Raw genomic sequence first — 144,179 nt, 5'->3', positions numbered from 1 at the left:
GCAATCCACCCACCCTGGGAGATCCCTAAGTCATAGGCAGCACACATTTCTAGCTCCTGAGAGCCCCCAGTGGCTGCAAAGATGATGGCGAAAGGATGATAAAAGGTAAGAACATCGGAAGTGTCACAGCATTTCCAGATCATACAGTGAGACTTCCTTCAAAGTAGAAGCCAATGAAGATGTTGAAATGCAAAACAATACTTCAATGAGATCGATAAGGCACACTGTCATTACAAGGAAGTCACTGGGTTTTAGTGTTCACATATAAAGCAGGGCAGGTTTGAGATGCACCAACATATGCTACTCTTTGCATTCAACTGACTTGGTGTAAGAATATTCTGTAGGCTCCACTTTTGTGAAAATGGCTTTTTCTTGACAAATCCTTTAATAAATATTCAGGAGATGGAGTTCATTGACAATCCCCCCAGATGTGAAGCTAATTAGCTGCAGATACCCAAGCTTAGCACTCAGCTCTCTCACACCAAAAAGGATTACTTTAAAGGTGTTTGTTTTGAATGTAAAAGATAAACTGGAAAGAAGTATGGATTAAGACCTCAGAATTGTCCTCTCAAAGGGTTCTCTTCTTTTTATCAGATGACAAAGGAGATAAATAGGAAAAAAATCAAACTATTTGGGAGGTGATGGAAGGAGTCCTTGAGGAATCAAGTATCTTTCACTGTTTTATAATACCGTCAGCATTTTAAGCTGTTAATTTTCCCCCCAAAGATTTTAAATAAGCTCAGCAAAAACCTAGAAGTCTAAAAACTTAGGGAAAAGATTACTTTTCCCAAAGAAGGATTTCATTGCACTTTCTCGACATTACTTCCCTGTTGTGTATTATTTGGATGTAAAACCTGGTCTCTTAAGGCGCTAGACTGTATGGTTGCAGGTTTGCATTGCTGCCCACACTTAATTTTCAACATAAACTCCTCAAAGAACGGTCATAATATTCAAGATGGTATTGCAGTGGGGAAAAAACACCATGTATGTGTGATGCCAATTTGTCTCACAACCACGCTGTTTAAAATAACAGGTGCTATAATTCATTGATTGACACTATGGCCTCTCCCACATCCCCAGGAAGACAGCATCCATGGAATCCAAGGGAAGCAAGGCCACGCTATAAAATGTATGTTCTTTCCTTGCTTTTAAAGATGAAATTCAGAAATAATTAGCCTGTCTTCACTTTAGTCTTCTCACACGAGAACGTTTCTTATTATAGACTCTGAGCTGAACCCCAAAGAGACTAAAAGTCCTCTAAAATCAAGTTATGCCGTGTGAGTTGAAGGAGGTGAAGCTGGAAGAAGCCAGTGGGAGGGCATGTCTTACTAATGCTGACACTTGCTTTTCCCCCTGATTTTTAATATTTGTATTTATATAAAAAGAACATGCAGAGCAGGTTTTATGCTTTCCATAGGTGCAGTTCTAAGACGACAACCACACTTCCCTCACTCCTCTGCCCCCCACAACCCCCCTCCATCCCTTCTCTTTTCATCAGTTTTGCAAAGTTGTAATTCTAATCCACTGTATCCAGAGGCTTAGTTTGCCACTAATCATAAGATTCAGCAAGTTAAAAGTAGGAAGACCATAGATCCACAGGACTATCAATAAATAAGGGCTTAAAATGACAATCATATACCAAAATGACCATTTCATTCCTATATATTTTTAGTAATCTATATTAACTGCCACATATCAGAGAAAACATGGTATTTGTTATTTGGAGACTGGCTTATTTCACTAAGCCTAGTGGTTTCCAGTTGCATCCATCTTGTTGCAAATGACAGGACTTCATTCTTTTCTAAGGCTGAGTAGCATTCCGTTGTGTATATATACCAAATGATCTTTATCCAGTCATCAGTTGATGGACATCTGGGTTGATCCCATATCACAGCTACTGTGATTGAGCTGCAATAAATATGGGATTACAAGTAACTCTTTCATATGCTGAATTCATTTCATTTGGGTAAACTCCCAGGAGAGGGATGGCTGGGTCACAAAGTAGATCTATTTTCAGATCTCTGCAGATTCCCCACACTGGATTCTACAATGGTTATACTAGCTTCACTCCCACCATGAGTGGATTAGGGTACCTTTTTACCCACATCCTCAAAAGCATTGATTTTTATTTTTTTTTATTTTTGCATGATAGCCATCCTAACTGGGGTGAGGTGATAACTCATTATGGTTTTTATTTACATCTCCCTGATGGCTAGTGATCCTTAGCGTTTATTTCATGTGTCTGTTAGTCATGTGTTTTTCATCCCTTGAAAGTTACCTCATTTGCTGTGGCATAGTGGGTAAAGCTGCCACCTGCAGTGCTGGCATCCCATATGGGCGCCAGTTCTAGCTCCAGCTGCCCACTTCTGATCCAGCTCTCTGCTACTGCCTGGAAAAGTAGTAGAGAATGGCCCAAGTCTTTGGGCCCCTGCACCCATGAAGGAAACCTGGAGGAAGCTCCTGGCTCCTGACTTCAGATTGGCACAGCTCCAACTGTTGTGGCCATCTGGGGAGTGAACCAGCAGACAGAAGACTCCCTCCCTCCCTTCCTCCCTCTACCCTCTCCCTGCCTCTACATTTCTATAATCTGACTTTGAAATAAATAAATAAATATTAAAAAAGAAATTAGGAAGTTGCTAGGTCATGTCCTTTGCCCATTTCTAAACTGGATTATTTGTTTTGTTGTTGTTGCGTTCTTGAGCTCTTTATATATCCTGGATATTAATCCTTTATCAGTTGTGTAGTTTGCAAATATTTTCTTCCATTCTGTCAGTTGCCTCTTCACTTTGTTAATTATTTCCTTTGCAGGCAGAAGATTCTTAGCTTGATATAATCCCACTTGTCTATTTTTATCTATATTTCCTGTGCTTCTGGGGTCTTTTCCAATAATCCTTTACCTATGCCAATATCTTGAAGAGCTTCATCAATGTTTTCCTTAGTACTTTGAAGGTATCATGTCATAGATTTAGATCTATAAGGTAGGGGTCTTGTTTCATACTTCTCATGTGTGGATACAATTTTCACAGCATCATTTGCTGAAGAGACTATCCTCTCTTCAGGGATTGATTTTAGCTCATTTGTCAAAGAATAGTTCGTTGTAGATGTGTGAATTAATTTGAGGTTTCTTTTCTGTTCCTTTGGTCTACATGTATATTTTTAATGTCAGTATCAGCCCGTTTTGATTATAACAGCCCTATAGTATGTCTCAAAATCTAGTAAAGGGATATATTTGGTTTTATTCTTACTCTTTAAGATTATTTTAGCTAGTCAGGGTCTCTTGTGTTTCCATATGAATTTTAGCAACATTTTTTTCTAGACCTCAGAAGAATGTCATTGGTATTTTGCTTGAGATTGCATTGAATCTCTGAATTTCTTTTGGTAGTATGGACATTTACATTATATTAATTCTAAAAAGAAATTCTTCCAATCCATGAACACAGAATATTTTTCCATTTTTTATGTGTTCTTCTGTTTCTTCCTTTAATGTTTTGTAATTTTCTTTGTAGAGATCTCACACATACTCAATTAAATTTATTCCAATATATTTAGGGTATTTTGTAGGTATTGTGAATGGGATTGATTTTACAACTTCTTTCTCAGCCATGGCAATGATTGTGTATACAAAGGCTACTAATTTTTGCATGTTCATTTTATATTCTACAACTTTATCAACCTCTTTTTTGAGTTCTAATAGTCTCTTAGTGTTTTGGTTCCCCTATATATAGAAACATGTCATCTGCAAACAGGGATAATTTGACTTCCTCCTTTTCCAATTTGTATCCCTTTGACTTCTTTTTCTTGTTTAATGGCTCTAGCTTAAATTTTCAGAACTATATTGAACAGTAATGCTGAAAGTGGGCATCTTTATGTGGTTCCAGATCTTGGTGGAAATGTTTCCAAATTTTGCCCATCAGTATGATGCTGGCAGTGGGTTTGTAATAAATTACCTTATTGTCTTGAGGAATGTTCCTTCTATACCCAATTTGCATGAAGGTTTTAATCATGTTTTTTCCACATCTATTGAGATAATCATATGGTTTTTGCTCTTTGGTTTGCTAATGTGATGCATCATATTGAATGATTTGCATGTGTAACCATCCCTGCATACCAGGGATAAATCCCATTTGGTCTGGGTGAATGATCTTTCTGATGTGTTTTTAGAATCAATTAGCTATTATTTTGTTGAAGGTTTTTGCATCTATGTTCATCAGGAATGTTGGTATATAGTTGTCTTTTTTTGTTATTTCTCCTTCTGGTTTTGAAATTAAGCTGATGCTGTCCTCATAGAAGGAGTCTGGGAAGTTTCCATCCCTTTAAATTGTTTCAAATAGTTTCATAAGAATTGGAATCAGTTCTATAAAAGTTTGATAGAATTTAACAATTAAGCCATATGGTCCTGGGCTTTTTCTGTTTTGGAGGGTCTTTTTTTTAACTTTTATTTAATGAATATAAATTTCCAAAGTAAGGCTTATGGATTACAATGGCATCCCCCAACCCATAACTTCCCTCCCATCTGCAACCCTTCCCTCTCCCGCTCCCTCTCCCCTTCCATTCACATCAAGATTCATTTTCATTTCTCTTCTATACAGGAGATCAATTTAGTATATATTAAGTAAAGCTTTCAACAGTTTGCACCCACACAGAAACACAAAGTGAAAAATACCGTTTGAGTACTAGTTATAGCATTAAATCACCATGTACAGCACATTAAGGACACAGATCCCACATGAGGAGTAAGTGCACAGTGACTCCTGTTGTTGACTTAACAAACTGACACTCTTGTTTATGGTGTCAGTAATCACCCTAGGCTTGGAGGGTCTTAATTACGGACTCAACCTCCATCTTGGTTATTGTTTTATTTAGGTTTTCTATTTCTTTATGAGTCAATTTTTTGTAAATTGTATGTGGCCAGAGCTCTATCCATTTTTTCTAGATTTTAGAATTTGTAGTCATAAAGCTGTGTGTAGTAATTCCTGATGAGTCTTTTTATTTATGTGCTATCTGTTGTTACATCTCCTTTTTCATCTCTGGTTTTATTGATTTGGGTCTTTTGCCTCTTTTTTTTTCTTTGGTTAGGTAGGCCAACAGTATATCAATTTTGTTTATTTTTTTAAAACACTAGCTCTTCATTTCACTGATCTCTTGTATAATTTTGAGGGGTTTCAATTTTATTTGCTTTAATTTTAAGTATGTCTTCCCTCCTACTCATTTTGGGTTTGGTTTGTTGTTTTTCTAGGGCTTTGAGATGCACTGATAGCTCATTTATTTGATGCCTTCCCAATTTCTTGACAGAGGCACTATTTGCTATAAAATTCCCTCTTAATTCTGCATTTGCTGTATCACATGAGTTTTGATGTGTTATATTGTCATCTTCATTCATTTCTAGGAATATTTTGATTTCCCTTTTGATTTCTTCTAGGACTCACTGTTCATTCAAGAGCATGCTTTTCAGTTTCCATGTGTTTGCATACTTTCTAGAATTTCCTTTTTTTTATTTTATTTTGACAAGTAGAATTATAGACAGTGAGAGAGAGAGACAGAGAGAAAGGTCTTCCTTCCATTGGTTCACTCCCCAAATGGCCACTATGGCCAGTGCTGCACCAGCCCGAAGCCAGGAGTCAGGTGCCCCCTCCTGGTCTCCCATGTGAGTGCAGGGGCCCAAGCACCTGGGCCATCCTTCACTACCCTCCCAGGCCACAGCAGAGAGCTGGACTAGAAGAGGAGCAACCAGGACTAGAACCCAGCACCCATATGGGATGCCAATGCCGCAGGCAGAGGATTAGCCAAGTGAGCCATGGCACCGGCCCTAGAGTTTGTTAAGTCAGTACCTTCCAACTGTGATCAGAAAAGATTTTTTTGAATTTGTTGAGATTTGCTTTATATACTAGCATATGGTCTATTGTATAGAAAGTTCCATGCACTGATGAAAAGAATGTATGTTCTGTAGCTGTGGGATAAAATGATCTACAAATATCAATTAGATCCATTTGGTCCACAAGGTAGATTAGCTCTGTAGTTCCTTTGTTGATTTTCTGTTTACTTGATTTATCAATTGATGAAACTGGGGTGTTGAAGTCCCCCTTATTTTTGTATTGGAATATATGTCTCCCTTTAGATTCATTTATATTTGTTTTAAATAGCCAGGTGCCCTGCCATTGGGTGCATATACATTTACTGTAGTCACATCTTCTTGTTGAATTGATCCCTTAATCATTACATAATGCCCTTCTTTGTCTCTTTAAACAGTTTTTGTGTTAAAGTTATTTTGTTTGACATTAGGATGGCTATACCTGCTGTTTGTGTTTTTTGTTTGTTTGTTTTTTGCTGTTAGCATGGAATATCTTTTTCTATTCTTTTACTGTCAGTCTGTGCATATCTTTGTTGGTGAGGTGTGTTTCTTGTAGACAGTAAATAGATGAGTCTTATTTTTTAATCCATTTAGCCAGTCCTTATCATTTAATTGGAAAATTTAGGCCATTGACAGTCAGGATTATTATTGATAAGCAGTGACTGGCTCCTACCATTTTCCCATAAATATTCCTATTGCTCACTCTGGATTTCCTTTCTCTCTGTATGTAGCACATCCTTAAGACTCATTTGTTATGCTGGACAAGTGGTTACAAGTTCTTTCAATTTCTGTTTATTTTGTAAAGTCTTTATTTCTCCTTCATTAATAAATGAGAGCTTTGCTAGGTACAGAATTTTAGTTTGACAGTTTCTTTCTTCTAGCCTGTATGGTTTCTTTATTTATTTATTATTATTTTTTTTGACAGGCAGAGTGGACAGTGAGAAAGAGAGACAGAGAGAAAGGTCTTCCTTTGCCATTGGTTCACCCTCCAATGGCCACCGCAGCTGGCGCGCTGAGGCCGGTGCACCGCGCTGATCCGAAGGCAGGAGCCAGGTACTTATCCTGGTTTCCCATGGGGTGCAGGGCCCAAGCACTTGGGCCATCCTCCACTGCCTTCCCAGGCCACAGCAGAGAGCTGGCCTGGAAGAGGGGCAACCGGGACAGAATCTGGAGCCCCGACCAGGACTAAAACCCGGTGTGCCAGTGCCACAAGGCAGAGGATTAGCCTAGTGAGCTGTGGCGCTGGCTCTGTATGGTTTCCGATAAGAAATCAGCAGTTAGTCTAATAGAGGATCCTCTGAAGGTAATCTGGCATTTCTCTTGTGCACATTTTAGAACTTTTTTTATGTTTTACTGTTGAAAACTCGATTATAACATTTGTGGTGAAGATCTTGTCTAATTATTCCTGCTAGGAGCTCTATGTTCTTCCAATACTTGGATGTCCCTTTATTTCTTCAAATTAGGGAAGTTTTGTACTATTACTTCACTGAATAGGCCTTCTAACATATTCTCACTTTCCACACCTTCAAGAACTCCTAAAATAAATATGTTTTGTCATTTCATAGTATCACACAAATCTCAAAGACTATTTTCAGTTTTTCTAATTTTTCCTTTAAGACATTTCCATGGATTTGTCTTCTAGCTTGGATTTTCTTTCTTCTGCCTTGCCAAGTCTGTTATCAAGGTTTTCCACTGTATTTTCTATTTGATGTATTGAAGTCTTTAATATATCAATTTGATTTCTCTTCAATATCTCTATTGCTTGGCAAAATTTGTCATCTATATCATGTATGGATTTCTTCATTTCATGCATTTGTTTCTCTGTGTCTCTGAGTAATCTTATGATCGTTCTTTTGAGTTCATTTTCAGGTATTACATCAAACTCTTCATTATCACATTTTAATACTGAAGTGTTGTTGCGTTCCTTTTGGGGAGTCATGTTGCCTTCCTTACTCTTGTTTCTGGTATTTCTCTGTTTATTTTTAGGTATTTGTGGAAATACTTGGTTTTCTCCTCTGATAACTCTGTGGAATGTCTGCTCCTTCAGTGGCTATCTGGAAGTGTGTGCTTGGTAGGCCTTGGGTGCTGTTGTCAATGCTCAAGGGTGGAATGAGAGTCCAGGGTGACACCCAAGTTGGATGTGGTAGATCTCCTCTATTGTCAGCAGGCCAGAGTATGATCCCATCTGTTTGCATAATCACAGCCTCGCCTCCTCTCTTCCAAGGTGACCAAGGACCAGGCTTAGCCTACAGTGGCTAAAACCCCCACCCATACAGGTACATGAACCTCACAAAGGATTTGTGTAGTCCCCAGTGTGAGCATGGAACCCTCTGCAATGACCCAACCCAGACAACCAGGATGCTCTGAGCCACTGAGACTCAATGATTGCCCAGAGACACAACTGCACCCCATACCTTATCCTATAGTCACAGAATTCCCACAGTCAAAGCATATAGGACGCCTACAGTCACAGGGTGCAGCATGTCCACTCTCAGGCCCACATGCCTGCCCCATCTGTGGAAAGAGTAGAGGCGTTCTCAGGGCCAGCTCTTTGTGGGTACTCCACCTTGGCAGTTTAAGTCCCAGACCCTGTGAAAGGGTGGGGAATGGGAGCATCTCATAATCCTACGTGTGTGCCCACCCCTCTGCCCAGCCTCCAGACAAGTCAGTTGGGAACACGGATTTTTTCCCTCTGATAAAATCCCCTAGTTGTACATGAGAATGCCACCCTAGCCATTACCAGCATTAAGATAGCACCTTCTCGGGCTGGCTCTGTGCTGTAGAAAGTTAAGTCTCTGCCTGCACTGTTAGCACCCCATATGAGCACAAGTTTGAGTTCTGGCTGCTCCACTTCCAATTCAGCTCCCTGTTAATGGCCTTGGAAAGCAGCAGATGACGATCCAAGTACTTGGGCCCCTGCACCCACATGGGAGACCAGAGAAAGCTCTTGGCTTCTGGCTTTGGCCTGGCCCAGCCCTGGCTATTGGGGTGTAGACCAGTGGGTGGAAGATATTCTCTCTCTCTCCCACTCTCCTTCCTCCCTCCCTCTCTACCTCCCTCCCTCCCTCCCTCTCTCTCTCCCTATAATTCGGCCTTTAAACTAAATAAAATAAATCTTAAACAACAAAGATAGCACCTTCTCCCTGCTGGTTATCAAGCACCCTTGTGTGGGGATGGGGAGAAAGAATAGAATTTCCACTGTAAACGTCTCTCCAGCTCCCCCTGGGAATGCACCTCCTCCACTTTTCTTCTGTTATGTAGGTTCTTTTTCCACTAAGTTTATAAACCAAGGAAATCCATTCAGTACCATTCTCTTATGACTCTAAATAGCCCAGAATGTACAATGAGTATCTGATACAAGAACATCAGTGATCAACCCCAATCAATAAAACAAGATAAATGATTTGAAGATGAGAATAAAAGAACCAAACTGGCTGGTTTATAGACAACACCCTGTTAGCTGAATATCTTCTCACACTATTAACCATGCAGTGTCATGTAACAACAGCCTCAGAAGGCTCATGAGTTCCCCTCAAATGAGCAGAAATTTACCCACAGCCCCAAACTCTATCTTTGCAACTCAATGGTCAAGCATCTGTCCTCTCATCTCAGGGGAGAGATGCTTCTGCCAGCAAACACTCAGCTGCCCAACAGCCCTGGAAGCCTCCAAAATGGCAGGGAGCACAGGCTCTTCTCATCAGCGAGGGTTTTCTAGGAGTCGGCGGAAAGAGATGCTTAACAGCCTTCCAGCTTTGCTAACTATTTTACTGTTTCCTTTTCCTAGATCGTTAAAAACTAAGTCTCTTCCCAGGAAATTTATGTACTATGGTGAAATGTTTACAAAAGCTAGCAATTTGTTCTCGCCTAAGTCCACCCTCTGTAATGCTTTTGTTTAATTTATAAGAGTTGTAGGTCCTATGTGATTTACTGCAATGTAGATCTATCAAAATAAACTTTAGAATTTTTACAGCACACTTAGTAGGAGGTAAAGATTTTCACCCTCCAACCTCACACAGGCATCACAAATTAATGATGCCCAATTTGTTGGATGATTTATATCTTCACTAGTTTTTAGTCTTGATTTAATAACATGCTATAGCTGTGCTTGTCTTCCTAAATGTTGTAGTGAATGTCTTGGGAAAAGAGGTATACACACACACACATACACACCACTTTTTGGGTATGTGTGTGTGTGTATAGATAGATAGGTAGATATGGATATATATACCCATATATGTCCATATATATGTATATATAAGCATATGTATATATGCTTTATCTAGGAGGAAGAACAACAAAAGAAAGCAAAAAAAAGAACGAAGGCAGAATAAAGAGAAGGAGCTTTAAGAACAGATGTGGTCTGAAGACAAGCTCAGGGAAATACTCATGGATTTTACTGTGATCATAATTCATGAACTTTAAAATAATTTAAATTACTCTTATCTGTCGCTCCCCGTCTTTGTGGAGGAACGACACAGGACCCTGCGCTGTTCTTTTGTCTGCTCGGCCCTCCCCGGGTTTGCTGCTGGTTCTTCCCGGGTTGGCTACCGTCCCTTCCACCTCTGTGGAAGGGCAGTTCCCCCTGGCCACTTTCCCCACTTCCGCAGGGGAGCGGCACACCGCCGGCCGGCTCTCTCGGGGGCTGCACAGGTGTTCCTTCAGATAGATGTTCCCCTTAGATGTTCCTCCTGCATGTTGTCTCTCTCCTCCTTTATAGTCCTCTTCCACCAATCCCAACTCTGCTACCCACACGCCGAGTACGCTGCTCTCCTCCAATCAGGAGCAGGTCCTGCAGTTTATTGGTTGAACTGGAGGCAGCTGCGTAGAAGCTGCTTCTCCCTTCTCAGCGCCATATTGTGGGAGAGCAGATGCATAGAATAAGTCTTAATTCCAGTAACTTAGTCTAGTCTGAGTTGCTCCCAGTTGCTCCCCACACTTATCAATATTAAGTTTCATTCTACTGGAATCCCACTTTGTCACAGTCTCCACATTTTACTTGAATGTGAATACTATTACCAAAAAAAGATGAATACTAAAATATATTTTTTTAACAAACATGAATTCAAATGGTTGTTTACTTCTTCAGATTGGCCATCTGAGGGAGATACTAGGTTATTGCAACAATGTGAGCAGTATTCAAAAAGAAGTTCAAAATCACCCATTGACAATGCCTCCCAAGCATACAGCATATTCCAGTTAAAGACCTTAGAGGGAACAAATTTTCACATTCAGAAGTTACTCTGTGAATATATTTGGAGATCCTGTTGGATAATAATATTTGGAGTCTTTTATAAGATTCAATTTAGGTCTATGTTAGAAATTACACATGTGTGGGGCATCTACCATGTGAAAGCCTGGATTACAGAAGAGCTTGTTGTTCAAAAGAAAGGACAGACACACACATCAGTTATCTCAATGCTGCACATACAGGGTTGCAAGCTCCTGGGACACAGGGAACTAGTTCAATGTCAAGATTTCCTGAGGATGAAGATCCTTACACTGAGACTTAAAGGGTGAATGGGAATTAGATGGAAAAGGGCAGAAGAGACAGTCTAAGCAAAAAAAAAAAAATTCTTATGATTAAAGGCAGCTTGATAGGTGTCTTAGAACAGAAGCACTAGAGCATAAAACGCAGAGGTTGGTAAGGATAGGAAGGGAAGAGCAGAACACCGGAGAAGCAAGCGTGACCCGAGCCATATGGATATTCTGAGGTTTTCTGGAGGTATGCTAGGGAGTGACAAGGTTAGGACAGCATTTCATTCTAAAGCCATCACTCCTCGGATTCTTGGTGATGAGAAGGTACACCATTCAGAAATGATGGGAGCAAGGACAGCGAGAATAGGTGACATTACAAGGCACTCAGAAAACAAAATCAGTAGGGCATAATCATTGACTTTATTTGGTGTTGCAGACATAGACAATAACTTCCAAGATTCGTGTCATGGAAACTGAGATAGGGACTGGGAATCAAACACAACTGGGAGAGTGACAGAAAGACTGGGAAAGCAGCCCCATGGGGCAGAGTATTCTAAGCCAAGAGAACTCACCACCACTTAGCAAGAAGTCATCCTGGAAAAACGCACAGCACCGTCCAGCAGAACTTCTGCTCAGAAACAGTGATAACAGATCTGAGAGCCTTCACACTTGGCTTCACACAAGCATTCCACAGAACTATGAAATATCTGCTAATGACCTTCAACTCCCATACTCAGACTTGAAACAGAAGCTAACGGAGTATGACCTTGAGGTTAAAGAAAAAACAACAACATGAAGCATGCAAGAACACAAAGAGATGTCTATCAGATATACTTGCCAAAGGGTGTCATTAGCTCCCAGATGAGTAAATACTGGATGTTAATGACATGGACATTGTATACAACGTTCCAACTCTGCTGATTTCCATGTGTGCGCGTGTCTGTGTGCACGCATGCTTTAGTTAACTATCACTAACTATAAATCTACGATGGAACATTTTCAAGTCATATTTTATCTATTGTCTTTATAAAGTTATAAAAATAACTTCCTGTTGAGACATCTGGCCACATACATACACTCATGCTATAATTTTAGAACCAAATTCCCAGTTTAACAAAGAAAACAAAATTTTATTAGAAACAAAGCCACTTGGGACATAAATAGAGCCAGCATATTTCAGTAAAATGCCTTGAAAAAAGCTCAATGTAAAAGACTCTTTTTGAAAGACAGCCCATACACAACCAACAGACGTGGAGCGTGAACTTCATACCCAGGGTTTGAGATTTAGCAGGAATGAAGAAGAAAAAAATTGATAAATTAAAAACTAATTAACCCCAGAAATGTGTATGGATAATCAACCGTAGGAATTCCTGAAGAGTGAAGTTAGAAGAAAATAGAAATAACAGACCAAAATAAGTTATCCATAAGGAATAGGGAAATCTGAGGTAAGAAACAATATTGTTTTTTATTGGGGTGCCTAATGTTAAGCACACTAGTTAAAGTTTGACTTTTGTAAGTCAATTTGTTAAGTGTACTTATTTCTAAGGTAATGCCATAAGAAAAGAGTAGATACATCATGTACTACTAAAATGGAAAAACAGAGTGAAAGAAAAATAATCTACCTAAATATGGCTTAAAAAAGAGAAAAAACTGTGGGTTATATTCAGACTAACGGAATAATCTGCTACCACAGAGTAAGACTATTAATGTTAATCACTCAACAAACTTGGTGACTAGCAGGCAAAATATGGTTAACGTAAATCATCATTACTGGATGTAAAGAGGCACATGTAATGGTAACAACAAATCATCAGGTCATATATCTTACAACATATTATGAATTATAAGAAGAAAATTTCACAACACAGTAAATGTCATGGACAAGTTCTCCTTTGTAGTAGGAGATGTAAAAATGCACTATCCAGTGAAAATTTATTATAGTAATAAAGTATATTGGGACATACACACATTTTCTTAGATAAAGAGAGTTTGATTCAAAACATGGAACCTGATTTCATGGCTCTGCTGGCCCTAACTCCTGTCCTTCTGCAATCTATTTTCACTCTACAGTGACATGTTTGGGTCTCTTAGCAATAAAAGGTAGCACAGGGTAAGCTCCTGTCTTCTGCTCCCAGTAGCAAGTTTGGACACAGTCAGTCTTGTCTTGTTAGGGGACCTCACCATCATCTCTAAGCAGGGGCAGTGGTAGCAATGCTACAATCTGAGGTCAGAGAAGAAAAAGATTAAAGACCGACTACAAGGGAACCAACTGAGCGCCTTGATTCACCGCTTCTCTCGGGTTCGACAACAGAGAGGATCTTGAGGTGTTTGCTCCCTGCCGAGCACCGACCGCTCCTGCAGCACTTCCCAGCAAGGACCAGAGCTGCCGTGAGGCTGTCCTCTCAACACCTAGAGCACCAGGCACAGGGGGCCTCCTGCCTGCAGTGCCAGGCCCAGGGGCTTCCCCTTGACCGGCTGGTATTTCTGCCCCCAGCTTTCCACTGGAATCCTCACCACACCCCGGTTAATGATCCCACTGGGTGGGTGCGCCGTCTGTTTCCTGTGAGAGCTGAGAGTGGCAGGGCGTTTTCAGGCAAGAGCCCTTCTCTGCATGAGCTGTGCTCTGTCACAGGATCAGAGTCCGCTGGACTTCAGAATACCCATGACCTGCCTGCTCTGAATCAAATCCCACAATTAAAATAGTTACATCTCAAAGAGTAGGACTTTCACAGAATATTTCAGTTGTGGAATGTAACTAGCAAGACATAATGCATGATTAGGAAAAAAAATCAGTTTAAAAACGTATTTGGGCTCTGACATAATGATGGATATAAACTTCCTCGCCGCCACAAGCATCTAGTAATGCTAACTAAAATATTACATTAAAACAAAATAGGAGCCAGCACGGTGGCATGGCGGGTAAAGCCACCTCCTGCAGTGCCAGCATCCCATATGGGCACCGGTTCGAGTCCTAGCTGCTCCACTTCCCATCCAGCTCCCTGCTATGGCCTGGGAAGTGGAGGATGGCCCAAGTCCTTGGGCCTCTGCACCTGTGTGGAAGACTTAGAAGAAGCTCCTGGCTCCTGGCTCCGAATCAGTGCAGCTCCAGCCATTGTGGACATTTGGGGAGTGAACTAGCAGATGGAAGACCTCTCTCTCTTTGCCTTTGCCTCTGCTTCTATGTAATTCTTCCTTTCAAATAAATATATAAATCTTTAAAAAAAATACATAACTGATCTCGGAAGGAAGGCAGGGAAATTGTCAGCTCATTAGATAAAGCAGAATGGAACAACAGAGATGTTGCCACAAGTTTGGCCGATACGTGGACCTCACAGCCTGGGACGCTGAGGCTGTAAAAGCTCTGTGAGGGCACAAGTGGTTTACACTGAGATGAAGACCTAGGACTAAGACCCGGATGAAACCAGAGAACTGGGGGTCAGTCCTGCCCACAGATAAGGACCAAGAACCCTATTTTTTGAAAGATTTATTTATTTGAAAGTCAAAGTTACACAGGGAGAGGGGAGAGGCAGACAGAGAGAGAGAGAGAGAGAGAGAGAGGTCCTCCATCCAATGGTTCACTCCCCAGTTACCCGCAACGGCTGGAGCTGTGCTGATCCGAAGACAGGAGTTTCTTCCAGGTCTCCCATGCAGGTGCAGTGGCCCAAGGACTGCTATCCCAGGCCGTAGCAGAGAGCTGGATGGGAAGTGGAGCAGCTAGGACTTGAACGGGCACCCATATGGGATGCCGGCACTCCAGGCCAGGGCATTATCCTGCTGCGCCACAGCACCAGCCCCAGGACCAAGAACCTAGATCACCAGCCCAGCAAGACAAAGAAGAAGCTGTCTGTTCACCCAGAAATATATCTAGGAACAAAGCTGCTTTTTCTGTGAAAGAATGAAAATTGGTCTAGCTCTCATATCAACAACAGCATCTCAGAGGACAATGAATGGCATGATATCTTCAACATACTGTGGAAAACCGAATACCAGTTCAGATGTCTGTATTAAGCTAAATGATTATTTAAAAATAACACCCCAAAAATACCGTTTAGGGAGAAAAAGGAGCTTACTGAAAGTCATCTAGGACTTTGTTTTCTAAGAAGGAATTTGGACTGGAAGATGAAAGTGGGTGCTGGAGCACTGAAAGACCTGTTGATCAAGCTGTATAGTTGTCAAGCATAACACCATGAGGAGTAGTTTCAGATTGAATAAGACAAAATTTAAAATATCCAATAAAAGTGATGAGGAAGACAGGCAGTATTCTCAACTCCTGCTACCGCTGAGGTGAGAATGCTGGTGGGGATTTACGGAACACTTGGCTAAGTCAAGTATGTAGCATCAAACAGGATCTCTGTCCCTCGAGTATTGGACTATGTGAATTAACGGTATAACGAGTACTCAAACAATACTTCACACTTTGTGTTTCTGTGTGGGTGCAAAATGTTGAAATCTTAGTGAATACTAAGTTGGTCTTCTGTATATAAAGAAAATTGAAAATGAATCTTGATGAAGAATGGGATGGGAGAGGGAGTGGGAGATGGGATGGTTGTGGGTGGAAGAGAGGTTATGGGGGGGAAAGCTGCTATAATCCAAAAGTTGTACTCTGGAAATTTATATTATCAAATAAAAGTTAAAAAATAAATAAAAATAAATAAATAAAAATATTAATCATGGACACCAAAAGCAAAATAATTAAATTACTTCCAAGCTTGTAGGATAGTAGAGCAAGGAAGCAGTATGTGGAAAACAGTCAATCCACTAGAATACAGAAATGATTTTTATTTTTTTAAGGATTTACTTATTTACTTGAAAGCAGAGTTAAAGAGACAGGGAAGAGATACAGAGAGAGATCTTCCATCCACTGCTTCACTCCCCAAATGGCTGCAATGGCAGGGGCGGGGCCAGGCCAAAGCCAGGCACTCCATCCAGGTCTCCCATGAGGGTGCAGGGGCCCAAGCACTCAGGTTATCTTCTGCTGGTTTTCCCAGGCAAATGAGCAAGAAGCTGGATCAGAAGTGGAGCAGCCAGGAGCTGAAACAGCAGCAACTTAACCCATTACACCACAATGCTGGCTCTAGGAAAGGTTTTTAGAGAGAAGGTGCAGAAGACAGAGAGGGGAACAGAAAATAGGAAGTAGGAAGCAGGGAGGAATCCCTGATAAAAATGCAATAAAAACCGAAAATCCCAGCCACAAAGAAGCTCACGTGCAAAAGTAAGAATATTACGCAGATTGAAAATTCTCATGTGTTGAAAAAAACACAGTACTATTTTTTTTAACTTTTATTTAATGAATATAAATTTCCAAAGTACAGAATATGGATTACAATGGCTTCCCCCCCATAACGTCCCTCCCACCTGCAACCCTCCCCTTTCCCACTCCCTCTCCCCTTTCATTCACATCAAGATTCATTTTCGATTCTCTTTATATACAGAAGATCAGTTTAGCATACATTGAGTAAAGATTTCAACAGTTTGCTCCCACACAGAAACATAAATTGAAAAATACTGTTTGAGTACTAGTTACAGCATTAAATCTCAATGTACAGCACACTAAGGACAGAGATCCTACATGAGGAGTAAGTGCACAGTGACTCCTGTTGTTGACAGTACTATTTTTAAAACTGAATGACAACAAAAGCACCACAATTAAAAAGTATAGCATAGAAATGGAGATGTAAAGCCTTCAGTATAGGAATACAGAAAGTAAGAAAAATTAGGACAACATGAGCTAAGCGCTAAACTTAGGGAGGTTAGTAGAACAACAACAAAAACCCAAAGTGGAAAGAAGTGACACTGAAATTCCTAAAATCAGAAACTAATCAGTTATCTGTAAAATCAAAACCTAGTTTTTCAAATATTAATCAAACCGACAAATCCTTATGTATCTATCAAGAAAAAGTACATATAAATAATAAAAGGAATGGGAAAGGAGAAATGTTTTGCCCATATGTTTGAAAGTACTCTACTTAATGTAGAGTACTTAGATACACATAGGATACTTGGAATTTGTACAATGTTGAACTTGACTTGAAGCTGGATATCGGGTAGAACAGTGTGTGTAAGTGTGTGTGTGTGTGTGTGTGTGTATTCTTCATGTGAAGATATCAATAACCAAAATCATCTGAAGAATTTTTCAGTGCTCACAGACGGGTGCTTTATGTGAACAGACACCAAAAGCCTTTGAGAAGGTAGTTGGACAATCTCTAGGAACCCTAGATGAAACCCTTCTGAGCTGGGGTTACAGAGAGTGTTTAGGGACTCTGTCCTATGCCTGATCACCTGGCTGACCTGCGCTTGGTTAGGATGAAATCAGAGCCCTGCTGAAAGACGCTGCACGCAGGAGAGCTGCATGAAGGCACGCCAGTGCTCACTGACTGCGAACCCCCCTCGTGCTCATCAATACCGAATGGTTCGTAAGGAGCCTCGTGTTTGCAATTTACTGGTCTCTCCTGTCTCTACCTCCCCAAGATGGGGGTTGGGGGGCTTAATGTGAGCCCAACATGATGCTAAGTCCTTCACATGCATCATCTCATTTAATTCTTACTGAACTCCTAGGTCCTCCCTTTTACAGACCAGCACAGAACAGAATCACAGTTGCAGGAGCTAGACCCAGTACGTAGTGGAGTCAGGTCTCAAAACGAAGCCTAGCTTCAACCCCAGGTTCTTCATGCTGCACAGTGTCCTAAATCTAAGCCCAGACAGAGGCAGACGAGGAGCAAGTGCAGGACCTGTGTATCCGCAAGGTCCTGCAGCGCACACACATCCTGGTCTCCCTTCTCTTTTGTGGTGAACAAGATGTACAGAAACTAATTTCTCCATCCACTGAAACTATATTAACAGTTTCATCACAACTTCAGGACACATCTGGACCGAACTCCATTTGGTCATCAGCCACAGAGGAACAGGAAGAGTGCAAATTCTCCTTTTCAGATGAAGCTACTATGTGGCCTTTCTGCTTTCACAATCATTCATGGTAAGGCAGATGCGCAACCACTACCCCAGAGTCCAGTATAAGGAGACCTACAGGTGTTCGTGGAAAAACAGTTAAACCCTAAATTTATATCAGTGAAAAATAACATGTTGAAATTCACAATGAGCTTTCTCACAATATGCATTTTCCATTCATTTCTTGAAGACCTCTTGTACGTATGGATTTCAACATTTTTCTTGCCAACATAATATTAGCTTTCAAGTTCACTTTGAAGTCCTTTGTACATTTCAGGGACAGCCCATGAACACACACCACCACAAGCACCACAGGTGATTCTAATAGGAACCATCTCCACACACTAAGGAAAACTACGGCAAAGGACTGCGCCTGGAGACAGATAGGCTTGTGGTCCAGGTACCTCAACTCTCACATCTTAGCATCAACAGAAAGGACAAATAACCATCAGACCAAAGAAGCACCATTCTGGAGGCAAATCCCCTTTTCTTGTCCTTGAATTTCAATACAATGCTGATAAACAAAGAAAAATGGGTAACTTGTAAACAGCTTTCACAGGAGTTTCTGAAAGAACTGTGTCCTGCCAAAATATGTGTCGAAAGATAATATCTGATACAATACAGAAGCTGCTTGCAGCTTTACCTGTTACACTTTTTATATTTTAATGGTATAAAAATAATTTCCCAACTCCTTTGTGTCTATCTTCTTATCTTAAAAATGCCATATGGCATTAGCTAAGAGAACACACAGGAAGCACTTACGACAAAGCTTATCTCTCACGATAAATGTTGCTGGTCTCCCCCGATCTTCACTTTCCTTCACAGGAATTGTGTATATGAAACAATTTATCATGGATTCTAAAGTCATACAAGCTCTACTTCATCAATAATACAAGGACACTCGCAAAGGAATCATGGAAAAGAAAATTAAAAGATAAGCTTATTTTGATACACAAAAGTTTTGAAACCCATGAGTAGTTTTCCCATAGTAAGCATTTTTTATGAACACTCTCAAGACCCCTCATCTGTACGGGCTTCAGGTTTTGGCATCAGAAGAAACTTACATCTTAATTCTATTTTCTGTAAAAACTTCTTGACCTATTCCCACACAAGGAAAATATGTATCATTATTAGCATGCCTGTTTGCTACTACAGATGCACCAGGGATGAGACTTTTGGTAAAGCACACGTATAGTGAACTCCCAAATCTTAGAGCCAAAGGAGGCTCTGAGCCCTACAGAAGTGTTGTAATGGAAGAAAGGCAAATCAGTAGGGTTTATATATCAACACTTGCTGTATCATTTTTAATCAGAAATTTAGAATTTAGAACTATTAGTGTTCTAAATAAGAGTTCCTTTCTGTACCTAGAAAGAAACAGGAAAAATAACTTGGATATTAATGGAAGATAAAAAGTTCACAGAAGTGTCCAACAATGAAAAACTTATGAATAAATGTCTTCTTGGGACCTGAGAGAAGGAAGTGTAACAGGGAAGGCACTGAGTCACTTACACAATATAGAACGTGGAAAATCACTTCATCAGGCTCAGTGGGAATGGAAGTAGGTGGCTTGTAACCTCAGGATATTTTCCTGGGACTGGAGATGACCTTTTGTAAAATCTCTGCTCCGACATTTCCATTTACACAAAACCACAAAATGATTGTTCTAATGCTAACACTTAAACAAATTCTTGGACTTTTCACATAAAAACCTCGAATATAATGCATGATTCATCGCTTCCATATTTAGGATAAGATCTTAGAAGACCTATGCACTTTGTGTGTTTTTTTTTTTACAAGCAGAATTAGACAGTGAGAGAGAGACAGACAGACAGACAGACAGACAGAAAGGTCTTCCTTCCATTGGTTGACTCCCCAAATGGCCACTACGGCAGGTGTGCTGCGGCCAGCACTCTGCGCCGATTCGAAGCCAGGAGCCAGGTGCTTCCTCCTGGTCTCCCATGTAGGTTCAGGGCCCAAGCACTTGGGCCATCCTCCACTGCACTCCCAGGCCACAGCAGAGAGCTGGACTGGAAGAGGAGCGACCAGGACAGAATCAAGCGCCCCAACCGGGACTAGAACCCAGGGTGCCGGCACTGCAGGCGGAGGATTAGCCAAGTGAGCCACGGCACTGGAGAGACCTATGCACTTTATTATTTTTTTTTTGACAGGCAGAGTGGACAGTGAGAGAGAGAGAGATGGAGAGAAAGGTCTTCCCTTGCCGTTGGTTCACCCTCCAATGGCTACTGTGGCAGGCGCACCACGCTGATCCAAAGCCAGGAGCCAGGTGCTTCTCCTGGTCTCCCATGCGGGTGCAGGGCCCAAGCACCTGGGCCATCCTCCACTGCACTCCCTGGCCACAGCAGAGAGCTGGCCTGGAAGAGGAGCAACCAGAACAGAATCCGGCGCCCTGACCGGGACTAGAACCCGGGGTGCCGGCGCCACAGGCAGAGGATTAGCCTAGTGAGCTGCGGCGCCGGCCGATCTATACACTTTAATAGATCACAATACCAGGAAGAGATTTACCAGAGTTCCTGTTTCACAGAGCACTACTAATTCTGCAGGAAAGGAAAGACGAAAAAGAAAACAGAGGAGTTCCGGAAAGCTCAATAAAGTAGAGGGGTTATAAGGGAGAAGTTGGTGAGGCAGAAGGGTAAGAACTCATGCGATCATTTTTATGCAAGTCTATCAAAGAGTAATCATCACACCTTGGGAAGCTCCACCTCACTCCCATTTCACACAGCATCACACAGAAGCCTGCAGGTGCTAAGTGACTATCACACTCAAACACCTGCCAGTGGTCACATTGGTTTTCCAATATCCCAATTGCAACTAACCCTGTCCTTATTTGTCAATGGTACCAGACACAAAGGAGGATAATAATAGAGATGTTGAGTGGAAATAGGTAAGTAGCCAAGTGATGATAAGAGAAGGGACAGGAATATGAGAGTCACCCAAAAACAGAGGACTGCAGACAGCGGGGGGGGGGGGGGGGGGGCGTTCAGGAGGTGGGGGGAGGCAGGTATGTGTCCACAGACTGGGTTCTTCAAGGCCCAGCTTTCAACACTAGAAAGGGGGAAGCCACAGTTCAGGGAAGAGGACCGGAAGGGAAGACATGGAGACAGAATATGGAGAACACAGCAAGGAGGCCAGTCTGGCTACAGCAGAGAAGTATGGAGTGGAAAGGCAGAAACTGAAGGGCAGCAGGTTCCTTTGTCAAACTGGGGGAAATGCACTGAATAAAGCCATTGAAAACTGTGTGAACGTTAATTTCACAGCCACGTGTAAAACACATTGGACTGAGGAGAGAACTAAAAATCAAAACAGCTCATTGGCCGGTGCCACGGCTCACTAGGCTAATCCTCCGCCTGCATTGCCAGCACCCCAGGTTCTAGTCCCGGTTGGGGCGCCGGATTCTGTCCCGGTTGCCCCTCTTCCAGTTCAGCTCTCTGCTGTGGCCCGGGAAGGCAGTGGAGGATGGCCCAAGTGCTTGGGCCCTGCACCTGCATGGGAGACCAGGGGAGGCACCTGGCTCCTGGCTTCGGATCAGCGCAGTGCGCCAGCTGCAGTGGCCATTGCAGGGTGAACCAACGGAAAAGGAAGACCTTTCTCTCTGTCTCTCTCAATGTACAATCTGCCTCTCTGCCTGTCAAAAAAAAAAATAAAAAAAATTTTAAAATTTTTAAAAAAACACAGCTCATTTAGACATCCAGAAATAACAAGGAAGTGTAACAGGTCAAGTCCCTATCTAAAATGAAGGCGAGTTAGGAATTGTTCAAATACCTAGAAAGGTTTTCCTAAATGCACTAATATGGGTAAAGGTGAGTATGAAACCACATCTGTCGCTGAGACCTTCAGAGTTTATCTCCTGCTTAGGATACCTGGGAAGCTGCCATGACCATCAGCCAGTAGCTCCAAACACACACATACTTTCCCCTGTCTCACTCCTTCCCTCCTCCAGGAAATCAGTAGATCTGTGTCAGGCATGAACCGTGGTGGGATGCACGCTAGGAGGAACAGTTTTTTATGTAGAAGACCCCACATGGGTCAAACCATGGTCACAACACACACACAACTGCCCACGCCTACTGGGCTGATGGCATCAGAAAAAGAGGCAGTAGGGCAGCAGGAAGAGATTACATCTCAGTCCCAGACAGAAGTACTCGATGAATACCCAGGATAAAAAAACAGAACTGAGACACACAAGAAACTGTTAGGTTTGCCAGTGGTTCATCCTGTTAACTAACAGGCACATAAATGAGGGTTCTTTCACAATTCATTATGATGTAACTTGTCATAAAATACATAGATCATGGCATCAGAAGATGAGTTAATTTGAGGCCAAAATATTTTGAAACCCATGTAGATGAAGAGTCTTCAAAAATTCATGGAAAATGTGTACCATGAAAAAGTTATGCTAAGATTTCAAAAATTTTTTGTACCCAAATAAACTTTAAATTCCATTTTTCCATAAATGTTTTGAAGCAGCCTTGTGAATGAGAGTTCCTATTTATTTTCTAGGTTTGTATGATACTGCACTAACTTAAAGTTTTACTGAGCAATAAGAAAGTACAGCCTATTTTACACAAACTCCCCTACACACACACACACACACACACACAGAGTGCTAGTAACTAAGACAACAAAGTAGCAAAGACAATCACTTTGGAATACACACACAGAGGACTGTTTATTAAAGATAAATCTGATGATTGTGTAAAAAATAACACAAGAAGTAATTTAAGGCAAAATAGACATAAAAAATGAGCAGAAAGACAAAGATATATTGGATGAAACATTAATGAGTCTAATGGTGTCTATATCAATAAAAGTTCAATTCAAGGCAAAGATATCCTATGTCATCATAAACAGGGCTTTATATGAATAAAAGCACAATCTACAAAATGATATACCTTGAATGTCTATATATCAGATGCCATACCATTAAGAATAAAAAGGAAATGCTTTTAGAAAGCTGACAGACACAACAGTATTAAGACACATCATCATCAGGCACACAGCAAGTGGCCAAAATCTGAGGCAAGAGGGTGAGAAACTGCAAGCAACAAGGATGAGTCAAGGAATCTGAACTCTAAAAGGTTTAACTCCAAGTCCCACAAACACTGAATATACCTCTTTTTAAGAGCTATAGATGTTTTTTAAAATATCAAATTATGAGTACAACAATATTAGTCTAACAAAAGAGGGTTAACAATAAAGAGCCTACAATCAGATCCCAGTAAATATAATTACGTAACATTACAGGATAACTTGGAAGTACAAGTATGAGCAGATAAATTGATGTAAAATTATCAAATCATGTCAAAAATAAAATACTTAAGCAATTAAGGTTACATACATGAAAAACAGTTGATATTTGAGTTACGAATAAAAATTAAGCATAAAAAACTGGTAGGAAAAAACTGGTGAATATTTACACTACTTTGGAGAAAAAACTTCTTTTTATGTAAGTTAACGAGGAAGGATCTTAGAAAAATAGATTTGGATGCCTAAGATTTGAAAGCTTCATTTTCCAATATGAATCATAAAATCGAGAGGCAGGGGCTGGCACTCTGGCATAGTAGGCTAACCTTCTGCCTGAGGAACCAGCATCCAATATGGGCGCCAGTTCAAGTCCCAGCTGCTCCTCTTCCCATCCAGCTCTCTGCTATGGCCTGGGAAAGCAGTAGAAGATGGCCCAAGTCTTGGGCTCCTGCACCCATGTGGGAGATATAAATACTAAAGATCCATGAACAATGATGTATAGAATATTTAAGAAATGTATATTTTGAGGAAATACAGGTATAAACACATATATGCACATTTATCTATACACTTTATTTTTGATGGGTGTAGAATGAGTTGGTAATAGTAATTGTTTCTGCTTTGATGTTGTAAATATTAATTTCCTTTTACTTATATGAACACATTTTACAATTAATCAAACAGGAGCAAAAAAACTGATCAAAACATCCTATACAATCCAAAATAAAGTTATGCTACTATGAGACAATTTCACATGTATACACTTTGAAACTGTATTATAGAGAAGTGTTTAACATGGAAAAATATTTTAGGATGTTAAATAATATAGAATAAAACCATATGTATGGTAGAAAATATACATATATATGATATATGATATATATATATATATATATATATCCTAAATGGCCACATGGATATATACACAAAAATATTAACAGTGGCTAAACTTGGGTAAGAGTGGTTTTATAGTTCAAGGATCTTCATTTTGCTAGCAAAGATATTCAATGATGAACATGACTTTGAAAATTTCTTTTGTAATAAAATGTTATGAAAGTTATCTTTCAGGGGCCAGCACTGTGGCATGACGGGTAAAGCTGCTGCCTGCAATGCCAGCACCACACATGCACACCGGATCAAGTCCCAGCTGCTCTACTCTGATCCAGCTCCCTGCTAATGTGCCCGGGAAAGCAGCAGCGGAGCTTGGGCCCCTGCATTTCATGTGGGAGACCTGGAAGAAGTTCCTGGCTTCAGCCTGGTCCAGCCCATGTGGGGAGTGAACCAGAGAATGGAACCTCTCTCTCTCTCTAACTCTGCCTTTCAAATACATCTTTTTTAAAAGTTAGTTTTCAAATTTTTGTATTATTAATTTAAATTTGCAAGACTTGTGAAGGAGCACTACAATCAGTTCCCATACACTCTCACCCCCTCTCCCCATTAACATTTCCTAGTAGAACATCTGTCACAAATAATGAATCACACCCAGCTCTCTGTATTTTCTGCATCCAAACTCTTTGTATCTCTCCTATCCCTCTTACCCTCTAGTAAATACCAAAGTTATTTAATAAGAGGAAATAGATTCAAGCCTTCCACAGCTAGCTACTTTTGGGGGTGGTTTTTGCCCAAGTGGTTACGATATCACTTGGGATGCCCATACTGGGTATCAGTATGCCTGAGTTCAGGTCTCAGCCTCTTTCTCAGTTCTGGTTTTCTGCTAGTGCATACGCTGAGGGTCCCTGCCACCCACATGGGAGACTCAAACTGAGTTCAGGGCTTCCAGCTTTGACCTGGCCCTGTCCCAGCTGTTGGGGTCATTTGGGAAGTTAACCATGGGATGGGAGCACTCTCACTCATTCACACTTGTGCTTATAGGTACACATTCTCTCTTTTTTTAAATTGTACATTTTAACCAAACAAGATCTCCTACTGAAACCCAAAGTGAGACATACAATGAGTGGCGCTGTAAAATTAGAATTTTTATAAATTCTACCTTAAGATATTTACTTATTACAAAGACAAGAACAATGATGCACTACTATTTTGATGATATATTGCTATTCCACTACAGATGTAATAAATTACTACACACAGAGTCTCTAAAAACAACACAACTTGATCATGCTCTTATGGAAATCCAAAGTCCAAAACCAGGCTTACTGGGCTCACCCCAAGGGACTGGCATGGCTCCATTCCTTCCGGGGGCTCCATAGGAGAACTCGTTATCTGGCCTGCTCTCTGTTGTGCATTTATTGGCTTGTGCGTGCCCAATCATCCATCTTCAAAGCCAGTAGTGCTGGGTGAGGTTTTCTCAACTCACATCACCCTGACACTGACTCCTCTGCTGCTCATAAGGGCACTCCAGACCACACTGGCCACACCTGGATAACCCAGGCAACTCCCCCTACTTCAAAATCAGCCATCGAGCAAGGTCAGCTCTGTCTGCTGCCTTGCTTTCCCATGTAAAGCAGCAATCAGAGGTCCCAAGGCTTGGGAGATGTACATCTTCAGGGGCCATATTCTATTACCAATGACCATAAACACTTGCAGTCACTGGACCTCAGTGTCAGTAACAAACATTTATTGAACCAGTGCTAAATGATGGTAGCTATTCATGCATCAGGAGTAAGAAAAGGCCAACAAAATAGAAATTACCCTTTAAGCAGCCATTGCAGACTTGTTACACTGTGAACTCACTCTCGTTTTCCAGTAACTCCAGTTTTTGCTCTGTATGCATCCTATCAAGATTGATGCTTATGGGTACGCAGTTACACGTGACAAAGGATCACAACCTCAGAATTAGTCACTCACTCAAAAGTATTGACTATCACAGACTTGAAATCATGCTAGGTACCTGAGATACAATGGTAAATTAGGGAAATGGTAGTTAATGTGTAGAAGGCATGAATCAAAAAATGTATTCTTCTAGAAAGTCTACTCTGTGCCATCTGGCAGCATTTTAAGGAATGTATTGAGAGGGTAACAACTTTTAATAAAAGCCTTTATTCAATTGCACATACAAATGTAAATATCTACACATAAATGTAAGTGCACATGAGATCTTCAAAAAGTTCATGAACATTTGCATGTGGATTTCAAAATCTGTTTGCAGCAAAAGAAATATTTTAGCCCATTTTCCCAAGACCATTTTGAAGAACCTGCATTTAATCAATACGTACATCTTCCTTAGTGAAGATGAATCAAAGCCCTTAAATGACCTACCATCACTTCACTATCAGAGGAACTCACTTTGAGATTCACTGCTCAACTAAGTAGGATAAGCTGATTGTACGGTTAAAGTTTTCCCTGTCATGTTGATGATACTTTTTATCCTTTTTAATTTTTCTGAATGCATGGTCCTCATGAGAGCTGGCTCAAGATTTCCTTCTTCTGAGATGGAAACTGGGAGTTCTAGCAGAGCGTGATTCTTCTAGCTCCTAACGTTTAAAAATAGCATGTAGAATTAAATCTTGCGAAAAGATTTTCTGTATGTCTTCAGCTCTCTCATCAGGATATTATTAACCAAACTGAAAGAACCTGAAGCAGAAAGTGTCTCTCTGTTTAGAGAAAATTTCCCCTTTTTTTGTTGAGAATTAAATGGCAGGGGTTGAGAAGGTAGCCTAGGACTTCCTGAGTTTGAACACTGGAAGTCCTGCATCCAGCAACAGCCCTCAGCCCTGAGCAAACTAGGACACAGGGCATCTCATTCGGCTCCAGGAACATGTAGGAGCTGGAGCAGGCAGGAACTCCAGAGGAGGCACTGCAGCTCCCAAAAGCAGAGGTGACACGAGCGTGGGCCGGACTGTCCCTTCCTAACCTAGAACCAGACGCACTACAGCAGGCTTGTTGAACTGCATGCTCAGACAACTGGAAACATACAAGATGGCTGTTAGCTTCCTTCTCTCCACATTTTGGATCCTGAGTTGAGAAGGAGCTGTCCAGCCACAGGCCCACTCAGTGGCTGGAGGAGGGTGAGAGCAAGGCAGCCCAGCAAGCTGCAAGACGCCTGATCCAGGCAGGCCCTGCAAGCCGCAGAATCCACATCACAAGGAACAAGGTCAGTGGCCGCACCACCTACAGGCTGCATGTGCAAATGCCCAAGTGGTTCAAGGTGTTGCCCCTGATTCCTGATGAGATCAGGGACATTTTACCCCAGGACTCCGACTCTCTGCTTCATCACAACTTTGCAGAAGTCACATCCCTTCCCTCCTAGATGCAGACACAAACTCTTGGGAGAATGAGTGTTCTTGTCCAAGAACCACTGGATGTTACTCAGACTGCTTCAAGCGTCCGCTCCCACTCACCCGCAGATCAGATTGCAGACAGAACAAACTGCATTCCTTCTGCACACCTGAGTTCATGAGCTTGACCCTGCTCCACGGGCACAACTGCCCGAGGCTCAAACAGCTGACCCTGCGAGGCTTTCCCAGCAAAACCGTCACCCAAACTGGGCAAATAAAGGTTGGCTCCACGTCCCCACAGAAGCAAAATTCCCTGGTATTTTTAGTCAGTCATCAAACATTTAAGTGCCTTAAGGGTACTTACTTTGCACTATGCTTGGTTCCTGCTTTACACAGCAAAGGAAAAAAGCTAAAAGCTCCTGTCCTTAATTAGCTTCTCAACTGAAATAGGGCTTGTCTCCCATCTCCCACTCCCCGTGGATCCATTTACGTCAGGCTTTTCCTTGGCACTGAGACTAAAAGGAGAAAGGCCACGCTGGTGACTCAAAGCCCCACTCAGAGGCTACAGCACCCCGCTGGCCAAGGGGCCCTGAGTAGCAGAGAGCCCCTTTGAAACAGCACAAATCTCTTTAAATCTACAGGATTATGCTTTTAAAGTACTGGAATGAAGTAAAAATCCTCTTTTTTAAAAAAAAATTATCTTTGTCAGACACCATAAATCCAATAAGCAGTATTTTTACTTGATTTACTAGAGTCAAGCTGGTTTATATTACTCACTCAAGATATATGTTTACTTATTTATATAAAACACACGCTCTTGGAGAACCAGGTGTCAAGTACATTTTCTTCCGATCAAAATTGTAATTAATTCTTAAAGACCTTTTGGAAGAACCCTGACGGCGGAGGCAGAGCTGCTCCGTGCTGCGGCCACACTTTTGCACCCTTTCATCTGCTCCGCACAGCGTGAGTAAGATGGCAGTTCTAGGCAGCCAGATCACGGCTGTCACCAAGAAGAAAAATGGCTACCTTTACCACAGAAAGAAAAATGAATCGGGAGATAGCTATTCCAGCTGGAGAAATCAAATGTGTACTCATGCTCACCTAAAAAGTCAGTAACTGTGAGGCCATCACGAAGCCGAGAAAAACCAAGTGGTAAAGAGGCAGGAGGGCTGCCCACAAAGCATACCCACCAAGGCAAGGAACTCCAAGTCTTCTCAGCAGAAGAGAAACCTTTCGCTGGACGACACCCACTAGATCATAGCAGCGAGACCAGGCTGAGATGGCTCGATAAATGCTCCTGTGACCCCAAGAACTCTGTGTAAGCGCTGGCTGGGCCGGGTGTCCCTGGGGATGCTGGAAGACATCAGGACTGAAACACAGGAGGTGTGGGCCTGGGAAAATGAAATACGCTGACAGCTCTAGTGGTTAAAAAGAATGAGGAAAGCCATGACCAACCAATCTCTGTGGGATTTTGAGTCATCTCTATGGTGTTCGCTTTTTTTTTTTTTTTTTAACTGAGCAGGACATTTATCTCACAACAGGAAATTTAAATGTTAGCTGAAGTTGTACAGTGAGTCACTCCAGCAGTAAGCAAATTTAAGTACTCTAAGATGAAGGATCGGAGACACCTTCCAAGTGCCTCATGCATCTGAGGAAAACATCTACTTCTGGTTTAATGTACATGGAAAACGCAACATAACGTTTTTTCCAACAAAACCAGATTCTTACAAATAAGGCACATTTTCAAGTAAATGTTGCTCTAAGTCCTTTCATGAAAACAAAGATTTTGAGGGCAGTATTAGACTGGTTTTTGTTAAACATCAGAGACCCTGTTTCAATCGTCAGCTTCGGAGCCTGACTTCAGCGTCCTGCTAATGGGGACCCTGGGAGGCGGCTGTGATGACTCAGCCAGCGGAGCGCCTGCCACCCCCACAGGAGACCTGGATGGACTCCGATTCCACCACGCCTGGCTTCAGCCCCAGCTCAGCCCCAGCTCAGCCCCAGCTGTGGAGGGGAGGTGGGGAGTGAGCCAGCAGAAGAGAGCACTCTGCCTCTTAAACTTTTCTTTAAAAATTGAAGCATCTATGTTGAAGAAAGTAACATTTTATCTCTGTAAATTGGCACCATCATATATTAGGCTGTTTTTCTGCAAGGTTATACAATTATCCAATCATGTAGCTGCAGACAGGGCCCGAATCTTATCTGCTTCAAAACAGGGGAACACTTAAAATCATTTCAGAAATTCCGGTTCCTGCCTACTTTTCATAGCCTCCAAAAAGATTAGGAAGCAGACATTTTTTTCAGTTTTATAAATTTTAATATATATTATATATATTTTAATATAAAATTTAATTTAGAGACTTTGAAATAGCAGAAAATAAAGAAGCTTACATGTTATAAAGGTTTACTTTTTTTTTAACTTTTATTTAATGAATATAAATTTCCAAAGTACAGCTTATGGATTACAATGGCTTCCCCCCCTGCATCCCTCTCTCCCACCTGCATCCCTCCCCTTTCCCACTCCCTCTCCCCTTCCATTCACATGAGGATTCATTTTCGATTCTCTTTATATACAGAAGATCAGTTTAGCATACATTAAGTAAAGATTTCAACAGTTTGTTCCCACACAAACATAAAGTGAAAAATAATAGATGATTTTTTAAATGATGATGAAATCAGATCAGACCTATTGTCATGTTTAATCCCAGTGAGAGTCAAGTTGGGAATTGATAATTTCTTCTTTTTTTTTTTTTTTACAGAAGATCAGTTTAGTATACATTAAGTAAAGATTTCAACAGTTTGCTCCCCCATAGAAACACAAAGCGAAATATACTGTTTGAGTACTCATTATAGCATTAAGTCTCAATGTACAGCACATTAAGGACAGAGATCCTACATGAGGAGTAAGTGCACAGTGACTCCTGTTGTTGACTTTACAAATTGACACTCCTGTTTATGGCATCAGTAATCTCCCTATGCACCAGTCATGAGTTTCCAAGGCTATGGAAGCCTGGAAGCCTTTTGAGTTCACCAACTCTTATCTTGTTTAGACAAGGTCATATTCAAAGTGGAGGTTCTCTCCTCCCTTCAGAGAAAGGTACCTCCTTCTTTGAAGACCTGTTCTTTCCACTGGGATCTCACTCACAGAGATCTTTCATTTAGGGTTTTTTTTTTTTTTTTTTTTTTTTGCCAGAGTGTCTTGGCTTTCCATGCCTGAAATACTCTCATGGGCTTTTCAGCCAGATCGGAATGCCTTTAGGGCTGATTCTGAGGCCAGAGTGCTGTTTAGGACATCTGCCATTCTATGAGTCTGCTGAGTATCTCGCTTCCCATGTTGGATCACTCTCCCCTTTATTTATTCTATCAGTTAGTATTAGCAGGTACTAGACTTGTTTATGTGTTATAAAGGTTTACATTTTAAAACCAAAATTTCTAAAGACCTTTGGTCTACTTTCCTTTATTGATTTATTTTCCTTTTTCAAGAAAGATTATTTATTTATTTGAAAGACAGAGAGAAAGAGACAGACAGACAGAGATACACAGATAAAAAGAGAGACAGAGATTTACCATCCACTGGTTCACTCCCCAAATGACCACAACAGCTGGGGCTGGGCCAGGCTGACTCCAGGAACCTGGAACTCCCTCTGGATGTCCCACCTGAGGAGCAGGGGCCCTAGTACCCGAGTCCCTTCCACCATTCTCCAAGGCATATTGGCAGGAAGCTGGATCTGAAGTGGAGCAGCCAGGGCTCAAACTGGTGCTCTGATGTGGCAAGCCAGCATCGCAGGCAGCAGTTTAACCTGCTATGCCTCAACGCAACCCTGGTGTTTCTCATTTATCAAAATATTCCTATTTTTCCTAGGGTCTAATTAATGCAGTGAATCCTATAAATGTCCTGAATTTCAGAATTCCTTTAGCTCTCCATTATCTGAATCAATTAATATGGTTCATAGGGTTATATTGTGTGTGTGTTTGTGTGTGTGTGTGTGTGTGTGTATGGACTCTCTGCCTTGGTTGTAAAATCCTAACAGAGAAAGACGTGCAATCCATATTGTAGGGGTCCAGTTAATCACATGAAGGATCGTCATGGCCATAAAATAGAACCCAATTATTCTATTGGTCCAACCCTATAAATCCCTCAATAGCCCCCCAAGGACCAACTCTGTGCGAACTCAGACTTGAATGAGAAAGCACATGTAAGCATTGCTTAGTACTGGAGAGCACCAAGTTTCATCAGTCACCACAGTTCAAACACTGAATGGTCAGAAACGAGCGTGTCCCTGGAACTGTGTTATCTGTTTTTCACAGTTCAGAGCATCCTCTTTTCCTTATGCCATTTACTTTTTCTGTTCAACATGAAAAATGACCCAATAAAATGCTTTCATCCTGGAGGGCGCTGCCCGTCATAACTCTCACGTGAGGATTTCACAAAAGGATCTTAATTGCTGTGTCACTCAAAGCTGTCTCAGTCCTCCTCTTTTTGAAGAGAACGTGGACGACTTTTTCATTTGCATTTTTTTCAAACGTTTTTATACCAGGTAATAATGCCTGGGAGCAGAATCAAAAACACAAACGTCTTTCTCTCATTTTTAGTCTACTAAATCGAGCTGAGTTTCAGAGAACAATGGAAATGGCATATGACACCATTAGTGATATCAAAAAAAAAAAAGGTCAGTTTATTAGCTTCATACCAATTCCTTTGCTTCCCAGATTTAGCTGAGCAAGTACTACATACTAACTCAAACATAACTGACCAGCACCTCAGACTCCACCTTTTAATTTGATGACATAGTTTCATGAGAACTTCATGTTGACAATAAAACAAAAAGAAAAAAGTGTTTTCAGTGATCAACTTCAATAAACAAATTTCAGTATTGAGAATATTGAGAAGCTAAACAGCTATGAAGTTTAGAACTATAGAGAATCTGAACTATGGAAGTTCAGGGACTCACTTTCCAGATAAATTGATTTTATTTAATCAGAAGTTGTCTGTCTTTAATCAGGTATGTGTGCTTTAAACTGTGGTACCTAAGAAAAAGGGAAAGCAGATGAAACAGGCAAGCGCTCATTTGCTGGTAGAGGCAGTTCCTAGGGCAGGGGCTGGGGTTGGATGGAGCCCTGTAAGAAAGATACTGCACAGCACCAGACTTGCCTCTCTCTCTCTTAGCATCTCTAGGAGCTGCCCAGGACCAGCTTGCGGTACTCCAGATAAGTCTCACGTAACCCCTCCCCCATTCATCCCAACCACGGTTAGGAAGGACAATCCTCCCCACCCCATCTGCCTGCTTTCCCACCTTTCATGCTGCAGACGCCAACAGTGCGAAGCTCTGACTATTCCTTACACAGTGCATTTCTCAAATGTGCTCGCCAGTGATCAGCCTTGACAGATGAGGTAACCTCTGCCCACGAAGGTCTTGTTTTCTGCTTAATATGAAGCAGAACTGCCCTCCAAACTCGGTGCTGCTTAGCCACAATGCCAGTGTGCTGTGCAGGCAGCATACATCTAAGCTATGTCGTGTGCACCTCTGTAGGACTTGGGAGCAGGGAGGCTGCACGAATATGCTGACACCTTTGCTGCTTGCCACACCACGACCAGAAAGTCATTCGTCTCTGACCTAGGTGTCTTCTAAATTTTCTGTTAGCATCCATGAAATGGCAATAACAGTCAACTTACTAACTTATAAGTAGGGGAAAGCCAAATTGCATGTCCAACATCTGTGACAATTAAACTTTAATTTTATCTTTAAATTATCACTAAATAAGATCCATAGTGGGGCCGGCACTGTGGTGTAGCAGGTAAAGCCGCTGCCTACAGTGCTGGCATCTCATATGGGTGCTGTTTCGAGTATCAGATGCTCCACTTCCAATCCAGCTCTCTGCTATGGCCTGGGAAAGCAGGAAAAGATGGCTCAAGTCCTTGGGGCCCTGCACCTGCATGGGAGACCCAGAAGAAGCTCCTCACTCCTGGTTTCAGATCAGCCAAGCTCCGGCTGTTGAGGCCATTTGGGGAGTGAACCAGTGGATGGAAGATTGTCACTCTGCCTCTTCCTCTCTGTAACTCTGCCTTTCAGATATAAATAAATAAATCTTTAAAAAAATCCATAGGAAAAATTTTAAATCTAGAATAATAAGCACTATGGAAAATCCTTAAAATGCTTAAAACACCTCATCAATTTTAAATTTCCCTTGAATTTCTTTTTTCTTCCCACTTTCTCAACAAAAACTTGAGACTTCAGCAAAGCTTCTAGAAGCAAAATAAAGCCTACATCAACTTCCTGAAGAGTTACATTCTCTGTACTTATTTGAATCACAGGGGTATATGTGAATGTTCCAAAGCTCAAAATTCTACACTAAAGAAATCATTTAAGCCTGGAACACGATTCTTGGGGCAACACCACAAGCTTAGAAGGTGGAAATGTCAGAGGAAAAAAATCAATAGAAGACTGTTCACAAAAAGACGGGTTTTAAGATAGGATGGGAAAACAAGAGAAAGGACACTTGTTGTAGGAAATAGAAGCTGACCCATCCTGATGGGGTGCCCACAGGCCAAATGTCAGATAGATGTACTCTTCCAGAAAGAAGGTGTCAGAGAGTATCATGTCCTCCACGCAGGATTCAGTCCCAGGAGGGCTCGCACAGGGCAAGAATGACTTTGTTCTGAGACATGCAGAATTCTGAAATAAACAACTTCTACCTCACGGGTCTTCAAAACAGACATCCTCACCAATATCCAAGAGGGCACAAGCAAATGCACCCCCACACAGGCATGTAACCAACTACACCTGGGTACGGAACATGAACAGACTGGTCATGCCATCAGGCAGACCCACTTGTGACTCCAGCCACCCAGACATGGGCCAAAGAAGGCCGTGGCCAAGTCACTGTCGGCTGCCTCAGAAGGCCAGCATTGCCATCTCAACCTCTCCTTCCTCTCTTTCTCCTTTCTTTCCACCCTCCCTCCAACTGGTTTATAAACCACATGTTAAGTGACACGTGTTAATATGAAATATAATTACTGCTACACACATATGTTTGATGAGCAATAGTGATGGCTGTGACAGCATATGCCTTCCTAATTTGACCCACAGACCACAGAGTGCAATGGAGAGTACCTAAGGCCATTGTTTCTTCCAGGTAGCCAGCTTAGCCTGTAGCTAAATTAATGTGCAGTTCATTAATAACGCTTGACATTGTGAAAAGACAACAGCTTATGTAGATGACTTGTTTCTTACAAATGGGATCTGCTTCTAACACGGCTAAAGATGCATGGAAAAGTATTAGAATGTTTCAAATGTTCCTTATACTATGAATAAGTTAATTAAGTTACTATTCTATCTTGTTAATGCAGTCGGTAAACAGCTATGAAGTTTCTACAATCGTACAGAACCTGTTCCAGATAAGGGGTTAGCAAGCTGTAACCTGCAGGACAAATCTAGCCAAGCATCTGCCTTTGTAAGTAAAGATTTATTGAGACACGGCCACACTTAAATGCTTAGGTGTTCTCCATGTCTGCTTTTATGCTAAAGCATCAGAGCTCAATAGCTACAGCAGAGACCATCAAGCCTAAACCATCATCTGGCTCCTCACAGAAAGATTTGTGATGTGTGCTCTTCATGACAAACACATTGAGTGACTTATTGGAAACACCACAGGGAACTTGGGCTCTAATGGGCAGCAGGCAATGAACAGGTAGACACATAAACATGGTATGCATTTTCAGGTGCTGAGTGGTACTACAAAGCCAAAATGAAAGCAGGACAATGGGGTGGCATTTTTATATTAACCTATAGGAATGGTTACGTTGGAAGGTAATTTATACTAAAATATCACTTTAAAGCTTTTTAAAATAAATGCATTTTCTTTCTCTTAATGATTTATAGTTTGATTTTGTTAAACCAAACGTTGGTGTTAACCAAGAAAAAACTTTTGTCCAAATTTCTATGCTATACTGATTATTTATGTAATAAAATTTTTCACCAGCAGAAAATTTGAAATTTTTATGTAAACGACTAATAGCAGATCAATACTTAGGGGTTAGCATTTTTATACCAAAATGAACTCACTGAAAGAGAAATCAAGAAAGAGATTTCATTCACAATAGCCACAAAATGATCAAATAAAAAAAAACACTTAGGAAGAAATTTAACCAAAGAAGTAAAAGATATCTACTTGAAAGTTCTAAGACACTGATTAAAGAAATCATCAAAGACACAAAAATTTGAAAGATATACTTTGTTCATGGATTGGAAGAATTAGTGTCATAAAAATGTCTATACTACTTTAAGCAATTTACAGATTCAGTGCAATCTCTATCAAAATACCAATGACATCCTTTATAGAAAAAGCAATCCTTAAGTTCGTATGTAATCACAAATCACCTAGACTAGCCAAAGCAATCCTGACAAAACAAAAAATCAATCTGGAGGCATTATATCAGACTTCAAAGCGTATTACAAAGCTATAGTAATTAAAACAGCATGATACCGGCATAAAAACTGACACATAGATCAATGGAACAGAACAGAGAGCTCAAAACTTAATCTGTGTAAAAACAACTGACTGATTTTTGACTGAAGTGACCAGACCACACACTGGAGAAAGGATAACCTCTTCAATAAATGGTGTTGTCCAAACTCAATGTATATATGTGAAAGAATGAAATTAGATCCCTACTTCTCACCATCTATAAACATCAACTCAAGATGGATCAAAGACCTAAATTTAAGTCCTGAAACAATGAGCACGTTATAGGACAAGGTAGGGGAAACACTTTAAGCCACTGGTATAGGTGATAGCTTTTTAGGGAAGACCCCCAAAAGCATAGGAAAAAAAGCTAAAATAGTCATATAGGATTGTAACCAACTCAGAAGCTTCTGCATAGCAAAGGAAACTACCCAGCGTGCAGACATCCGATAGAATGGGAACGGCCGTAGCAGCCACTGGGGGGTGAACCAACGGAAGGAAGACCTTTCTCTCTCTCTCTCTCACTGTCTAACTCTGCCTGTCAAAAAAAAAAAAAAGAATGGGAAGCTATATTTGCAAGCTTTATCCATATGACAAAGGATTAAAATCCAAAAAGCTCAACAACAACCAAAAAATCAAACAACCAATCCACTTAAGAAATGAGTAAAGGACCTCAATAGACAGTTCTCAAAAGAAGAAATACAAATGACCAGCAAATATAGGAAAAAATGCTCAATATCTCTAGCCTACAGGGAAACGCGTATCAAAATCACAGTGAGAGATCACCTCACCCCTGTCAGAATGGCTATTATACAAAAGACAAGGAGCAACAAACACCAGCAAGGATGTGGGGAAAGGGGCACTCATACACTGGTCACTGGAAAACAAATTCGTGCAGCCACTGCAGAAACAGTTTTCTTAGAAAACCAGAAATAGGCCGGCGCCGTGGCTCAATAGGCTAATCCTCCACCTTGCGGCACCAGCACACCAGGTTCTAGTCCCGGTCGGGGTGCCAGATTCTGTCCCGGTTGCCCCTTTTCCAGGCCAGCTCTCTGCTGTGGCCAGGGAGAGCAGTGGAGGATGGCCCAAGTGCTTGGGCCCTGCACCCCATGGGAGACCAGGAAGAAGCACCTAGCTCCCGGCTTCGGATCGGCACAGCGCGCCAGCTGCGGTGGCCATTGGAGGGTGAACCAACAGTAAAGGATGACCTTTCTCTCTGTCTCTCTCTCTCACTGTCCACTCTGCCTGTCAAAAATAAAATAAATTAATTAAAAAAAAAAAGAAAACCAGAAATAGACTTGCTATATGATCTAGAAATCCCCTACAGGGTATATCCCAAAAACACATAAGCATGTTGTATCAAAGAGATACTTGTTTATAGCAGCACCACACACAATAGCCAAAGTTTGGAATAACCAAGGTGTCCATCATCAGATGAATAAAGAAAATGTGGTATAACTATACAATGGAATATTCAGCTATTTTTAAAATAAAATTCCAGCCCTTGCATCAAAATGGTTAGAACTGAAGGACTTCATGTTGAATGAAATAAGCTGGACACAGAATGGCGAATACCATGTGTTCTCCCTTATATGTGGGTGCTAAAATTTAAAACAATCAAAAAAGGAGAAATGCCTATATGTACTATCTTGCTGCAAATAAAGGGTTTTGCCAAATTTTTGTCAAAGTTTTAAGACTTTGTCAAATTGTTAAGATTAATACACTGTATATATATAGTATATATACAGTATATATATACAATATATATAATATACAGTATAATAATACTGAAGCTTTAAAGGTTTTTGATAATTTTAAAATTCACTTTACATAAGTGAAGCTGATCATCTTTTCATTCGATGCTTGTTTTTAGCCCTGGCTAGTTTCCTGCTGAACTAAAGTCTCTTTACTTTTTATTTGTTGAACTCTTTATTTAGTAGAGTGTGAAACCTTTGAGCATAATATAAATTAAAAATATCTCGGCCGGCGCGGCGGCTCACTAGGCTAATCCTCCGCCTAGCGGCGCCGGCACACCGGGTTCTAGTCCCGGTCGGGGCGCCGGATTCTGTCCCGGTTGCCCCTCTTCCACGCCAGCCCTCTGCTGTGGCCAAGGAGTGCAGTGGAGGATGGCCCAGGTGCTTGGGCCCTGCACCCCATGGGAGACCAGGAAAAGCACCTGGCTCCTGGCTCCTGCCATCGGATCAGCGCGGTGCGCCGGCCGCAGCGCGCTGTCCGCGGCGGCCATTGGAGGGTGAACCAACGGCAAAAGGAAGACCTTTCTCTCTGTCTCTCTCTCTCACTGTCCACTCTGCCTGTCAAAAAAAAAAAAAAAAAAAGTTAAAAATATCTCAATAAATAAATAAATCAGAAACTAAAAAAATTAAAGGAGGCAATCCCCAAAATACACACATACAGCAGACACAGAAAAACTAAATTGGTGTCATAGCACTTTAAAAGTAGAGAAAACTTGTGAGTAAATATGATTTTGCCTGACTTTCTGTTCAAGCAACAGGTGATCAAGGCCCAGGAGATTAAGCTGGCCTGGCTCACCAAGCTAAACTGTGTGAGAGCAAGCAGGGTACTTGGCACTCTCCCCACAACAAAGCAGTGTGCCTCCAGAGCCACGCTGGAGGCACAGTGCCAAGCCCCACTCCGTCTCTGTCCCCAACCTTACGTTAGCGGATGCATCAGCAGGTCTGAGTTTTCATCTCTGTTATCCCTTGAAATAACGATGTGTGCTTGCAGTAATTCTTCATGACGTCATTGTCAGTTTCTCACCCACCCTGAGTCTCTCAGGGCCCTCCCAAACCCAGATCCCTTGAAAGCTGACACAGCAAAGCAGACCAATCACCTGACTTGCAATCCTGACAGCTCCCTTACTCTTCTTACGCCCCAGTCCTCCCTTTGAAAGAAGCAACAGGTACCTACCTCATGGTGTTCTTGTAAAGGTTAAGTTAGTTAATAAGTGATCAGCAGAGCCTGGCTATGTGAGCAGAGATGCTAAAAACCACACCGGTTACCTCTGCCACTCTTCTTTGTGAGCAGGGTGAGACTGAAAACACCCAACCCCTCTGAGCCCTGGAGAGGCTCCCGGCCACTCAGCACGCCATCACCTCCTCACTTCACCACAGCCATGCACTTCTTTTCTTTCTTACTTCACATATGGAATGTGTGCTCATGAATCAGACACAGTATCATTCTACACACACATATAAAGTGTAGCGATGAGAGTAATTAGCACATCCACCTTCTCAAATATTATTTTCAGGTGTTGGGAAACTTCAACAACTTCTCCGGTTACTCTGAAATGCATGATAAACATGGCAGACTACAGCTTCCCTATGGTGCTAGCAACGGTCAGAACCGATTCCTGGGGAACAATGTCAGTGCCCTTAATTGACCTCTTTTTGAACCCTCCCCCACCCTTCCCAGCCTCTCTTCACTTCTATTCTACTCTCTACATGTATGAAATCAACTTCTTTAGCTTCTACAAATGAGTGAGAACAGGTGCTGCTCATCTTCCTGTCTGTTGTATTTCACTTAACATAATGTCCTCCATTTCTACTCAAAAGACAAGATTCATCTTGTTTATGGCTGAATCATATTCTGTTGTGTATATGTACATATTGTTGGCTGCTTCATCCACTGATGGCCCTTCAACTGATTCTACATCTCAGCTGTTATGGCTAGGACTGTAATAAAATAGGAGTGCTCAGGTATCTCTGTGACATAATGATTGTACTTGCTCTCAGTGTACACTCAGTACGGGTGATTACTGGGTGAGATGGTAATTCCTATTGGCAGCTCTGTGAGGAACTGCCACACCGTTTTCCTTAGCGACTAATTGATATTTCCACCAAGGAGGCTCCCCTTTCTCCATACTCTTGCTTGCATCTATTGTTGTCATTTTTATGTCATTCTAACTGTGCTGAGATGGTGTCTCATTGTGGTTTTGATCTGTGCTTCCCAGCGTTACTCACATTAAGCATTTTTCAGGCTTGTTGGCCATTGCTGTTTTCTTTTGAGAACTGTCTATTCAAATCCTTTGTCCTTTTTCACTCAGATCCTTTGTTGTTGTTTTGCTGTGAATTTCTTATTAATCCTGGATGGATATTTGCAAATATTTTTTCTGATTCTCAAGTTTGCCTCTTCACACTGTTTTTGCCTTTGTTCTGCAGAATTACATAATTTGATATGTAATCTGACTTACTATTTTTATGTTGTTGCTTGTGTTTTTGAGGTCTTATTCAAAAAAAACTATCTCTTCCAAAATCCTGAAGATCTTCTTTATTTTAATTGTAGTTTCACAGTTTCAGGTCTTACATTTAGAAATCAGATCCAGTTTTTTTTTTTCCAAGATTTATTTATTTATTTATTTGCAAGTCAGAGTTACACAGAGAGAGGAGAGGCAGAGGCAGACAGAGAAGTCTTCCATCCGCTGGTTTACTTCCCAGTTGGCCGCAAGGCCAGAGCTGGACCGATCCTAAGCCAGGAGCCAGGAGCTTCCTCTGGGTCTCTCACGCAGGTGCAGGGGCCCAAGTACCTAGGCTGTCCTCCACTGCCTTCCCAGGCCACAGCAGAGGGCTGGATTGGAAGTGGAGCAGCCAGGACTCAAACCGGCACCACATGGGATGCTGGCACTGCAGGCAGTGGCGCCACACTACAGCGCCGGCCCCAACATTATTTTTACACGTGGTAAGAATTAGAGGGTTTGCTTTCATTCTTCTGCATATGAAGATACGGTTTTCCCAGGGCATTTGTTGAAGAGACTGTCCTTTCTCCCATATATGTTTTTGGTGCCATACCTCTAACTTTCTAATTTTATGTCCAGATGTAGTGTAGGAACTCAACATATCCCACTATCAGACTCCTCCTTGCAAATACCCAGCTTGCCACAACCCCTGCAAACGACTTCCAACAAATGAGTCCTAAATGTACTTTACAAGACTTCATTAATCAACAAAACCACTCCGTATTCAAATGCCTCTCCAAGCTCACCACTCCCATATCAGATAACTGACCATCACTTTCAGGCTAGGCATATTTGGGATACAGCAGAAACCATCTGAGCCCTAAGTATCTATGCCAAATGCAGCTAAGCAACTGAGCAAGCTCCTTCACTCTCATAGTAATGTGCACTGGAAAAACATAAAAAAAAATTCAATCTACTACAGTGAAAATGTTGATTATATTCCCAAAGCTAAAGCTATGAAAAGATCACGACAAACATGCAAAAACCAGAGATAGCACAAGGACCAGAGGAACTACGGGTCTTGGAAAATACAACATGACATTTGAAGTTGTTTGCACATTTTTTATAGCTTTGTTGCTTTTTCTTACGAGGTACCATAAAATCAACATGCTTCAGATTCAGCAGCTGAAGGGCTCTGTTTATCCACTGGCCTGTAGACCTAGTGCTCTCCGGTAGAGTCAGGAGAACCACTCATCTAAATGAAAAGGCTTTAACCCTACAAAGTTATTTTTGGGGAAAAGATTCAACATTGTAGCATATTTTTCTGGGAATTCCTGTTGACTTTCTATAGGTCTCTAGCTAGTGGACAAAGAAGCAGCTAGCATGCAAAGTTCTTACCCTCCACAGGTAGTTACATATTCCACACCAGGCTCTCAAAATGGCTTGAAGCTGTAGATCTAGGACTTTCCACTATTCTGCAGGGAAACATTAGCAACATTTGTTATCAATGGCAATTCCAAACCCCAAGTGTCTAAAAGACTCTTTAATAATGCATTGCTTCCTAATGATTTTACCAACAAGACAGGCATTGATGAATTTCAATTCAGGTCTAGAACAGCATGGTCCACAAGTCAGTATCGAACACTGCACTAGGGAATGGCTGCATTCATTACAAGTCCAGGAAAGTCTCTCATTAGGTGAAGAGTAATGGCACTGGCAGGTTGAAAATATCCCTTCTAAACACAAATTCCACCAAAATAGTTCTCATGTTTCTATATTATTGATTCACCTCAAAGTTAACTGTACTACACGGATTCATGAACACAAAAATTGCCAACTGTTATTCTAAAAGTAAATATTAGCTATGCGGCATGATAACCACTTATGGAAACACGGTGTTCCAGTGCTGTAATTTGACAATTGCGAAATGCAAGGATATTACAAAATTGATCAATACTTTCATTATTAAATATTAAAGGGAAAGATCAAAGGAATACCTTTATACAAATCAGTTTCCATGAGATCTTAGTAAAAAACAAGCCTAAAAATTGTTCAAGGATCTTAGTATTTTTCAGAGAACTGTACTCAATTTTCTACTTTCACTTTCTTGATAGATGCAGCTCTGCATGGCCACTCAGATGGAAAAGTTCACTATGACTGCTTAATCACTAAACCTTCTTTCTTTTCAACAGTTCAGGGTAGTGATGGAAATTACAGCTTTAAATCATATTAATGGCCTCTCCGTGATTATCAACCAAGTTCAGTTGCTTTCCTTTAAGTACTAACATAGATTCCAGAGATAAAGTATTTCTCGTGTTTTGAAAACTCTGTATATGAATGATTCTGAATAAGATAAGTGTACTGTACAAAAGCCATGATAGCATACTATTCATCTATGTACCATGAGGAAGACTGCTGGGCCGACCATGAGTTGTTTTTTTTTTTTTTTTTTTTTTTTTTTTTTGACAGGCAGAGTGGACAGTGAGAGACAGAGAGAGACAGAGAGAGAGAAAGGTCTTCCTTTGCCGTTGGTTCACCCTCCAATGGCCGCCGCGGCCGGCGCGCTGCGGCCGGCGCACCACACTGATCCGATGGCAGGAGCCAGGAGCCAGGTGCTTTTCCTGGTCTCCCATGGGGTGCAGGGCCCAAGCACCTGGGCCATCCTCCACTGCACTCCCAGGCCACAGCAGAGAGCTGGCCTGGAAGAGGGGCAACCGGGACAGAATCTGGCGCCCCGACCAGGACTAGAACCCGGGGTGCCGGCTCCGCTAGGCGGAGGATTAGCCCAGTGAGCCGCGGTGCTGGCCCCGACCATGAGTTTTATTCACATCATTCATTCTGCAGGAACCGGGGAGCTTCGCAAACATCTCTTTCCTCCTTTCCAGCTCTCCCTGTCCTACGAGATGGCAACAATACATGGAACAGCACAATAGGACGTAACAGGAATACAAATGTTTATTCTTTTCAGCTCAAAGGAAGGGCTGGCAACTGAATAGGTTGTAAATCATTTCTCCTGTTCCATATCCCATGGAGTTCAATTTGAACTTGCAAAGAGTGAATCCGAGCTGCTGCCTTTCCCAAAACAACCATGTATTCTGTAATTTAGATTACATTATCTTCAGGCACGGATTAAATGTGAAAGTGAGGACATATATATATCATTAAAGCTCATTTTTAATCTCCCTTCATCCCCAGGCCTTGTTGCAGATAAGGAATGCAGAGTGTGTCCTCTGGGACCTCAGAGGACCTTGAGGAAACCACAGTAAAGGCCATCTTCTGCCTCCCAATAAAAGGTTACGTGGAGTGGGCGGGAAGGCCTGTGAGAGAGGCCCTTCCAAGAATGTAAAGAAAAAGATACAAAAGCCTGACTCGAAATAAGGAGCCCAAAGGAGAAAGACCAGAGCGTTCATCTGCTCTCATAATTAACACAGCTGTGCTATAATTTGATTTTTATTCTAATGCTGCCATGTAGCTATGCCTTGAATATTAAAAATGAGCAAAGTATAAAATTATTGATCGCTTGTAAATAAATTCTAGTTGGGGTTTGACTCATTTTTTAATAAAACAGGTTTTGATTAATTAGTACATAGCTCTTTACAATGGAAAGACAGTAAAGAAAGACAAGGAGAGAGGAAAAGAAATCATTTACACTCTAATCCAGCCATGTCTAATCTATCTGTAATCCCCGCAGTGTTTATAAAAACACCTTACACAGAATCCTAGCCCAGACCAATTAAATCAGAAACTGTGCACAGGCCCAGCCAATAGTAACATTTAAAAAAAGATGATTTATTTATTGGAAACTCAGAGTTACATAGAGAGAAGGAGAGAGAGAGAGAGAAAGAGAAAAAAGGAGAGAGAGGGAGAGAGAATCTTCCACCCGCTGTTTCATTCCTCAAATGGTCATGATGGCCAGGGCTGGGCCAGGCTGAAGCCAGGAGCCAGGAGCTTCGTCCAGGTCTCACACATGAGTGACAGGGACCCAAACACTTGGGCCATCTTTGCTGCTCTTCCCAAGTCATGAACAGGGAGCTGGACCCAAAGTGGAGCAGCTGCAAACCAGCGCCCATATGTGACGCCAGCGTCACAGGCAGCAGCTTAACCTGCTACATAACTCAGGATTATGTTTTCAAACTCTTCAGTCTACTAAAACAGGGAGCCAGAGCTTACAAACACTGCCATCAACCACTTGCCTCCCACCCACCATGTTCTATGGGAAAGCACGAAGCTGAAGAGCATCCACAGGAAGTCTCAAACCCACCTACAAATAATTTCTAGAAAATCGTTGCTGGAGGCACAGAGGCTCCCTGGGATCCAGTTCGAAAGCACCTGAACCTTGATCTCGGGGTTACTGACAGGTTGACTTGTGATCGCAATAATTATTTGCTTCATCAACATCTGGCAACTAATTTCAGAAGTTTTACTGTGAATGTGAAACTACTTACTTAAAGTGTCTCTATGAGGCAATCATGAATACTGAACTTTGCACATGGTACATACCACCAACAATTCATTGTAGAACAGCTGGAAAAGCAAAAGTAAGGCTAGGCTGTGTGAAGTCCTTTAGTTCTGCATAAAACACCACCAAAGCTTTCCACACCACCAAAGCTTTCCACATCTTTATCTTTTTTTCCTGCCTTTTTTTTTTTTTTTTTTTTTTTTTGGACAGGCAGAGTTAGACAGTGAGAGAGAGACAGAGAGAAAGGTCTTCCTTCCATTGGTTCACCCTCCAAGTGGCCACTACGGCCGGCGCACCACACTGATCCGAAGCCAGGAGCCAGGTGCTTTTCCTGGTCTCCCATGGGGTGCAGGGCCCAAGCACTTGGGCCATCCTCCACTGCACTCCCGGGCCACAGCAGAGAGCTGGCCTGGAAGAGGGGCAACCGGGACAGAATCCGGCGCCCGGACCGGGACTAGAACCTGGAGTGCCTGCGCTGCAGGCGGAGGATTAGCCTAGTGAGCCGCGGCGCCGGCCACTTTCTTGTTTTTTAACTAACAGATAATAACTGTATATATTTTGGGGTAAAGTGTAATAATTTACACAAAAATACAAACTCTAATGATAGATCAGAGTATTTGAAATTTCCATCTCCTTATATATTTATCATTCCTCATGTTAAGAACCTGAATTCCTCTGCTAGATTTTTTCATTTATAAATATATGAAAAAATATATATATATATATAACAGATTATGGTAAACTACAGTGACATGTAGTGTCATGTGGCTTCATACCCACAATCTCACCTCCCTCTATCTTCCCACTCCCTACACCTCCTAGTCTCTAATCTCTATTCTCTCTACTTCTATGCAAGAAAACTTTTCAGCTTCCATATATGAAAACATGTAGCACCTGTATTCCTGAACCTCTTATTTCACTTAACATGATGTCCTCCAGTTCCATCCATGCGACTGCAAATGATAGGACCTTATTTTTAAGGCTGAGTAATGTTTCATGTGTTTTACCTTTTTTTAAAAAAAATTATTTATTTGAAAGGCAGAGTTACAGAGAGAGAAAGAGGGGTCTTCCAACCACTGGTTCACTCCCTATATGGCCACAATGGCCAGAGCTGTGCTGATCCAAAGCCAGGAACCAGGAGTTTCTTCCAGGTCTCCCACATGGGTACAGGGGCCCAAGGACTTGAGCCATCTTCCACTACTTTCCCAGGTTATAGCAGGGAGCTGGATGGGAAGTGGAGCAGCCGAGACTCAAACTGGTGCCCACATGGGATGCTGGCACTGCAGGCAGTGGCTTTACCTGCTATGCCACAGCGCCAGCCCATCCATGTATGTTTCTTTACCCACTCATCCAGTGATGTATACTGCAATAAACCATGGGAGCACAATAGCTCTTTGACATAATGATCTCATTTCCTTTGGATGTATACTCAGTAGTGATAGCTGGATCATCTGACCTCTAACTTATTTTTTAAATTTTTATTGACAGTAATTTTCCATATTCATGAACTACATTATGACATTTCAATGCATGTATACAATGTATACTGATCCAATCAGGATAATTAACATTTTTCCTTCTTAATATTATTTTATGATTACAGATCTTTCAGGTATCACTAGAAATGTATACAACCCTCTGTCTCCTACCTTCAGTCAGCCAAAAATTATGGAAATGACGTGTCAAAAATAAGCCAGACACATAAAGGAGAGCTAGTGGCAGCTTTGGACGAGTGTCTTACTCATTGTGTTCTCTGTCGGGATCACACTGCCAGATACAAGAGGCAGGTAATCAGCAGCCCTGGAGCCACACTGCCTCCACAGTCCAGGGTGGGTCACTGCTAACTGGAAACTTCAGAGAGGCACATAACATGCGCTCCTAACTCCTCTAGAGATAATCAGGATAAAAGTGTTTGTGTCACAGAGTTGATATGAAGGTGAAATGAGCTCCTAGTACAGGTGCAGTGCCTAGAATGGTTACTGGGATGTGCTGATAGTCACCCACTAATGCAATCACTTGGAATACACAGTGATTCAAAGAATGAATGAATGACACTGGTAAAGGAACTTCAGTCTTTTAAGGATCTCCTATAAAAAATATTTCTTCCTTCCAGAAAAGTCATATTCACTCACCACTAACGGGAACTAATGGGATAATATAATATAATATAATATAATATAATATAATATAATATAATATATATATAATGTATATAATATATATTATATATAATATAATATAATATAATATAATAATAACGGGAACTAACCACTAACGGGATAATCCTTGATGGTTGAGGCACAGCACTCACTGAACAGGAGACTGTCAAAGATGAGTCACCTGTATTTCTCTGTTTTGCATAAGCCAGCCCTGCAGGTCCTGGACTGAAGCTCAGGCCTTCTGAAAAAAAAATTACTCAAGTGGCATTATTTCCAATGCATAAGACATATAGAACCCAAAGGCCTAAGAAACTAGAAAAATAAAAGAATTTTAACAGTCATATTCCCACCTCTACTCCTTCCATGCCTCTTAATGCCCTATGAGTCATCACAATCCATCAGAGGGGTCCCAAAGACAGAGAAGCTACCACCAGTCTCTCTTCCCCTTTACTTGTTATTCAGCAAATAGCTACAAAGAGCCAATCAGTTAACTGCACTTAACAAACCAGGAGGATAGTAAGGGGGAAAAAAGCCATCAATTGCAAATTATCATTGGACAAGAGTTTGAAGCAATTCAGGGACAAAATTTCACACAAGTTTTGAAACTGCTGTTGAAGACCCTTATTCATGGAGTCCATTGTGGGGATTATTACTTACATAAAACCTAAGCCCAGGGAGGGTGCCACAGGGCACCATATCCACTCTATTGCACTCCATGCATCAAGAACATGTATTCCAATATTTGCTTATACTTCAAAGTACTTCAAAGAGAAAAAGAGAATAGAATTTTAAACTCACAGCTACACTTTGAAAGCTTTTCCTCTCCTCTATTTTTCTCAGATCCTGAGACGACTCTATCTCTTCAAACTTCTCCCACCTACCCTGGCTCAGGAGAGCGCTGGCTCCCCTCTCCCCCAGCACTGCAGCAGGTGCATCCAGACTCCACACTTCCTGCATTTTTCCCTTGATTTCACCTCTCCCCGTCCCAGTTTTCCAGCCTGGCAGCTGGTCAGCCAGCAGGCATTCTTCCCACTGATGAATCTGGAGTTCGGAAAGCAGAAGAAAAGTTTTGATTTTTCAAGAGATGATTTAGAAAAACGGTTGCTCTCAGTACAACGTCTCCCCCCAAACAATGATAGAGTTGTTAAAGGTTTAAGATTTTGCTTCAGATTTACCAAGTGAGTTGTTAAATTTGCAGAAGCTAAGTCAAGTTTCACACTGATCATCAGCAAACGGATGAGACTGGAGTGGGTGTCATTAATATTGTAGAAGTTTCTTCCAATAACAAAAAGCTTTTTCTCTGTAACTTTTAAAATTCCACTTCAAGAAATTTTCAATCTCACATGATTGGGACATTTATACATAGAGAACACATTCTCACTGTTCTCCCTGGAACCTTCTATATTTTGCTGTATTTTTGTTTAATCAACAGCTTCTCTTCATCAAAACAATTAATTTACTGATGCTTTTACTTGCTATTTTTTGAAGTAATCCCTCACTTTTCTCTCAGCATTTTGGATATGAAGAGTATGGGAAAGTGTGAAACTCATTTCTTCTCTCCTTCTCCCCCAGAGTCTATTTTAGGTATTTTTCTCCATTGCATTTCAAGAATAGATAGTCTATTTGTGCTCCTTGGCTAACTTCTGATCACTTTGCGATTACCAGAGACTGAATCAGGATAAGCCTTTCTTTCCTGCAAACTTAGGGTCACGTGTCTTGCTTACCTGTCATCTTTCTACCATTAAGGGTAGAAGAAAGGAAAGAAGTGACAGGAAGAGGGGAATCCAAAAGAAAAGCACGTGATCACTGAGTCGTGTTCTATTTCCTCAGATGTTGTCCTAGAATAGAAAAGCCCCAGGTGACATTCTTGGTATCATAAAATTCTCAGCATGCTTCTGACCTTATGAAAGCCCCAGAAGGTAAAGTTTATAAACTGGTCCATGAGAATCTTTAAACAGAGGCTGCAGAAAGCAGAACAACGTGCAGTCTTTGCATCTGAAAACTATCTGCTTTTTTATTTTCCTAAGTTACTGTGTGGTTCCATGTGGGGTCTAACTTTTCATCTTACTCAGAGCAGTTCCACTGTTACTTCAAGACCACATTCCCAGGCACCGTGTCACAAGCGCAGGTGTGTATGTCTCCTGAAGGTTGCATTACAGAAAGAAGTACATCTGCGGAGGGGGAAATTAACTCAGTGTTTGATAGAAGGTATTTTTCCAAACACCATTACCCTTATTTTCTTTCTCTCAGGGCTCTACATACATGCATTAGGGACACTTTGGCTTAATGGAAATAATTCCAATAAACACCTCAAATTACCACCATAAAATACAGTAAAGCACTGGATTCTCCTGTCTGGGCAGGAGCTGAGACACAGGAACCCCAGCAAATGGAACCAAGTAATGCTTCCTCCCGTAACAAATGTGTTTTGTCCTGTTCTGTTTTTTGTGTATACTACTTCATATAGAGTTGGAATTGAGATACTGCAGAGACACAGTTACAAGGTAAGATTGTAACCATGTTCACAATTGGGCTTCAGATGTATGTAAAGTGCTGGGCAGGGTCAGGGAGCTCCAGGAGAGACAAGCAGGTGGGAGAGGGGTCTGGAGGAGGACACGCACTTTGAAATTCCAAACCAGCGTTGGCAAGGAATGCAAGGCACAGAGTGATGGCTGGAACTAGAACCTCTCCTGAGCCCAACTGCACTCACAGCAGGTGCACACAGGTACATAAACATGATTTGAAGCAGAGCTATCTCACCTAACACCAACGTTTCAGGGATGCAAGCAGCCCACTGAAGGAACCCATGACACAGAGAAATCAGTGTGCATCTCACTTCCAGGAAATGGCTGAGTATCCCTACTCCCAAAAGGATTGGGCACGAAAGTGACTGTAATCAAAGAGCAGGGGTTGCTTTTAGTAAGATGAAATGAGGTTACAGAACTAAGAGAAACAGATGAGGCCACAGAATGCATGCAATGATCGGTAGACTAACTCATCAAGATGCTGGAAGACCTCTCCCTTCTGAAAAGCTTCTAGAAATGCTTATCTTTTAGCACGCAGGTTGCTGGACCACAGAAAGCCATACGAAGCCCTGGAAGAAAGGCCTGAGTTGCACAGAGGCTTCCTAAACTTTGCACAGGATGTGTAACTAGCATGGATTCCAAGTTTTCTCCTTTGGAAAAGGGGTAAATGTTTCCTGTGGCAGGATGCTTGGTGGTCAGAGAAGAGGACTGCAGAAGGAACTGAGCAGGTGTCCACCCAAGAAGCGGGCTCCCACTCCAAGGTTCTGAGCTGCTGCTGTCCACTGGCTTCCTGGGCAAGGACTCCATGTCCCAGCTCCACTTCCATGAGCCTTGTTCCTGAGTAGCAGGCAATGGGATTCAGGCAGGAGCCTGTCCAGAGCTTCTGCATCTGCCCCAAACAATGTCCAGAATAATTCTCCCCATTTGCCATCGGGAAGTCAGGTATGGAAGCAAAGATTCCATCAGCCTATGTCCCTGACTACTTCATGAAACAAAATAACCCTTTTTTCTACCACCATGGGAACTTTTTGTGAGCATGAACCCTGGTATCTCAGGGTTCATTATAATAAAGCACTATTAATATAAATATAATGAAAACATCCCATAAATCTGTGTTTAATATTATAAGAGTTCAAAGAGTAAACAGAATAAAATCTATTTCCTTTGAATGAATAGGATAGGAGGTAGATTACAAATTATACTATTGAACAGACACTTCCAATATACAAGTCAAGTAGGAATTCTATATCTAGCCTTATAGTGAGCTGCATATTCTCTGACTAAATACTTTTAGTGTGGTTTTTACAGTGTGTTTTTAAATCCATCTGATCTGGCATTAAAGTGGAGAAATCAGAGGTCAAACATGACAAGAAAGAACAAATTCAGAGAACTAAGCATTGAGATCAAAGGATTTCCAGACAGCACCTGCAGGTCAGCTGGTTTTACCTTGCTAGGTGTGAGATCGATAAAGCAAAGCTGAAGCCACCCACAACATGAGAAGTCAGATCACAACCCTCCAGAAGTTGGCGTCCTGAAAAGATGACCCTTCAATTTAAGAGTGATCAATACAATAAAACCACGCCCAGAGACAGTGAGAAGACTGCGTGACTAGGATTGACCATGGGTAGAGAGAAAAAATATATCACCCGAAGAGTCCTATTTCTTTTTTTTAAAGATTTCATTTATTTGTTTGAGAGGTAGAGTTATAGACAGTGAGAGAGAGAGACAGAGAGAAAGTCTTCCTTCTGTTGGTTCGCTCCCCAGATGGCTGCAATGGCCGGTGCTGTGCCAATCTGAAGCCAGGAGCCAGGAGCTTCTTTCTGGTCTCCCACGTGGGTGCAGGGGCCCAAGCACTTGGGTCATCTTCCACTGCTCTCCCAGGCCACAGCAGAAAGCTGGACTGGAAGAGAAGCAACTGGAACTAGAACCGGTGCCTATATGGGATGCCAGCGCCGCAGGTAGAGGATTAACCTACTGCGCCACGGAGCTGGCCACAGCTGAAGAGTCCTATTTCTAAGGCTTACTTAATAATAGACACAATCTGACCACTTGTATCATTTTTATGGCTTGAAAAACTTCAAGTGTAAAATTCACTTAAAACCATCCAAATGGTAGTGCCTTTCAATGTCTGGCAGAGGCAAACACTAATCCTCTCTCTGGATAAATAACTTCCACACAGTCCCCAAAGTATTCCCACAGATGAAAGTCTCAGCTAACCCTAGCTCACAGTCAAAAGACACGAATCAACAGAAGCAACAAGCCTAAGGTAGGGAGACTCCAACACCAACCAACCCATCAGAGCCCCCACAACAGCTGTGCTTAAATTATCAGGCAGACTACAAAAGATGAGAACTGATCGCTATAAAGAAAAAAAGGAGAGGGTATTAGGTAGTGTTAGGTAGGAAGTCAGAAATGAGCTCATGTGTGTGTGTCAAAGGGCTAAGGAATTGACACCTACATCAGTCCAGCATCCGCATCTCAAAGTCACTCGATAACCTTCCAGGGGCAGCTCAGGACCTGCACTTCAAACGTCCTGCCCGGATCCTGATGACCTTCCAGGGGGTCCCGCCCCTTCTACCTGGCCTGATAACCATCCTTCCTCTAAGCGGGCAATGCCAGCCAGGCTTCCCCTGTCTGGTAATTTCTATGGGAAAAACTCAGAAAGGAATTTTTTGTATTTACATCCAATAAGTCCTTTGTTCCAGGAGATGAAGAAGGAGAGAGGGAAAGCAGGCAAGACTCATCCCCTTAAAACCCCAGCCTAAATGTGCCCTACGTACTCTCTCTCAGGTCCTGACTGGAGAGGTGCCCATCCGTTCTTACAGATGTCCCTACCCTAGTAAACCTTGCTATGTTGCTTTCTCCTGCTCTCTGTCTCACACCTGAATTCTTTCTTGCGTGAAGACAAGGACTCTTCGCTTCTCTGGTAACAGGTAGGTCTTAGTCTGTTTGGACTGCTGTAATGAATTACCAAAAATTGGGCCACTTAAACAGCAAATATTTATTTTTCACAGTTATGGTGGCTGGAAATCTGAAGTCAGCGTTTCAGCATGGTTGGGTTCTTGATGAAGGGCTTCCTCTTGGTTATGTACCCAGTGATGTCTCTTATGTGCACAAAACAGAGACACAGAGTACCTCTGTCCTTGCCCTTTTCACAAGGGCATTACTCCCACTGTAAAGACTCCACCCTCACGACCCCAGGGAAACCTAGTTACCTCCCAAGCACCCACCTGCAAATGCAAGCCCATTGCAGATAAGCACCCTGTGTAACCACAGCTGCCCGTGAACATGCCATCCAGGATTGCTTCCCTGATTAGCTATGCTTGGATGGCCGAGAGATAGCCTCTCCCGCCGTCATTGATATTTATGCCCTTGCATCACCAAGACTCAGCAAAAGGAAACCTGAAAGGGATCTGTAACGCTGAGGAGTCTGGAAGTGCAATTCCTATAGCAGTATCACTCCACCTGTGACCCTGGGGACCACCCTGGTCTCTCCCATGCTTACCATGACAAAGCCTGCTCCTCCCCGACCATTCCCTTCACCTCCCGGACCTAGCCTGGAGCAGCCCCTGCAAGCACTAGAACAGCAGGATTATCAAGAATCGTCAAGGACCCCTCCTGGCCAAGGCGGCTGCTGCAGCACACAAACCATGGCCTGGCGGATGCCATCAGTGTGTCTCTAACAACCAGACATGACTTTAGTTCCTCTCAACAGACACGTGGTTCCAGACAGAAATGATGCTCTGCTTTCCTGTCAACGCTGTGTTCAAGGGAGAAAGTAATTCCCAGATTCTGCATTTGCCTCCGTCCGGAACGTCGTCACCACGCCGGCAGCAGTTCCAGTCTACGCATCATGAACGACCAACCATCTGGGAGCAACACCGACACGGGCAAGTCACAAAGCAGCTCAGCCCCAGTAGCCACCACGCACCCCACTTCCACGCCCGCCTTCTCCCAGTTGCAGCAGCAAACGGTGCAGGCTTTCTCCACGGAGCCTGGGATGCAATGCGAGTGTTCTCACAAGTGCCTTGTGGAGAACGGGTGGAGCTACAAGCAGAGCAGCACCGGCCTTCCTCACTGACCTGGAGAGCCGAGGCAGGACCCCACAGGAGGCCTTCAAACTAAGCGCCTGGAAGGAACCCCTGCACGTCGCTTCGTCTCCATCCACACTATCTTTGGTTCTCTTTCCTCCCAATGGAAGGCCACAGTCACGACTAGGGTTGGAGTCCTGACCATCTGAGAGACAAGAGCTCATTGTAGGCATGGTAATGAAACCGTTCAAAAAGTCAGACACTTTTCCTATTTTGCCCACTTAAGATTGCAACTTACAGGGCTGGCGCTGTGGCACAGTGAGTTAAAGCCCTGGCCTGAAGTGCCCGCATCCTATATGGCTGCCGGTTCTAGTCCCGGCTGCCCCTCTTCTGATCCAGTTCTCTGCTATGGCCTGGGAAAGCAGTAGAAGATGGCCCAAGTCCTTGGGCCCCTGCACTCACTTGGGAGACCTGGAAGAGGCTCCTGGCTCCTGCCTTTGGATTGGCTCAGCTGCAACCGTTGCGGCCATCTGGGGAATGAACGAGCAGATGGAAGACCTCTCTCTGTCTCTACCTCTCTCTGTTACTCTTTCAAATAAATAAAAATAAATCCTAAAAAAAAAAATCCACTTACGTTTATAATACAGAGTGGCATTGCATGTTGTAAAAAAAAAAAGAGTTGAAAGTTGGATCTGAGAGGAAGAGCTGCACACCCGTATTCCTAGCAGCACTATTCACAACAGCCTAGAGGAAGCAGCTCCCCAAGTGTGGAACAGGAGCCCTGAAAAGGAAAGAGATTCCGACACAGCCATGACTCAGCAAGGCTAAGCTTGGGAACATTATGCTAACTGAAGTACGCCTATCCCAAAAGAGAGGTACCAGACGATTCTGCTTAGAGGCGGTCTCTAGTGTGATGCAGTTCACAGAAGCAAAGTTGCATGATGGTTATCAGGGGCTGGGGAATGGGCGGGACTTGTGTGATGCACACAGAGTTTCATAGACTCTGGAGACTGGTTATCCAACAATATGAATACATTTGACACTACCCTCAGAAATGTTCATTATAGTAAATTCCACCTGAAAGGGATCTTTTACAAGTTCATAGAAAAATGTATATTCTCTTTTAATTTCACTTTTCCACTAATTTTTTGAAGTATTTTTACACTAACAATTTTTAATAAAATTAAATGTAATTCTTAAACTGTAGTTAAATAATCAACTATCATTCAGTAATAATCAGACAATAATTACTCAGGTATTCTTTTCAAATTATTGTGTTTTTGTTGTTGTTGGTATATTTTCTCACAGAGAAAGAGAGAGACAAAGTTCCCTTCCACATGCTCACTTCCCAAATGCCCACAATGACTCCATTCAGGGCATAATCTGGGAACTCAGTCAAGGTTTCCCACATGAGAGGCAGGGGCCCAATTACTTGAGCCACCACAGCTGTTTACCAGGGTCTGCATTATCAGGAGGCAGGGAATCAAGTACGAGCCAGAGCCAGAATGAAATCCAGGTACTGTGGGAAGGGATACAGGCATCTTAACCACGAGGCCAAAAGCCCACGCCTACTTATTATGCTTCTGACACCTACAATTCATATCAAAAGGACTCAGAAGTTAGCCTACCAGTACACCCCCAGCATAGTGCCAGGTTCCATTCCTGGCCCCAGCTCCCAACTCCAGCTTTTCCCCAGTACACAGCCTGGGTGGCAGCAGCGATGACTCAAACACTTAGCTGGGTACTGCCACCCACATGGGAGACCTAGGTTGTGTCCCTATCACCAAGGTTAGCCTCAGCCCAGCGCTGGCCATTGTGGGCATTTGGAGGGTGAACCATGGATGAGAGAGCTAGCTTGTGCTCATGCTCACTCGCTCGCTCACTCACTCGCTCTCTCTCTCTCTCTCTCAAATGAAACAGTAATTTAACAAATTAAAATGTTTTTAAAAGCTAAACATATCCACTATATTTTTAAAGAATAAGAATGACAATACCACCACCATATTAAAACTCAGTATCATCAATCTCTTTGAAGCAATTTTACCTGTCTCCTTCCTTCCTTTACAGGTAGCCACAACTTTTATTTTTATGTTAATTATTGCCTTACTTTATAGTTTAAATCACATGAATTTTCTATCTACCACATGTTCAACTTTGCTGTTTTTTCAATTTAATGTAAATGAACTTCTGTATATATATTTTATGCAGCTTTTTTTCATCCTTACTAATATATGTAGCTACAGTCCATCTGTTTTCACATTATGTATTACTCCATGATATGAATACAATAGCAGTTATCATTGCAATGCAAATGTGTGTTTGGCTTGTATCCAGCTTATCTGCTCTCAAGGATAATGTTACTAGGAGCACTGATACGTGTCTCCTGATAGACATCTCTGTTTTATCAAACTGTAGACCTGTAGGGTGTGTACTGTTTAACATTTCCAGGAAATGCAAAAGTATTTTCTAAAGTGGTTTTCTAATTGACACTTCATCTAGAAGTATAAAGTTCTCATTTTTTAAAAGCACCATTTCTGCTTAAATTACATTTTCTACAAATTGGTCACATTTTTTCTTGTAGTGTGGGAGGTCTATGCTGCATGGCTACAAATAATTCACTTGACTCTTTTTTCTACTGTTTGACATAGAATTTTCATTTATAAACAACCTTGTCTTCCCTATATGTGCAAATTTTCCCAGTTTCAGGCATAATGCACCGATCTTTGAAGTTGTAACTTCCATGAATATATTCTTCTGTCATATCATTTAAAACAAGAATTTGTTTCAAAAATTTTTATTATCAGGACTTTACAACTGATTGTTATCTTCTGAGAAAAACTATTCTAGCATCACAGTATTTTACCACAGCTTAAATAATGGTGCCTGCAAGGGCCCCACGTTTGGTTCCAACAGCCTACATGCCTGATCCTGCTTAACATAGAAGACTTGGACTTCTAGTCCTGACTCTGCCTCTAGCAACTCTGCATCATCAAGAAAGATCAAAAGAGTTAACTTCTTCTCTATTGGTGAAAGCAAAGATTAACGGCATAATCTCAAAGCTTTCTTCTTTTTAGCAAATTCTATTATTCCTTACTATTCTGTCAGCAGTCAGCAGTTAGCAGACTCTCCATCCATGCCTCAGTCTTTTTTTGGTGCAGGGGAGGTGTGGGGAGCAACTCGGACTATACTGTTACTGGAATTAAGACTTATTCTATGCATCTGCTCTCCCACAATATGGCGCTGGGAGAGAAGAAAACAGCTTCTACACAGCTGCCTCCAGTTCAGCCAATAAACTGTAGGACTTGCTCCTGATTGGAGGAGAGCAGCGTGCTCGGCGTGTGGGCAGCCGAGTTGGGATTGGTGGAAGAGGACTATATAGGAGGAGAGAGACGGCATGCACCAGGAACATCTAAGGGGAACATCTAAGGGGAACACCTGTGCAGCCCCCGAGAGAGCCGGCCGGCGGTGTGCCGCTCCCCCGCGGAAGTGGGGAAGGTGGCAGGGGGAACCGCCCTTCCACAGAGGTGGAAGGGATAGTAGCCAACCCGGGAAGAACCAGCAGCAAACCCGGGGAGGGCCGAGCAGACAAAAGAACAGCGCAGGGTCCTGTGTCGTTCCTCCACGAAGAGGGGGAGCGACATAATGGTGCCGTGACTCGGATATGAAGCCTAGGCAGGGCTTAGTGTCGTTCCTCCACGAAGAGGGGGAGCGACATAATGGTGCCGTGACTCGGATATGAAGCCTAGGCAGGGTTTAGTGTCGTTCCCCCATGAAGACGGGGAGCGACAGGGAGGGGAGAGGGAGTTACTTTGTATGTTGTCCCCACCTAACTGAGTACGTTATGGATATAGAATCTCTAGTTTTCCACAAAGCCCGCCATCCCTGTTATATCCTATTCCAAACACTCATGTTGCCATCCTGGGCCTGAAATATTCAAGTTGTCAACCCATGCTTCACAAGAAATATCCCTAACCACTGAGAAACCAACACTGCATTTCTTTAGAGTGTACCTTATAATTGACAACAACTCTCATATGTGTTATCTCACCTGTGACAGTCATCTCAATGATCCTGTTGACTGTGGAGTATTTAGGACATCTCTCCATTGACCCAACAATAGCCAAACATCATCTCATACAGACAGTAACTGTGGTGCCCCACTAATGGAGAGGGCCCAAACCTTGAGTTGCCAGCTTCCCACTGGTGGCTGGCACAGGCAGCCAGGTTACTGGGAGATGAAGTAGAATCAGATGCTCTTCACCAAGTGCCAAACTCTGCCCGGAACCACTCTGGAAACCTCCTGCAGACAATGTGGAGGAGCCAAGCTGAACATATGCTCACAGAGGGGGAGTCAGGAAACAGCTAGGACCTCAACATCCTCATCTTGGCAGGAACTCCTAACCCTTACACAGCATCTCCAACTTCTCCTCACAGGGAAGAGGAAAGAACAGTCTATGTTTCAGGGAATTTAATGCCATATCCCCCAGTCACACCTTCCCCAGATTCACAACCCCTGAGAGGTGTCCACACATGAGAGTGGCAATTTGGCAGCACCTCAGGAACATTGCCTGTCTTGGGAGAATGCGTTTCTTTGCTTTTAAAAGACTGTCTTATGCACTCACGGGCTGAAAAGAACACAGGGCATTGCCAGCCAGATTGGCTGTCATCATTATCATAACCTTTACTATATCCACTGCCGTTCTGGTTTTGTTCCTAGTCCAGGTGTCATGTATAATGGAGTGGGTTCTCTCACTACGTGCATTAGCAATCAGGAATGCCAACATAATTCAACAAACTGCTTGATATTTGGGGAAAGGACTTCATTTTTGTGAATTATTCAAATTTTCCTTCAACTATCTGCAAACCAGGGCATTCCCTGCCTACTTAATCTCCACTGAGCTTGCCCTACATACGATGCTCAATTATGCTAAAAATAATATGGTTTTCTATTAATCACATCAGTCGCACAAGGCTGCTTCACTCCTCTTCCTAAAGAATACAGTTTTGCTGGTGTAAATTCTAATACTGAGTCTTCAAGTCAAGATGCAGCAAAGCTCTGTAAGAACACCCACCCTCCAGCAATGCAGCACAGCCTGGGATACACAAGCGAGAGCCACTGATTTTCTGACACTGTCAAGGAAGCCCTGCTTGGCCTTCTCTGTGCATGCTTTTGCACTCATCACTGTTTTCACACCCATCTTTCCAAGTTAACTAATGGCCTTCCTTCCACTAATTCAGTGGTTCCGCTCTCTCCCCCTCCTAATAGATGTCCTGCAGCACTTGACACAGTTAGCTTACGCTATTTTCCCGTATTTCTCCCCACATCCGTGTTTTCCTAGATCCCCTCCTTGCCCATTCTCTTCCCCAGTCGCCTCTGCTGACTCCTCAGCCAGGCTTCTTCACGTGCCCTGCTTTCTATTCTGGCCTTCTGCTCATTCTACACTCCCTGGGAAAGTTCACCCTGTCTCAGGAATTCCAATAGCATCCATATTTTTGATGATCCCCATGTCCAAATATTCAGTGCCAATGTCTTCCCTAAATCTGCAGATTCAGATAGCCAAATACTCTAAGTTGCCACTGGAATGTCTAATACACATCTCAAATTCAATGATTCCAAAAGAGAATTTTTGATTTTCTACTCTAAAGTCACTTTTTCTCTCATCTCCTCCATCTCAGTAAATTACATCATCACCTACTCTGCTGCTCAGCTTAAAACCTTGGTGTCAGGGCCAAGCATTGTCCATCGCCTGTGACATTAGCATCCCAGGTGGCCACTGGTTCAGGTCCCAGCTGCTCCACTTCTGATCCAGCTCCTTGCTCATGGCCTGAGAAAAGCAGCAGAAGATGGCCCAAGTGTTTGGGCTCCTGACACCCACATAGGAGATCCAGATGCAGCTCCTGACTCTTGGCTCCTGACTCTTGGCTCCTGACCTAACCCTGGCTTTGCATGCATCTGGGGAGTGAACCAGCACATGGAAGATTCTCCTCTCTCTCTCACTCTCTCCCTGTAACTCTTTCAAAATAAATAAATCAATCTGAAATTGAAAAATAAAAAAATTGGCATCATCCTTGGTTATACCTCAAACTCTTCCACCAGGACACTGTCAGTTTCTCCTAAATAAAAATTATACCCAGAATAAGATTACATAGTTTCTCCACTGCTATAATTTCAATGCAAGACATCAACTCTTGCTTATACTAACAGTCTCCTGACAATTTTTATTTCATACTAATCTCCTGAGGGTCCATTTTCCATGCAGTAGCCAAACGATCTTTGTAAAGAAAAAAATGGTTAAAATCATTCTCCTATTAATAACTGTCTATACAGCTTCCCACACAAGTAAATTAAAGCCCAAATTTATCAACGCTCCCATCTGAATCTAACTAACTTCAACACCTCCCACTCCCACTCTGCACTTTGTCCACTATTCTGCATGCGCAGTAAACTACTTTGTCTTCAAATACACCAAGGCAATGCCCATCTCTGGCCTCTGTGTTAGCCATGTTCTCTGATTGCATCATTCTTCCCCAGATGTCAGTGTGACCTGCGCTCTCATCATTCTCATCTCAACTAGGAGACCACCTCCCAAAGAAGGCTTCAGGCACCAGCTTTGGTAAAATGCCCCCTGACTTTCTACCCCTTTTTTTCCTTCTTAGTTTTCAAACTCTTAAAGCATGCTACTTGTTCAGTTAGTCACTGAGTGATTGTGTGCCGTCCTACCCAGAGACTGATACTATTACTGGTAGGACCTTGAGTTATCTTTTCCATTGTATTACAAGTCCATAGGATATTAACACATGCATGGCGTGTGCTCAACAAATGAAGAATTAAAAACATGAAAATATTTGAGAGTCCACTTTCCATTTATTTCATGAGAACATTACAAAATGGAATTATTTCTGGGATCCTAGATGTACTTGAATGCCCATGAATGAGTGATAATTCTTCAGTTGTTTGTGATCCTATCTTCAGTAATCAGCCTCTGTTCATGTAGGGTAAAATCAAAATGATTTAATGGGCATAGGCACTGGCTATAAAGGTTATTTATTGCCTTTATTATGTTGTCTATTCTCTCTTCCTATCCCTGGGAACATCTTACCACTCAACAGTGTGGCTTGTGGACAACTCATCTGAATAAATCCTCCAGAACATCAAGATGTTCACGTAAACTATTTCTAGTTTTCAATTCATGCAACACACAGTGTGAAACTGGAATGAAGGGGGCTCACTCCTTTAAGTCCTTGCAGAGCACAAAGGGTGCAATTCTAGAGCACAAAACACACAGCACGGTAGACAAGGTCAGAACCTGAGTCAGACCACCCAGGCTCAGAACTTGGCAGCACCATTGCAATGTGAGCAGCTCAACTGCTCCAAGTCTGCTTTCCTTTGGAAATGGAAGACAAGAATAGTTAAGGCAGTTCGTAGGGTTGTTAGGATTGATGACATATCATATCAGAGTCAAAAACACTGAGGTGGATACCTCTGGGAAGAAGCAGCGAGAAGTCAAAACAGCTGACTGGCACTCAGGAGTCATTCCTCCCGTCTACACGTATGTCCTAGGCTGCGGTGCTGACAAGTGAATAGCACATTTTCCAGATCCCTCTGTAGCCAAAATTAGGGATGCAAATTAAATGCCACCAATGGGATCCCTTCCTCTGAAATTTGAAACACTTCAGTGAGTCAGAGATCCTCCTCCTGCCGCTGCTCTACTGGAATCAGGGCCAGGGAGCCATTCAGAGCCATCCTGCCCACTCTCTGAGCCATGCTGCACAGAGTTAGCCTCCGCGCTGAGTGGGGCAGCAGCTTCCTGATCTCTGGATGGAACACAGCCACATCCACCACGTGCTCTGAGCCAGTTCCAGTCCCCACCCTCCCTCCTCCCACCCTTCCCCATCTCACAAGCATCTGGTCTAGCGTAAACACCTTCTTGTCTGAAACAGTGTCCCTGACAGCTCCAGGTTCCTGCATCCTGTACTGGTATTTGATATACATTTAATAACCAAGAGATACACAGTACAGCTATATACAGTCACTACTCAAAGTCACTGAATAAATTAACCCCTTTAATCATCTGACAATCCTAATTACCACCTTGGTTTTGCAGGTAAGGAAATTGCAAGGTTAAGTTAATTTGTTCCCAAAATTAAATAGCTTCTGAGAGGCAGAGCCAGGATTCATGGCCACAGTCTGGTTCCAGTGGTACTCACTTAACCATCTCTCATAAATACAACAGGCAGATTATCCCTCAACTTAAAATAGCCTGCCAGCCAGTATGCAACTAGGAACTATGGGAGACAGGACTGATCACAGAGGTTTCTCTGAAAAGAACCTTAAATATGGTTTGGTCCAACTCAATCATTTTGGAGATAAGCAACATGAGGCTTTGGGAAGTTATGTGACATAACCAAGTTCATATCACTGATAAATAAGATCTAGGAACGAAGCCATTGTAATCCATAAGCTGTACTTTGGAAATTTATATTTATTAAATAAAAGTTAAAAAAAATGTAGGGACGAGATACAAGGTTTGTAATCCCAAATGCAGCATCAATGTGATTTTTTTTTTTATTCTTAACGTTTCCATGTTTCCAAAAATATTTGGCTACTTGATTACTGCTGGTAAGTACCTAGAGAAGTATTAAACTTCATAAGTCAGCAAGATCTGTGGAAATTTTTGTAGAGTTTTTTGTTTTGTTTGTATAAATAAAGGGAAATTGGAACAGTCTACAAATGAAAAGTGAAACAAGTTGTCATACTACGATTTCAGAACTCACTGTTCACCAGTGATGCATCTGTATTTTCAACTACATAAAGTTTGATTTGGAACTAATATAAACAAAATGCTAACTTTTATAATTACATCAGATCTATTTCGGTTTTCTGATGCCCCATATGGTAAAAATCACACAAAAACTCAAATGGTTAATGAAGTGTTACATTTTTAAAAATATGCACCGCACAGTCTTTTCAATAAATGCAATATGCATTTTTTATCCAGGAAGGCAAGATGTGAAAACCTTGAACACCTCTGGGTAAAAATGCTAGTAGGAATTCATGTCCCCAGATTTCTCTGATATCAATGATAATTAGAATGCAAAAACAGATTAGCATCCCCATCCAAATAACCTTAGAACAACTACACAAAGAACTGAATGGAGGTCATAGATTTTTTCCATGATGTGATAAAAGATTATCACTGCTGAATTGTCGAAATGACCTTGAAGTCTTTGGATTTCAAAAACTCTTTTAAAAATAAAACTGTGTACTGACTTTTGGAGGTTTTTATTCATGTTGCACATTTTTAAAATTTATTTGCACAACTTTAATCTCTCGGATTGGAATTCCAAATCCCTGATAATTAAAAAGAGAATTTGCAATGAGATAACATTTTCTCTCTCTGCCAGATTGCCTAAGTAGCAACCGGATTGGGCAACAGCAACATAGAAAATGATGCATGCAAGTCCCGGAATAGGAATACAAATGCCAGCACGTGCTTACTCCTCAGCAGTAAATAAAACCCCAATTATTCACACTGTCTAAGTGCATCTCCCTAAGGAAGCAGATCCTAAGGAAGCAGCTCCAAGGTGAGTTCACACAGGAGGCTGCAGGTAAAACTGGGAGGGACAGCTTCCCTGCTAGTCCTGGAAACAGTGGACTCCTCAAACCTCCTCCTATGTCTACGAAATGCAGACAGTCAGGCTATGCAGACAGCCCCAGCCATCAGCCAGTTTGATTTGTTTTTCAGTAAACTGCTGAGGTTTCGATAAAAGGGTCTTAGTGTAAAAAAGAAAAACATTCAGTGATTTCCAGTAGATAGGAAACCAGGAGATTAGCAGAGAAATTCTGGCAACAGTGGTGAACTTCTGAACGATGAATGTACTTTTGTTAACTTCCTTACAAATCTCATTCTGAAAATATTTCATTATAAACATGTTTAGTAAGTAAACAACCATTTATTCATATTTTCACAAATTAACAAGTTTAACCACCAGACCTCCTAATTAACAAGAGATTAACAATAAAATCCCAGCTGAAAACTGAGGGGAAAAAAGTGCTGCTGCACTAAAAAGCACAGCCCAGGAGATGCCCGATTTCCATTAGCCTGAGAAGTACTCTGAAAGCACTCTGAGGACCCCTGGTAGGCCCTAGTGCTTCCCAGCCTGTGCAAACCAGAGTTTTCTATAAAAAGCAACAATTAAGCAAAAAAAATACCCAACTCTTCCCCAGAAACTACATCCAAATAAAACCACCATCCCGGACCTGAACAACCAACCACACAGTCCTTATTTTGGAGTTAATGACAACAAACAGAGGGGCCCCCGGGAAGGTAGGAACCACACTTCTGTACTGTCAAAGCCTCAGTTCTATGGGAGAAGGTTTTTAGCTCTTGTTGGACAAAGAATGGCAGGTACTGCCACCACCCTGCAGCCCAGAGCCCTTCTCTGACGCCATGGGCTCACTGTGCGGCCATCTTTCCTTTATGACAGTGTCAGCCCCTGGAAACAGAGAGGCCTAAGGGTGAGTTCACATCAGCCTTTCAATGCATCGAATTGCTCCTTCCAAAATCTTATTCTCTACCACAGGGAGAGTCACACGTGTAAACCCACGTCTCACACTTAGTAACTTGCTCTGTTTATTGTTTACCCGCAGAAGATCAAGGGGCCAATTGTGCTGAGGCTGTGAAACGGAGCAACTTTCAAGAAACTAGTCCTGAGCAACAGTGACTGCCTTGTTGGACAGTTGCATCGGAAGGCAAAGGCCAAGGAGCTCCATCTACTCCATCAGGCTACTCCCTAACTACATTAACAACCGCTCTTGCCAATGAAAACTATAATTAACAGTGCGCTGGCAAATAAACCGCCAACAAACATGGCTAAGTAATTGCAGGAAGTTAAAATGCTTGGTTCAGTGCTTCAAAACTTAGAGCAAACAACCATTAAGTTCAAATTGACTACACACTAAAAAAAAACTCTTTGAGCCTTTCATTTTTTCATCTATTATCCTATTTCACGCCTCTGTTTCTTGATTAATTTATTGTCAGCATTAGCTCTGCCACGGTGCTTCCACTTTCTCACTGCTTTTAACCCCTGCCTCTGAATTCTTCATTATCCCCTACCACAAAGGTGCTGTCTGCTATGGCTCTTTCCCAACAAAACCAGCAGCTGTTCCCCTGTCTCATACGCTGCTTTTCACCACCCCTTTGTTCAACATTTACCTGCTAGCTTCTAGGTCACTCCTGTTTCTCTGCCTCTTCGCTAAAAACTTCCCTTCCTCCCACGAATTTACCCAGGAATATCAGGCCTGTTCTCCTCTTGGCCAGTGTACCTCTGAGACTCATGGGTAAACTCTTCTCTGAACCATAGGATTCTCTTCTTCTTCAGACTTCATGTTGCTCATTCAAGGGGTCTTCAAAGAATTCGTGAGAAATGCACGTTATGAAAAACAATGGATGCACTTTAAGATTTTTTGGCCTAAAATACACCTTTTATTTCCATTTTCCATGAATTTTTGACGCACCCTCATTTATAACTTGCTCTTACACTATGAATTCCTGAAGGGGTAACTTTGCAGCCTGACCAACAGGAACTTACTAGATGTTTACTTGTTTACTCAACAGCTTGGAAGCAGATAAACTCTGAGGACCTCAAGGCAAGCCCTAAATGCAAAGATCATCTCTGTTCCCTCATCTCAACAGATCATCTACATAAAATGGTGAATACTTCAAACTTCTCTCTCTTCTATTTCTTAAATTCAGTTGCTAAGGAATGTCCAATCATTGCATTATGTTAACAAGCCAGGAAGTGAGTATTGTTCCAGAACAGGATTAATAAGGAAACTGTGTATGCCACTCTGATGCAGACAGTAAAGCTCTCAGCCTAACGACCAATTTCTCAACCCACTCTTTTCCTCTAGAAATGAAACACTCAACAGTTGGAATGGCAATTTATGGATATGAAAAAATCCTAAACAATGACTGGAATAGGTGCCATTAAAAAGTTAATAAGTAATGATGTACTCAGAATTCTCAGTTTACATAATGCCTTGCCCATCATACTTGACCTTCCTCCCCACCAGACAGCAGGGAGTATTTGAGGTCAGACCACTACTCTTGTAGAACTCTGCCATGGTGGAGAGTTTACATCTCCTTTCCTATTAACATCCTGGAGGAGATACTCATACACACAAACACTTGCTATACTTAGCATCATCAATGATAAGGGAGAATTCTTACCCAAGTCTATCTGTCCATTCCCGTACAGGGCTGACATGAACTAGTGAGAAAAGTTGGATCCCAGGTCCTTGAGAGATTCGGGTCTTATTTGGAGTGAAGTTTGAGTTAGAGGAAGCCAGTGACATTGAGCCCTCTAAGAACTTGGAGATGCACTAGACCCTCATATGAAGCTCAAATGCGTCTGGGACAAGGGAGACAGGGGAGTCATGGGCACCCAACAATACAAGCCAGCTGTGACAAGGGCTAAAGGGTACAATGCCCTCTCAAACCCTAAAATAAAAATACTCCCTTATGTTGTTAAATATTTGGGGAATCTTTACATGAAAATAATCCTTGCTTAATGTCAGTTCACATGTATGTAGCCTGACAGCTATAATATGGCAATTCCCATATATTGAATATTCTACCAAGTGTCAGGCAGCGTCCTCTTTAAATGCCTTTTTATTTAATCCTGAAAATGAGCTTCTGGGAAAGTTAGTGAAAATAGGATGGATCTTTAAAAAGTACATGGAAAATGTGTACTATGAAAAAACCTGCACATACATTGCAAAACTTTTTCACACCATAGAGCTATCTTTTAACTGCCATGAACTTTTTAAGAATGCTCACATCACTGTCTCAACAAATCCCTATGGACCATCATGTCTACCCCAAGGCCATTGAGCACACGAACATAATTCAATAACATTGTAGGGTTTGCAGAGTGCACTGATGTATGTTGGACCTTTTGTTGTCTCAACAATGAGTAGTTAAGTAACACAAGTACTGTCAATCCATTTTACTAATGAAAAGAATGGATACATACACAAAAACATTTAATGACCTCAGTGAAATTTCAACTTGGCTTCTTGACTACAAATCAAATGTTGTTGTTTCATTTCTACAAGCCTCTAAGGTAAATACTATTATCCTCCTCATTTTAGACAAGGAAAAGGGGGCTTGGAGACAGGAAACAACCCACATAGCACCATGCCAGTGTTAAGCAGAACTGGAGCTACAGCATTTCCCCATCTGCCTCCTAAACCTGTTCTTCATCACTGAGACAGCTGACGAGAGGAAGCCAACCCTTGCATGAAACATGCCCGTTCAATAGTCAATGTTGAATGTTGAGAGCATTTAACAAGTAGGTAAATAGATAAAAATCTACCTGAATTATCAAAGGTAAGCCAAGAATTCTGCAAACATCAATCAATGTTTCCCACTGGTAAGGAAATCTTCAATACAAGAGCTGGAAGAGCCAAAAACTAAATATATCTGAAGAGTTATACATCTGCCAGTTTCTTTCTAAGAAGCATCCAATATATTTGAAAGGTTTCTAATAAAATTAGAAATGTTAAATGTTAAAGTTTCTATCAGCAAACCTGTTCTTATAATTTTTCTAGTACATCTATAAATATCTGACATTTTTCCTTGGGACTACATAAAAAAGAAATATGTTTGCTGCCAAACTTTAGATTGTGTAAGTTAGTCTACATTTTCTTAGATTCTTATGGGCAGTTTATTCTGTTTTTATGCTTGTTCCCTGAAAGCCAGGGTTTTGAAAATCTACAGTATTGAAATGTTAAGCTTGAGCTCAACTCGTGAGAATCTAATAAAATCCAAAGGAAAAAGTCAAACTTACTCAAATTGAGTTATTGGTTTGTTGCTTATAGCTGCCTTCAGTTTTGGTCTTACATCCCCTCTTTCTTTTTTATCATTTCAGACAGATTTTTCCCAAGACAGAAACATACATGGCATAACAAGCAGAAAATACTTTTAAATTATTCTAGAAATACAAGTACTATGATATGCCAAAGAAAGTAAGCTTTTTGATTGTTTCAATCACATTCGCAACATAGACTGAATTCATCTCTTAAGACAATACATTAATACTCATTTTTCAATAACTATTATTCGCTGACATACTCTGAAGTCCTCTGTTTTGTAACATTCTGCTAGTGACTTTGCTGTTACTGGTTTATTCCAATATTCAAAGTTAACATCCTGACTGCTTCTGATTTAACAGTACTAAAATGTGGCAAGCAATGTAATTAGCAACTTGTAATTCTCTGGAACCATTTTAAAACCTCTAGGAACATGGGAACAGGCCCATCACACATGAGCACGGAGATGAAGTTTCCTTTGCATGTCAACCTTGGACACTACTGTTCAGTTTTGTGATAGGACAATTCCACTTCCAGGAGAGGATATGAGGAACATTCAAGACTAGGACCCCAAAGTAGACATTGTTTGAAATCAGAGAGAAAGAGAGGAAGAAAAGGTAATAAAGTCTAAAAGAGTTAAAGGACAAGTCAGGCTGCTGCTGTTTATTTAGGAAAATTCTACTAAATAACACCACCGTAACAAAATGTTTGTGTAGTTCCTGATGGGCTTTACAGTGACTACACTGCTTGAATCTATGTACCTGGAATTTTAGGTCCAATAAGAACCGATCTCATTGTGCTTAGAACAGAGATTTTCGCTTCTATTCTCTTTGTAAAACCAAAAATTTCATGATTCTGCACTTGATTCCATGTTGTTTCCCTCTGCTGAGACACTTCCTCCATTCGAACCATTTGGCACATTTCTGCTTATCCTTAAAAAGTTCTTAAAGGCTAATTTCTTTCAAGCACCCAGACTTCCCACCACCGGGAACAAGGATCTCACCCCCAGCACAGCCTCTACTCCTGGAGCACTCACCTATTAGTCTGTTGTAGTGCTGGCCACACCATGCCACAGTTATTTGCCCCTGTGTCTTGCGGTCTGGTTAGGACTTCCTTGAGGCTGAGAGCCAATTCTAATTTTCCCAGCACTTAGCAGGCACTAAATAACAAAGTTAGGTAGGCAGAAAGATGTTGGGCAGTAGAGAGATACAAAACTCAGAGAAGACTGCATTGTGATGCCGCGGGTTAGGCCATCGCCTTTGGCACCCACATCCAGTATCAGAGTGCCAGTTTCAGTCCCAGCTGCTCGGCTTCTGATCCAGCTCCCTACTAATGTGCATGGGAAAGCAGCAGAGGGTGGCCCAGGTGTTTTAGCCTCTGCCACCCATATGGGAGACACAGATAGAGTCCCAGGCTCCCAGCTTTGGTCTGGTCTAGGCATGGCCACTTCGGGAACAAACCAGCAGATGGAAGAACAATCTCTCTCTCTCTCTCTCTCTCTCTCTCTGTCACTCTTTCAAACAAATAAATCAATCTAAAAAGAATTTTAAAAAGAAAACAAGAGAAAGACTGTATACCATCAAGAGGTTTAACATCTGTAACAGAAACCAGTCTGAGAACATAATGCCAGATGACCAATGACAAGCCACTTTTATTTCGACATTGCCCCCCCATTAATCTCAACCAATCCACTATTTTCCCATAATTACACCATGTCATAATTACATAATTACACCCGAGTCATATCCAACTCTGAGTCCTTGGTAAGGTGTACAGAAGTTTTGTCTTGGATTCATCTGTCCATCTGGTAGCGTGAAGAAGCGCTGGTTCCAGCTTTGTGTTTGTTCTGTGTTCAGAAGATCCCTCAGCTGTGAGGACTCTCCCTGCTCCTTCTCTGCCAATCTCTGTCATGTGAGATACTTCTGCCCCCAGCACATGCTTGGCAATATGTTCAATACCCCTGAGCTCCCCCTAGGGTACAAGAGTCCTAGCACTTTTTGCTATGGGAATCTCTGAAACCTTCCTAGGCTTCCTTTTGCAGAGAGTTAAGGAGGTGGTGAGCACTGAGATCCTTTGTATGGACCCCGTCGAGTTCAAAGTCTCCTCTCCTCACTTCCTATTCTTCAACCCCAAACAGGAAAGCTTGTTAGTGACAGCAGCATGAAGCTTGCTTCTTCATCACTGTTTTCCTTTCCTATGCATTCCCTCTGAGTCCAAAGTCAGACGACAGGAGCTTCCTCTAGGACTCCCACGTGGGTGCAGGGGCCCAAGCCCTTGGGCCATCCTCTACTGCTTCCCCAGGCAGATCAGCAAGGAGCTGTATTGGAAGTGGAGCTAGATTGGAGGCTAGGGAGTTTTTTTCTAACGCTTTCCATCGCACAGGTTCTTCTCTAAGGCAATGAAGAGCTTGTACTGAAAGCATCCTAATGGAGAAAGTGCCAAAGATAACCATGGGTGACCAAGGGGCAAATAATAACCTGCCACACTTCTAGTACAAAAAGTAAAGATGTGTGCAAATAAATGTGGACTCTACACAGGCTGATACGAGCCAGGGCCAACTGGCTCCTAAAGGCCTCGAGTCAGCGATCAGATAGGGTGAACGCAATCCCACTGACTCCTTGTGTCTGAGCATGGTTTTCCGGTGAAGACCTTGCTCAAATATTTGAGTGCTCACAACACATTTTGTTGAAATTCTGACCCCCCAATGTGATGGCATTAGAAGTTGAGACTTTTAGGCCGGCGCCACAGCTCACTAGGCTAATCCTCTACCTGTGGTGCCGGCACCACGGGTTCTAGTCCCGGTTGCTCTTCTTCCAGTCCAGCTCTCTGCTATGGCCCAGGAGGGCAGTGGAGGATGGCCCAAGTGCTTGGGCCCTGCACCCGCATGGGAGACTGCGAGAAGCACCTGGCTCCTGGCTTCGGATTGTTGCAGCGCTGGCCGTAGCGGCCACTTGGGGGGGTGAACCAATGGAAGGAAGACCTTTCTCTCTGTCTCTCTCTCTCACTGTCTAACTTTGCCTGTCAAAAAAAAAAAAAAAAAAAGTTGAGACTTTTGAGAAATAATCCCTTCTGAATGGGATTAGTGCCCTTCAGAATATTACCCTAGAAAGTTCCCTAGCCCTCTTTGCATAGTGTGAAGGCATACTGAGAAGACAACAGTCAATGGACCTAGATGTCCTTGGCAGACATTGATGCTGCCAGTGCTTTGATCTTTGACTCCACAGCCTCCAGAAGTGTGAGAAATAAGATCTGCTGTTGAAATCACCTGGTCTCTGGTTGTGTTACAACAGCCCAAACTGGCCAAGACAGGCCCCTACTACTTACAAGAGCTTTCTGCTTCCCATACAGACCTGCCTCTGTTGACCACATGAAAGGGCGCAGGATGTCTCAATTAGTGGCTGCATCATTGCTCTTCTAGAACCGACCTCTTGACCCTGTGGCCGGGCCTCTGTGTGGTCAACCATCACCAAGTCTCCGCAGACCTTAGCCAGGGTCTCTTATCCACTGGCATGTCCTCCTCCCTCTCCCACTGCTCGCCATTCTCAACTTGGTGTTCGATTCTCCAGTCCACTAATATTTTTTGAAATATTAAAAACACAAGCCACAAATTAAATTCCAAGTACAAGATTATTCTGCCTTTATCAAAAGTGATGTCATTGACTTCTCAACAGAAAGACATAGAATGCAAAGCTGTTTTCAGCAGGAGACATGAATTTGAATTACTCCATCGTGCTGTCAAATGGATGGCGGCTCTGCTGGTGGTCTAGGGAAGCAATCACAGTATTGGTCTTTGTTCCATTATCATTGTACCTTTCACTAATTCACGACGTCTCCATGAGCAACACCATCAGAATAACTTCTAGGAAAAAGACACTTGCAACTGTTTGTTTCTTCATAGCAAAAAACAAATGCAACTCAAAGTAACCTATTTTATAAAGAGATACCGTATATCAAATAATGCAATAGCACATTTCTACTCACATTTTACTAGAAATAAACTAATAACCATCGCAATCAACTCCACTGACTCTTTTTAAAAGTCACTTATTTTCATAGGTCTTTTATCAGTATAATATACTCAGGTACTAAAAATTATTTTTTATTTTTACTGAATCACTACAATGTTAATGGTTAGGTTTGCTATCACTATGTAATGTCTATAAAAGATATAATTAAATCTTCTTTTCTATGGAACAAAATAAAACCCTCCCAGTTTAAGAAACTGTGAAAAATGTGCATATTGCAGCTGGGGAAAGAGGTTATTAATAAATATTGAAAATGAAATTTTCTGATATTTGGAAATATTCTATTAAATTTAAAAAGATAAGCAAAGTTAGCATAATGACAATTTTAACATCTCTCTGCCTATTCCTGTCTCCAAAATGGGGTCTAGATGCTCTTGCCTTAATCAATGGCAAGTACTAGCAATAAAATTTATGCAACAGCCTCAGAATACATATAATTGCCCCTAGCAACTTGACCACACAGGTTGGGTTTCTGTACACAGAAACTTCAAAAAGTAGGTGGAAAAATAGAATTGCTCTCCTGTGTATAAAGTTAATTGAAAATGGATCTTAGTGGAGAATGGACTGGGAATGGGAGAGGAGGAGATGGAGGGTGGGTGGAGGTAGGTGGAGGTGGTTGGGAAGGTGGGTAGGGTGGGATGAATTACCTTATTCCTAAAGTTGAACTTATGAAATGCATGAAGTTTGTATTTCTTAAATGAAAGATTTCTTTGGAAACAAAAAATAAATTACAAAAAAAAGATAAACATTTTGTTGTACAAAAGAACTTTAACATTGAGGCATAACTTTCTCATATGACATATTTTCCATGGACTTTTTGAAGATCCCACATAGTTGTGCCCTGATAACATCTAGGTTTCTTCTTGGTAACATACTTTAATCAGTGCTGATACGTGGAAGCAAATATTAAAAAAAAAAAAAGAAAGAAAGAAATACCTGTATCAGTACTGCTGCAAATAGTTCTGTCAATTCTTGTTTTATACCTTTGTCAGCTCCACGAGTAAGAATGCTAGACTACTGCTGCTGTAATGATCTGTGAGCACTACAAAATCTGCTGTGTAGGAGTGAAGTCACCATCTTTCCCCTCAGCTATTATTTGCAACCCTTGCCTATGGTCCTGCTAAACTAGGGTCTTTTTCACTTTTTACTTGTTAACTATTTTATCTGGGGGAGCATAAAGCCCATGACTGTAATATAAATTTAAAATATTATCTCAAAAACTGAAAAAAGAAAGCAAGAAAAAAGAAAGGGAGGGAGACAGAGGGTAAGGGAAGGAAGGAAGAAGGGAATATCTTGTAATCTTAAAAATTTATCCATGAATTATATTGAATCTGTTAATAATTTTTTTAAGATTTATTTATTTATTTGAAAGGCAGAGTTACAGAGAGGAAGAGGCAGAAAGAGAGAAAGAGAGAGAGAGAGAGAGAGAGAGAGAGAGAGAGAGGTCTTCCATTTGCTGGTTCATTCCCCAGATGGCCACAATGTCCGGAGATGTGCCAATCCGAAGCCAGGACCAGGAGCTTCCTTCGGGTCTCCCACATGGGTGCAGGGGCCCAGGGACTTGGGCCATCCTCTACTGCTTTCCCAGGCCATAGCAGAGAGCTGTATCAGAAGTGGAGCAGCCGGGACTCAAACCAGCACCTACATGGGATGCTGGTACTGCAGGCAGTAGCTTTACCCGCTACACCACAGAGCTTGCACCAATAACTTTAAGACATAAAAATAAAAAGAAGTCTTAGTGTGTAATTAATAAATAAATAGCTTGTGTTGTGGCATAGCCAGTTAAGCTACTCCTTGTAATGTCAACATCCCATATCGGTGTGCCAATTCAAGTCCCTGGTGCTGCATTTTGATCCAGCTACTTTCTAATTCACCCAGGAAAGCAGCAGATGAGAGTTCAAGCACCTGGGCCCCTACCACCCATAAGGGAGACCAGGATGGAGTTCTAGTTCCTGTCTGGGGCTTGGCCCAGCCCTGGCCATTACACACATTTGGAAGGTAAACTATCAGATAGGAGTTGACCTCTGTTTCCCTCCATCCCTTCCTCCTTCCTTCTGGTACTCTGTGTTTCAAATATATAAATAAATAAATCTTTTAAAAATTTTCATCTAATTCAAGAAAACAATGTAAAGCACTGAGAGATTCATTCTATAAAATATGCCATTTTAATGGGGCCAGCAATGCGGTATAGTGGGTAAAACCTCCACCTGCAGTGCCCGCATCCCATATGGGCACTGGTTCAAGACCCAGCTGCTCCATTTCCAATCCAGCTCTCTGCTATGGCCTGGGAAAGCAGTAGAAGATGGCTCAAGTCTTTGGGCCACTGCAGCTGCATGGGAGAACTGGAAGTAGCTTCTGGCTCCTGGCTCAAATCGGCACAAGCTCTGGCCATTGTAGCCATCTGGGGAGTGAACCAGTAGATTGAAGACCTCTCTCTCTCTGACTCTCTGCCTCTGCCTCTGTCTCACTCTAACTCTGCCTTTCATATAAATAAATAAATCTTTTTTAAAAAGATAATGCTTTACATTATTATGAATGCTACTGAAATTCACTTAGAAGTTACTTCATATAGACATATTAGTCATGACACTGTGAACATAAATTTTGGTACATATAGTGCTATGGCAAAACAATGTCATTACTAAATTTATCAACTTCTGAGCAGAAATGGAATTGGAAGTGGTTACAGTGCCTACATTATTGATAAACACAGTGAAATAAACCTACAAAATTCTACCAATCCAGTTAAAATTTACAGTTGTGAAAATTCAGTCGTTTTAGGCCGGCGCCGCAGCTCAATAGGGTAATCCTCCACCTTGCAGCGCCGGCACACCGGGTTCTAGTCCCGGTCGGGGCGCCAGATTCTGTCCCGGTTGCCCCTCTTCCAGACCAGCTCTCTGCTGTGGCCAGGGAGTGCAGTGGAGGATGGCCCAAGTGCTTGGGCCCTGCACCCCACGGGAGACCAGGAAAAGCACCTGGATCCTGCCTTCAGATAGGTGTGGTGCGCCAGCCACAGCGCGCCGGCCGCGGCGGCCATTGGAGGGTGAACCAACGGCAAAGGAAGACATTTCTCTCTGTCTCTCTCTCTCACTGTCCACTCTGCCTGTCAAAAAAAAAAAAAAAAATTCAGTCGTTTTACAACATTTGAAGTTCAGTGGGAGCAGAAGTCAGCAAACAGCTCACAGGATAAAACTATCCTTTCAGCTGATTTTGAATATCCTATTTTATAGTAAGACAGCATAGTGAATAGATCTGGGTCACCCTAAAAAGCCATGTTCAAATCCTAACGCCTGATACTTCTGAATATGACCTTATTTGGAAACAAGGACTTTGAACATGGATAAAGTCTTATTTTATTAGAATGGGCCCAAATTTAACGACTGGGATCATTACACGGTGGAAATGCTGATCCAGAATCAGAGATGCACAGACAGGCACTACGGGATTGGAGTGAGATTGCCACAGTGTAGGACAGCTGCAGACCACTGGCTGTCACCAAACACAGGAAAGACATGGGTGACTGTCCCTTGGAAGCTCCTGAAGCAAGCAGCCTTGCTAACTAACACCTTCATTAGGACTTTTGACCTCCAAAAGTGAGAGAGATCAAATGTCTATTGTTTCAGTCTGTTAGGGAGGCCCTGGCAGACGGAGCCACGTGTATCTTGGCTGTACTTTGGGCCTGCTTTCATGCCACAGCGGCAAAGTCGATCAGTTCAACAGATCAACAGACACCATACTTACTATTTGGTTCTTTGCAGATACCTGAGGTGGACTGCATGAATCACACAATGCTCTTAAGAAAGCTAACACTTTGCAACAAACATGGACTTCAGCAGGGCAATACGTGTTTCCTCTTTTTGCTGATCAACATCAGCCCAATTAGTGGTAACTGCACCACTGGAGAACTCATTTGCATATCAAATAGAGAGTCCCATTGTGGTGACGGAAAATGTTTTTTAGAAATTAATAATCTTAATTTCAGTGTGTCTCTTTAATCAACATATCCAAAAAATGGAACATGAGGCCATGCCAGGTTTGAAAGTTTTTAATTAATTGCAATTATCAAAAACAAAACTTCCACTAAGAATTTAAATTGCTCCTGTATAATCAAGGAAGACTTAAAAATTAAGTGATGGGAACGCAAATACTGAGCAAGATTCCATTTAAACAGTTTAGAGATTATACTTTAGATTATCACACATTGTGAGAGGATTCTTTTGATGGACACTCTACTTTTAGTGTTAATATCTGTATTTTTGAAGTTGTGGGAAAAAATAGACTTAAATGTTGCAGCATCTATCTAAACTTGGGAAAAATTTTTAATCAGAGACTTTTTACATGAGATTTGTCTTCCAAAAATATTTTCAAAGAAATATAAATATTTTGGAGGTAAAAGAACATCACCGATGAAAATATTTTAACTAAAATAATCATATTAATATAAAAATATAATTAAGAATATTCACATGTAGCACTATTTATCCTGAAGTTATCCAGCACCTGTAGAGAGGATATTTGCTCAATTATGAATAATCAGATCAACATACCTAATTGAAAATACATATATCCCAATAAGCTTTGCCTAACTGGATCCTACAGATGAAATAATTTAAATCATTTACAACACAAAAAGTCATTATCATGCTTATATCTTCTTTCTGCTCAAATTAACCTGGCATTTCAGGAAAAGGAGTTTAATCCAGGGACACTCACTAAACCCCAGAGTGAAGCCAGGAGCCCAGAACCCCACCCAAGTCTCCCATGGGGGCTGCAGTGACCCAAGCACTGAGCAGACACCAGTGCCTCCCAGTGTGTTCATTAACAGAAAGCTGGACCAGAAGCAGAGAAGTTAGGCATCTCAGTTAGCAACTTAACTGCCGTATCACATGCCCGCCCCCAAGGAAAATAAAACTTAAGGTGAAAATACTCATGGATACCCTTAATTAGAAGCTATCACTTTTGTACTCTTTGTTGAACTATAGTATTCCAGTTATAATTTGTTGCAAAGCAACTCACTGGCTTGTAACAACCACCTTTTAATTATACAATCATTCTGTGGGTTAAGAATTCAGCCCGGGAGAGTCAAGATGACAGCTGAGTAAGTAGCTGTGGGTATCACATCCCTGCAGAGGCATTAATCTGAACAGCCATGTACACACCCAGTCACCTTCACAAAAGCTACAGAAGCAGGCCAGTGCCTGTGGACAGTCTCTGGACTTGCTCCAGTATCAGGGAAAACTCACACCCTCGTAGAATAGACTTGTTCTGATGGGAAATACCACAAGCATCTCATGGGCCGAGCGTGCTTCCCCAAGGCGGAACAAGATCTGGTGTCTTAAAGACCCACTGAGGGCTTGCCTGAGGAGCTGCCTCTTTCAACCTTCCTATAACCCGGGGCAGACAGCAAGCAATAACGGGATGTTTAGGCACTTGATGCCAGCCTGGTAAAACCTAGCATTAAGCAGCTTCTAATAATCCTCGTCCCAGGACAGTGCCTGCAGACAGAACCTCTGGACTTGCTTTAGCAGTCAGCAGAGCATCAAGGTCCTAACTGAGCAGTCTTATGCCCCAGCCAGCATCACTAGTGTCTGACAGGTGCAGCATCAGGGCGCGAGCTCACCTGTGCAGCAGAACAGATGAACAAACTGACTGTTCCACCATGCAGAGAAGACACCACACTCCAGTAGGTATCAGGAACTTCCAGGGAACCATGACCAGACACCAACCAGGTGCCAGAAACCAACCATCTAGGAACTGAAATTTTCAAATTCTTAGATGGAGATTTCTAACCATTTCAAGGAAACACAATGAAATTCAAGAACACAGAGAGGGCCGGTGCTGCGGCTCACTAGGCTAATCCTCCACCTTGCGGCGCCAGCACACCAGGTTCTAGTCCCGGACGGGGCACCATATTCTGTCCCGGTTGCCCCTCTTCCAGGCCAGCTCTCTGCTGTGGCCAGGGAGTGCAGTGGAGGATGGCCCAAGTGCTTGGGCCCTGCACCCCATGGGAGACCAGGAGAAGCACCTGGCTCCTGCCATCAGATCAGCACGGTGCGCCGGCCGCATCACGCCAGCCCCGGCGGCCATTGGAGGGTGAACCAACGGCAAAGGAAGACATTTCTCTCTGTCTCTCTCTCTCTCACTGTCCACTCTGCCTGTAAAAAAAAAAAAAAAAAAAAAAAAAAAAAGATGGCCCAAGCATTTGTGTCCCTGCACTCACGTGGGAGACCTGGAAGAAGCTCCTGGCTCCTGGTCAGCTGAGCTCCAGCCATTGTAGCCATTTGAGGAGAGAACCAGCAGATAAAAGACCTTTCTCTTGGTCTCTCCCTTTCACTGTCTGTAACTGTACCTCTCAAATAAATAAATAAAATTTTTAAAGAATATATTCTAACAGAGATTTGATAGGGAATTAAACAAAATCAAGCAAAAATCCTTCAGTTGAAAAAATACACTAAGAATAATTTAAAACACGCTAGATGGCATCAACAGTGCAACAGACGAAACAGAAGAATCAGTGAACTTGAAGACAGACTATTTGAAAATACACAGCTGAAGGAGGAAAAAAAAGGAGAAAAAAAAGGAGAGTGAAGAAAGTTTATGGAAAATAAGGGACACCATGAAAACAGGATATATTCCAATGACTGAGACTCTGTGTTAGAAAGCACATTCAGAGAAATAATGACAGAAAACTTCCTAAACCTAGAGAAAGATGAAGCTATCAACTATCCGGGCACAGAAAGGTCAAAGGTCACCAGTCAGTTTCAAGCCTACCAAGACATTACAATCAAGCTCGGTAAGGTTAACGCTGCAGGAGAAAAGAAACAAACAGCCCATAATTTGCCTGAATGCAGACCTCTCAACAGACGACGTACAGGTCAGGAGGTACTGGGATGAGACTTTTTCAGTACTATTAGGAAAAACTACCAGACGAGAGAACTGTGTCCTACAAAGTGACCCTTCAGATACAAGCGTAAGATAGACATCCCCAAACAAAGCTGAGAGGATGTATTACCATCAGACAGGCCTGTGCTACAACAATGGTAAAGGAATCTCTTCAGATTGAAAGACACACTAACAATTAAGGAGAAAATATAAAGTAGAAAACTCAATGGTAAGGGTAACTACATGGGGGCCAGTGTTGTGGAACAGCAGATAAAGCCACCACCTGCAACACCCAAATCCCAAATGGAAGTCCCTTCTAGTCCTGGTTGCTCCACTTCCAATCTGGCTCCCTGCTAATGGCCTGGGAAAAGAGCAAGTCCCAAGTACTTGGGCCCCTGCCACCCACATGGGAGACCCAGATGTAGCTCCTGGCTCCTAGTTTAAATCTGGCCCAGAACCGGCTCTTGTGACCTTCTGAGGAGTGAACTAGTGAATGGAAGATCTCATCCACTCTCTGTAACTTGCCAATCAAATATGTAAATCCTTTAAAATTTTTAAAACAAAAATCAAAACAGTTTATAGGGAGTAACAATGCATACAACTTAAGAATGCTCTAATATCATACACATCATGTGTGAACCATTTATTATATACCATGAGGCCTAAAAAATAAAACTACCATACTAGACTATTGAGACAGCCAATTTGTACGCATCCCCACTGAGATTAGGAACCAGAAAAGGATGCCCATTCTCACCACTGCTACTCAGTATAGTCCTGGAAGTTTTAGCCAGAGCCATTAAGAGAGAAAAATGAATCAAAGGGATGCAAATTAGAAAGGAGGAAGTCAAAATATCCCTGTTTTCAGATGACATGCTTCTATATATAGGAGAAGGCAAAGACTCCACTAAGAGACTACTGGAACACATGAGAGTACTTGGTAAGGATGAGGTTTTGGCAGAATATAAAATCAAAACACAGAAATCAATAGCTTTTGTATACACAAATAATGATGTGGCTGAGAAAGAGCTTGTCAGATCTATACCATTCACAATACCTACCAAAAATATTGAATCTTTGGATTAAGTTTAAAAAGGATTGAAATACCTCTACAATGAAAATTATAAAACATTAAAGAAATAAAAGAAACAAAATGGAAAAATATTTCATGTTTGTGGATTGGAAGAATAATATTATCAAAATATCCATACTACCCAAACCAGTTTACACATTCAAATCAATGGAGGCATCACAATACCAGATTTTAAGACATACTACCGGCAGTTATAGTCAGAATAGCCTGGTACTGGCACAAAAATAGACAGGTAGACCAACAGAATAGAATAGAAACCCAGAAATTAATGCATGCAGCTACATCCAACTTTTTCACAAAGGAGCTAAAATCAATCCATGGAGAAAGGACAACTTCTTCAACAAATGGTTTTGGGAAGATTGCATTTATATATGCAGAAATATGAAACAAGACTCTTACCTTACACCTTATACAAAAACCAACTCAAAATGGATCAACTACCCAAATCTACAATCTAATACATCATATTACTAAAGGAAAACATCAAGGAAACTCTTTAAGATATTGGTATAGGCAAAGACTTCTTAGGTAAGACCCCAGAACACAGGCAATAAAAGCAAAAATAGACAAATGGGATTACATCAACCTAAGAAGCTTCTGTACTGCAAGGGAAACACTCAACAAAGTGAAGAGACAACGACCAGATGGGAGAAAATATTGGCAAACTATTGCAACTGATAAAAGATTCATATCCAGAATCTATGAAGAGCTCAAAAAATTCAACAACACAAACAATCCAATTAAGAAGTGGGCAAAGGACATGAACAGATATTTTTCAGTAGATGAAATTCAAATGGCCCGCAGATACATGAAAAGGTGCTCAGAATCACTAGCTACGAGGGAAATGCTAATCAAAAAAACAATGAGGTTTCACCTCACCCCAGTTTGAGTGGCTATCATCCAAAAATCAAAAAATAATAAATGCTAGTGAAGATATGGGGCAAAAGTACTCTAATCCACTGTTGGTGGGAATGTAAAGACAGTATGGAGATTCCTCAAAACTCTAAAATCAGTTTACCATATGACCCAGCTACCTTACTCCTGGAAATTTACCCAAATGAAATGTAATCAGCATATGAAAGAGTTATCTGATCCCATCTTTATTATAGCTCAATTTACAAAAACTAGGATATAGAATCAACCCAGATGTTCATCAATTGATGACTGGATAAATAAAATTTGCTATATATAAGCTATGGAATACTGCTCAGCCATAAAATGGAATAAAATACTGTCTTTTGCAACATAATGGATTCAACTGGAAACCATTAGGCTTAGTGAAATAAGCCAGTCCCAAAATGACAAATCTGATATGTTTGCTCTGATATGTAGTAGTTAGCATAGAAAACAATAAAAAAAGATAGGAATGAAAAGATTTATGTATTTATTTGAAAGGCAGAGTTTACAGAGAGAGAATTATCCACTGGTTCATTCTCCAATGGGCTTCCATGGCTAAAGCTGGCCAGTTAGAAACCAGGAGCCAGGAGCTTCTTCTAGTTCTTCCACATGGGTACAGAGGCCCAAGGACTTGAGCCATCTTCTGCTGCTTATCCAGGCACATTACAGGGAGCTAGATCGTAAGTGGAGCAGCCAGGACTGGAACTGGGTGTCTCTATGGGATTCTGGCATTGCATGTGTCAGCTTTACCCAGTTTGCCCAATTGCCAGCACTTTACTTGTTGAATATTGTATTTAGTGTGCATTAAGTCTGTGATTATAGGGTAGATTGAAATGTTTTGCAAAAATTAAAGAAAAAAGGAAGGAAGGAAGGAAGGGAGGGAGGGAGGCAGGGAAGCAGGGAGGGAGGGAAGGAGGAGACTGAGGGAGGGAGAAAGTAAGAGAGGGAAGCATGGTTATCTTTTTGTAATTGTACTTAGGAAATACATGAAATTTCTTCTTTTATATTACTAAATTTTTTTGAAAAAGACACAACAACCCTAAAATTCACAAGGAATCATAAAAGAACAAGAACCACCAATGTTATCCTAAGCAAAAAAAAAAAAAAAAAAAAAAGAAAGAAAAAAAAACACAAGCTTGAGGCATCACAATATCTGATTTCAAAGCATAGTATAAAAGATATAGTAATTCAAACAGCATGGGGTTCGGTGCTGTGGTTTAGTGGGTAAAGCCACTGCCTACAGTGCTGGCATCCCATATGGGTACCAGTTCTAGTCCCAGCTGCCTCACTTCCAATCCAGCTCTCTGTTATAGCCAGGGAAAGCAGCAGAAGATGGCCCAAGTCTGTGGTCCCCTGCACCCACGTGGGAGACCCAGAAGAGGCTCCTGGCTCCTGCTCTGGATCAGTACAGCTCCAACCATTGTGGCCATCTGGGGAGTGAACCAGTGGATGGAAGACCTCTCTCTCTCTCTTTCTCTCTCTCTCTCTGCCTCTCCTTCTCTCTGTGTAACTCTGACTTTCAAATAAATAAATCAATCTTTAAAAAAACCAGCATGGTACTGGCATAAAATCTGATATGCAGATCAACAGAACAGAATAGAGGGCCAGACATAAATCTATATAGATATAATGAATTTATTTTGGACATAAGTGCTCAGACTATACAGTGAGGTCAGGATAATATCTTCAGCAAATTGTGCTGGCAAAAATGAATGTATATATCTAGAAGAATGAAATTAGATCAATATTTCTCACCACATATAAAAATCAACCAAAGATGGATCAAAGACCTAAATTGAAGACCTGAGACTATAAGTTTGCTGGGAAAAAAAGTAGGGAAAACATTGCAAGACATTGGTGTAGGTGATGACTTATTTGGTAAAACCCCTGCAAAGCACAAGTAACAAAAGCAAAACTAGACAAATAAGACTATGTCAAACTTAGAAGCTTCTGCACAGCAAAATAAACAATCAATAGAGTTAAGAGAAATCCATCAGAATAGTAAAAATATTTGCAAGCTGGCTATCTAACAAGGGATAAATATCTGAATATATCAGCAACTCAAAAAACTCAACAACAACAAAAAAACCAATCCAGTTAAGAAATGGGAAAGGACCTCAATAGACAGTTATCAAAAGAAAAAATATAGATGGCTAGCAAATATTTCAAACAATGCTCAAATAAATCATCAATCATCAAGGAAATGAAAATCAAAACCACAATGAGATGTAACCTCAACCCTTCAGAATGACAATTATCCAAAAGACAGAAAGTAACAAATGCTGGTGAGGATGTTAAGAAATGGCAACACTTCCACAGTGTTGGTGGGAATGTAAATTAGTGTAGCCACAGTGGAAAATAGTATTGAAGTCTTAAAAACTAGAAGTATGCTTGCCAGATGATGCAGCAATCTCACTGCTAGGTATATACCCAAAAGACATAAACATATTATATCAAAGAGATACACTACTATGTTTGTAGCATCAATTGATCTATTTGACTATTGCTTACAATAGTCAAAATGTGGAGTCAGTAAAGGTGTCTCTCATCAGATAAATAAAAAAATTACATATATGTATATATACAATAGAATGTTATTCAGGTATAAAAAAGAATGAAATACTACCATTTGCTTCAAGATGGTTTGAACTGAAAGACATTATGTTGAGTGAAATTAGCCAGATAGAAAGACAAATACTGCCTGTTCTCCCTTATATGTTGGAGGTAAAATTTTTAAAAAATAATCAGAAGCAAAAGATAAGTTATTTTGGGTCAAATAATATTGGGGTTTTTTTAATTTTTTACATAGGTAATCTTATCCAGTTCTTTTTTTTTAAGATTTTATTTATTTATTTGAGAGGTAGAGCTACAGAGAGAGAAAGGGAGAGACAGAGAGAAAGGTCTTCAATCTGCTAGTTCACTCTCCAAATGGCTGCAACAGCCAGAGCTGGACTGATCTGAAGCCGGGAACCAGGATCTTTCTCTGAGTCTCCCTCCTGGGCACAGGAGCCCAAGTACTTGGGTCATCTTCTACTGCTTTCATAGGCCATAGTAGAGAACAGGATTGGAAGTGGAACAGCCTGGACTCGAACCTGCGCCCATGTGGGATGCCAGCATTGCAGGCAGAAGCTTTACCCTCTATGTCACACACCAACCCTAGCCCATGCCTAAGGTCTACATTATTAGCCTTTTCTACAAAACTTGTTAATGAAAGGCCACCACAAAACACACCAAACACCAGAGTAAGGGACAAGGTTTATTGTCAGTTGGGGGAATCCCAATAGGCCGGAGGGAGAGGGCGAGAGAGATCTTGTGTGGAAAAACAGGCCTTGGTATAGCTTTGCAGAGGTAAGGAAGTGAGAACAAGGAATCCCATTAGGGCGGGGATGAAGCTGACATTTTGGATGGGCCATCTGGTCACCTGACTTCTACTAATCCAGGCTGGGCTTAGGACTGAAGCTTATTGTGCAAGGTGGTGACTAGCCAGAGCCTAAGATGGTGTCCAGGGCCAAATATGGTGCCTCAGATGGCACCATTTCACTAACAAAGAATACTCATACAAGTGCACACTAATGGAACTAGATCCCTACCTCCTACAATACATGAAAATCAAATCAAAATGAATCAAAGATCTATCTGTAAGACCTCAAACTATAAAACTGCTAGAAGAAAACACAAGAGAAATACTTCAACATTGGAATAGGCAAAGATTTGGCGGGGGGGGGGGGGGGTAACGCCCGAAAAGCACAGGCAATCAAAGCAAAAATGAGAAATAGGATTCTACCAAACTAAGAAGCTTCTGTACAGCAAAGAAAAAAACAACAGAGTGAAAGGCAACTGATTGAACAGGAGAAAATATTTTCCCCCATTCTTCTGATGAAGGAGTAACATTCAGAGTGTATAGGGAACTCAACAAATCCAAATACTTTTAAAATGACCTGAAAAGATAACTCTTTAAAAAGGAGACACATATCCAATACATAGGAAAAAATGCTCAAAATCACCAATCATCAGTGAAATGAAAATCAAAATCACAATACAATATCATCTTACCTCGCTCAGGACAGTGTATCAGAAAGACGGGTTGGCACAGGTGTTGTGGCACAGAGGGTTAAATTGCCTCTTGGGATGCCCACATTCCTTTTTAGAGTGTCTTGAAATAGAATAACACCTCAGCTTACAAACCAGCTCCTGCTAATGTACCTGAGAGACATCAAAATACATCCTAAGTTCTGTGTTCCTGCCACCAAATGAGGGAAACCCAAAAGGAGTTCTTGGCTCATGACTTTAGCTTGCCCCATCCCTTGACATTGCCAACATTTGGTGAGTGAACTAGCAGATGGAAAATCAATCTTTGTCTCTCACTCTCTCTTATTCTGCCTTCCAAATAAATGAAATCTTAAAAAAAAAAAAAGAGTTGGGCATTTGATATAGCAGTTAAGAGGACAGTTAAATGCTGGGTTTGAGTCCCAGCACCACTCCAGAGTCCAGATTCCTGCTATGTGTACCCCAGGAAGCAGCAGGTGACAGCTGAAGTACTTGAACCCCATCTACTCATTTGGGAGACTCTGGCTGAGTTTCCAACTCCTGGCTTCTGTCTGGCTTGACTGGCCATTGCAGACATTTGGGGAGTAAACTAGCGAATGAGAGCTCACTTACTGTGTTTCTGCTCTCATCTTTGTCTCTTTGCTTCCAATATAAATTAAAAAATTTAAAAAGACAAAAGTAGCAAGTGCTAACAAGTACTCATAGAAAGGGGAACTTCCATGTTTTGTGGGCAGGAAACTAAACTAGTATAATCACAATGGCAAACAGTAGGGAAATTCCTTAAAAAGCTAGTAACAGTGATATCATATTGAAGAGCCAAAGTGACTCCATTTTAAAAGACAGCTTCCATTTTCCTGTAGTAGACCCAAGCCCTTGTAAAAGCAGACATTCCGGACATACCAAAGCTTGCCAAGGACAGTGCAGTGGAAGTTACCAAATAAAGTAACTCTCTGAACCTAGGCCAATTGGAGACCACCTCACCTAAGAGTAACCCGGAACAGCCCCGTCCAACCACCAAAGACCCCATACTTTAAACCCTTGCTGACATATTTTCCCTTTAAAAGTGTCCCTGAACAAAGCCCAGGGTTTCCTCCATCCTCTGTTGTGCTGGTTGGTTGAATGAGGTCCCTGCTGCGGCTTGAATTTTTTTTTTTAATAAAAACCTTCCTTTTACATTTTGGAGTGTTCTAGTTGCTGGAGACTTTTTGGGGATCTGCGATCTGTACGCAACAATATAAGCCAGTTATTCCACTTCTGCATATATATCATATATGCTGAAAGAACCACACAGCACACCAAAGAAAGACTTGCACTTCCATATTTATTCAATCAAACAAGGTACCCCTTAATAAATCAATGGGAAATGTGGCATATTTATACACAATAGAATATTATTCAGCCATAAAAAGCAACGAATCCTTTCATATGCTTCAATGAGGATGAACTGGAAGATATCATGTTAAGTGAAATAAGCCAGGCAAACCCACATGCTCTAACTCACTCATAGAAACAAAAGAGAAGAGGCATAGAAAGAGATTAGATAACAGGCACCGTGACACAGATAGGAGTCCTTAGTTTCTGTGGTCTACTAGGATAACTATTATCTTCAACAACCTGCAACATCTTCCAAAGTAACTGGAAGAGTATGAAAGTTCACAACATCAAAATGGAAACACTAATTTCCCTGATTTGATCCTTACATGTTGTACACAAGTATCTAATGTATCTAATGTATCTAATGACCATACCGTACCCTACAAACTTGAACACCTGAGTCAATTACAAAAAAATAAAAGTTTTATCTCTGCCTTGTGAAACATTTTACTATGAAAGATGTTAAAATATAACAAATGCTATGACTATCTATATCTATTAAGACTACATGGGCTCCGGCATCCCAGATGGGCGCCAGGTTCTAGTCCCAGTTGCCCTCTTCCAGTCCACCTCTCTGCTGTGGCCCGGGAGTGCAGTGGAGGATGGCCCAGGTGCTTGGGCCCTGCACCCGCATGGGAGACCAGGAGGAAGCACCTGGCTCCTGGCTTCAGATCAGCATAGCTCCGGCTGTGGTGGCCATTTTGGGAGTGAACCAACGGAAAAGGAAGACTTTTCTCTCTGTCTCTCTCACTGTCTATATGTCAAATAATTAAAAAAAAAAAAAAAGACTACATGGTTTCCATCACTTGTACTTTAAACATGATGCATTACATTGATTTCACTTCTAATATCAAGTTAACGGCAAATCCGTAAAATAAATCCAGTTTGATCATGATGTTTTATGTATTCTATTAAATTACCATTTTTATTTGAGTTGTACTATTTCCTTTAGGATTTTTGTGTCTATGTTTCTGATGGATTGGCCTGTAGTGTTCCTGTTTTCTAGCACATTTGTCAGATTTTGCTAAAAGTTATTCAGCACCCCCTACCCCCCCAAAAAAGAGCAGGGTTTATCCTCTTCCTTTTCCATTCTTCCTTTCTCCTGCCTTCTTGTGTAATTTTGAACTATTCAGTGCTTAAGTCGTTACGTGGAGCAGAACAAAGAAAACACCCATGGTAGCTGAAGGGACGTTTTCGGAGTCTGAGCAAGTTGAAGATGGTGCCCACAGGGCAAAGAAATCCAACAGAAGCTTCAGGTTCTGAGTACCGTGCAGAGGGATCCAAATAGGAGTCTCCCAGCACAGACTCCAGGGCTCATATGGGGTCAGCTGGTGCCCTTTGTGGAAAGCACCCCCACAGGGGAGTGAGCCAGGCTGAGGTCAACAACGCAGGATACAGAGACTATGAGGAGCTCATCATGGGGAGTGAAGCCCTTTCTGATTTTGTAGAGAGTCCACGCAGGGGAGTGGCCCAACACATGTCAGAAGCCCAGTCGGGGCCTGTGTGGTGGCAGAGTGGGTACAGCCACTGCCTGTGACACCAGCATCCCATGTGTGTGCTGGTTGCAGTCCTGGCTGCTCCATTTCCAATCCGCCTCCCTGCTAATGGCCTGGGAAAAGCAATGGAAGATGGCTCAGGTGCTCAGGCCCCTGCCATCCATGTGGGAGAACCGGAAGAAGCTGTTGGCTCCAGTCTTGCCCAGCCAGGGCTGTTGCAGGCACCTGGGGAGTGAACCGTGGATGGAAGCTCTCTCTCTCCCTCTCTCTCTCTCTCTGTACCTCTGACTTTAAAATTAATATAAAAATCTTATTTTAAAAAAAATGAAAAATTAACCCAGAGTATCAAAGAACAGAGACACACAATCGCAGAGAGTCAGAGCCAGGGCAGAGGCAAGCGGGCACCTAGACAAAGCAGCGGCCGGACATCGTGCACTGGAAATCAAGCAACACAGGGATGCCCGCGAGGATGCCCGGGACAGAAACAGAACTCAGCTTGCATGAGGACGCTTGGTGCACGCCATCAAAACCTGGGGGCCATCACACAGGCTGCTTGAGTCCAGACGGAGTTAGCAGTTATGTACTCAAGTGCAGGACAATATGGAGGCAGAAACAGGAGGTCGGTTATGAACAGAAATTTGATCAAGTGAAAAATATATTAAAGCCAATAGTGTCCAGATAGTTCATTTTCCAAGAGGCAACCTACAGATATGCAAGGGGGAAAGCTGGAATGAATGGTGTTAGACTGGAACTGGGTATAACTCTGTCAGTGGGAAATTACAATTTGTAATAAAGATGGGGAAACGTAGATGACAGTATGTATATATCCACAAATGCGCACACACAACACTCATTTGTATGAACACATATTCATGTGTATAACATACAAACACAATGTGCATTCATATGAACACCTATTCACATATATGTACAAACACACACAAAACACATTCATACGAACAAGCAAATGTATATTAATGCGTATACACAAACAAACTCCAACGATATATACTCCAGCCTGAAAGATCAAGACTGGGGTAGGGTAAAAGACACCAGGAAGCAAAACTTGAGGCACTCATTCTGGAGATCACCTGCTCAGCCCTCACTGGCAGGACTTAAATTAATATCATAGTCACCTGGCTTGGTCACCTAGTCCAGGCCTTGCTTACTAGATAAGTCAGGAGACAATAGATTAACCCAATGTATGAAACAGCAAACCGCAAACCCCTACTAATACAAACAAGTTACCATTCTGTGATAAGCAGAATTATTATATAGTTTCAAAGTACCTCCCCTAGGAAACATTTCATAATCTCAAAATGGAAAAGAATAGCTTCCTCCCAGTGGGAATCCTGGCAGGTGTAGCTGAGTGCAACCATCACCAGCAATGATGTGACGGAGCCACACCGCACACTTTCCATGAGGAGGCACAGGCCGGGGCACAGCTCTGTGCAGGTCCACGTGAGCACCGCGCCCTTGGGATCCCAGCTGCAGCCTGCTAGGTTCGCTTCAAACTTTCTCCCTTTGTGGAGCCACAGCTCCAGCCTAGAGCCGTATTTTGCCAAAGTTTTTTATTTTCAGATGAGCAACTGTTCAGCATATTATCTTTAATTTCTGTCCTACCTGTTCAACATCCTCTTGTTTTTCAAACATAATTTCCACCTGCCTTCTCTTTGGTCTGTTTTGCCTTAGGCATGTCATTTTTACTAATGTGTTTCAAGAAACAACTTTTTGCTTTCTGTGGTGTTTTGACGCCTGCTTACTATAACCTGACTTCTACTTTCCGTGATTTTTTTCTGGTTTTACTAACTTTCCAAACTAGATGCTTAAAATTCAACCTCCCTTCTTTTCTATTACACAGACACTTAAGACTATCCATTTCCACCTAAGTGCTGCTTCAGTGGCATGCCACAAGATGTATAGCCACACATCACATACAAGCGTGGGAAGTAAAATACTTCTATTACTTTTCAGTTATAGTCTGGCTTCCAGTACAATTTCTTCTTTGACTGCTGGATTACTTAAAAGTGTGGAGACTTTTTAAAATTTATTTCCATATATGTGGAGTCTGAATGAGTTATGATGTAAATTATTACAGTGTAATGACAGAAATAGAGTGGCTAGAAGAAAGGATGAAGGGCGCTTCTCTCTCAGGGGGAGGTGAGCAGTGGAAGGGGCTCACCTTTGTCTGCTGTGTGGCCCTTCCAACCCCCGGGCTGTCGCCTCTCCTTTGCAAAAGGAAGCTGACTCACAAACACTCCGTGTATCCCAGTCTGTGGACGGGGCAAAGAGAAAGACTGAATTAAGAAACATTTCCTTTTTAAAACTGGCCACCAAGAAGTTACACAAATTATTTCTACTGCAAAACAATTTGCATATCTACGTGCAATGCAGTAATACCAACATATTTAGCATCTTAGCACGTTCTAGTCCTAAAAGTAAAAAGGGGGAAATGGGTACTGGGGGACAATTACTGTTTTCTACCAAGGGAGTTTTTAGTTATCTGAATTACACTGTGGTGAGGGGGTGGGGGTGTAATCGCAATCATCTGAAATCTGTTGACGTCAAATGGTCTCCTAAATGGCCAATTGATGACCACGCTTCCTGCGAGCGTGTGAAGTGCTATATTCTCCTCTTGGCTTCTGCTCTGTTCTGTGTACATGTAGGTCTACCGGATCAATACTGCTAATCGTGCTGCTTAAATCTTTTATGCCCTGATATACTGCTGCTTGACTCGACAATTATGGGGACTGTTTGTATTTATAGAGTCTCTCACTACAATGGTGAAAGGCATTATTTTCTTTGTACGTCTGTCGATTTTCACTTTCCATATTTGAAGCTGTTGTTAGGTTTATTTAAATGTAGAGTTGCCCTATCTAGGGGTTTGAATCTTTCGTCAATATGGAATGTAATCTTTATCTCTAACAGTTTTGTTTTGAAGGCTGCATTTGGTGCTATTTTAACAGCTCCTCTGGCTGTCTTTCTCACCATTATCTTTTCCCATCCCTTTAACTTTTCAGAATCCTAATGTTTTAATTGAGTTTTTGTGAACAAAAGGCTTTGTTTTCCATCTCCTTGGATAATTATAAAATAACTCTTAAATGAGAAGATACTGTGCCCATGGTTGCCACTAATACATGGTTCATTTCTAACACCCTATAGTGTGCTATTTGTTTCTCCTACTTTTTTTCATTTCTTGTCTTGAGTTCTGTCCTTTGATTTTCTGCGAGGTTCATCTTATTTCTATTCTGTCAAAGCTTCCACAAAGCAATTCAAATAAGCATACATTCATCTTAAAACTTACAAATCTTATTTTTACCTCTGCTATATGGCATGAAAAACTTTAACTACTTTCTTTCTTACCCAATATGCTATTTCTGACCATGTTGTGATTCTTATCCATGAAACCCACAAATTAGGCATCATATTAATTTTATGTAGTATTTGTTTACACTTGGTGTTTTCAGATTTCTTTCACAGCCATTCTGTTTTTGCATTTCGGAATCGTATTTCTTCTTCGTAAAGTACATGTTTTAGGTGAACTAAAAATGGCTATCAACTTTCCACTTTTACTTGGTCTGAAAAATATATTTTGCCCTTGTTCTTGGTAAACGGTTTAATTTACTGGGCATATACTTTTTTCTGTTCTCAGGCCTTGGAAGATAGTTGTGTGCTGAGTCACATGGCAGCTGAGGGGTCTGCCACCAATCAACCATCCTTTTTCTCTTCCCTTGGGCAGTTCTGTAGGTCTTACACTCTATCGGGTGATTCACCTTCTTGGGCTTTTCTGAATCTGGAAATTGTTATCTTTCAGCAACACTAGGAAACTCTCAGCCACTAGCTCTTTTAATATTTTGGGTCCCCTATTCTTCTCAAGAAATAAAACTTCCTGTTCCTTTTCTTCCATTGCTGCATCTGTTTTTGGTTGATTCTCTCTTCAGCTCTAAGCTTCTATTTAAACTATCCAGTAAAATTTTTTGTTTCCAGTTAATAAAATTTTTCTCTGTATAAATTCTATGCAGCTATTTTACCACATTTGTTTATGGCCTCTTATAATTATGGATCATAATTAAGATATACATTTTCTGTTTCTGTAGACATTGTAAACATTCACAGTTTCTATTTTGTGTGTATGAATTCTAATATCTGACAACTTTGCGGCCGGCGCCGTGGCTCAATAGGCTAATCCTCTGCCTTGCGGCACCAGCACACCAGTTCTAGTCCCGGTCGGGGCGCCGGATTCTGTCCCGGTTGCCCCTCTTCCAGGCCAGCTCTCTGCTGTGGCCAGGGAGTGCAGTGGAGGATGGCCCAAGTGCTTGGGCCCTGCACCCCATGGGAGACCAGGGTAAGTACCTGGCTCCTGCCATCGGATCAGTGTGGTGTGCCGGCCGTGCCGGCCATTGGAGGGTGAACCAATGGCAAAGGAAGACCTTTCTCTCTGTCTCTCTCACTGTCCACTCTGCCTGTCCAAAAAAAAAAAAAAAAAAAAAAAAAAAAAAAAAAACTTTGCAATTCTCACTGAAAGTTGCTGTTTCAGGCAACTGAGTGACGACAGCTCCCTTTGGTTTATGATTCATCTCCTTTGTGTTGTAATTGTAAGTTCATCTGTTCTGCAAAGTTCTTAGTGGATATTCTTGAGATCCAGGTTTTAAGTGCATTCCTCAAAAAATGTTTTGCTGTAACTTTCCCTCGGCACTGGGGAGCATATGCAGCCCACTGGGTGACAGCTCTGTGGATATTCTTACATTTCTGCAAGGTCTTGGGTCCTAAGGTAAGAATTTACTCAAGGATGGTAGAGGAACACCCGTGGTTTGGGAACTACAAGCTTATTAGACCAGGGAGTTCTGACAATTTACCTCCCTCAGAGCCCATTTGCTTACCACAGTGCAAGGAGCCCTGCCTAAGCTCTGACTCTCATAATTTGGGTGCTCCCCTCCAGTGACAGCCTAAATGTAGGGGACCATCAGGCTACCACTGCGTTGCATCCTCTAGGGATCACAGCTTGGGGAGCTGGTGCTTAAACTGCACTGTATACAATCTGTTCTCAGATCCACACCCTCCTGGTTCCTCGTACCTATGGAATGAAAACTAACTTATTAGTTTTCAGCTATGGTAAAACCTCAGACCTTTCTCAATTCCAGATTTAACATAATCCAGGGCTACCTAAGCTCAACTTTCAGGATCAACTTTTTGATCAACCTGGCGTGAATTCTGACTCTCGACTTGTAAAAGCCAATTTTTGATGAGGAATCTGCAGCATTTTTTTTACTCCCAGAACTAAACCTGAGAAAAAAAATTCCGTTTACTATCTCCCTTGTAAGACAGCTTCTTTAGTACCAGTCAATTAAAATTGTCACTTTTTATGGATGCCAGCTTTGTCTTGTGATATCAAAGACATCACTATTTGTGCAATTCATTTAACTGTAAACTCCACCTTTAGTATTAGCATTACCAATCCTGGTCTCCTCTAATCTGAATTTACCTGGACATCCTCTTATTATTAAATTTTCAGCATCTTATTTATGTGGATTCTTTTTGGTAAAAAGCATTGATTTGAGAAGTGTCTTATAACTAAAACTGAAAATGCCCAGGGAAAAACTGGGTCCACTTTTGATTTTTACGCCTTCAATTTTTTTGTTTATTTTTTTAAAGTGTCCTCATGTTCCTACTTATCTTTCCCTGGTTTGCTCATTTCCATCCTTCCCCTTTCCCCTAAAGCCTTCAGAAAACTTTGCTACTTAGAATCACGTGTAATTCTAAATGATTTGGAGAAAGACACAAACTCTTCTCCCCACCGCCACCTGCACTGTGTCCTCTGAGTTCTGGGTGCCCCTTCCCTCCTTTCATGAGATGAAGCCCCCCTCCCATCCTTTCTCCAAGGCTCTTTGAAATTCTCTCATTCCCTGACCTACCTTCCATGCACTAGGTTTTTACAGACACTTTATACCTGTTCAAACTTCGCTGTACTATCTCCCTTCTACTAGACTTACATTATACTCAGTTTTCTCCCATTTAGAAACAGAAACACACACATTGGCCCAGGGCTTTTCTGCCTTATTTTTCCAGCTCCTGAGCCTCTCAGAGGTAACTGCTCCTTCACTTTCTCACTGCAGACTCAGCTCTGGTTTTCTAGTCTCTTATAAAGCCGACACCTGTGAGTAGATGCAGGTGACAAAGTCTACCCTCTTAGGTCTTTGGAAGAAACAAGACAGCTGTCAGTTCTCTACTAATCTAGAACAAACCTTCCTGCTCACTGGCCTCCCTACCCCTGCAAAGTCTCTAAAGCAGGAAAGACATGGCCCAGCCACAGCCCTCGTTGGCCTCAGAGGATCAGGGTCGTCATGGGATTGCAGAGTTTTCTGCATCCAGGCCTTTACCACTCCAGGCGTGCAGCTGGTCCACTGGAAACAGAACTGTGCCACCTTCTCTGACAGTGCAAGCCCTTACCTGAACCCAGGCGTCCAGAGTTCCCAGCTGCCATCAGGCTGAGCAGAGGTACAAAGACTGAAGGAATTCTGAACCGAATGATGGACACCCCTTCCCAGCGTCCTTAACTTTGCTCCTTCTCAGCCAAGTCACGGCTTTACCCTGCACCCACGTGAGACCCGCAAGAAGCTCCCGGTTCCGGGGTTCAGATCAGCGCAGCGCCGGCCGTTGTGGCCATCTGGGGAGTGAACCAGCGGATGGAAGACCTCTCTCTCTGTCTCTACCTCTCTCTGTAACTCTGTCTTTCAAATAAATAAAATAAATCTTAAAAAAAGTTATGGTTTTAATACAATCCCTAATGATCCATTCAAAGATACTCTGTCCACCTCTCAACTGCAAGACAACTCTGCAATTTTAGATAATTACTAAGAACCTCAGAGCACCTGATACTGTTTTAAATTATTGTTTTTACCTGTGAACTTGTCTGTCGTCTTTTCCCACCATGACGCACATACCATAAAGCAGTAAAGTTGTTTGCCTCAGTGTGAAAACAAAGCATGTAAAATATTTACTGAACGATCAGGACATCATTTCCCTGACATGTTCTAGTTTGGGCCCTAAAAACTGAGATATTAGTGTGATGTTAAGTAGAAGTTTGTGTCATTATTACGCTTTGTGTTTGAGCAGAACCTCAGACGTGTCAAGAATTCTTAAGCAGCCTCTCTCTCCCAAGTGTCTATTTTAGATTTAATCACTCTTAGTTAGCAAGAGGCATTGTTCACCACACTTTCTTCTCCACCCTACTTCCCCTATCTTGAAATCTGTTCTGAAGAGTTGTTTGATTCATTGACGTTTTAAGTATTTTCCTTAGATAGAATTCATGGCACATCTAAACCCTTGGCAACCCAAAATGTTGCTGAATTATTCTCACTGATGGATTATAGCTCAGCTATGTATAAGATTCCTGGGTTGCAGGTCTCTCATTTCAATGGTATACAATGTTTTCCCTCCATCGTTGCATATTATAAATAAGAAAGCAAAGAACTGCTTTTCTCCACAAGCCTGGACCATTTTTCTCCCCCACTTTGGAAGTCAGGATTTCCCTTAGAATGGTGGCCAAATGGACTCTTGGTAAGGAAAGCAGCCCTGGTGCAGTAACTCTCCTGATGTGGGGTGCACTAGCTGGGTGGTCCTGCCATCTTGGGGCACCAAACAAGGCTCAGGAAGACGAGCCCTGGTGACACCACAAATGGGGTAAACCGAGTTGGCTTCAGGTTCTCCCACTGTCACACAGTCTCTCAGCACCAAGGTAGTGAGAGTGGAAATCAGCAGTATCTTCACAAAGTTCCTACCATTGTCTGAAATTCTCCAAATAGAAATGCTTAATAATTGACATTGGAAGAAACAATTTAGCCACTTGTGGTACTGAACTATCTGCACCAGTTCCAAACAAAGACATTTGTTCAGTGTGTAAAATCAGTTTGAGGATAGATAAATGAAATTTCAACCATAATGAGTACAAAACAGAAAATATAAATATTATTCTGAATTATCTAAAAATTTTCCTGACAACCACCTTTAGTTTTGACTACTTCAACACATAAAGCCCATAACAAAGAAAACATTTTACCAAATAGGCAGTAAAGTCTACTGTAGTATTGTAGTATTTAGCATCATAAAACATTAGAAATAACAGAATCACTTAGTTGAGAAATGTTTAAAAATCATCAGAAAGACAAGGTAGAAGCATGAAGAATAGACATGGTATTAAAAAAAGTACAGGAAACTGATTTTGTCCAGTTAATATAAAGGGTTCCCACTCAGTGAGCTGACAGTGAACTTGATGAACTTTGCATTCACTGCAGAACCACATTAAAAGCCACGATCACATGGTCTTTGCATAATGTTGTTAAAAGCCATGCACAGGGGCCAGCACTGTGGTGCAGCGGGTTAAAGCCTTGGCCTGAAGTGCCGGCATCTCACATGGGTGCGGGTTCTAGCCCCGGCTGCTCCTCTTCCGATGCAGCTCTCTGCTATAGCCTGGGAAAGCAGTAGATGATGGTCCAAGTCCTTGGGCCCCTGCATCTACTTGGGAGGCTTGGATGAAGCTCCTGGCTTTTGGCTTCAGATTGGCACAGCTCCAGCCATTGCAGCCATGTGGGGAGTGAACCAGCAGATGGAAGACCTCTCTCTGTCTGTCTCTACCTCTCTCTATAACTCTTTCAAATAAATTTAAAATTTTTTTTAAATAGACTTAAAAAAAGCCATGCGCAGTTGCTACAGCAATAATTCTTTCTCAAAATGCTTCATCAATGGTAGCAAATTGGGGATGCAGTCATTTTTTTTTTTTTTTTTTTTGACAAGCAGAGTGGACAGTGAGAGAGAGAGAGAGAGAGAAAGGTCTTCCTTTGCCGTTGGTTCACCCTCCAATGGCCGCCGCGGCTGGCGCACCACGCCTATCTGAAGCCAAAAGCCAGGAGCTTCACCAAGTCTCCCATGGGGTGCAGGGTCCAAGCACTTGGGCCATCCTCCACTGCACTCCCTGGCCACAGCAGAGAGCTGGCCTGGAAGAGGGGCAACCGGGACAGAATCCGGTGCCCCGACCAGGACTAGAACCCAGTGTGCCGGCGCCGCAAGGCGGAGGATTAGCCTAGTGAGCCACGGCGCCAGCCTCATTTTTCTAATACTCATAGCAAAACCACATCCCAAAATTTGTGCTTCTCTCCCAAATTCACCGACATGCACACATTTTGACAGTAGCACTGCTTCTAATTTCCTTGACTCCCCAGAGAACACCTTCAGAGTTTATCAAAAAGAAATAAAAGGTATAGGAATGCTTGTCTGCATTGCTTCCATGTTCCCAATTTGTCACTAAACTCTCGCTGCAAATAACAGGACACGTGTTTAGTTGGCTTTTACCACCTGTATTAAACAGGAACATTCTGACTCCACTCAAGTATTAATAGGTTCTATCCTCTATTTCTCAAGCATTTGAGTGGCTTTCCTTGACATTCTTACACAACATGCACTTTAAAATGTATTATCTGTGACTCAACCACAATGAGTTCTTTATTAAAGCCATTACCAAACCATTACTATTAAGGGGAAAAAAAAAAAGAATGAGCAAAAGCGATCTTAGCAGGGCTATGCTCGGCTTTAAGCCATGCTCAGTACGAACAAGCCAAATTCTCCCTATTAATGCAGATGATTCCAGGATAAGAGAAACACTCAGCTAGCTGCCTTATTCTCTGCCCCTCCTCCCCGTCCTCTGGCTCACCGCTTCTGTTTTCATTTCCAGGGCTTTTTGCCTGATAGATTGAGACACAGAGAAGTCCTGAGTGAATTAGCTAAGAACCTAAACACCAAGAAAGGGAAGAGAAAAGGCTCCTGGGAGAAGCAGGACAACGCCGGTACAATTCATGTCCAACCCCAGGCTTCTTTGCACTTAGAAGATAAAAAGCAGAAAACTACTGCAAGCTTTAAGAACCACCCACCAGATAATTATGATACAAGCATATAGACAGGAGACCGGGTCAGTTTTAACTGCCAAATTCTTCCCTCCCAGGAAATACTTTGTGAATAGCAGATAATGAATTGTTTAGAAACACAGTCTCTAATGAGCTCATGATAGGAGTGCAAGTCATTAGTGTTTAAGTTCTCTCTCTTCCTAGATAAGAGGTTGGCGAACAACCCCGGCTTGAGAACTCCCAAGCTGCTGAGCGCCAGTGAGGAGATCCTACAGTCGGGATCTATGAACTGTGCCTTGAAGAGACAAGGATGCTGTCAAAGTGGGTCTGCACAGGCTCCCCAGACTTCTGTTCCCCTGAAAACCCCACCAGACTGAAAGAGCTACAAAGCTGGATGAAATCTTTAAAACAGGCTTTTTAAAAAGTGTGGCTGAAATTAGCATTTGGATTGTATCAAATTAGGAAGTTTCTGTACTTCAAAAGAAACAGTCAGGAAAGTAAAGAGGCAACAGACAGAATGGGAAAAAATATTTGCAAACTATGCAACAGATAAAAGGTTGATAACCAGAATCTACAACAAAATCAAGAAACTCCACAACATCAAAACAAACAACCCACTTAAGAGATGGGCCAAGGACCTCAATAGACATTTTGCAAAAGAGGAAATCCAAATGGCCAACAGGCACATGAAAAAATGTTCAAGGTCATTAGCAATCAGGGAAATGCAAATCAAAACCACAATGAGGTTTCAACTCACCCCAGTTACAATGGCTCACATTCAGAAATCTACCAACAACAGATGCTGGAGAGGATGTGGGGAAAAAGGGACACTAACCCACTGTTGATGGGAATGCAAACTGGTTAAGCCACTATGGAAGTCAGTCTGGAGATTCCTCAGAAACCTGAATATAACCCTACCATACAACCCAGCCATCCCACTCCTTGGAATTTACCCAAAGGAAATGAAATTGGCAAACAAAAAAGCTGTCTGCACATTAATGTTTATTGCAGCTCAATTCACAATAGCTAAGACCTGGAACCAACCCAAATGCCCATCAACAGTAGACTGGATAAAGAAATTATGGGGGCCAGCGCCATGGTTCACTAGGCTAATCCTCTGCCTTGTGGTGCCAGCACACCAGTTCTAGTCCCAGTGGGGGTGCCGGATTCTGTCCCGGTTGCCCCTCTTCCAGGCCAGCTCTCTGCTGTGGCCAGGGAGTGCAGTGGAGGATGGCCCAAGTGCTTGGGCCCTGCACCCCATGGGAGACCAGGATAAGTACCTGGCTCCTGCCATCAGATCAGCGCAGTGTGCCAGCCACAGCGCACCGGCCACTGCGGCCATTGGAGGGTGAATCAACAGCAAAAGGAAGACCTTTCTCTCTGTCTCTCTCTCACACTGTCCACTCTGCCTGTCAAAAAAAAAGAAAAAAGAAAAAGAAATTATGGGACATGTACTTTATAGAATACTATACAGCAGTCAAAAACAATGAAATCTGGTCATTTGCAACAAAATGGAGGAATCTGGAAAACATTATGCGAGTGAATTAAGCCAGTCCCAAAGGGACAAATATCATATGCTCTCCCTGATCAGCGACAACTAACTGAGCACCAAAGGGGAAACCGGTTGAAGTGAAATGGACACTATGAGAAACAATGACTTGATCAGCCCTTGTCCTGACTGTTGGTGTACAATGTAATACTTTATCCCTTTTAGTATTTTTTTTTTGTTCTAGTACTATTGGTTGAACTCTGTAATTAACACACATTTATTCTTAGGTGTTGAAATTTAACTGAAAAGTGATCTCTGTCAAATGTAAGAGTGGGAATAAAAGAGGGAGGAGATGTACAGTTTGGGACATGCTCAATCTGACTTGCCCCAAATGGTGGAGTTAGAAACGTGCCAGGGGATTCCAATACAATCCCATCAAGGTGGCATGTACCAATACCATCTCACTAGTTTAAGTGATCAATTTCAGTTCACAATTGATCACACTGATAGGTAAGAGTCAAAGGGATCACACAAACAAGACTAGTGTCTGCGAATACTAACTCATAGAATAAAAAAGGGAGAGAACAATCCATCATGGGAAGTGGGAGACACAGCAGACTCATAGAATGGCAGATGTCCTAAATAGCACTCTGGCCTCAGAATCAGCCCTTAAAGCATTCAGATATGGCTGAAGAGCCCATGAGAGTATTTTAGGCATGGAAAGCCAAGACACCCTGGAAAAAAAAGGGGGGGGGACCTAAGTGGAAGATCTCTGCGAGTGAGATCCCAGTGGAAAGAACGGGGCCATCAAAGAAGGAGGTGCCTTTCTCTGAAGGGAGGAGAGAACTTCCACTTTGACTATGGCCCTGTTGGAATAAGATCAAAGTCAGTGAACTCAAAAGACTTCCATAGCCTTGGCAACTCATGACTAGAGCCTAGGGAGATTACTGATGCCATAAACAAGAGTGTCAAATTGTTAAGTCAACAACAGGAGTCACTGTGTACTTACTTCTCATGTGGGATCTGTCCTTAATGTGTTGTCCAATGTGAAATAATGCTATAACTAGTACTGAAACAGTATTTTTACACTTTGTGTTTCTGTGTGGATGCAAACTGATGAAATCTTTACTTAATATATACTAAATCGATCTTCTGTATATAAAGATAATTGAAAATGAATCTTTTTTTTAACTTTTATTTAATGAATATAAATTTCCAAAGTACAGCTTATGGATTACAATGGCTTCCCCCCCATACCGTCCCTCCCACCCGCAACCCTCCCCTTTCCCACTCCCTCTCCCCTTCCATTCACATCAAGATTCATTTTCGATTCTTTTAATATACAGAAGATCAGTTTAGTATACAATAAGTAAAGATGAAAATGAATCTTGATGTGAATGCAATGGGAGAGGGAGCGGGAGATGGGAGGGGTGCGAGTGGGAGGGAAGTTATGGGGGGGGAAGCCATTGTAATCCATAAACTGTACTTGGGAAATTTATATTTACTAAATAAAAGTTAAAAAATAATGTATAATATGTAAAAATATAAAAAATTTCCAAATATTAAAAGAAAAAAAACAAGTGTGGCTGAGCTGGCTGAAACAGACAACTTGAAGGTGGCAGAAATAAATTGCGGCCGGGAGGTGAGAGGCTGCCACAGGGCCACTCCCCTGAAAAGCTACTGCCAAGCCCCGCACCCTTGAGACCTGCTCCAGCCCTCATGGCTGCACAGGACACCAGAGCTGAGCTGCAAGCCTGGGGCTCTCCAAACGGGTAGCTTCACAGAAGATTGGCAGGCTCCCCCGGAAAAGCTGGAATTCTTTACAGAGAGATCACCTGAAATTCTATAAGGGGGTAGCAGCTTCCTGTTGCAGCTACAACAAATCTGCCCAGATCTGGTGGCTTACAGCACGCGCTTCTTCTTGTACAAGCCTAGGGGAGAAATCACAAGTCCTGTCATCAACAGTGCTGTTTTCCTTCTGGGAGCAGGAGAGACCCTGTCACCTTAACTGCCATGGACAGAACTCTGTCCCCTCCACGCCCCAAATCCTGCTGGCTGCATTAGTAGGAGAAAACCAAGGGTAAATGTTGTCATAAGGGCAGGACCCTTCTGAGCAAGAAAGAGAGAAAGGAAGGGACCTTACACCCAGGAGAGGCCACACATGTGAGGGCTTAGCAGGACGCTATCCACCTGCGAGGAAGGCAGGGGGTCCTCACCTCTAACCGACCCTGCCGGCACCCTGATCTGGCACCTCCAGGCTCCAGAACTGTGAGCAAACCACTTTCTCTATTCAAGCCTCCAGCCTGTGGTATTTTGCTACAGCATCCCAGTTCTGTGCTTTCTCTTCTGACTTCTACAGACATGCTCCATTGCTTGGTCTGCAGGCCCTCTTCTCAACACTTCAGCCTCCTGTGTCCCTCCTCAAAGAGCTCCTGTGATGCTCTGGGGCCCACCCAAACACATTAGGAAGACGTCTGCATCTCAGTATCCTGGATCTGAGAAGTCCCTTTTGCCACAGAGGGTAATAGAAGAGGGTCCCGGGATGACACTGGTGGGGCAGGGAGGGGCAGCAGCAAGGGCTCATCCTCTTTGGAGCTCTGAACCTCACTCCATGCCTCAAAGGATCCCTTCAGGAAACACTAGGAAAAAGAAGCAGCCGAAAGACAAAAACCACAAGCTAACCAAGAGGTGAAATACCAGAAATCAAAGTCTACAGGAGCAACGTGCAGCAAGTCACACCAGCAAAGGGAAGAAAGTATAAAACAATATTTAATATAGATTCATAAAAATGTTTACATATAAATATGGGGGAGGTGGACTAACACACCATAAAGAAGTTCCCATCAAGAGAACCAAAGAGGAACTAGCAATGTGGTATAGCAAGTTAAGCTGCCACCTATGATACCTGCATCCCATATATAAGTCAGTTCAAGTCCCGGCTGCCCCAATTCCAATCCAGCTCCCTGCTAATGTGCCTGGGAAAGCAGCAGAAGATGGCCCAAGTGGTTGGCCCCTGCACTCATGTGGGAGACCTGGAAGAAGCTCCTGGCTCCTGGCTTCAGCTTGGCACAGCCCTGGCTGATGCAGCTATTTCAGGAGTGAACCTGTGATGAGAGATTCTCTCTCCCTCTCTCTCTGCTTTTTTAAAAAAGAGAACCAAATAAGAGAATTTTTAAATTATTTTTAAGGAACCAAAATAGAACTGCTGGAAATATAATAATTATAATTTAAAACTCAACAGATGGAATAAATAGCAGAATAGATATAATTCTAGAAACTAACAAACTAGAAAGCTGACAACATTACACATAAAGCAGCTCAAAATTAAGATGAACAAGATAGAAAAGTTGTTAAGAGATAGTGATAATAAATTTGTAAGTTCTAAAATTCACTTATCCAGAGTTTCAAAAAGAGCAGAGAAAATGGAAAAAGGTCAACACAGAGAATGTTGACTAAAAATTTTCTCAGAGACTTGACACACACAGATCCTCGTTTTCAGAACAAATGTCAAAAGAGTAAGTTTAAAAGAAATCCATATCTAGATTAATAATAGTTCAACTGAACATTGACACAGGAAAAGGTCTTGAAAGCAGACAGAAGGAAACGATCATCTTCCAAGGAACAGTCATTGACTGATGGCTGGCTTCTCCAGAGCGATACAGGAGCCCTAAAGGAATAGAATTAAAAAGCAATGAACTCAGGGCCGGCGCTGTGGCATAGTGGGTAAAGCCACCGCCTGCAGTGCTGGCATCTCTTATCCGTGCTGGTTCAAGTCCTGGCTGCTCCACTTCCGATCCAGCTCTCTGCTATGGCCTGGGAAAGCAGTAGAAGATGGCCCAACTCCTTGGGCCCCCGCACCCGCATGGGAAGACCCAGAGGAAGCTCCTGGTGCCTGTCTTTGGATCAGCACAGTTCCAGCCATTGCGGACATTTGGGGATTGAACCAGCAGGTAGAAGACCTCTCTCTCTCTCTCTGCCTCTTCTTCTCGTTCTGTGTAACTGACTTTCAAATAAATAAATAAATCTTAAAAAGAAAAGCAAAGAACTGCCAAACTAGAATTCTATAGCCAATAACATTAATTTTTCAGGATGAAAACTAGAAGAAATTAAGACAGAAACTTAAAATGTCTTGAAAAAATTAAAATGAAAACATAACAAAATCTATGAAATACAGTCGAAGTAATACAAAGAGATAAATTAATGCCAATCAATGCCTATATCAAGAAAAGCTGAAAGAAGGGTGGCATTTTGGCACAGTGGATTAAGTCGCTGCTTGGGATGCCAGCATCCCATGTCAGAGTGCTGGTTTGACTCCTAGTTACTCTGCTTCCAATCCAGCTCTGTGCTAATGTGCCTGAGAAGGTGGCCCAAGGGCTTGGACCTCTTCTACCCATGTAGGAGATCCAGATGGAGTTTCTGGCTCCAGGCATCACCCTAGCACAGTCCTGTCTGTTGCAGCCATTTGGAGAATGAAGCACCAGGGAGAAGACTGAACTCTCTCTCTTTCTCTATCCCTCCCTCCCTCTCTCCTTCCCCCCCACCCCATTGCTATGCCTTTCAAATAAATAGATCTTGACCACTGCACCTCGAGGAACTATAATAAGAACACATCAAACCCAAAATTGTAGCAGTAAAGAACAAAAGTAGAGCACAGGGTGGGCTTTGTGAGACAGTGGGTGACTCCACCTCCTGGGATGCCCACATTTCATGTCTGAGTGCCAGTTAGAGTCCAGGCAATTCTGCTTGTAACCCAACTTTCTGCTAATGTATCCTGGTAGGTAGCAGAAGATGGCTCAAGTATTTGGAACCCTGCCATCCATGTGAGAGACATGGATGGAGTTCCCAGTTCCTGGTTTTTTCCTGGACCAGACCTGGCTGTTGCAGGTATATTTGGAGAGTAAACCAGTGAATGGAAGCTCTCTGTCTGCCTTTCAAGCAGATGAAAATGGTACTTTTTAAAAATTCAAAGTTCAAATAAATTATATAGACTATAGCTTTAAGATTTAAGGGCCTGGTGTTGTGGCATAGCAGGTAAAGCCACCGCCTGCAGTGCTGGCATCCCATATGGGCACCAGTTTGAGTCTCAACTGCTCTGCTTCTGATCCATCTCCCTGCTGATAGCCTGGGAAATTAGTAGAAGAAGACCCAAGTACTTGGGTCCCTGCACTCGCATAGGCGACCTGGAAGAAGCTACTGGTTCCTGGTTTTGGATCAGCTGAGGTCCGGCTGTTGTGGCTATTCGAGGAGTGAACCAGAAGATGGAAGACCTCTCTTTTCTGAAACTCAGCCTTTCAAATAAATAAATAAATGAATCTTTAAATATAAATAAATAAATCTTTAAAAGGTTAAGATTTTTTTAAAAAATCAATGAAATGAAGAGTTAGTTCTTTGGAAAAAAAAAAAAAAACCTTTAACTAGAAAGAAGCCAAAAATCAAATGAAGAAATCAGAGATGAAGAGTTATTACAGTTGACATCAAAGAAAAACAAAGGATTATTAGAGATTACAAACAATTATATAGGAACAAATTTAATAACCTAGGAGAAATGTAAAGATTTTGGGACATGCACATCTGTCTAAGATTGATCATGAAGAAATAGAATGCATAAACTGATCAATGATGAATAATGGAATAGAGTCCATAAATCTAATTCTGTCACCAAAGAAAAGCCCAAAGTGAAACCAGATGGTTTCACTGCTGAATTCTACCGAACATTTAAAGAAGAACTAACACCTTCTTAAGAATTAACAATTCTTCTTACATTATTTAAAAAAAAAAAATGAGGAGGAAATCCTTCCAAACATTCTAAGGCCAGCATCACCTTGATACCAAAATCAACCAATTACAAAAAAAAAAAAATATATTAGCTTAGTTACAAAAATCCTCAACAAGTAACAATCAAATCCATCAGGATATTAAAAATGGTATTCAGAATGATCAAAAGGGGATTTTTTCCCAGGAAAGCAATGATGTTACAATATTCAGAAATCAATGAATACATACCACATCAGCAGAATAAAGGACAAAAATCATACAGCCATTTTTTTGGGTGCAGAAAAGGCATTCAATTAAAATGCAACATCTCTTCATGATAAAAACTATGAATAAATTAAGTAAAGAAAGAATCTACCTCAACCTAATAAAGGCTATATATAACAAGCCAATAACCAGTATCATACTGAATGAAGAAGAGTCAAAAGCTTTATAAGATCTGGAACAAGACAAGGATGCTCATTTTTACCACTGTTATTCAGCATAGCACTAGAAGTCCTAGCCATAGCAATTAGGTAAGAAAAAGAAATAAAAGGTTTTCCCAATTCAGAAAGGAGGAGGTCAAATTGTCAGTGTTTTCAAATAATATAATCCTATACATAGAAGACCCAAAGACTCCATCAAAAAGCTAGCAGAATAAAGTCAACTGACTTGGAGGAAACAATGCCAATGTGCAGAAATGAGCAACAGTATTGTGCGTCAGTAGAAAACCATTTGAAAAAGAGACCCAGATTCCAATAACTACAAAAAAGGAAAATACCTAGGGATCAACTTAACCTAAGAAGTGAAGGTCCCTAAAATGCAAACTCCAAGTCATGGATGAAAGATTGAAGAGGAAGAAAAGAAATGCAAAGAAATGAAAAGAAATTCCAAGTTCCTGGAAGAATCAACATAATTTAAATGTCCATACTATCCAAAGATATTTAGAGTCAATGCCAATACCTATCAAAACAAAAATAACATTTCACAGAATTTTAAACAAACACTAAGCACCTTAAACAGCCAAAATAATCTTGGAGCAAAGACAGAAAAGCAGGAGGCATTACATTTCCTTATTTTTAAAGATATTACAAAGATACATGAATTAAAACAGCATGGTATTACCATAAAATAAATGGATAGTCCAGTGGAATGGAATAGAGTAACACAACTAACTGGTCTTTGACAAAAGTTCTCAGAACATGCATTGGAACAAAGAACAGTCTTTCCAATAAATGGCATAGGAAAATTGAACATCCACATGGAGAACAATGGAGCTAGATCCCTATCTCTTCATCATGTTCAAAATCAATTCAAAATATGTAAAGACCCACATGTAAGACATGAGACTTTGAAACTCCTCAAAAAAAAAAAAAGACACAAGGAAGATGTTTTAGGACATTTCAATAGGCAAGGACTTCTTTGGATCAGACCTCAAAAGCACAGGAAACAAAAGAAAAAAATAGACAAATAGGATTTCACCAAACTAATGAGCTTCTGTACAACTAAGGAAATTATCAGCAGAATGCAGAGACAAATTGCAGAATTGGAAAAAGCATTTGCATTTGCAAGTTATACATCTGACAAAGGGTTAATAAGCCAGAATATATAAAGAATTGAAGCAACCCAATAGCAAAAAATAAATAACTACAATTTACAAAAAAGCAGTAGATATAAAGAGACATTTATCAAAGGAAGACATACAAATGGCCAAAAAGTTCATGAGAAGATTCTCAATACCATTAATCATCAGGGAAATGCATATCAAAACCACAGTGAGATGTCTCATACAACTAGATTGGCTGTTATCAAGAGAAAACAAATGCCATTGAAGATACAGAGAAAAGGAACTTGAGTACACTGTTGGTGAGAATTTAAATTAATACAGCCACTGTGGAAAATGGTATTGAGGTTCCTTAAAAAATGAGAAAAATAACTACCTTACAATCCAGCAATCACACAGCTGGGTACACACCCAAGGGAAAGGAAATGCTTTCAAGAAACTACTATACTCACATGTTTATCATAACACTCTTCACAATATCCAAGAAATGGAAACATATGATGGTTGTACAAAGAAAATATAGTACATATACATAGTGGAATACTACTCAGCCAATAGAAAGGATGAAATGTTGTCTTTTTTAACAACAGGGATGGAACCAGGTCATTGTGTTAAGTGGTGTAAGTCAAGAACAGAAAGATAAATACCAAGCGATCTTGCTCATATATTTTGAGTCTAAAACACTGGTGATTTAACAGATGTTAAAAGTGTAATGGTGGCTGGCGCCACGGCTCAATAGGCTAATCCTCCGCCACACTGGGTTCTAGTCCCGGTCGGGGCACCGAATTCCGTCCTGGTTGCCCCTCTTCCAGGCCAGCTCTCTGCTGTGGCCCAGGAGTGCAGTGGAGGATGCCCCAAGTCCTTGGGCCCTGCACCCGCATGGGAGACCAGGAAAAGCACCTGGCTCCTGGATTCGGATCAGCGCGATGTGCCGGCTGCAGCACGCCGGCCGCGGCGGCCATTGGAGGGTGAACCAACGGCAAAGGAAGACCTTTCTCTCTGTCTCTCTCTCACTGTCCACTCTGCCTGTCCAAAAAAAAAAAAAAAAAAAAAAAAGTGTAATGGTGGTTACCAGAGGCTAGAGAAGGAAATGGGAAAGGAAAGATGGGGGAAGCTTGGTTAAAGAGTATGAAAATTATACGTAGGTAGCAGTAAGAAGTTTAAGGGCTCCACTGCTCAATACAGTGACTATAGATAATGTATTGTGCATTTCTCTCTTTAAAAAATTCAAGAGGACAAGATTTTGAACATTTTCATTATAAAGAAATGTTAAATGATTGAAGAGGTCGATATTTTTAACCTGATTGGACATTATACAATGCACACATGAACTGCATATTCACATGATTATTGAAACACTACATGGTTCCCCATGAGTGAGTAGTTTTCATATGGCAGAAAAATAAACTTGTAAAGAATGAAAATAAAATAAAACTTTTACTAAAAGAACTTTTAAGGAACATATTTCACGAGGAAGTAAAATGAGCTCAGATGTAACATATAATATGTAAGATGGAATTATAAACAAAGAAATGGATAAATATAGGAAAATACCAAACTACTATTTTCTGTATAAGATAACAAAAATAATGTCTAAAATGGGGAGCTAGAGTCAAAACAGAAATAAAATATTGAGAAAAATAGTTAAGGTTGGAAGGAGTGATCTGAATTAGAGCTCTGCACACCTTGACTTGGGAGAAGGATGGTGTTAAACAGGCATATTTAAAATAATTAAGAAAAACTCCTTGAAATAGGAATAAAACATATAGTTGTACTTCAAAAAGTTCATGGGGCCGGCGCCGCGGCTCACTAGGCTAATCCTCCGCCTAGCGGCGCCGGCACACCGGGTTCTAGTCCCGGTCGGGGCACCGGATTCTGTCCCGGTTGCCCCTCTTCCAGGCCAGCCCTCTGCTGTGGCCAGGGAGTGCAGTGGAGGATGGCCCAGGTGCTTGGGCCCTGCACCCCATGGGAGACCAGGAGAAGCACCTGGCTCCTGGATCCTGCCATCGGATCAGCGCGGTGCACCGGCCGCAGCGCGCAGGCCGCAGCGGCCATTGGAGGGTGAACCAACGGCAAAGGAAGACCTTTCTCTCTGTCTCTCTCTCACTGTCCACTCTGCCTGTCCAAAAAAAAAAAAAAAAAAAAAAAAGTTCATGGTAAACAGATTTAAAAGAAATTTATTTGGGTGAAAGAAGTTGTTGAAATCCATACATTTTTCCCTAACGCTGACTTTTCCATGAACTTTTTTAAAATCCACCCAGAAGTTTTCAGCAAGCCAGAAGCAAAAACATGGAATGAGATTAAGGAGAAGAAATAATCAGGCAAAATTAAATAAAGAAAGGAAGAAAAAGAAAACAATGAGATGAACAGAAACCACATAATAAGATGATGGAAATAAATCCTATCATCACTCACAGCAAATGCACATGGATTGCATTCTCTAGGGGGATAGCAGAGTGCATTAAAAAATAAAACTCAGAGGAGCGTGATGTTCCAACTATTCAGCCATTTGTACAGCACAGGTAGTGGCCAATCAGAATGCGTTTGCCAGTCACTGGAACTGCACTTTCCACAGCCAGCATGTCTACACATTGAGTTCCATCCTCACTTCCAGCCATGAATCAGGCACATGCAAAGCACCACTAGTCATCAAGAAAACAGAAACCAAAGGCACAAAACTGTGGTGCGATGAGAAGGCCATGCCAAGATGGCCGCCGGCAAGTGAGCTGCAGTTACTCAGGAATGGAACTATTCAGAACCCACCTGGCAATGGAGCCTGCCTGGCAACAGACAGTGATTAGTTAGGGCATAAACCGCCCCTTGACCAGATTGGCTGCCTGGGCTATATAAGCTGCTGCACCAACTGAAATAAACGAGTCTTTGGGCTGCTCGCCTCTGGCCCGCTTTCACCCGACTCCCAGTGTTTCTGTGGTGACTCCATGCCTCTTGCTCTCACTGCACTCCTCCTCTCAGAACAAATCCACAGCAACACAAAACAAAATGTCATCTTGCCCCAGTTAGATTGGCTGCTATTATCTAAAACACATGGATTTGAGAGCACTGAAAATAAAGTTTAAGAAGATACATTAGGGGTCGGCACTGTGGCGCAGCATGTTAAAGCCCTGGCCTGAAGTGCTGGTATCCCATATGGGCACCGGTTCTAGTCTCGGCTGCTCCTCTTCCAATCCAGCTCTCCTCTATGGCCTGAGAAAGCAGTGGAAGATGGCCCAAGTCCTTGGGCCCCTGCACCCACATGGGAGACATGGAGGAAGCTCCTGGCTCCTGGCTTTTGATCAGCTCAGCTCCAGCCATTGCAGCCATTTGGGAGTGAACCAGTGGATGGAAGACCTCTCTGTGTGTCTCTATCTCTCTGTGTAATTCTGTCTTTCAAATGAATAAATAAATCTTTAAAAAAAAAGTTACTTTAAAAAAAGATACATTAAATGCAAACAAAAGAATGTTAAAAAGTGATAGTAATATCAGACACAATAGATTTTCAGTCAAAGGGGACATGGTGCTGAACGTGTAATCAGAAATGGTACAAAAGTACTATCATGGCACTACACTGCAGGAAAATCATTCATCCTGTCCAAGTCCCACTGCTGCTAGAGTTTGGCCACCCACATATTCTGAGGTTTGAGGAAAATTCCCCCATCAACTTGTAGATCTATCCAATGGTATTTTCATTTATTATCCTTGTTAATCTGCTTGGTTTGTAAGAGGAGTTTGGGGAAATTTTAAAAACCACACTGCCATCACATTCTTGCTGCACTCCTGATGGAATCACTTCACTGTCAGATTATCTTTCCCAAGAGGAGCAGCAGCTCATTTGCCACTCACCAAGCTTCTGTCTGCGCAGAGCAGCCTGCCAATCCATGTGAGCTGAAGATGGAATCAGAACTTATGTCGTGTGCTAACAACTGAGTGGATGGCCTGAAAGTCATCGGTCCCACTGACTCAGGGGTCTTTCCTCCTCAGTTCACACGCCCACCAACTTATGGGGAAGGACGACACCCTGCACACACTGCCCTGTATTATGTGGTTAGCTAAACATGGACTGAAATCTGAGAACTGGAAGGGAAAGACAATTTGCTCTGCTTACTGTTTCAATAAAGAGGAAAAATGGTTTTGTGTAGATGCCAGCAATTATCCTGTATACTTCACTGTGATGTAAGTAGCCAAGCCTGGGTGGTTAACATAATATAATAAAGGAAGTAAATAAATCCCTGTCTTGTTATTATCTTTCAGATTCCAAAGTACTGCGAAAGTTGCATAGAGGAAGAAAAACATCAAGTAACTTCTATGAGGAGGCGCCAGGGCTCAGGTAGTGACTTAAAGCCATTGGACGCCTCTGCTGTCGGCTGCATCACACATTATCCAGTTAAGAAGCTCAATGTGTTTCTCATGTGTGACAAAATTTTAGAAAATTAAGTTTTACAATTCCCATGCTGTATGAAACAATTTCTCTAAAATTATCCTGTCAATAGCTGCTGTTTCACTTCATCAGGACAGCATTACAGAAACATAGTGCTACGGTTTGCATTTTTCACCAAGAGTCTATGTGTTGGGAGCTTGGCCCATGGAGGTAGGATGTAGAGCTGGCATGGAACCTTTAATAAGTGGGTCCCAGCAGAAGGTCTTTGGGTTCACCAGGGGCTCACCCTCAAAACAAACCGTGGGACCTCATTTTCCCTGGCTTCCAACTGGCAATGGGCTGTCTCCCTCTTGCATGCACTCTTCCCATCCGCAATGAGACCCTCAGCAGAGCTGAGCTGATGCCACCACCATGCTCTGTGAACTAAAGAAACCTTTCCTTAGATAGCCTCCCTCAGGCACTTTCTTATAGTAAGAGAAAAAGAGCTAATGAAAACAGCAAATGTATGAATTCACCTATAGTTACAGAAAGTCTACTGCTGGTCTCCTGGAATGTGGCAGGGAGGGGAAGTGAGAAGAATATAGAAGGGTACGAGGAACTTGACTGTACTGACAATTTTATAGACATACCTGTGTCAAAAAGTCCCAGTTGCTCCTCTTCCAGTCCAGTTCTCTGCTGTGGCCCGGGAAGGCAGTGGAGGATGGCCCAAGTGCTTGGGCCCTGCAGCCACATGGGAGACCAGGAAGAAGCACCTGGCTCCTGGCTTCGGGCCAGTGTAGTTCCAGCCATAGCGGCCATTTGGGGGGTGAACCAACGGAAGGAAGACCTTTCTCTCTGTTTCTCTCTCACTGTCTAACTCTGTCAAATAAAAAAAAATTAAATTAAATTAATTAAAAATAATTTTCCTAAGGTACACATCAGACTTGAGCAGATTACTGTATGCCAAGTATACTTTTTGCTGTTACGTTACTGTCATTTTACCAAAATGTCAATAATATCATCCATTTAAAAAAATTAGAAACGCAGAAGTTTGATTCCCCTAATGAAATAGTATCAGACAATGACCACTGACAGTCTCTCAGTACCTGGAACAGCTCAATTTCAGCTTCACTACAAGGAGCACAACCAGAGACTGAAGCCTCTTCAGGACATAACTCAAGGTGGCATCTCTGAATATTCCTGGCCATAAAGTTGAACATAAGTATAAAGAAACACAGAGTCTAGAGCCAACTTCCACTTGTAGGAAATACAGAAACAAGTTGCATGTCATGATGAGGCCAAGAGATGAACCCAGAACGTGGCATATTCTATAGGATGTGACCCAGTTTCTGTTTAAATGAAGGGCAGGAAAAGAAGCCCAGAGAGTCTACTCGAGATCCAAATGCAAAAGTGCTCCAGGTAATGAACAAAATATAACCTGTGGAACTGATGCTAATAAACTATGGTAAGTTTGAGGGATGTCTGTAATCATGTGATTATGGATTCAGAATTAGATAATACCAAGGAATCATTTTTGCTAGTTTATTTAGAGTGCTGTGATATTGTGGTAGCAAGAAAACTCCCTTACCTAGCAGCATCTTGGAAGACAGAAACATGTGGTATCTAGGATTTTCCTCAACATTATTTTTATTAAGAAAAAAAAAAAGATTAGGGGCTGGCAGCATTGCACAGCAGGTGAAGCTGCCACTTGTGACACCAGTTTGAGTCTGATCTGACTTCCTGTTGATGTGTCTGGAAGGCAGTGGAGGATGGCCCACGTGCTTGGGCCCTTGCCACCCACGTGGAAAACCAGGAGGGAGTTGCTGGGTCCTGGCTGCTGCGGCCATTTGAGAAGTGAACCAGCGGATGGAAGATCTCTGTGTGTGTCTCTCCCTGTCTCTGTCATTCTGCATTTTAAAATAAATGCAAACTTTTTTAAAAGCCAAAAAAGGACAAGTAAAGGTAGCAAACTGTGCCGATCACATAAATCTGATTGATAGATATGTTTTACCCTTATATTACACATCTAAAATGATCAAACTCAGTGTTATAAGAATCAATCTCATTGTGAAAACAGAGCAAAATTCACTACTACAAAACTGTATGCTCTGTTACAGAAAATATATGACTCTACATAACCAACTGAATTTATTGCATCAGAATCTCGACTGCCTTACAATTACTCTGACTGTATCCTGTTGCTTCTCTGAGGAGTTTGTGTAGTGTAAGCCGAGGAAATGCTTTAAGGAGCTCAGCAATCGTAGCTCATGAGGAGCACAAGGCTCAACAGATGAGTTCTCACGCATCCAAACAGTAGCACCTGTATCGGAGAGAGTTGCAGCATTACTGGAAAAAAAAAATGCTTAGGCAGCCAGCTTACAGAGAGAGAGTATTAACCTGTCTCACAGCTTTGGAGTTCAAGCCTAAGATCAGGCTGCCCTTCAGGTCTGGCCTCAGAGTGGGCAGCAGATGGCAGTGGCAGAGGAGGTGTTGAGGAAGATCACATGGCAAGCCAGAATGCGGAGGCAGACAGGCTGGGCCCAAACTCCGGCTTTTATAATAACCCTCTGGCAAGACCAGCTGCCAAGGGCACGTCCCCTACCCTAATCTCCTGAACTGCATGACTGGCTTCCACCCTCTTTGTACTGTTGACTTACGTCTTGTGGCTTTAATATCTGGTATGAAGTTGGGGGCCAAATCACATTCTCACTACAGCACACCCACTTCCACTTTTTTAAGTTATACTGCATCCCAATCATTAGGCTCTTTACCCATATTACTTTCAATTTATTCTATGATCTTAAAAGGTTTCTGTTAGAATCATCACCATTTTTTAGACAAGAAAATTGAGGCGCAGAAACTACATGGCTGGAGGGCGTAGTTCCCAGATCTTTCTAAACAGAAAGAGCAGAGTCTTGCCACTAGCCACACGGGAAGAATCCTGTCAAGCTTCATTTACTACAAGTGTACATGTATTGATTCCACAGATTATACAATTCCTGCCAAAGCAATAAAGATGCCTGACACACAGACCACTGTGAAAAGTTCAAGGCCTTTGGTAACGCTTCCAAAATTGTCCACAGCATCCCTGTGGGGAAGCAGGAATATGGAGAAAGGACCACCGCAGTGGTGAGGTCTCCTTGCAGCCAGTCTTCCATGGGTTCAAACCCTAGTCCTGCCACTTGTGATCTAAGGGACCTCTGGCAACTGAACTCCTCTCAGCCTCAGTTTTAATGTCACTGAAATGGAAATAGTAACAAATAGCTGGACTACTAGAAGTGATGCCCTTCTCTGAGCCACCACTTATAATTTGCTCATAATAGAACAATTCCAATGTAAAGCTAACCTTGCTGCCATTCTTAGCAAAATGAGCATACACTGTACAAAATATGGCTTTTCTTTACCCAAGGCATGGTTGCCCTAAATATTTCCATAGAAGACTCCAGGTTTTAACCTAAATATGGTATACAAGTCAGGGCTGACCTATTTTCAAAAGCTGTTTTCAGGGAAATTACTTCATCTGTCATGTTTGGACCCTGTCTGTGTCTTTCCCCACCAGCAATTGTTTTGGCTGAGTCCGAAGAACTGGTCTGCTCATTGGCTATGTTCACTGACCATCAAGAGAATGAACCCAGGGCCGGCGATGTGGCACAGTGGGTTAATGCTCCACCTGTGGCACCGGCATCCTATATGGGCGCTGGTTCTAGTCCCAGCTGCTCCTGTTCCCATCCAGCTTTCTGCTGTGGCCTGAGAAAGCAGCAGAAGATGGCCCAAGTCCTTGGGCCCCTGCACCAGCATGGGAGACCCGGAGGAGGCTCCTGGCTCGTGGCTTCGGATCTGCACAGCTCCGGCCGTTGCAGCCATTTAGAGAGTGAACCAGTGGATGGAAGACCTTTCTCTGTCTCTCTCTGTCTCTCCCTCTCACTGTCTGTAACTCTACATCTCAAATAAATAAATTTTAAAAATCTTAAATAAAAAAAGAGAATGAACCCAAAAATCAAAATCTGGTACCATTTGCAAAAAAAAAAAAAAAAGAAAAAGAAAAAACTTGTTTTAATTGAAATGCTTTCCAACGTACTCTAAGCTTGGTAGGATTGAGTTCTAGTCTCTACAGTTTTAACCAATATATACTCTTCTAAACACCCGTAAATGTGTTTCACATTAATATTCAGATCACATTTAATGCCTGAGAAAAACACCCCGAGGATAGAGAAGGACACAGCACTTTGATTGTTAGATTCACAAAGATAATTAAGAAATACTTTCATAGAAAAATATCTGTGAGTTGTATTTACTAATAACCCACTCTGATTCTCAGTTTGGTCAAACAGTTAAAAATAAATTACTTTAAAATGAATCTAGGGCATCTACCTCTCTCATCTCTGAGGAAGTACCCTTGTTCAAAAGATACTAGATTTTCTACTTTTAATTAGTTGATGTTTTGAAGTCAATATCTCACCAGCATGAAAGGGATCAGCCCACAGGAAACCAAAAGTGACAAAAATCAAGGCATCTGAAACACAAAATTCCCTTCTTTGCTACTGAAATCCCCAGCCCTTGCTGTCATAATTGGGATGATAGGCAGACGGAGAGGAAAGACAATTGCAATTCCCCTCCACTGTTTTTTCTTTAAGATTTATTTATTTATTTGAAAGAGTCACACAGAGAGGGAAGAAGAGGCAGAGGCAGAGAGAGAGTGAGAGAAAGCTTCCATCTGCTGGTTCATTCCCCAATTGATGGCAATGGCCAGAGCTGCTCTGATCCGAAGTCAGAAATCAGGAGCTTCTTCTGGGTCTCTCACACAGGTGCAGAGGCCCAAGCACTTGGGTCGTCCTCCACTGCTTTCCCAGGCCATAGCAGAGAGCTGGATAGGAAGTGGAGCAGCCGGGACTCAAACCGGCGCCCACGTGGGATACTGGTACTTCAGGTGGCGGCTTTACCCGCTATGCCACAGCACGAGCCCCAACCTCCACTGTTAAAGGTGCTCCACCTTCACTGCTCCAGTGCACCAACCACTGAGGTTAGCAGAGCATGAAGATCTGCTGTGCACACTCAGATTTGCAAGTTCTTTAATGGGTGCTCCAGAGACCCGGATATATTATACAGCTCTACCAGCTGCCAGTGTTTACATTTGAACTCACAGGGGACTGAGATAAATCTAGAAGATGGGAAAACTTTCTGAAATTTAGAATGGGGGTGGGCAATGAGGTGGCACAGCAGGTTAAGCCACCGCCTGTGATGCCATCACCCCGTGTGAGTGCCTGCCCAAGTCTTGGCGGCTCCATTTCCATTCCAGCTCTCTGCCAATGTACCTGAAAAGGCAGGAGAATAAGATCTGAGTACCTGGGCCCCTACCACCCACGTGGGAGACCCGGATGAAGTTCCTGTCTCCTGGGATCAATCCTGGCCCACCCCTGGTTGTTGTGGCCATTTGGGCAGTGAAAGAGCAGATGAAAGACCTCTCTCTCTCCCTGTTTCTCTCCCTCTCTCCCTTTGTCTCTGTAACCTTTCCTTTCAGATACGTAAATGTGTTTTGAAAAGGACAAGAAAACAGGTAGGATAAAAAGCATGCATATTACATGGACTGATTACCCCAAAAAGTGAATCAAATCTCCCTTGGAGTTTTATAGACTTGGAAAATAAAAAAGGAAATCATAATATTTAGGATTTTAGCTCCATATGGTGGAGAGCAATGTGAAGATAAAATACAATGGTGCAGAAATGAAATGAAACTTATTGGACAGAAATGCAAACCCTATTACACGGAGAAAGGGAGTGCTTAAAAACTAATGATTTATTCTTTAATTAAAAGAGTGATTGTCTACTTCCATGTATGTAAAAATAATAATGGGCCTTTATTAAAAATTTATGAATATTTGAAGCAAGTCTAAGAGGCTTTGAATTTCTTTTGAAAAGGACTCTGGGAATCACAATTTTTAAAAAATAATTTTTACTGCTCTTTCTTTTAAAAGATTTTTATTTATTTGAGAAGTAGAGTTACAATGAGAAGGAAAGACAGAATGAGAGGTCTTCCTTCCGCTGGTTCACTCCCCAGATGGGTGCAACGGCCAGAGCTGCACCAATCCAAAGCCAGGAGCCAGGAGTTTCCTCCAGGTCTCCCACATGGGTGCAGGGGCCCAAGGACTTGGGCCATCTTCTGCTGCTTTTCCAGGCCCTAGCAGAGAGCTGGGTCAGAAGAGGAGCAGCTGGGATATGAACTAGTGCCCACATGGGATGCTGGCACCACAGGCAGAGGATTAACCTACTGTGCCACAGTGCTGGCCCCAGGGAATTGCAATCTTTAAAAAGTTCACCAATTGTGGGGAGCAACTCGGACTAGACTGTTACTGGAATTAAGACTTATTCTATGCATCTGCTCTCCCACAATATGGCGCTGAGAAGGGAGTAACAACTTCTATGCAGCTGCCTCTCGCCAACTTGAGTGATGACCTGCAGGAGCTGATCCTGCTCCTGATTGGAGGAGAGCAGCGTACTCAGCGTATGGGTAGCAGAGTTGGGATTGGTGGAAGAGGACTATAAAGGAGGAGAGAGACAACATGCACCAGGAACATCTATCTGAAGGAACACCTGAGCAGCCCCCGAGAGAGCCGGCCAGTGGTGTGCCACTCCCCCGCGGAAGTGGGGAAAGTGGCCAGGGGGAACCGCCCTTCCACGGAGGTGGAAGGGACGGTAGCCAACCCGGGAAGAACCAGCAGCAAACCCGGGAAGGGCCGAGCAGACAAAAGAACAGCGCAGGGTCCTGTGTCGTTCCTCCACGAAGAGGGGGAGCGACATAATGGTGCCGTGACTCGGATATGAAGCCTAGGCAGGGTTTAGTGTCATTCCTCCGCGAAGAGGGGGAGCGACATAATGGTGCCGTGACTCGGATATGAAGCCTAGGCAGGGTCCAGTGTCGCTCCTCCACGAAGAGGGGGAGCGACAACCAAATATTTACAAAGCAATGGGTCTGAGAAATACTCTCAAGCAAGGAGAGGCTGGCACTGCACCTCAATAGGCTAATCCTCTGCCTGCGGCACTGGCACACCAGGTTCTAGCCCTGGCCGGGGTGCCAGATTCTGTCCCGGTTGCCCCTCTTCCAGGCCAGCTCTCTGCTGTGGCCCAGGAGTGCAGTGGAGGATGGCCCAAGTGCTTGGGCCCTGCACCCAAATGGGAGACCAGGGGAAGCACCTGGCTCCTGCTTTCCGATTAGCACAGTGTGCCGGCCACGGCGGCCACTAAGGGGTGAACCAAGGGCAAAGGAAGACCTTTCTCTCTGTCTCTCTCTCTCACTGACCACTCTGCCTGTCAAGAAAAAAAAAAAAAAGAAAGGAGAAAAAGGAAAACACAAACTTGACTTTCATGAACCAAGAGTACAGGTAAAACATGCAACTGCACATCTATATAAACAACCACCAAAAGCAGGAGAGATCTCAGAAAGCTGTGTCTGAAGAAGTGGAGTGGGGTTCAGGGGCAGAGTTCAGACGCGGTCAACACAGCTCATTTCTTGAAGCTGAAGGACTCCCACAGAGCTGCAAAAACCCAACTCCCTTTTTGTTGCAAAGGAAGAAGCAAGGGCATGCATAAGCACCAGGAGCTTCCCCACACTCAGTACCTGGGAAGAGACAACAGAGCCACTCACGTGAGTTCTATTTTCACGAAGCAGTGGCTGAGGGAATGGGGTACAGGAAAAGCTCCAAAGACTGGTGAGAAGTTCACCGATGCTTTATTTACTGTGACTTGGGAAAACTAGAATTAAAACACACACACACACACACACACACACACACAAATGTTGGGTGAGAAAAATTCCAACTTACACTGGATAGAGTCTTGATCCCTTATCAATTTAATCATCTTGCAACAGCAAGAATAGGAATTAGTTCTTCTCCCAAAGATGAGTAAGCAACAATTTTTAAAAATAAATAGATGAATAAACCATCCCTATAATCTCAAGGAAAAAAGAAACAAAAATAGCAAGAAATTCTCATCATTTCACCAGAAACCTTTGACCATAAAGCAGAGAAAAAACTATAACCATAGATTTTACCGTGAACTTTTAAAACTGAGGAAAGCAATTACCTCTAGGAAATAAGATCACAGTGCAAAGATTCAAGAGCTCAGGAGAGATGATGGCAAAATTGGGAAGAGATGAAACATGAAGAGCAGAGGTACTGAATGGGGACAGGGATGCCAGAGGGAACTTCAACCATGAAAAATTAAAAACAAAATTAAAAAGATTAAAAAATGTATTTTTTAGATTTCTATTACTTTAAAACACCTCAGAGGAGCTATTTATAAAGGAAGACATTTATCCTGGCTTACAGTTTTGGAGGTTTGCTGCCTACGATTGGGCAGCCCCACTGGCATCTGGTGAGGGTGGAGACCGGCATTGGTGGAGCATGGTGAGCCAGGAAGCAGAGAGACAGGGCGCACACTGTGCTCAGAGAGCCACTTCCCAGGGCAAGTTCCCACAGTCACAAGACCTCCCACTAGACCCACCTGCCAGGTACACGGTTAGATCAGGTCTCCACCCTTAATCTACCAACCATTAGTGATGACTGACCCTTAAGCTGAGTCTTAGGGGCTTATATGTCAGAATGAGTTTGGAAGCCAAATTCTAGCCCAACTCTAACACAAGAAGAACAGAACTGAAAATACCTGAAGTAATACAAGAGTGGAAAGAGAGCGTGAGTAAAACAGAGTGGAGTATTTTAAAAGAATTAGAAATAAAATGAGAATTAGTAAGAAAAGGCAAAGAAATAACTTGTTACCCAAAAGCGGACGAGGATAACAGAACAGAACATTTATTTAAAGACTTCATTTAAGAAAATAAGATTGTGAAATAGAAAAGAAAGAAACCTTAAGGTAAATATCAGGAATAGTCGAGTAAAGTTTATATACTTCAAAGTTAATAAAAATTTGAGCTTCTAAGCAAAAAATGAACAACTTAGCTATGAGGATAATAAAAACCAGGCTTGCCTCAGTCTTCTCCACAGATATATTCAAGTTTAGAAGCAAGAGGGAAAATTCACTGATTTATAAAGCACGAAAGCATGAGTAAAGAATCTAATGACTCACCATGTAGACTGCTGTCATTGTTCCCTCTTCAATATGCATTCCATTTTATTAGTAATTTTGAATAAATATGTTTCTGTTCTTCTCAAGGAGGACCCCAGATTGTATAGGCTTCTCAAGTCCTAGATCAGACACTAACAAGACAAGCTATCATAAAAATTCCACCTTTAAACACCTGCTGAAGTGGTGTTATCTTCCCCTGCCAGCATGAAGTCCTCTCTTCTGTCTTCCACATCTCTTGGGAATGTTTCTTATTGGCAAAACCAAAACAGAAGCTTGTTGGCAAGGGAACCTGGGAAATATGCATAGTCTGCCTATAATGGCTACCACAGAAAAGAACATAAATGGCACAGAAATGACCAAGAAGATCCCAGTAGGGGCCAGTGCTGTGGTACAGTAGGTGAAGCCACTATCTTCAGTGCCAGCATCCCATATGGACACCAGTTAGAGCCCTGGCTTCTCCACTTCCAATCCACTATTAATGTGCCTGGGAAAGCAGCAGGGGACAGCCCAAGTTCTTGGGCCCCTGCACCCACATGGGAGACAGGGATGAAGCTCCTGGCTCCTGGCTTTGGCGTGGCCTGGCCCTGGTCATCGCAGTCATTTGAGGAATGAAGCGGTGGAGAGATGATTTCTCTCTCTTCCTCTCTTGCTGTAACATTGTCATTTGTATTATAAAATATATCAGTGAAAGAGAAGAAGTTGAACACACATCTTAAATTTGGAGTCAGCCACAGTCCCTCTGTGAAATCTATTCTCCCTTACTGTTTTTTGTTTTTTTTTCTTTTAACTCTATATTCTTTTAATTTTTTTAGAAACCTTTTATTTAACAAGCACAAATTTCGTAAGTACAACTTTAGGAATATAGTGATTCTTTCCACCATACCTGCCCTCCTACCCTACCTTTCCCATTCCCAGTCCCATTCTCCATTAAAATTTCTTTTCAATTAACTTTATACACAGAAGACAAATTCTATAGTAAGATTTCAACAATTTGCACACAGCTTTTACAGTTAATTCTCATAGTACAACTCATTGAGGACAGAGATCTTGCATGGGGCGTAGATATAGCGACTCATGTTGTTAATTTAACAACTAACACTCTTATGTATGATGTCAGTGATCACCCAAGGCTCTTGACAGGAGTTGTCAAGGCTATGGAAGACTTTTGAGTCCACATATCCATCAGTGGAAGTTCTCTCCTCCCTTCAGAGAAAAGTATATCCTTCTTTGATGGCTCCTTCTTTCCACTGGGGTTTCATTCAGAGAGCCTTCATTTAGGACATTTTTTTTGACACAGTGTCATGGCTTTCCATGCCTTAAATGCTTTCATGGGATTTTCAGCCAGACCAGAATTCCTTAAGGTCGGATTCGGAGGTCAGAGTGCTATTTAGAGCAATTCTCATTCTATGAGTCTGGTGTGTGGACTGCTTCCCATGTTGGAACATTCTCTTCATTTTAATTCCATCTGTTGTTATTACCAGACAACTGATCTTATTTATTTTATCCTTTTAACACTTAATCCTATCTATATGATCAATTTAACACTTCAGATGGCATTATGACCACAAAGCTTAATGGAATTTGGAGTACCATCGCAAGTTTTAGCTGTACCCTTATAAGTAAGTCCATAGGAATGTATGCATAACTACACAGTTTTAAAGTTACAAACCTGCTCCTCCCTCTCTTATCCCTACTCTTATTTTTTACTGGAATTTATTTTCAATTGACTTTATACACATTTGATTAATTCTATGTTGGGTAAAGAGTTCAACCAATGGGATTAAGAAGGGAAAAAAAACTTCCTCAATGATCAAGACAAGGGCTGTTCAAGTCATTGTTTCTCAAAGTGTCAAATTCACTTCTACAGATTTCCTTTTAGGTGTTGTTAGTTATCACAGATCAGGCAGAATAAATGGATGTATGGTATTTGTCCTAAACCCAAAAAAGACACAACAGAGAAAGAGAATTACCAACCAACTTCCCTGATGAACACAGATGCAAAAATCCTCAAAAAAAAAAAAAAAAAAAACTCTAGCCAATCGAATCCAACAACACATCAGAAAGATCATTCACCTGGCCCAAGTGGGATTTATCCCTGGTATGCAAGGATGGTTCAATATTTGCAAATCAATCAATGTGATACATCACATTAACAAACTGCAGAAGAAAAACCGTATGATTATCTCAATAGATGCAGAGAAAGTATTTGATAAAATAACACCTTTTCATGATGAAAACTCTAAGAAAATTGGGTTTAGAAGGAACAATCCTCAACATAATCAAGGCAATTTATGACAAACCCACAGCCAGCATCCTATTGAGTGGGGAAAACTTGGAAGCATTCCCACCAAGATCCAGAACCAGACAAGGTTGCCCACTCTCACCAGTGCTACTCAATAGAGTCCTGAAATTGATGGGCATGCGCACAGGAGGCAAAGGCAGCAGTCTTCTGCTTATGTTTAAGAATGTAAGCAAACAAGATGGCTTCTCTCAGCTGGCTGCAGGCCTGGGGGCCCAGGGGAGATGGAAATGGGCATAGGGGTGCCTGACTCTGTTTGCTCTTCTATACCTTCTCTTTCTCCTGCATGGAATTTCAAAAGCCATTCGCCAAGCTCCCCTCCTGCTGCTATTTGCAGCTCCATGATTTCCCATTTAACCTGGTCTGCTGGGGGCTGGGGCCAGCCTCCCCAGTCCATGCCTCCACCACTTCTTTTTCTTATTTGCTCTTTCGGCGTGGACCTGCCCAGTCTCTATTGGTCTCCTAGGATTCCCGTCACAAATTTCCCACAGCTCTATCTCTGGTGTGTATCTTTTTCCTTTTTAGCTATCTATTTTGCCATGCATGGCTCAGATCATCCTGTTTCTATACCATTATCTTGGGACTCCAACACTGACTTTCAAATGAATAAATACATCATAAAAAATCCAGTAGAACTACATAAGTTGTCTATGAAATGTCACAGTTCCCAACAGGTCATCTACTGCTTCCTTATAATCAGCCAAAATAACATTATCAATTAGTGAATGTGTGTATGGTACATATTTTCCTCTATATGCCACTTCCTCAAGGAACTCACACCAGTGACACTTAATCATTCTTAAAACCAGGGCAAGGGGCCAGCACTGAGGTGCCAGGATCCCATATGGTCACCAGCTGCTCCACTTCCAATCCAGCTCCCTACTAAGGGCCTGGGAAAGCAGCAGAGGATGGCTTAAATGCTTGGGCCCCTGCACACAAGTGGCAGACCCAGAAGAAGCTCATGACTCCTGGCTTCAGATTGGCCCAGTTCTGGCCATTGTGGCCATTTGGGGAGTGAACCAGCAAATGGAAGACATCTCTATCTCTCCCTCTCTCTGTCTCTAACTCTGCCTTTCAAATAAATAAATCTTTAAAAAAAACTAGGGCATGTAGCCATTATGTTGAGAAAATGAAATTCAGAAGGGGTGGGGGGTATATAACAACCATACCCTGTCTCAAAACTACCTATGAAAGCACCACTTCACTCTTTTCTCTGATGCAGAACAGAATCTCAGCTAAAACCAAAAACTACTCTGGAAGAACAAAAAGTTACTTTCATGTAAATTTTTAAATATTTTTATACTATTGGAAAATTTTTACCATAAATAATAAATGGTTAAAGAGACAGATATATTTACCTTGATTTGAACATTACACATATATGAACATGTAACAAAACATAATACAGCACCCCATAAATGCTCATATGTACAATTTTTACATGTAAATAAAAGTAACAATTTTTACCAATTACATCTAGTCCCAAGGATTTGCTCAGCTCTGTAGTTACATTTTTCAGTCTCACCTAATGTATTCTCAGAACTACCTTCTTCCCAAGCCTGTACGGTTCTGTCTACTCCAGCTAGAAGCCAGCAAGGGCAGGGGCAGTGGCAAGTCAGAGTCTTGGGTTCCCCTGCCTTCGCACTCTGGAAGCAAGCATGGCTTCAGACCTCACTGGCATTAGTGTGGGAGAACAAGGGGGAGGAAGGGCTGTCGACTATTGGAGAACCCTGTTCCTCTACCCACATCTCACATACCAAATGGGTAGGTTTCCCACACCAAGGATTCTCCAATACTCTGCAGTCCCCAATGTGGTGTCCTATAATTTAATTAAATGCTGCCACTCCCCAGATTAGCACAGATCCAGCAACAAGGGGTTCATTCCCACAAGCCTGTGTTTCTTTCTGCTTCTAATGCCAATGCAACTAATGGGTCCAGATAACCTACACTTTCACTCAACCTGGCTTCAAGTCAGGTGCTTCTACAAGTCCTTCCTTAAGTTTCACAATTTTCTATAATGGCTCTCAAAACTCAAGGCAACATTTTACTATAACCAGTCTATAGTAAAGGACATTAAAATGAAGGACACAGGTGAAAACCCGAGTGTGATGAGATAACACAAAGTCCCTAAGTTTCTGTCTCTGTGAAGCTTGGGGTGCACCACCCTCCAGGCATGTGGTAGTCCTTAGCCCAGTAACTGTACCAATCCCCTCTTTGAGGGTTTTAATTGAAATTCCTGAGGTTGCAGGTTGGCACTGAAAGTTTCAGTCCTTTAACCACGCCTTGGTCTTTACGACAACCACTCACCTATCCTGCAGCAGTCAACGGATTCCAGCCCTGGACATGCCAGGGGTTTTAGAAGTTCTAGTGTGAGGAAACAGGGACCAAGACCAAATTCTGTAATAAAAGATTCTCCTGTCACACCCACCCCTGACGAAATCACAAGGCTTTTTGGAGCTCTGCTTCAAGGGGGAAGGGGAGGGTAGCAAAAAAAAAATAAAACCCTGGACTTTTAAAGCTGTTATCCTCTCATAGAGCACACTGAGTTCTTTGAAGACCTACTCATCACCAGGATCCTCTCATTCTTTTCCATGACATACGTGGCACTGCTCTGACCAGACTCTCATAATGTTCTCTTGCTCCATCACCTGTCCATCCTCATAGACGGCATTCATTTAGGAATAACCCACAGCCAATAGCTCCGCCATGCCAGAGGCCACAGAGTAACAGATCTGAATAGTTCCAACTCAAGTGGCCTCCAAAGTTTAGGACAGACATCTCAGACTTTCTTCAAGACATATTTTCTGAAAATCTTACTGTTGAGCATCCAAACACTTCAAGCACCTTTACTTTGGTGGGAAGGAGAGCTGCCCCCATGATGGAAAGAATCAGCTCTCCTGGGCCCCACCTCTTAAAGGTGGACCTTTGGGAAATACACACTATCCATATCCAAGCCACAGCACATGTCAAAGAACCACGCAGCAGGGAGGCCTATAGATGCCACAACAGAATTCACACATAAGCCCCACAATTGGACACCAGACTAAGTTCTGCAATGGACAGCAAATCATCCAGAAAAGCAGCACCAGGAACCAAGTACACAAGATGGTCTCTGTTTGCCAATTTACTGTCCTCAAATTCATCCCACACATTTTATATATGTGCACCCACACACACAAGAACCGAGAAGTGAGAAAATAAAAACCTGTTCCTAATCAAGCAATATCTACCTCCCGACTCCCAGATGCTCAAGTTAAAGAACCAACAAGGCAGACCATGTCACCAGGATCCCCACATGTAGAGCCAGCAGAGGGTAAGATTTCAATCAGACAACAACAACAATAATTACAAACACACATGGCATTGAATGCCAGTCCCTATTCAAAGAACCACTCATTCTGACAAAAACCAAATTACATACCAGTTTCCTTCTATGAAAAGCCAGAAACTGAGGACAGAGTCGAGGCCTCCTGTGACCCAGTTCACATAGCTAGTGACAAAAATTAAATAAGCTTTGTAGGACAGGCTCAGGAGTCCACGTTCTTAAACACCACCCTCTACTACAGGAAATGTCCAGTCATACATAGCCTAGGTTGTTACTAAAAGGACAGAAGTCCAGGGCAGACATTTGGGGGAGCAGTTAAGCTACCACTTTGCACGTCCACATCCCATCCGGGAGTGCCTGCTCTGCACAGAGTCCCAGCTCTGCTTCCGATTCCAGCTTCCAGCTAATGTGTACCCTGGGAGGCTGCAGATGATGGCTCAAGTACTCGGGTCTCTGCCACCCACAGGGGGGACACAGATAAAGTTCCTGCTGCTGCACACCTTTCAAGAGTGAACCAATAGATGGAAGTTCTCTCTGTGCCCGTCCCTGATGCTCTGTCTCTCTGTATTTCAAATAAATAAACTTTTTAAAAAGCATGAATGGGAAGGAAGGAGACTTGTCCAACAGGTTCGTAAGATACTGGAAAGGGAGATTTGATAGATGACCAGGGGCTGTGAATGAAAAAAATAAAATGATTTCCTATTAATAAAGGCTGCGCCTGCCAAATCATGTCTTAGCCAAGACAGCAAGCAGGCAACATGGGCATGGCCAACACCCACTGAGCTCTTGTCATCCCAACAAGTGCAGTCCTATTTTGGAACTGCTGACTATACTGTCGCTCCCTGTCTTCGTGGAGGAACGACACAGGACCCTGCACTGTTCTTTTGTCTGCTCGGCCCTCCCCGGGTTTGCTGCTGGTTCTTCCCGGGTTGGCTACCGACCCTTCCACCTCCGTGGAAGGGCGGTTCCCCCTGCCACATTCCCCACTTCCGCGGGGGAGCGGCACACCGCCGGCCGGCTCTCTCGGGGGCTGCACAGGTGTTCCCCTTAGATGTTCCTGTTAGATGTTCCTGGTGCATGCCGTCTCTCTCCTCTTTTATAGTCCTCTCCTCCAATCCGTGCTCTGCTACCCACACGCCGAGCGCGCCGCTCTCCTCCAATCAGGAGCAGGATCAGCTCCTGGAGGTCATCACTCAAGTTGGCAAGAGGCATCTGTGTAGAAGCTGTTTCCTCCTCTCCCAGCGCCATATTGTGGGAGAGCAGATGCATAGAATAAGTCTTAATTCCAGTAACTTAGTCTAGTCCGAGTTGCTCCCCACATATACTAAACTCACAGGGTCATGACAGCCTCTGCGTCCTTCCACACCCTGTTCTTTAGCCACCTTCTCACTTCCACCTGTTCCCTTCCCAGCTCCCTTTCCTCACATCGCATGTGCACCCCAGTTCATTGCCTTTCACCTCTGCCTGAAGCCCCTCTCCCTCCGTGCTGTGTCTAAGTTCAAGGCCTCGGCTTCCCCCAGACTTCTCTGTACTCTGACTCATCAAATGCTCAGCGCAGTCATCTTCACATCTCCAATTTCTTTTTCTTTCCAACCCTAAAAATTCTCAATCTACTCTCCACCAGTGTACCCTATAAAAGCAATATAGAACTAGAAGTTCAGTCAAATTTAGAGGTCAGGAGAGATGACTCAATCTAAACCCCAGCACTGGAACTCAACAAGATTCGTGAGCAGTAAATAAGAGCTCCCAAAAGTGCCCCCAGATCCAATATGTCAGGCAGAGACCACAATTCCCTAAGCTTTTATGGTTATATTGCAAGCAAATTTCCCCAGAATACTTGCTGTGCCTTAGAGCACATCTCTAATATATAAAAACAAAAACCCAGCCCCACAAAAATTATCAGGTTGAATTAACATGGAAAATATTTTTAAGAATGAATCTCCCCCAATGCACTGACACACAAACACACAGAGAATTTACTCTCTTTTGGAGAAGATAGACACAAGGTCTTGATGCACACGTTACAGGAACTACGACCTATTCAGTGCTGTGTCAAAGAGAAATGCCTGTCATGTCTCCTTAGGAAGCAAGTGCTCCTTGAGCTGCTGCGGGAATTGCTTCTTTCTTCCAGAGCCATCCTTCTGAGCTGCTCAGCGCCCACACTCCCTCCTTCCAATGCCCTTTGTCACAGCTCATGCCTAAGTCACTATGTGGCTCCTAATTCAGGACATGCACGGGGAGCTTGGATCTGCATAACCACGTCAGGCAACCTCTGCTGTGAAGACAAGCGCTGGCCTCATGGCATACTTCCACTAGTGCATCCCTGAAAATGTCTCCCACAGAGCAGGTGCAGCTGTGTCCATCAGAAAGCAGGTCATTTGGCTGCTCCACTGAGCTCCCCAACAGTCAAGGCGAAGGCAGAAATGACTCTGCATTAAAGCATGAACTAAAACGGTCCAGAGATCTGTTTTCTAAAGTGAATGCCAGGGCCGACGCCATGACTCACTTGGTTAATTCTCCACCTGCGGCACCTGCATGCCCTATGGGTGCCAGGTTCTAGTCCCGGTTGCTCCTCTTCCAGTCTAGTTCTCTGCTGTGGCCCGGGAGTGCAGTGGAGGATGGCCCAAGTGCTTGGGTCCTGCACCTGCATGGGAGACCAGGAGAAGCACCTGGCTCTTGGCTTCAGAATGGTGCAGCACCGGCCATGGCAACCATTTGGGGAGTGAACCAATGGAAGGAAGACTTTTCTCTCTGTCTCTCTCTCTCTCTCTCTCTATCTCTCTCTCACTGTCTAAAACTCTGTCAAATAATTTTTTTAAAAAAGTGAATGCCAGTACCCTGATAGCTACACTTAGATGTTATACAATACCTACCAAAAGGCACATACCAACCTCATTATGGAGCTATCAACTGGAGCCAAGTGCTTAAAATGAGTTATGCATCAGACACATGGTATTTCACCTTCAAATAGTAAGTTAAATATGGTTCATCATAAATAAGGCAGATGTTAAAATAAACAAATTGGCAATATCACCTTAATTGTACCACACAGAGTAAATATTGAACACTAAATCCCACAGCTATCTAACAATAATTAGCATTGCCAATTTAGCAGAGAATTTTTGCTTTGCAATTTTGCTTTCTAACTACCATCTCTTAGGCTCCTAAACTGAGCCATGGGGTTAGAGATTGGGGAAATAGACCCTATTATGCTCAGTGAGTCAGTGGTGAAGGTTCCTTGCCTTTATATGCACATGATAGATCTTTAGCTATGGAAACCAAGGAAAATTCTTGAATATATTGGAATACATTTGATATAAAAATCATATACCATGCCATATACTCCTTCTGCTGTCATAAGTTATCCAAGGCACAGCTCTTGGGAGACTTTTGCCAGTGTAACATAACTCAGCATAGGACAGGAGGGTGTGCAAATGATACAAGTGTCCAAATAAGGAAGGCTGTTACAATGATTCTTACAAACATGGATCCTTATCTTATAACATCTGAAAATTGTTATCTTCAGGGAAAAAAAAGTGAATGCAAGTCCATTCCTTTGGGCTGGAGCAGGGAATGTCTACTTAGGTCCTTCGCCCATTTTTGCTGTCGAGTTCCTCGTACATTTTGGTTGCTAACCCTTTACTGGATATAAAGTTTGCAAATATTTTCTCCCAATCCATAGGTTTCCCTTTCTGTATAGCAGCTATTTAATTGGATGAAGTCCCACTTATTTATTTCTGTCTTCATGGCTTGTACTTTTTGTGTCATATCCAAAACCTCAATGCTAAAACCTATATCAAGGAGGTTTCTCCTATGTTTTATTCTAAGATTTTCACAATTTCCGGTCTTGAGTCTTTAATTCATTTTTATGGTTGGTAGAAGGATTTAATTTTTCTTTTTGGCAAGTGGGGTAAAACAGGGTGAGGCTGGGTCTTTGGGCAGTTGTGTCAGGTTCCAAGGCTCTGGGTTCCTTGATTACTGATGAGAACAAAAATCCTTTATGTGGTTGAGGAGCTCAAATGGGAGAGGGTCCTGGAAACTGTGGGCTCACCCTTAGTGGCTGTTCATCGTTGCAGAGAGGGGCAGAGGCTATGATCAGCTCAGCCAATGTGATCACACCCTTCCCCTGCTGACAACACAGACCCACCACACCCAACCTGGGTGTCACCCAGGACTCCTGCCCCACCCCCAAGCACTGGCCAGAGCTCCCTGACCACACCCAGAATACACCTCTGGACATTCCCTGAAGGAACAGGCACCTCACTAAGCCACAGGGGCATACTTCCAAGATGAAAGCTGTTAGAGAGAAAACCACCAAGTGTTTCCACAATGCCTAAATGAATACAGAATTATAAGAAACAAGAATTAGGAAGATAATATGACTCCCCAAAAGGAACACAACTCTTCAATATTAGAATGTGAGGATGAGCAGAGTGATGAAACACCTGGGAAGGAATTCAAAAGAATGATCATAAGATTACTCAAAATGCAGAGAAGCAAAGACATGAGGTAAAGAAACCAGTACATGACATGGATGAAAAATTCTCCCCGAAGATATAGACGTTGAAGAGAAACCAAAGTGAAATATTAGAAATGATGAATTCAATGTATCAAATAGAAAATACAATAGAACGTTTTAACAACAGACTTGATGATACAGATAAAAAGAGTATCTGATCAATAAAATGTATCCTGCAAACTACCTCAGGCAGAAAGAAAAAAAAGAAAAAAATTTATAGAATACTATACAGCAGTCAAAAACAACAAAACCCGGTCATTTGCAACAAGATGGAGGGATTTGGAAAACATCATGCTGAGTGAATTAAGCCAGTCCCAAAGGGACAAATATCATATGTTCTCCCTGATCGGCGACAACTAACTGAGCACCAAAGGGGAAACTTGTTGAAATGAAATGGACACTATGAGAAACAGTGACTTGATCAGCTCTTGTCCTGACGGTTGATGAACAATGTAATACTTTATCCATTTTAGTATTTTTTTTTTTTGTTCTGGTACCATTGGTTGAACTCTGTAATTAACACACAATTATTCTTAGGTGTTTAAATTTTAACTGAAAAGTGATCCCTGTTAGGAATTTGGAAAACATTATGCTGAGTGAAATAAGCCAATCCCAAAGGGACAAATACCACTTGTTCTCCTTGATAGGTGACAACTAACTGAGCACCAAAAAGGAAACCTGTTAAAGTGAAATGAACACTATGAGAAACGGTGACTTGATCAGCCCTCACCCTGACTGTTGATGAGCAACTTAATATGTTATCCCTCTTAGTATTTTTTTTGTTTGTTCTACTTAATACTTTTGGTTGAATACTGTAATCAATACACAATTCTTCTTAAGTGCTGAAACTTAACTGAAAAGTGATCGCTGTTAAATATAAGAGTGGGAATAAGAGAGGGAATAGATGTGCAATTCGGGACATGCTCAAGCTGACTTACCTCAAACGGTAGAGTTAGAAACATACCAGGGGACTCCAATTCAATCCCATCAAGGTGGCATGTACCAATGCCATCTCACCAGTCCAAGTGATCAATTTCTGTTCACAATTGATCATAATGATAGGACTAAGAACAAAAGGGATCACATAAACAAGACTAGTGTCTGCAAATACTAGCTGATAGAATCAAAAAGGGAGAGAATGATCCAACATGGGAAGTGAGATACACAGCAGACCCATAGAATGGCAGATGTCCTAAACAGCACTCTGACCTCAGAATCAGCCCTTAAGGCACGCGGATCCGGCTGAAAAGCCCATGAGACTATTTCAGGCATGGAAAGCCAAGACACTCTGGGGAAAAAAAAAAAAACTAAATAAAAGATCTCCATGAGTGAGATCCCAGTGGAAAGAACGGGTCTTCAAAGAAGGAGGTACCTTTCTCTGAAGGGAGGAGAGAACTTCCACTTTGACCATGGCCTTGTCTAAAAATGATCAGAGTCAGTCAACTCAGGGGGCTTCCATAGCCTTGGCAGCTCATGACAAGAGCCTTGGTTGATTACTGAGGCCATAAACAAGAGTGTCAATTTGTTAAGTCAACAACAGGAGTCACTGTGCACTTACTCCTCATGTAGGATCTTTGTCCTTAGTGTGCTGTACATTGAGATTTAATGCTATAACTAATACTCAAACACTATTTTTTTACTTTATGTTTCTGTGTGGGAGCAAACTGTTGAAATCTTTACTTAATGTATGCTAAACTGATCTTCTGTATATAAAGAGAAACGAAAATGAATCTTGATGTGAATGGAAGGGGAGAGGGAGTGGGAAACGGGAGGGTTGTGGGTGGGAGGGACGTTATGGGGGGAAGCTGTACTTTGGAAATTTATATTCATTAAATAAAAGTTAAAAAAAAATAATAATGTTCAAGTTTCATGGGATATCATCAAATGACAAAATATGCATGTCTTAGGACTTCCTGAAGGTGCTGGAAGAGAGAATGGATTAGAAGGCTTATTCAGTGAAATAACAGCAAAAAACTTCCCTAATTATGACACAAGAAAGACATCCAAGTTTAAGAAGCATATAGAACTCCTAATAGACATAGTAAGAAAAGATCTTCACCAGGAAACATCATAGTCAAACTTTCAACAGTAAATTTAAAAGATTCTAAAATGTACATGAGAGCAACACCAGATTATCTTCAGAGTTCCAATTAGACTCACAACTGACTTCCTACATCACAATCAAGTGGGATTTATCCCAGAAATGCAAGAGTGAGCCAACATTTGCAAATCAATTAACATCTCAGATCACATCAATAAAATGAAGAGCAAAAGCCATATGGTCATCTCAATAGATGCAGAGGAAGCACTTGAGAAGATTCAACACCCTTCATGATAAAGACCTTCAACAAATTAGACATGGAAGGAACATTCCTCAAAATCTATTAAGACTACGTATCACAAACAAATAGCCGACAGCACACTGATTGCGGAAAAGCTGATATCATTTCCCCTCAAATCTGGAACAATACAAGGATGTCCACTTTTTCCACTCTTACTCAATACAGTACTGGAAGTTTTAGCAAGAACAACTAGGGAAAAGAAAGGGCATCAAAATTGAAAAGAGGAAATCAAATTATCCATGTTTGCAGATGACATGAGGCTGTTGATGGAAAAACCTAAACACTTCAAAAAAAAGATGTTAGAATTGATAAACAAATTGCAAGTAGCTTTTTGTATGCTAATTGTGAAATCAATAAAAGAGAAATCAAGAAAAAAATCCCATTCACACCATAGCCACAAAAAAATCTAATATTTAGGAATAGGTTTTACTAAGGGAAAGATCTCTACAATGAAAATTATAAAACATTAAAGAAAGAAATAGAAGACACAAAAAATGGAAAAATCATCCATATTTGTGGATTGCAAAAATCAGTATCATCAAAATGTCCATACTACCAAAAGCAATTTACAGATTCAATGTGATCCCAATCAAAACACCAATGATATTCTTCTCACACCTAGAAAAAAATGATGCTAAAGTTCATATGAATGGGGCCGGCGCTATGACATAGCAGGTAAAGCCACCACCTGCAGCGCCAGCATCCCATATGGTCACCAGTTCTAGTCCCAGTTGCTCTACTTCCAATCCAGCTCTCTGCTATGGCTTGGGAAAGCAATAGAAGAAGGCCCAAGTCCTTGAGCCCCTGCACCCACATGGGAGACCCAGAAGAAGCTCTTGGTTCCTGGCTTTGGAATGGCACAACTCCAGCCATTGCGACCAACTGGGGAGTGAACCAGTGGATGGAAGACCTCTGTCTCTCTCTTTCTCTCTCTCTGCCTTTCCTTCTCTCTCTGTGTAATTCTTTAAAGTGAATAAAAAAAAAAAAACTTTAAAAAAAATTTCATATGGTAACACAAGAGACCCAGAATAACTAAAGTAATCTTATACAACAAAACAAAGCCAGAGGCATCACAATACCAGATTTGGGCAGTTATAATCAAAAGAGCCTAGTACTGGCACAGAAATAGACCAAGGGAACAGAATAGAAATTCCGGAAATCAATCCACACATCTAAAACAAACTCATCTTTGACAAAGGGGCTAAAAGTCAATCTCTGGAGAAAGGACAGTCTCTTCAACAATTAATACTGGGAAAACTGGATCCCTGCTTGCAGAACTAAGAAACTAGAGCCTGACCATACACCATATACAAAAATCCACTCACAGTGGATCAAAGCCCTAAATCTATGACCCAATATCATCAGATTACCAGAGAACATTGGGGAAACTCTTCAAGACATTGGAATAGGTAAAGACTTGGAAAAGAAAGTAGAAGCACAGGCAATCAAAGCAAAAATAGACGAATGGGATTACATTAAACTGAGAAGCTTCTGCACTGCAAGAGAAATACTCAGCAAAGAGAAGAGGCAACTAACCGAATGGGATAAAAATATTTGCAAACTACAAAACTGATAAAGGATTAATATACAGAATTAGTAAAGGGCTCAAAAAATCAACAACAAAACAAAAAAATCAGTTAAGAAAAAGGCAAAAAACCTGAACAGACATTTTGCAAAAGAGGAAATTCAAAAGGCCTGCAAACACCTGAAAAAAATGCTCAAGATCACTAGCCATCATAGAAACGTAAATCAAAACCACAATAAGATTTCACCTTACCACAATCAGAATGGCTCTTACACAGAAATCGACAAACAATAAATGCTGGCAAGGATGTGGGAGAAAAAGTACCCTAATCCACTGCTGGTGGGAATGTAAACTAGTGCAGTCATTGTTCAAGAAAGTTAGAGATTCCCAAAAAAACTGAAAATAGATATACCATGTAACCCACCAGTCTCACTCCTGGGAATTCACCCAAGGGAAATGAAATCAGCATATGAAAGAGCTATTTGTACCTCCAGGTTTATTGCAGCTCAATTTACAATAGCTAAGGCATGGAATCAACCCAGATGTCCATCAACTGATAACTGGATAAAGAAATCAGGGTATATATTCACTATGGAATACTATTCAGCCATAAACTTGAATGAAATCCTTTTGTAACAAAATCTATGCATCTGGAAACCATTAAACTTAGTGAAATGCATCTGAAACCATTAAACTATGTCTCAAAAAGATAAATATTATGCTTCTCCTAATCTGTGGTAACTAACAGATTACCAAAAATGTACCATAGACATGAAATTGACATTGTGAGCTTCTATGATTATTTACAGTCCTTTACTATTTCTTGAGCTGTTTACTTAGGGTAGAATTAATCTTACAAGTATAAAGTAAACTAAAAGTAGATCGTTGTAAAAAGTAAGAGAAGCAATAGGAGAGGAAGGAGGAGGAAGGGTGAAAGTTTAGGTGGGTGGGAGAGTAGGATGGAGAGTAACACTATGTTCCTATATCTGTACACATAAAATATATGAAATTTGTATACCTTAAATAAAAATTTTTAAAAATTATCAAACACTGATGAAAGAAAATGAAGAATTAAAAAATGGAATGATATTCCTGAATCATGGATCTGAAGAATATTTCAATATCATTAAAATCCCTACACTACTTAAAGCAATCTACTGACTCAATGCAATCCCTATTATAATTCCAATGGCAAGGGGCCAGCGCTGTGGCATCCCAGGTTAACGCCCTGGCCTGAAGCATTGGTATCCCATATGGGTGCTGGTTCTAGTCCCGGCTGCTCTACTTCCAATCTAGCTCTCTGTTATAGCCTGGGAAAGCACTAGAAGATGGCCCAAGTCCTTGGGCCCTGCACCTGCGTGGGAGACCCGAAATAAACTCCTGGCTCCTGCCTTCGGATCGGCGCAGCTCCAGCCATTGTGGCCAATTGGGGAGTGAACCAGCAGTTGGAAGAACTCTCTCTCTCTCTCTCTCTCTCTGCCTCTTCTCTCTTTGTGTTTATCTGATTTTCAAATAAAATAAATAAAACTTTTAAAAATATACCAATGAGCCAGCGCTGCGGCTCACTAGGCTAATCCTCCGCCTAGCGGCGCCAGCACGCCAGGTTCTAGTCCAGGTTGGGGCGCCAGATTCTGTCCTGGTTGCCCCTCTTCCAGGACAGCTCTCTGCTGTGGCCAGGGAGTGCAGTGGAGGATGGCCTAAGTCCTTGGGCCCTGCACCCCATGGGAGACCAGGATAAGTACCTGGCTGCTGCCATCAGATCAGACGCGGCGGCCATTGGAGGGTGAACCAATGGCAAAGGAAGACCTTTCTCTCTGTCTCTCTCTCTCTGTCCACTCTGCCTGTCAAAAAATAAAAATAAATAAATAATAGACCAACGACACTATTTATCGAATTAGAAAAAGCAAACCTAAAATTAATATCAAATCACAAAAGACCCAGAATAGGCAAAGCTATCATGAACAAGAAAAATCAAGCTAGAAGCATCCCAATACCTGACTTCAAAGCATACTACAATGCTATAGTACTTAAAATAGCTTGGTACTGGCATAAAAACCAATATATAGATCAATAGAACAGAATAGAGATCCCAGAAATTAATCCACATACATACAGCTGACTTATTTTTGAAAAGTACTCAGACCATACTTGGAATAAGTATAATCTCTATCACATAGTGATGGCAAAACTGGATGCTTGTAGAAGAATGAAATTAGATCCATATCTCTCGCTGTATACAAAAACCAACTCAAAATGGATCAAAGACCTCAAAACATGAAACCATGAAGTTGCCGGAAGAAGCAGGAGATGGGCCAGCACTGTGGCATGGAGGGTAAAGCCACTGCCTGCAGGACAGGCATCCCAACATGGGTAACAATTCAAGTTGTGGCTGCTCCACCTCCAATCAACTCCATGCTGATGTCCTGAAAAGCAGTGGAAGATGGCCCAAGTCCTTGGGCCCCTGCACCCATATGAGAGACTTGGAAGAGACTCCTGGCTCCTGGCTTCAGATCCATCCAGCTCTGGCCACTGTGGTCATCTGGGGAGCAAACCAGTGGATGGAAGATCTCTCTGTCTCTCCCTCTCTCTCTTTGTAACTCTGCTTTTCAAAGAAATAAATAAATCTTTAAAAAAAAGAAAAAATGAAACATGAGGAAACACTCCAAGACAACAGTGTGGGCAACAACTTCTTTAACAAGACCGTCAAAGCACAGGCAAAAGTAAAACTAAACAAATGGGCTATATCAAACTCAAGGCAATTATAACTAGAGTAAACAGACATCTGATAGAATGTGAAAAAATATTTGCAAACCAAATAACTGACAAAGGATTAATATCCTGAATATATCAGCAACTCAAAAAACTACAACAACAAAACCACCAATCTAATTGAGAAAGGGGCAAAGGACTTCAACAGAAAGTTCTCAAAAAAGAAAGAAAATAGAAATGGCCAACAAACATATGAAAAAATACTGACCGGCACCATGGCTCTGTAGGTTAATCTTCTGCCTACAGCGCTGGCATCCCATATGGGCGCCGGTTCTAGTCCCGGTTGCTCCTCTTCCTATCCAGCTCTCTGCTATGGCCTGGGATAGCAGTAGGAGATGGCTCAAGTCCTTGGGCTCCTGCACCCGTGTGAGAGACCAGGAAGAAGCTCCTGGTTTTGGATCAGTGCAGTTCCAACTGTTGCGGCCATTGGGGGAGTGAACCAACAGAAGACCTTTCTCTCTGTCTCTCTCTCTCACTGTTCTCTCTGTCTCCCTCTCACTGTCTGTAACTCTATCCCTCAAATAAAATAAATAAAAATCTTTTTAAAAAATGCTGTCACTATCCATCAGGGAAATGCAAATCAAAACCACAAGATATATCATCTCACCACTATCAAAATGGCTAAAATCCAAAAGATAGAGAGTAATAAATATTGGCAAGGATGTGGAGTAAGGGGAACACTTATATGATGCTGGTGGAAATGTAAATTAGTATAGCCACAGTGGAAAATAATGTGGGGATTTCTTTAAAAACCAGAAGTAGACTTGCCATATGATTAAATAATCTCACTGCTGGCTATTTACCCAAAAGAGTTGGGTATAATATATCAAAGAGAAATCAGCACTACCATGTTTATAGCAGCACTGTTCACAATAGCCAAATTTGGAAACAAGGGGTCTGTGGGGAGCAATCCGGACTAGACTAAGTTACTGGAATTAAGACTTATTCTATGCATCTGCTCTCCCACAATATGGCGCTGGGAGAGGAGAAAACAGCTTCTACGCAGCTGCCTCCAGTTCAGCCAATAAACTGTAGGACTTGCTCCTGATTGGAGGAGAGCAGCGTACTCGGCGTGTGGGCAGCCGAGTTAGGATTGGCGGAGGAGGACTATAAAGGAGGAGAGAGACGGCATGCACCGGGAGCATCTAAGGGGAACATCTAAGGGGAACACCTGTGCAGCCCCCGAGAGAGAGCCGGCCGGCGGTGTGCCGCTCCCCTGCGGAAGTGGGGAATGTGGCCAGGGGGAACTGCCCTTCCACGGAGGTGGAAGGGATAGTAGCCAACCCGGGAAGGACCAGCAGCAAACCCGGGGAGGGCCGAGCAGACGAAAGAACAGCGCAGGGTCCTGTGTCGTTCCTCCACGAAGAGGGGGAGCGACAGGGTCCATCATCAAATGAATGAATAAAGAAAATGTGGTGTGTGTGTATATATATGTATATATATACACATATATATACACAATGGAATATTATTCAGCTATAAAAAAGAATGAAACTCTACCATTTGCAGCAAAATGGATGAAACTGGAGGACATCACGTTGAGTGAAATAAGCTGGACCCAGAAAAACAAATATCACATGTTCTCCCTTATATACAGGGGGAGGGGAGAGAGAGAGAGAGAAATAGAGAGAGAGAGAGAGAGAGAGAGAGAGAAAGGAAGGAAGGAAGGTAGGTAGGTAGGTGGAAGGAAGGAAGGAAGGATGGATGGATTTTATAGGTACAATTCTTAGAACTGTACCTATAAAATACATGAAATCTGTTCTCTTTGTATTAGTAAAAATTCTCTAAGAACTAGCGAGTGCCTGCACAGTGTGTCCCTAGACGGCCTGGCCTCCGGAGACTGAGACCGGGCGGCAGGGGTGGTGCAGTGGGTTAAGTTGCTTGTGATGCTGGCATCCCACAGAGGAGCGCCGGTTCAAGTCCTAGTTACACCCCTTCTGACCCAGCTCCCTGCTAATGCTCCTGGGAAGGCAGCAGAAGAGAGCTCAACACTCTGGGCCCCTGCCGCACATGTGGGAGACCATGATGGAATTCCAGGCTCCCGGCATTAGCCTGGTGCAGCCCCAGCCATTGAAACCATCTGGAGTAAACCAGCAGATGGACAATCTCCCTCTCGTGCTCCCTTTTCCAGTCTTCCTCCCTCTAGCTCATCCCTTCCCTTCCCTCTCCCTCTGTCACTCTGTCAAATAAATAAATAAACAAACCTTTTTTTTTTTTTAAATAAAGATGATGGTTGAGATAGACAGCTGACCCATTCCTAGGAGGCCCTAAGCATGTCGTTGTCAGGACAAGGACCCACAGCCTCGCCCCTGTCCCCGACACCTCCGTGCAGAGGCTCCCACGGGAGCTTCCATGCCCGAGGAGTTTTCTGGAGCCAGAGTGGGGGTGCATTCCGTGGGTGTCCAGCATTGCTGTTTGCATCCCTTCCTCCTCCCCGGTGTTTCCTCTTGCCCCATCCTGCCCTCCTCTTTCCCCCAGGTAAGAACTGGATCAGGTAATTAGGCTTAACGCAAATCGAATGCCTGACCCTACAGACCTCTGCCCCTGCAGCCTTGCCACGCCAGCTGACCGCCACCCGCCAGCGTGTTTGACCCACTTGTCTGAGCTCAGAATTTACACTGAGAAAACTCAAAGATCAATCAAGGTTCAACCAGACGTGCAATATGTAGCCTCTAAACTTACGTTAAATTTTCAAAGGACAAGGATCCTTTGGAACTGTTCTGTTTTCTTTTGTATTATTAAGAAAATGTCAGATTGTGAAATGTACTATTAAATAAGATAGTTGACTCTTTTGTCTGGCCTTAAAACACTTTCTGAAAAAAGTTTTCCCTTTAAGCAGAATTTTACTAAAATCCTTAAATGTCTCTTCAGAGCATTAGTCTGCCCATGTTGGGAACATGGTATAAACACAAGATAGGAAGTCTAGTATAATCCTGTATAGGAATACTAGGTCATCCACACTAAGACCTCAAAAAAAAATTCTTAAAATACTTTGTACATAATGAGATGGATGAGGGAGAAATTATTTTAAATGTTTAATTAGAAATTAGAAGCTCATTAGTGTGGCTTCTACGCCTTTCGCTACATTAAAAATTCTAATTGGGAGGTCATTAGACTGGGGTGACTTTGGCACTTTCAATTAATTCCTACATAAACAAATAGAAGCCCAATGTAAACAACACTTTGAAACTAGAAACTGTACCTATCAGAAGCCAGCAACCAGCCTCTAATGAGGAACTTCCCACTTTAACCAATCAAAATCATCTTCTTTGACTCGTTTCTGCAACCACTTTATGGGTCACCCTCTTGCCCTTCCACCACAGTGCCGGGCTGCCCCATTCATGGACCCCTGAGTGCGCAAATGGACTCTAAGACTTCAGTGTGCTCAAGTCTTGCTCTCCTCACCCAGAACACGCAGGTTGGACTGAATTATAACATGTGATGTTTTGAACACAACTGCCATTTCTGAGTAGGACGTAAAACAGATTCACAGTTACTCCGTATGTAAGCCTTTCAGGGGCTCCACACCACATTTAGCAATGGGTACTGAGTTGTAGACTGAACTATCTCCCATAAACCATCAAAATAAAAATTCGTGGAATCAGAGAACTCAATCTCTCCCTTCATCTTGTAGAGAAGGGACTCTAAAATAAGAAATAGGCCGGCGCCACGGCTCACTAGGCTAATCTTGCGCCTTGCGGCACCGGCACACCGGGTTCTAGTCCCGGTCGGGGCGCCGGATTCTGTCCCCGTTGCCCCTCTTCCAGGCCAGCTCTCTGCTGTGGCCAGGGAGTGCAGTGGAGGATGGCCCAGGTGCTTGGGCCCTGCACCCCATGGGAGACCAGGAAAAGCACCTGGCTCCTGGCTCCTGCCATCGGATCAGCGTGGTGCGCTGGCCGCAGCGCGCCGGCCGCGGCAGCCATTGGAGGGTGAACCAACGGCAAAAGGAAGACCTTTCTCTCTGTCTCTCTCTCTCACTGTCCACTCTGCCTGTCAAAAAAAAAAAAAATAAGAAATAAATTCCAAATGATGGAAATTCTACTCCTAAAGTCTAGACTTAAAAATGAAGGGCGGACTGACTCAGGTATGCAGCAGGTGAATCCTGGGTCCGTTCGGCACGCGGGCACCTTCTCTTTCCTCTCCTGCTGCTGATGAAACTTGCAAGTGGGCTTTCCCAGCAAGGTGAGGACGATGTTAAGGAAACCGTCAAGCTGCACAGCTTCCCCATTCAGTAACACGAGTGGAAAGAGAGCACCTTTTCCCGGTACTTCCAGTGAAGATCCAGCCAAGCCAAGAGCTGGAGGTGGCCCTGCCTCATCCCAACAACAGGAAATGAGAACAAGCAAGGCATGAACTTCCAAAGAGAAATCACCCCCGCTGTCATCACACAGGGCAGAGGGCTGATGTGGCCTGCAACCCTTGGAAGCAAAAATGGTATCATGAAAAGTCCTCAGTGACTGAGATAACAATGAGTGAAATGAAGTCCTACGTCCATCAAGACAGAGAGGAGCTGCATTCAGCCACAGTGGAATAAAAAGAAACCTGTTTTTATTTTTTATTTTTGTGCAGCTTAATTTAAAATATAATTTGCATACCATGCAATTTACCCAGTTAAAGTAGGCAATTGGATGGTTTTTAATGCATTTACAGACTTGTGAAGCAATCTCCACCATCAATTTATGACCATTTTCATCTCCCCCTAAAGAAATCTGGTACCCATTAGCAGCTGCTCTCGGTTCCAGCCCTTCCCACAGCACCTGGCAACCAGTAACCTGTATTTGTGCTGCTGACACAATACAAAACTGCACAGACTTCTGCCCCACTTGATGATACTGGACTTACACATATGCCCATTAAGGTACTAAACACGGTTCTCTCTCCCACAAGTCCTAGTGACCTCTGTTTTGTTGTGTTTGGGGTTTTCATGTGTTTGTGTGATAACTTAACATCGAACCAACCCTCCTAATAAATTTTCAGTTTGTATTAACAAACTATTAACTACAGACACTATGCTACACAGAACTTACTCTTCTTGCAGGATAAATTCATCTCACCATCACCACCCCTCCCCCTGCCCCTAGTAAGCACCATTCGACTCTGTTTCTGTGACTGTTTTGAGTATCTCCTATACAGGGGAAAATACAAACCGTATATTCTCATACCTCACATGGGCAGGATTTAGGGATGTTTTAAATCTAGAGCTGCAAGTCTGAATGGGACTTCCACAATGACCAAGTCTGATAAAAAAAATTATAAGCAGAATTAACTATGAATTATAACTCTCAGCTTCCTGGTGCCTTTAGTTGTAAGTCCCATTGTCTAACTGGTACTGTTACTTACTTTTGTACCTGTTTTAGAAACAGCATATGCTTGACCAATTATTTTTCCCTGATGTCATTCATGGTGTCCAGTACAATATCTTGGAGCTATTATTTACTAAATATTTATTGATCTGACTTGGTCTTTAATATCCTAGGAGAAAACACCTGGTTCTCATAATTAGGCCCCACAAATAGGCAAAGCTACCTGGGGAAGGAGCAAGCTTCATCAGTATTCACATCTGCATTAAAAACTTATCCAGGTGTTCTTCAGAAAAGGAAAATGACTTCTTTCCTTTCAATTCACACATTTGTTGCCGGGGAGTTCTTAGGCTGCTTATAGTACAGACACAAAAATTGAATTTTTCAAAGAAGTAATATGGTCTTACTTCTTTGTTAAGTCACTTCCTAATGTTGGGATCAAAATAAAAATTGTAGTTATTTACACTCAGTGGTTTCCTCTAAGATAACAAAACTATAAAGCATTTACTTTATCATTTTTAGTCAAATGCCTTTAAAAAAAAGATTTGTTTATCTGAAAGGCAGAGCTACAGAGAGGCAGAGGCAGAGAGAGGTCTTCCAACCACTGGTTCACTCCTTAAATGGTCACAACAGCTGGAGCTGGGCTGATCCAAAACCAGGATCCAGGAGCTTCTTCCAGGTATCCTACTTGGGTGCAGGGGCCCAAATGGAACATTTTCCGCTGCTTTCTCAGGCCACAGCAGAGAGCTGGATCAGAAGTGGAGCAGCCAGGACTCAAACCAGCACCCACATGGGATGTCCGCACTGCAGGCAGCAGCTTTACCCACTACCACGGTGCTGGTGCCCTGAAATGCTTTTTTTTTTTTTTCAATATGTACACTAGCAAGCTAAAACACAGTGATATTATTAGCAAGTTATTTACACTCCTAAATGCTTCATGGACGCTTCATCATAGTTTCCCAAAACTCAATTGAGATCCAACTTTCTCACTTCAGGAGATCCAGTTTAGATCAATGAGCCTGTGACTGATTATTCAAATATGTGTGGAAATTGAGGCTATGCTAAATGATACATACATCACAAAAATCTTATTTTTTTCAAAGATCCTAAAACAGGACATTTCAGAAGCAACAGGTTAAGTCTCTGACTGCAACACCAGCATCCCATATGAGCACCGATTTGAGTCCTGGCTGCTCTACTTTTTTTTTTTTTTTTATTTGACAGGTAGAGTTAGAGAGTTAGAGAGAGAGAGAGAGAGGAAGGAAGGAAGGAAGGAAGGAAGGAAGGGAGGGAAGGAGGGAGGGAGGGAGGGAGGAAGGAAGGGAGGGAGGGAGGAAGGTCTTCCTTCCGTTGGTTCACTCCCCAAATGGCCGCTATGGCCGGAGCTGCACCAATCCGAAGCCAGGAGCCAGGTGCTTCCTCCTGGTCTCCCATGCATCCTCCATTGCCCTCCCGGGCCACAGCAGAGAGCTGGACAGGAAGAGGAGCAACCGGGACTAGAACCCGGCACCCATATGGGATGCCGGCACTGCAGGTAGAGGATTAACCAAGTGAGCCACGGAGCTGGCCCCCTGCTAATGCATCTGATAAAGCAGAGGACAGCTCAGGTGCCTGGGGCCCTGCCACACACATAGGAGACTCGAATGGAGTTTCTGGTGCCTGGATTTGATGTGGGCCAGCCCTGGCCATTACAGCCATCTGGAGACTGAACCAGCAGATGGAAAAATCTCTGTCTCTAACTCCACCTTTCAAATAAATATTAAATCTTTCAAAAAAAAAATCTGACAACCAAAAAAATCAACATCAAAAATCCTGCGGATTCCACTCCTAACACGGGTTGGACTTTGCAGTCAGTCTGCACAGAAGATGGCATTGCTGCCTGGAATATTGAAAAGAAGCCATGTTAGTGCAGGCCCAAGCAGCCACGCAGATCCACAGCCCGACAAGGACACCTGGTCAGGGTGGCTGCTTGAGGCAGGATGCGCCTTGGCAGGGGAGAGCAAGGCCCTAACGCGAGGCCTTGACAATCAGGAGAAGAAAAGAACTCCCAGGATGAGCGGGAGGAGGAACAAAGGCGGGCTCGCGAGTGCATCCAGCACTTCACTCCTTCCACTGAGGACAACTCCCACTGCCCCTGTATTCTCATCCCTGGGAAGAAACCACAGCAGTCAAAGCACAAGAACTGGGGCTGAAGTTCAGTCAGACAGCATGTCACTAACAGACAAATGAAAAATGTAGGAAACCTTACTACACATTTTAATTTCCTTCCCAGTAAGTTATTACATAGAATAATCGTTTACATAGTCATCAATAAGGGGCCAGTGTTGTGGCACACTGAATGAAGCTGCCAGCTGTGATGTGTGCATCCCAATGGGCGCTGGTTTGTGTCCCAGGTGCTCTGCTACTTCTGATCCAAGTCCCAGCTAATGTGCCTGGGAAAGCAGTAGAAGATGGCCTGAGTGCTTGGGCCCCTGCACCCATGTGGGAGACCTGGAAGAAGCTCCTGGCTTTGGCCCTGTCCAGAACTGGCCACTGCAGACATCTGGGGAGTGAACCAGCAGGTGGACGCGCTCTCTCTCTCTCTCTCTCTCTCTTCCCCTCTGTATATTTCTTTCAAATAAATAAATCTTTTAAAATAGTAAAAATAGCCACATTGTTTCAAAGCATCACCTTCAGATGTCACAGGAAACATGAGTACATTTCACATTTATTTTCTTCTTCCCCTGACCAAGCAGTGCCATGTA

This window comes from Oryctolagus cuniculus, chromosome 13 (genome assembly GCF_051225735.1).
Source record: "Oryctolagus cuniculus isolate XC-2025 breed Fujian yellow rabbit chromosome 13, ASM5122573v1, whole genome shotgun sequence".
Classification (NCBI taxonomy): Eukaryota; Metazoa; Chordata; class Mammalia; order Lagomorpha; family Leporidae; genus Oryctolagus; species Oryctolagus cuniculus.
This window is presented reverse-complemented; position numbering follows the sequence as displayed.